The sequence below is a fragment of the Neltuma alba genome, unplaced genomic scaffold, assembly GCF_004799145.2.
Source record: "Neltuma alba isolate B1F8T4 unplaced genomic scaffold, ASM479914v2 tig00012697_pilon, whole genome shotgun sequence".
NCBI lineage: Eukaryota > Viridiplantae > Streptophyta > Magnoliopsida > Fabales > Fabaceae > Neltuma > Neltuma alba.
The window spans coordinates 1-117,550 of record NW_021637124.1 but is presented as its reverse complement, the minus strand read 5'-3'; the positions used below and the strand labels follow the sequence as shown (position 1 = coordinate 117,550).

The 117,550-nt window shown below is 33.6% G+C and overlaps 7 protein-coding genes and 4 non-coding genes across 16 annotated transcripts; 6 read left to right on the top strand and 5 right to left on the bottom strand.

Annotated features, from left to right (window-relative positions):
- Positions 1–4,031: 4,031 nt before the first annotated feature.
- Positions 4,032–9,894, top strand: LOC114729979 (uncharacterized). Of its 2 annotated transcripts, XR_003738798.1 has the most exons (11): positions 4,032–4,345; positions 5,523–5,650; positions 5,785–5,856; positions 5,984–6,129; positions 6,240–6,354; positions 6,440–6,520; positions 7,148–7,285; positions 7,853–7,940; positions 8,318–8,428; positions 8,515–8,640; positions 9,288–9,894. XR_003738798.1 is itself a non-coding variant. In XM_028916996.1 (10 exons), exons 1-10 carry the CDS (start codon positions 4,093–4,095, stop codon positions 9,326–9,328), a joined length of 1,173 nt encoding a protein of 390 aa, XP_028772829.1. In that variant the 5' UTR covers positions 4,032–4,092; the 3' UTR covers positions 9,329–9,894. The 2 variants fall into 2 exon arrangements, 1 of the variants encoding a protein (XP_028772829.1); XM_028916996.1 differs by lacking the exon at positions 8,515–8,640.
- Positions 9,895–18,505: 8,611 nt separating this feature from the next.
- On the top strand, positions 18,506–24,843 carry LOC114730005 (probable methyltransferase PMT14). The gene is made up of 7 exons (XM_028917024.1): positions 18,506–18,666; positions 19,736–20,395; positions 20,949–21,159; positions 21,523–21,805; positions 22,527–22,913; positions 23,690–23,767; positions 24,266–24,843. Exons 2-7 carry the CDS (start codon positions 19,754–19,756, stop codon positions 24,495–24,497), a joined length of 1,833 nt encoding a protein of 610 aa, XP_028772857.1. The 5' UTR covers positions 18,506–18,666; positions 19,736–19,753; the 3' UTR covers positions 24,498–24,843.
- A 20,140-nt stretch (positions 24,844–44,983) lies between these two features.
- Positions 44,984–51,435, top strand: LOC114730006 (two-component response regulator-like APRR2). The gene is made up of 12 exons (XM_028917025.1): positions 44,984–45,136; positions 45,814–46,068; positions 46,765–46,844; positions 47,252–47,315; positions 47,552–47,598; positions 47,754–47,831; positions 47,918–48,433; positions 48,878–49,018; positions 49,166–49,396; positions 49,530–49,598; positions 49,714–49,791; positions 50,364–51,435. The coding sequence occupies exons 2-12, from the start codon at positions 45,939–45,941 to the stop codon at positions 50,544–50,546; spliced, it is 1,617 nt and encodes a 538-aa protein (XP_028772858.1). The 5' UTR covers positions 44,984–45,136; positions 45,814–45,938; the 3' UTR covers positions 50,547–51,435.
- Positions 51,436–54,386: 2,951 nt separating this feature from the next.
- On the top strand, positions 54,387–59,103 carry LOC114730011 (tobamovirus multiplication protein 2A). 2 transcript variants are annotated; one of them, XM_028917032.1, is made up of 7 exons: positions 54,387–54,502; positions 55,080–55,394; positions 56,295–56,394; positions 56,582–56,662; positions 56,739–56,843; positions 57,836–58,048; positions 58,702–59,103. In XM_028917032.1, exons 2-7 carry the CDS (start codon positions 55,165–55,167, stop codon positions 58,807–58,809), a joined length of 837 nt encoding a protein of 278 aa, XP_028772865.1. In that variant the 5' UTR covers positions 54,387–54,502; positions 55,080–55,164; the 3' UTR covers positions 58,810–59,103. The 2 variants fall into 2 exon arrangements, with proteins under 2 accessions (XP_028772865.1, XP_028772866.1); XM_028917033.1 differs by lacking the exon at positions 54,387–54,502 and adding an exon at positions 54,524–54,611.
- Positions 59,104–74,375: 15,272 nt separating this feature from the next.
- On the top strand, positions 74,376–80,110 carry LOC114730002 (type I inositol polyphosphate 5-phosphatase 2-like). 2 transcript variants are annotated; one of them, XM_028917019.1, is made up of 10 exons: positions 74,377–74,534; positions 74,620–74,725; positions 74,819–74,917; positions 75,474–75,561; positions 75,644–75,748; positions 76,288–77,083; positions 77,427–77,611; positions 77,905–78,013; positions 79,102–79,244; positions 79,396–80,110. In XM_028917019.1, exons 1-10 carry the CDS (start codon positions 74,505–74,507, stop codon positions 79,601–79,603), a joined length of 1,869 nt encoding a protein of 622 aa, XP_028772852.1. In that variant the 5' UTR covers positions 74,377–74,504; the 3' UTR covers positions 79,604–80,110. The 2 variants fall into 2 exon arrangements, with proteins under 2 accessions (XP_028772853.1, XP_028772852.1); XM_028917020.1 differs by lacking the exon at positions 74,819–74,917 and having other exon boundaries at positions 74,376–74,534.
- Positions 80,111–80,534: 424 nt separating this feature from the next.
- On the bottom strand, positions 80,535–80,668 carry LOC114730016 (small nucleolar RNA snoR138). The gene has a single exon (XR_003738803.1). It is a non-coding gene; the product is annotated as a small nucleolar RNA snoR138 (small nucleolar RNA).
- Positions 80,669–80,816: 148 nt separating this feature from the next.
- Positions 80,817–80,949, bottom strand: LOC114730013 (small nucleolar RNA U19). The gene has a single exon (XR_003738801.1). It is a non-coding gene; the product is annotated as a small nucleolar RNA U19 (small nucleolar RNA).
- Positions 80,950–81,163: 214 nt separating this feature from the next.
- On the bottom strand, positions 81,164–81,256 carry LOC114730012 (small nucleolar RNA Z101). Its single transcript, XR_003738800.1, has one exon. It is a non-coding gene; the product is annotated as a small nucleolar RNA Z101 (small nucleolar RNA).
- A 173-nt stretch (positions 81,257–81,429) lies between these two features.
- On the bottom strand, positions 81,430–81,514 carry LOC114730014 (small nucleolar RNA snoR14). The gene has a single exon (XR_003738802.1). It is a non-coding gene; the product is annotated as a small nucleolar RNA snoR14 (small nucleolar RNA).
- A 5,084-nt stretch (positions 81,515–86,598) lies between these two features.
- LOC114730003 (pyruvate kinase isozyme G, chloroplastic) lies at positions 86,599–92,845 on the top strand. Of its 3 annotated transcripts, none has more exons than XM_028917021.1 (12): positions 86,599–86,985; positions 88,470–88,751; positions 89,250–89,415; positions 89,722–89,856; positions 89,971–90,081; positions 90,200–90,288; positions 90,941–91,003; positions 91,357–91,532; positions 91,878–91,980; positions 92,100–92,248; positions 92,334–92,442; positions 92,533–92,845. In XM_028917021.1, exons 1-12 carry the CDS (start codon positions 86,890–86,892, stop codon positions 92,641–92,643), a joined length of 1,590 nt encoding a protein of 529 aa, XP_028772854.1. In that variant the 5' UTR covers positions 86,599–86,889; the 3' UTR covers positions 92,644–92,845. The 3 variants fall into 3 exon arrangements, with proteins under 3 accessions (XP_028772854.1, XP_028772855.1, XP_028772856.1); XM_028917023.1 differs by lacking the exon at positions 86,599–86,985 and adding an exon at positions 88,888–88,969 and having other exon boundaries at positions 88,676–88,751; XM_028917022.1 differs by lacking the exon at positions 90,200–90,288 and having other exon boundaries at positions 89,971–90,053.
- Positions 92,846–92,938: 93 nt separating this feature from the next.
- LOC114729982 (protein NRT1/ PTR FAMILY 7.3) lies at positions 92,939–112,929 on the bottom strand. The gene is made up of 5 exons (XM_028917002.1): positions 112,829–112,929; positions 96,497–96,657; positions 94,948–95,165; positions 94,283–94,845; positions 92,939–93,927 (listed from the first exon to the last, which is right to left on the bottom strand). Exons 1-5 carry the CDS (start codon positions 112,927–112,929, stop codon positions 93,069–93,071), a joined length of 1,902 nt encoding a protein of 633 aa, XP_028772835.1. The 3' UTR covers positions 92,939–93,068.
- Positions 112,930–117,550: the final 4,621 nt, after the last annotated feature.

Genomic DNA, 117,550 nt, shown 5'->3' with positions numbered 1-117,550 from the left:
GTCATGTTCTTCTTCATCCTCATCCTCATCCTTCTCATCATCTCCTTTGCTGGTTTCATCCTCATCAAGTTCATCATCTCCGCTTCCCGCTGCAACCTCTCTTGCAATCTCCTCCACCACTCGGTCAACATCATTAGCTTCTTCAGATTGTTACCACCTGCATCACCAATTGTTTCAACCCCTTCTTTAGTAGTGGCATTCTCATTCCCCATCCCCTTAACTTTGGCATTCAATCCAATCAGCAGTTTGAGTAGCTCATCATCAAGAGCCTTCATTAACGTCCTCTAGCTTTCTTCAAGCTTCTTAACAAAACGAGCACTCAACTCCTTCAACGCCTGCATACACAGTAAATGAAGATATCAAAAAAATTGATCACTATTATCAAATGCCAGTATCTCACTAGTCATTTGTAAATAAAGTCTTGTCATCTCAAGTATCAACCTTGCTAATAGACTTACTTAAACTTAGGTCACGTATATTTTCTAAATTCCCACATACCAGATCTAAAGACTGCAGAATTGGACTGTCCTCATGTCCTGCTGAGTAAACCTCGCTGCCACTACTTCCATGCAATATTCCCATGTTGCTACCTCTCTCTTTCTCCACCCTCCCCTTTATCTTCTCCTCAGTCCAATATTCAATGGGGCTTGTTGAACCCCGGTCAACAGACAATCCCAGCGAGAAACGCTCAACAAAATACAGCTGCAAAACCAAATAAAGATAGGTCACACTTCTACAACAATAACATAAAACAAAAATATAATGAACCATAAGAAAAATATTGACTTACCAGTAGCAAATAAAGACACCCTCCAACATTGTAGGTTCCTTTCTTCTTCTTCTTTATCATCTCCACAAAGTCTCCCATTTCCTTCCACAGGTTCTTGATTATATATGTTGACCAATCATATTTCCTAAACCAATCCATCATGTGACGCATCACTTTCAACAAACGTATATGCACAGTTGTGCTTGGCCCAGGACATAAAAAAACTCCAACTGTATAAAGCATAAATAGGAACTCAAAATTGTCGCTTTCTTTCCCAGATAATATCCTCTTCAGTATCTGGGTAAATGGAACCTTCCAATAAGTGTCCTTTAACCTCTTGTATTCCGGGTCATCCTCACTAACATCAGATTTCACTTCCTCCCCACTGTCAGGTACACCTAGAAACTCATGAGCATCTTTTGCCTCAATTGCCTGCCCTTGCCCCCTAATGGTCAAAAAATGTGTTGGTGGGTCATAGCATCTCAACAATGACACAAGTAGATCACGTGGAAGTTGCTTCACATTCACATTAAGCAAGTTCCCAAATCCCATCCTCTCAACTTTCTGCCTTAACAGCCTGTTCTTCTTCACATACTCAGCCAATGATAGAAATCCAGACAATGAGCACCGGGTGTACAAGGGAACATCATACTTCTTCTTCTCACCTTTCTCTGGCTTCGTTTTGTTTGCCCTCTCATTATACATGTCTTTCTCTTCTTCACTCAAGGCCCTCCATGCCTTCCCCACTTCAATTTTTTCTTCTCTTGCGTTTTTACACTTTTCCCCTCGTTTTGCCATATACTCCCTTCTGAACAACACAAGCCCACTATAGACTCATTTGCTTTTGGACCCTTCCCCTTCTTCCAACACCATCTCGTATAGTTCTGCAAAGTCATCAATGTACGATCATTAAGTCATAATTGTTATACAAATACTAAATATCTAGTTCTTTCCAGGTATGTTATGGTCATTTCCAGTTCCTTCATTGTCATTTACAATATGGCTATTACAGACTGACAATAAGGATGCTACTATGAATATGGTCGTTTCCAATTAATTTATTTTCATTACTAATATGACCATTACAGACTGACGGTAAGGTCATTACTATGCATATGGTCGTTTCCAATTAATTCATTGTCATTTACCAGTATGTTATTGTCATTTCTAGTTTGTTCATATAATCTTTCCAGTCAATCAGACAGTAGGGTCATTACTGAGAATATGGTCATTTCATGTTCCTCCATAGTCATTTACCAGTATGTTACTGTCATTTCCACTTCGTTCAGATAATCTTTCTGGTCAATCAGATAGCAAGGTCATTACTATGCATATGGTCATTTCAGGTTCCTTCATTGTCATTTACCAGTATGTTATTGTCATTTCCAGTTCTTTCATATAATCTTTCCACTCAATCAGATAATTTTCCCACTGATTTGGAAACCCATTTTTCCCTAACCTCACAGTTCTCAACTTTGTTATAGTAAACAATTAGCATGCCACACAGACTCAGCATAAACCCTTAATCACCATTCCTGTCATTCACAAACTTCATCACGTCATATCTAAATATTGCCTAATCATTTCTTCCACCACTCACCCAGAAACGTCGACCACAGCACGAAACTTAAATGCCTAAACTTATCTCAGTGAAATGCCGTTGATGCTTGTTAACTGCAATGGTGAATAGAGCTAGGAAAACAGGCCGAGCCCGTCAGGCCGGCCCGTTTAGGCCCTAAAATTATGAGGGCCGGGTTTGATGTTTTTCCCTTCAAACGGGAAATAAGCCCTGGAGGGCCGAGGGCTTAAAAGGGCCGGCCCTGGAGGGCTGCGGGCTGGCCCGTTTAAGCCTTTTTATAATTTTTTTTGTTTTGTAAATTTTTTTATATAATTCTAATGTTATTAATTTTTTACATTGTTAATAATATTTCAAATATTTAGTTATTATTATCATTTTAAAATTAAATTTAGTTTTAGACAATAATTTATCCAATTAAATTTTTTAAAAATGGGTTAATTTGGACTTTAATAATGATTTGATTTATATTATATGTATTGATATTTTTAAACTATATATATATTTGATAATAGAGTATTTTTATACTTATATAACATGTATTCTATAATTTGAATTAGAAATTCATGAGTTTCAACAACAATATTTCTCACATTAAAGTAAAATAATATCTAGATTGAAAAATTTAAAAGTAAAATTCCTATAAAGAAGAAAAACTTGATATTTTTATTATGAAAGAAAAGCATACTTATGAAGAAGAGTAATTAATTATAGTGATGATGAAGTTTCAAAAGATTAATAATAGTGTTTATTTATTATACAATTGTACTATAGATAAAACTTTTGGATGTTGTTATCTTGTTAATAAATGTTTTAGATGTTCTTGGATGTTGATGGATATTTATATATGAGGATATTTTATATTTTTTATTTAATTTTATTCATATTTATGTCTTTTATTAATAATTTCATTGGTTTATTTTTATTTTTTATAAAAAATGATAAATATAAAAATAACATTTTTTCTTAAACGGGTCAAAAGCCTGCGGGCCGGCCTTGAGCCCTGTAGCTTAAGGGCCGGGCCTAGCAAATCGGGGTATTTTTGAAATTTCAGCCCTGGAGGGCCGGCCCTTTTAAGCCCGCCAGCCCTGAAGGGCCGGCCCTGATTCCCAGCTCTAATGGTGAATCACCGCGCGCCACCCTTTGTCCTTCCACACAATCACACCGACGCGACCACGTTCGCCCTTCAAACAGCACACCCTTCCACTTCGAACTCCTCTGCTGTCTTACGCGCACACTATTTCGGGGTCATCAATTATCCAACTTGCCAGCATTTTTAGGGCAGAAACAGAGATGGTGGAAGCGAGAAACCAGGAAACACGAGCGACAGTTCGCGCCTCTCTCTCTCTGCTTTCAAACTGTGACTGCCAAAAGGGTTTTTTAGTAATTGCTCAACATTTGCATAATCCCAAATCAGGCAACACTTTCCTATCTGGTAGTACATTTGCTTAGCTTCCTATTTTGGCATTTTATAATTTCAGGTTTCTTTATACGTCATTTTCCCTTTTGTTTATTACAAAAAAATAACAGCATATTTTTATAGTCATTCTTATTTTGAAATTTCAAAATTTAAAAAATTTATTATTATTTTTTTTAATATTTATAGATTAGTTATGCGGATACGTGTGTGTAAATACTTCTCACTTTTGAAACATATTCCAGTCGTTTTTAGGCGAAGGCAAAATAATTGCAGGCGAGGATGCCGTAAAAGGGCGGTCTGAGCATCCCGCTCGACCGGACCTCTCAAATGAAGCGCGCAAAACTCAAGTCCAATGCCAAAACTTCAAATCACCATCACAATTCTTCTTCTTCTTTGAAATCGTTCATGGAACCCCCTGCTAACTTCTTTCCCTCGAAGCACGAGTTCCTCAGGCTCATCGTCGTCGTTACATTCGCATCAGCAGTTGCTTGGACCTGCAGTCTCTTCTTCACGTCTGTTGTTGATTCCCCAACTAAGCCATTTTGCGATAGCAACGTAGAGTTTCCGGATACGTTTTCCGGTGAGAGCTTCTTCTAATGAAATTATTTTCTTAGCATGACTGTTTAATAGGTACATAGTGGATCATGAATAGGAAAGGGGTAATACTACTGACTTTCATTGCATTACTTCGATAGCTCTAGAGCTCACTTCTGTGCTTAATTCGTAGACTTATTTAGCTTCTATCTAGAAAAATTTAGAATGATGATTTTCCTCTTTCGTGATAAAATCAATGTCTTCATGGCTTAGTGGGCACCTGCATTTTGAGGTGCGTTGCCCTCATCTGATTCTTTCTAGCGTAAGATAATATTTCTTATCGTATGGTATGAATCTAAGTGTTGTTGGGCCGCAAACTTTGATACCGGAAAAATAGACACTGACACCATGGGGACTTGCTTGCATATGTAATTTGAAGTATCAGTGTCTAATACATCTGCACACGCGCATTCTGTAAGTTCCCACCCTTTCTGTAAGTTCCCATCCTTCATAATTTTGATATGAAAAATACCTAGGCTTGATTAATTGCACACAACAATAGGTATTGGGTTTGGCTTTCAATCTTGGAAAAACGGATTAATTGCACACAACAATAGGTATTGGGTTTGGCTTTCAATCTTGGAAAAACGGTGGCTAGGTTACTTTACTTAAAATAATTGCTATTTACTAGTCAACAGGCCAAATCGCCACACTTGATGCTACAGCTCTAATCTGAGTGAGTTTGAGACGTCTTAATATAACTATAACTTTATGTAGTGTACAATGAATTGCACATGATCCTTTTGTCTTTGAAACTCTTTTTTTTTTTTTTTGGTTATATTTTTTCCTATTAATCAGTGATTGAATACACTTAAATGTCATCCCTAACAAAATCTATCACTTGTCAAAATAAATAACTGACCTGTTTTCTCCTTCTTTGAATAAAAATTGCACACAATCATGTGTCTGTGTTCCATTTAATACATGTTGATTTTTGGAATTTTGACCATTATATTGTTGTTTCACTCATTTTGGTCCAACATAGATGCCTTTGCAAGCACCTCAGGGAGTTTTTTTAACTCTTCATGTTACCTCAATGGTTTTCTCTTGAGTGTATTGACTGCTTTATAATGTTAAAATTTCATAGGCTCAAGGTATAGTTGTGGGTTTAATATTTGTTTCCCGTGTAGGCATTAATTTCTTTTGACTCGAGATTGTCGCAGATGATTGTGAGCCTTGCCCAAGTAATGGAGCATGTCATGATGGCAAATTGGAGTGTCTCCAGGGTTACCGAAAGCATGGGAAGTTGTGTGTAGAAGATGGAGATATTAACAGATCAGCTAAAAAAATTGTGTGTTCCTTGAGCTTTATTTATTCTGCTTTACTAATACTGAGTAATGAGGGCAGCCTTCTTTTCCACCTTTTGTCTTTGAATTTTATGCCTATCACTCTGACTTGCTGTTCTTTTCTATGATGTTATCACAGTCAGAGAAAGTAGAATGTAGCCTATGTGAAGATTATGCTCAATATTTGTGCTATGGAATCGGATCAGTCTGGGTCTGTTGACACTTTTAACCCTCTGATTGTGCGGTGTATTTGTATCCCTATCAATTTCATTCTCTAATGCTAATGCAGTTTGACTCACATTGATGGTTCTGGTTTCTTGTTTGTAAACCCTTTGCAGGTTGAAGAGGATGAAATATGGAATCGCTTTGGTAATTTTGAGCTTATGGAAAATGTTCTTCTGGATAATGCACTTTATAATTATACAAAACAAAGGGCAATTGAGACAATGGCTAAATTAATGGAGACAAGGAAAAATTCTCTTGGGTATATCATATTTTCTTACCAACCTCCAAGGATCATGGTTTAGTGACTTTTGCTTTTTGACATATGTTTCCTAATACTTCGGATATTTGATATCCTTCTGTCTCATATAGGATGAAGGAGTTTAAATGTCCAGACTTATTGGTGGAGCATTTCAAGCCATATACTTGTCGCATTCATCAGTGGGTCTCACAGCACATTCTAGTTTTTTTGCCGATTTGTGCCATGGTACTCCAGTCTTGAAGACATTCTTTAATGTATATGTTCCATTGTTAATATGATTAGACTTATTGACTGTATTGGGATCAAACAGCTTGTTGGATGCACATTCTTCGTCTGGAAAATCCATTGGAAGATACGCATGTCAAGAAGAGTTGAAGAGCTTTACAACCAGGTATGGCTGAACATTGTTGTTTATTTAATCTGATTCCTTGGATGATATTTTATCAAACATTTTCCGTCAGTTAAATAGAGTTGTTAGATAGATCGCTTTGAGTAATATACTGGTTCTGAAAGATATTTATTATGGATAGTGAATGAATGATGAATGGCCATGACATACTTTATGAATAAATACATATTGCCAGGCTATGTTTGTATGGTGAGCATATCCCTTCGTTGAAATTGTTTCAAAGCACATTAACTGGATAACCGTGCCTGATGTTATTGGATATGCTTTATACTTCTGTATTTTATAAATGTAAAAGTGTCCTTTCCTTTTCTTTTCTTTTTTTTTCAAATGTCCGTACTTTGTGCAATTTGAAGTCTGCATTACATAAGAAACGAGAACTCCAGTGGTGCAATGGGACAATAGATTAGATGGCAAATAAATTTAACATTCAGTTTTATCAAAAAGAGGAAAAAATATTTGTGTGTTTTTTACTCCTTTAAATTGCACTTATGACAGCTCTTCGTGCCTGCTGTTGTATGTCTGATTAATTGTGACTTCATTCTGATTCTACTCTTGTATTTGCTTCAATACTCCATAAAAAACAACAGTCCTTTGTTGCTGATGAAATAGGTCTGTGATATACTTGAAGAGAATGCATTGATGTCAAAGAATGTTAATGGCGAATGTGAGCCTTGGGTTGTTGCCTCTAGATTACGAGATCACCTACTTTTGCCAAGAGAGCGGAAGGACCCTTTGTTATGGAAAAAGGTACTTAGTTATAATGGACTGAGCCGCACTTGATTATTCTGTTGTCATCCCAATAATTGATATTAGCATATTGAAGCAACCTGTGTGGGTATATATATACTTTGTATTCAAGTTTTTCTGTTGCAGAAGTTTCCCCACACGTTGTTATTTAGATATAATTTTTTCTTTGTACTGACAGCCTATTTTTTCAAATTTTTCCTGCTCCTCTCCATGTTATTATTAATATTCAATTAGACAATCATATTTCTTTCAATCATGAGGCTTCCACCAAGATAGAGACATGCTTTGTTGTGGTATATCCCTTTAAAGAATTCCAGAGTTGGGGTTTTCGGTCTTTTGTCATTGAGCTTGTTAATTGATTAAAGATACAAATGTTTAAAACAACATGTCTGGTCAAGTTTGAACTTAAATATTTGAAGAGCTGATGTTCATGGCTACATTGGAGCCATCCAATAACTGTTGACCTTTAATTAAAGTTTAATAAGATGAACATGTCAGTGAATCTTTACTACTAACTCATTGAATGATCGTTTAAGTTTTTCTTAATAACTTTGCTTTGCATCACAGGTTGAAGAGTTGGTTCAAGAAGATTCTCGAGTAGATCGCTATCCAAAGCTGGTGAAGGGCGAATCCAAAGTGGTATGGGAATGGCAAGGTACTTACCTGTTACGTTGAACTTTTGAGTAGTCAATATATTTTAAATAAAATATCATAATTGAGGGATTTTCACTAAATTGCTCTCATAATTCAAATCACAAACAATATAATTGTGGTTAGATCTGCTTAAACCTGATAGACATGATGTCCTTCCATCATAAGGATCAATTTATTCCACTGATAATCTGGTATTGTTTTTCTGACGGCCGAAGGACAATCTAGATTTGTCTGTTAAACTATCCGTGGCTTCTGAGGTCGTAATTGATGTGTCTAACGTTTTGATGCACGTGCAAGCCACATCTACAGATCATTTCAGCACATACAAATATTTTTCTTGAGTATCACTGATTGTACTTTTTCCTCTATGCTTTATAGTTGAAGGCTCCCTAAGCTCCTCAAAGATAAAGAGAAAAATAGATGCAAGCAAAATGGAGGTCAGTGAAGGTGCAGACCTAAGTTATCAACAACATTCCGTTCCAAAGACTGGTTAGTGTTGTTTTTAGCATATGATTTAATTTTACTAGGTTCTTGATGTAGTTGAAATGATTTGTTGTGGTGATAAATTGATGCAGAGCCTAAGGAACTACTATTTTGACACAAGATCTTTAAATAACGACTTTAGTTTCTACTATGTTGGCTGAAACAACTTGTGTATCAGCCGAAGGCAAGTGCTACCTTGGTTATATAGAGATAGATGGGTAAGCTATGCTCTCTGGTGATTTCATCCATGTGCAAGCCTTTAATTCTCCCCTGGTTGATTCCCTTGATTGATTTCTTTAATGTTTTATGGATGCTAGGTTCAGAATCTTCGTTTATGTTTACACTTTACAGCACCAAGGGGCATATGTGGCAATCATGTGCATTTTCCCCTGCTTTTGACGCTTATCAATATCAGCGCATTTCATTTATGTTTTCTCCTCATCCACCCGTAGCTTTAGTTCCTCTATTCAGTATTCTGAACGCATTTGGTTGTCATACAGGCATGCTTAACCCCTATGACTTTTGGTGCTTGCAGATTCTCAAAATGTTATGTTGTCTCCTTACACGTACTTCCTTATCTTTAAGAAAGAGTATAGTTACACTCTTTTGTGACCATGTAAATTCAGTTAGAATTCATATGTAACCATGCAATTTCAAAGCCTGCACGCAGCAGGTCACCCCAAACTTATGATTAGTTAACTATATGCTGGTTTTACCTTGGTCCTGGTAGCATGGAAATGATAATGGTCCAGGGCCTGGAAAGTGCCATAGTTGTTGCATATTTCTCTTGGAACTGGACATAAAATGTGCAGTAGCACCATGTATTGAAGATTATTTATCTTTTTTCGCTTCATTGTTTCTGCAGTTTTACAGCGTGCAAGTTGTAGATCCGTTGGACATGTCTAAACTCGGGGATGTGCTTACCGCGGACAAGTCCTCGAGACCAGTAGATCTTCTGTCTAATGGAGAAGCAGTAGTGTGGTGTCCATATATTAAATTACTGTTTGTTCATCTTTCTTGGCTCAAGAAAGAATGTCCCTTCTTAGAATTAGTGTATTGTGTGTTAAGCATAGATATAGATGTATATGATTACTGCCCTTTTTTGGCAAGTCAAAATAGGTCCCAGTAATTCACAAACTTGCGTCCATTTCAGCCAAGATTAAAGACGCATGGTTGTTGCATCGTTACACATTGTACATAAATGGTTGATTTGATGGGCTTAGAGATTTCGAGCCCAAATCCGGAGATTGCGTTGTTCCGAAGACTTCTCAATAACTAATACGATGGTGATCGCCATGACTCAAGCGAAGTCAGAGGAAAAAATGACGTGACTGGGGAGGCAGTATTTTATGGCATGTGTAACCAGATCAGGACAGGACTTGCTATGTCGGCAAGCATTGGGTTTTCTTTAATTTAAACGTCTTTCCTTGATTGAAACTTGCGTTTAATATTAATAAATGACTTTTACGTGATCCCTGGTTTCCAATCGTTTCTCCTGTTACTCACGATATTATCTTTTCATTCTATTTTTGGATAACATAAAGAAGCCGCCACGCAATCCCTCTCTCTATGCTTGGTATGAGGGGAAATGGAGGAGAGGGGAGAAAAGGCAAGTCTGAATGAATTTGATTTAAAACATTGGAAAAGTGAAGTTATAAAATTTTAACAAAGAATTGATGTAAGATAAAAAATAAAATAAAAAAAAAACAAGAAAACTTGTAGTTTGATGTACGATTATTCCCTTAGAATGTAAGTAAAAGTTTCATTCTCCACTCGTAAATGGTACTCCCTCAAAGTTCTCATGAGAAAGATTTCCATGGTGTTTCATAATATAACACATTTCGTTTAAAATACTAATAATCTTTACTTAATATTCCTAGTTGGTTGTAAAAATTTTGTAAATTTTTTTTAACTAATTATATTAATTTATGTAAAATTAGTATTAAATATTTATAGCAAAAGTTAGATAGAGTACCACACAAAAAAACATTACAGTGATCTCAATCCTTGATGAGATTTTAATCGTTTTATTGGGTTCATTGCCTGATTCTCATCTTAGGACAGGACGGGTGGACAACGCCCTATTTTAATATACTTATTAATAAGAGTTAGTTGACTAATTTGAGTAGATTAAAAAAATTTGTTACTAATTTTAACTAATTCTATTAATTTATTTAAATTAGTATCAAATATTTATAACAAAAGTTAGATAGAGTACCGCACAAAAAAACATTACAGTGATCTCATATTTATTTATTTATTTTTAAGGATAATCTTTTTAATTGTTACATATATGAAATGTTTCATTAAATGTTAAATCTAATACACTTGATTAGTAAGGATTTTTTAGGAAAGATAACATCTATTTATTATAAATAACTAACTTAACAAACTTTCTTAATCTACTCAAACTAACTCTTATATTAAGGGGGTATGATTTTTTTAATACAACAAAAACAAGTTTTAATGCATATGTTTAGTAACAGCAAGGATTCAAGTTCAAAATACGGCATGTTATGCTCCTCTCTTAAATATCCATAATTCTGAATTATTTTGCTTCCTATTGTTGGAGAAAATGTGCAGCACTTTAGAGAAAATAGCAAAATCAAAAGTTTATCTATAACTTGGGCAAATGAAATTGATTATAAGCTCATATATCTAAATCTATGTTCATACAACTTCCCAGTTTTTTCAATCATAATCGAATGCATCAGATCCCACAGAGAGAGAGAGAGAGAGAGAATCAAAACTCAAAAGTAGACGTTCGTCTTGGGCAAGGCAACGGGGAAATAATGACCTCGGTCTATGGGGCATGGCGCACGCTCATTTGTTATTTCAGTAATTCAGTCATAAGCTATGTAGATATGTACTAGGAAAAAAAAATTGCACCTGAAATCTCTCTATTCTAATTGTGTTCTGTTTTTCATTTTTATAATTTGCTATAAGTGGGAATGGATGGAGAAAAGGTGACATTTGGTAGGACTCAAAAGAATAAAGTTAATAGACATTCATGAGAGTTGATAAATTTTATTATTTTTTCTTCATTCTAGAAAGTTTGTATATATATTTTTTAACTCAAGCAAATTTTATAGTGTTTAGTACCCATTAATGTAAAATTTGTTATTAAAAGTTTAAAACTACACATTCAAGCTGATTTCGTAGGTCCCACTAACAGTAAAGCAACGATGTTATCAATATAGTATCAAATGCCCTATTTTGACAACTTCATGCATATTTTTACATCTAAATAAACTTTATGGTGTCTAGTGCTTCTTAGGATAAATTTTATTGTTAAAATTATACCTTAACCCTTTTAAATCTTAAATATATTTTATCAGCATTTCATGGCAAAATCACTATTGAAATTTGTTGAGTCAGTATTTTTCATTAAATTAAACTAATGATGTTAAGATTAAAGGGTCAAAAGTACGTGTTTTAAACTTAAGAGAATAAACTAAAACTTAATATAACTTAGAGGGGAAAACGTATTCTTTAGCCAAATAAAAAGACTAATTTTTCAAAGGGAGAAAATAGAAGAAATGAAAAACTACAAAAATAAACTACAAAAACCATAAATAAAACGTGATTACAGCATAAGTACTTGAAATCATATTTTCCCCTTACTAATTAACTCATTTCTTGCGACTAATGGGGTGAAATTTGCCTCACCATATGTTAATATCACACGAATAACTAAAAATATGTAGGAATATAAGTAATTTTTGTCTTTTTTCTAAATTTTTGTCAGTAAAAAATATAAATTTTCTTCAATACTATTTAGGGTATTTAATATTTAATTTATTTTATCTTTCAATAATATTATAAATAACTAATTCATCTAACGAATGTAATATTGTTAGGCAAAAAAATTATTGTAATATTGGCTTTGTTAAGTATACATTTATAAAATATATATTTTTTACATATTAAATAATATAAATTTTATTTAACTATTATTTTCTTGTTTGGGAGTGATAACTAAAGTGGACGTATATTATATTTGTCGGGATATTTGGATTTTTAGATGTAATAAGCTCTTTGGTACAGACAATTGTTTTGGATCGTTTTAATCCCCACTCTAGTTTGTCTAAGTTGTTGCAGATTAGGACTTTCCAAGAAGGAGCACCATACACAGCCATCCTCCTCCTTCAAACGAGGCAAACGTTCCTTTTATTCTTGTAGGTTCTGTCAGGGTAGAGGTTGATGGCTCTATGCTTAAGGATGGTGGAAGCGGCTGCACAGGAGTTGTTAAAGATTAGCAAAGATCAATGGATTTATGGGTATAATTGCAAGCTAACTAGAGTTCCTCCAACGATTATAGAATTGATAGGGATCAGTCCAAGCACTTCGATTTTGTTGGTATAAAGATTTTAGGTATGCCTATCTCGTTTCTAATTATATTTAATCTATTAATCTTTTGTATAGTATATAGAAGTTGTGATAGGGATTAGTAGGTTGCAATCAGCTATACAGCTAGAGATGATGATAACTCATTAAGTGACTAAAACTTTTTGGAATTGTTTCTTTTTTTCTTTTTTCTTTTTACCCACCTAATTCACCGGAGTTTTGCTCCGATTACATCTGGATCCGACCCACATCGCGCACTTGACTGTGATGGGTGGATCTCCCAACAGGGATTTCTGCATATGTTGAGGCTCGAACTCGAGACCTCGTTTAAATGGTACCAAGCCGCTTATTACTTAGACCAATACCAATAAAGGGATTATTCATGAGACTACTTGTCCTTATACACCTCAACAAAATGAGATAGTAGAACGTAAGCATAGGCATCTTTTAAATGTGGCTAGAAGTTTGGGTTTTCAATCTGCTACACCTTTAAAATTCTGGGGGGAAGCAATAAAAACTGCCACTTACCTTATCAATAGAACTCCTTCTACTGTTTTAGGATATAAAACACCTTTCGAAATGATTTATGGGCACCAACCAGATCTGTCCTCCTTGAAAGTTTTTGGATGTTTGGCCTTTGCCACTAACTTACAAGCACAAGATAAATTTCAACATAGATCCTACCCTTGTGTTTTTCTTGGTTATCCAAGGTCTCAAAAAGGTTACATTCTGTACAATATTCAGACTAGAAATATACTCATTAGTAGACATGTGATCTTTGACGAAACAAAATTTCCCTTTAAAGATAACATACGTATCAATCAAGGGGGAGACGCTAATATCATGATTGATCTTTTTAGACATAACTATCATAGGTATGAGACTGAATCCTTTCCTCCAATACAAATTGGGCAAGATGATGTAAATACAGACCAGAATTCAGTAGAACAAAATGGTAATGAAATTCATGTTGAAAACAATCAAAGTATAGCTAGACCTATTCATGAAAGGAAACCCCCAACATGGATGAAAGATTATGCTTGTACTGCTGACACTTCTTTCAAGTCTTTGCTAGGTTATGCATGCGTTGTTGATCAGCCAAATTTAGATCTCAAAGGTAAAAGACAGGTAAAATACCCTATGCAGTCTTTTCTCTCTTATTCACATCTGTCACTTAATTATAAATCTGTGCTTTCAAATATTGATGGTATTGTCGAGCCATATAATTATGAAGAGGCAGCTAAGGACCAGAGATGGGTTGATGCCATGAAGGCAGAAATAAAGGCCCTCCAAGATAATGGTACATGGGAACTAGTGGATTTGCCAAAAGGGAAAAGACCCATAGGTTGCAAATGGGTCTATAAGGTGAAATATAATGCTAATGGCAATGTGGATAGATTTAAGGCAAGATTAGTTGCAAAAGGGTATAGTCAACAAGAAGGGGTGGATTATTTTGAAACTTTTTCACCTGTCATTAAAATGGTCACAGTTAGAGTAATTATTAACATTACAGTGATGAATGATTGGGACATATATCAAATGGATGTACACAATGCCTTTCTTCAAGGTGACTTGAAAGAGGAAGTGTACATGAACATTCCACAAGGATTTGGCAATACAAAACCAAATAAGGTATGTAAATTGACCAAATCCTTGTATGGTCTTAAACAAGCATCAAGGCAATGGAATGCCAAGCTCACTGAAGCTCTTTTAGAAGGAGGTTTTAGGCAGTGCATGTATGATTATTCTCTTTTCATAAAGCAAAATGATTCTAAAATTACCTTGATATTAGTTTATGTAGATGATCTAGTAATAACTAGCAACAAGCCTGAGAGAATCAATGAGGTTAAGAGGTTTCTACACAACAAGTTTAAGATCAAAGATTTGGGACAGCTTAGATATTTTTTGGGGATTGAGGTAGCAAGGTCCAAACAGGGTCTGATTCTTAATCAGCGAAAATATACCTTGGATATCTTATCTGACATGGGTTTGACAGCAGCAAAGCCTCTTAGTGTTCCAATGGAGAGGAGCACAAGATTGAGTGGCAATCCAAAGAATGAGAAAGATGATCCACTGCTGCCTGAACCGACTTCCTATAGGCGCTTAATAGGTAAGTTGTCATATTTAACAATTACTAGACCTAATATAAGCTTTGCTATATAGGGGTTGAGTTAGTTTATGAATAGCCCGAGAAGATCACATATGAATGCAGCAATGCGAGTAGTAAGATATCTCAAAGAAACACCAGGACTTGGGATCTTGCTTACTGCGTCAAAGAAATCTCAGCTAGAATGTTATGTGGATTCAGATTGGGGAACATGTCCAGACACAAGAAGATCTGTAACTGGCTATGTTGTCAAATTTGGAGGATCTCCGGTATCCTGGAAAACAAAGAAGCAAAATACAGTTTCCAAGTCTTCAGCTGAGGCAGAGTATAGGGCACTGGGTAGTGTTGTTTCTGAAGTAGTCTGGATTACCAGATTACTGAAAGATTTGAATATAAACGAATTAGAACCTGTTCAAGTATTTTGTGATAGCAAGTCAGCTATTCATATTGCAAATAATCCAATTTTTCACGAAAGAACTAAACATATAGAAATCGATTGTCATTTTGTAAGAAAAAAGTTGCAGCAAGGTGTTATAAATCGGCAACATGTGAGAAGCAAAGAGCAGCAAGCTGATATATTTACAAAAGGGCTGGGCAAGGAAGATCATCAAAGGATTATGAGCAAGTTAGGGACCATGAACTTGTATGCCCCCAAACTTGAGGGGGAGTGTTAAGAAGATTTATTATTCTGTTTAATATTTGAGTTAGTTATTATGTTGTATAAGACTCATCCTTTCTTGTATTGGGCCTCGGCCCAGAAAGTCTGTATAAGTGGAGGTGCTGTCACTCTCTACAGATAGAATGTATTAGTCCTCTCGGCCTTTCCTTCACTAATAATTTTGTATTATTCAGTCAATACCATGAGTTCATAGTTTTCTCCTAAAGCTAGTAATGTGAACCTACTCATCATGTTACGGGTGGAGTCTGTACAGATTGATTCTAAAAAGATCACTTCTTAATACGCTAACATTTAGCCAATACGAGCCTGTTAAAAGTGAGTTGGCCCACCAACCTCTCTTTTTTTTTGTTTTAAAATTTTTTCTTTTTTAATATATATTTTTAATTTTTAAATTAAATTACAAACTTTTAAAGTCTAATTTTCATTATTTTATATTTTCATGTAATTGTATAATTAAATTAATCTCAAAACTTAAAATACAAACACAAAATTCATTTTTAATAGTTATTTTAATAATATAAAAATCATAAAACAATAAAGACAATGAAAAAATAAATTTAGAATTAAAATCTCTAAAAAAAATACAAAACTACATTTAAATTTAATGAAAATAATAATTTTTTTCTTATTAAATTCAAATAAAACATGTAAAAAAAATTTTTTAAAAAAAAAGTGGGTAGCCTATGAGGGTTGGGAGGTTGAAAAGAACTAAATCAAAATGAGTTTATATTTTCCCAACCCAACAGTCGATCATTGAAGGTTTTATTTTGGCCATAGTGGTACTTATTCATATATTTTCATGTCATTTGCCGTATGAGTACTTTTATTATGTGGTGGTGTTGTTCTTTTATGGATCTTATTTCATGATGCTTAATCTTTTAAATAAGGAGTCTATATCTTTGAATTTATGCGTTTATAAGGAAATCCCAAAGAGTCTACACTCTAAACAGTGGACAATTTTTTATTGATATATATATGTGTGTGTGTGAGAAAACCAGTGAGCACCAGATTTCTTATTGCATAAAGGGTGAATATGAATTAAATGAGGAATATTAATTGAATGGAATATTAAAATATGCCATGGTACATAATATCCGTTAACAATGTCTTCTTCGTCATCTTGAAAATGCAAGGATTCAATGCATTATCAAAACTGAAGGAAGGGACAAAGCTTTGGCTGGAAACATGTTTTTGAAATTCAACATAGAGAAACAAGATTTCAGTGCTCCTAAATTGCCATGACTTCTAAGAATTTTAAAATGAAAACTTTTTTTAAATATTTTCCAAAACAATAAAACAAATAGCCACTAAATCAACCAGCTTCTGATATCCAAAATGTAACACCCCATTTGACAACCTAGAGACTCATCAATCAATTAGCCAAATCTTACGAGGGCTTAGGGACTTTGTCCCCAAGACATTCTTTATTTTTTCTATTCGTTTTATTCTTTTGCCTCTGTCTTTTCTTATCTATTCTCCCATTCTCTCTCATAGAAAATTCTCAATGATTGGAAAAAGAAAAAAAAAAGAGGAGTACTAACAAATGTTAAAGACCAAGAAAAATTATGTAAACAATTATTGCAGTGTTGAAATGTGTTTTCAACATGATAATTTTGCTAATATTCATCTTTGCTGCAGATAGCTGTTATGCTTTGGCAGTTTTAATAGCAATAGAAGCCATGGTAAAAATCAAGAATGGGTTACTAGCTAGTCTATCAACGCAGCATTTGATTGAGTCTGATCCTCACAAAAGAAAATGTTATCATATAGGAGGATCTTTAGGAAAGGCTTTTTTGTTCGCAACTGTTAATGGAGTTGCGATTAAAAAAAAAAAAAAGAAATACCCATATACTGGGAAATTAGGAGTTCTAGAACAGATACTTCACACCATTATTCAATATAGATGATTTTCACATAACCAATCCCATGTGATGAGTATGAACTACTATCTCTGGTCCTAATTATAAAATAGTATTTGTAAACTATAAATAGGGTCTTATAATTAGAACTTAGGGTAGTAATAAATATAGTTACAAGGTAGCCAGTTGTGGCCATGACTGATGTACATACCTACAGTTTCCTCTCATATCGGCAGGAAAGGGAATTACTAAAACCTTCGGAGAACGCCATGATTAAAATTTGAGTTTGGAGACTTAGGTTTCTCACTAACTGCCTCTTGATCACCTCTCTCTTTCAAATAAAGTGTTCCTCCTTTTGTTTCCCTTCAAGCTCATTTAAGTCTTTTAGTTTCCGAATTTAATTTCAGTTTACCCTCATAGGGTATAGTGACATTTTAAAAAAATTTTAGGGTATTTTGAAATTAAATCTCTATAGGAGAGATTAAATAAAATTTTTCTTATTAATAACGCGCTTTATTGCTATTTTAACAGATAGTTTAGTTTGACTATTAGGCCGATATCACATATGCCCACTGCACATGAAAATGTAATTAAATAGCCCTAATTGGTTTGTTAGAGTTCTAATACTTGAATTCAAAGTGCTTCTTGAATGCTTAGTATAAAAATTAATTAAAAAGTTGAATTTAATTCTAAATATAAAATTTTAAGCTTTTTTGTTTTTTGTATTTATTATAATTTTTTTAACTAATTTACCTAACTCATCAATTGATGTACAATCAAATATAATACATAAATGTTTTTAAAAATTATGTTATATTTATTATAATTAATTTATTTGAGAATATCAACAACAATCATGTGAAGCCAGGTTTCACATATAAACAGTTAAATCGGTTAAATCAGCTACAAAATATCAAGAACTCAAGATTCACAAGCTAGAATTACCTTTCCTGTTGTCGGCCAAAGTGTCAAATGTGGGCCCAAGGATGCTATCCACGCGTCAATGGCCGTCCCCGAATTCTCCAATCACTTCACGCCTTCGTTGCGCTCCTCGCTCCTCCTTTTCAACATAAATTCTATTATTCTAATATATCCCCACCGTTGCATCTCTATTCTATACTCTCCCTCTCTTCAGCTTTTAGCAGAGCTCCCTGTTCCCATCTCTCCCGTGACTGATTCCAGTTAGCGAGAGATCTATAAGGGAAAGCAGAAGGAGAAAGAGCTTCGCCATACTGAAGACGGTCTCCATTAGGTTGGCGTTTCCATTCTCTGTCATTTCTCTTCTTCTACTGAACTTGCTAAGCATAGCATTCGTCTGGCTACATGATCTTTTTTCATTGTTTGAACTTCTTTTCCGTTATTGCTATGGCTTAAAGAAGTCAGTTTTTGTTGTGATCTTGCTGTTCATTTCAGCACGAGTTCACATTTACAATGTAAAATTTCTACTTAGCAGCTAAATTTTGGTATGCTTTAGTTAGTGTCATTGTAGATCTTCATTGGATCCAATAAAACAAAATACTTATTACTTTGTGATATTGTTCCCTCTTAAGTTTTGCTTCACGATGTATTTTTGTTAGCATGTTGCTTTTTTTTTTTTTTAAATGGTTGCGAATACCAGCTCTATCCTTTGTTTTAGTTTGGGGAGGAGCTTCTGTGGTATGTAATACTAATACAAATGAGTGAGATGTAGAAAAAGCTATCTGGATTCTGTTAAGATCAAACACAGATCTAGTAGTTATCTGGATTTCGTGGTCACTTGGTCAAGCAATGATCTAGTGACTACGAGAACTTCTACTTGCAGAGTTCTCTTCTCACCGCAAAATATCAATAATCATATGTTAGGTTCAAAGTCCATTTTCATATTTTAATATTTGTAAAAAAGAAAAATATCTCGATGTGTCGATGACGGGAAGGAATTAAATTTTTCTTTAATTTATTCCAAATAGTATGTGGATGAACTCACAAAACTCGTAGTGTTAAATGATTAACCATTATTGTTATATATGCCTTAGAATTGAAAATACATTGAGGTGTCAAACTGTCGGTGTCAAGATAATTAGTGATGGAAAGTGAATTAAGCTAGTAAATTTTTTCTTCTCTTTATTAGAAAGTGAAGTTGTACCATTAAGTTTCGTTATGCATGCCATCTCAGGTCTAGGACGTCAATATGGTATTAATATGTAATTAAGCATAGAAAATGTCACTTGCTAGTTAAAACTAGCAGAAACTTGGCACGTTTCTTTGTTTCTTTGTTTCTCCATTACAACATACTTATATATCAGTAACTATGTCGTCTCTAATTTCACTGCTCATTGCCATAGGTTATAACGAGCCAATTAATGGGTTCAAAAAGTAACATATCAAGCCACAGAGCACGAAGACCATTGTCAATATTTGCTGTGATTGGTCTCTGCTGTTTCTTTTATCTTTTGGGAGCATGGCAGAAGAGTGGGTCTGGAAAGGGAGACAGCTTGGCCTTGAAAGTAAATAAGCTGACAGAATGCACTATTTTGCCCAATTTGAGTTTTGAATCTCATCACAATGACGTAGCAATTGTTGAATCTTCTGAACCAAAAGCAAAAGTGTACAAGCCATGTGATAGCAAATATACTGATTATACGCCTTGCCAAGAACAAGATCGAGCAATGACATTTCCAAGAGAAAATATGATATATAGGGAAAGGCATTGTCCTCCTGAAGAGGAAAAATTACACTGCCTTATTCCAGCCCCGGAAGGATACACGACTCCTTTTCCTTGGCCCAAAAGCCGTGATTATGCCTACTATGCCAATGTTCCTTACAAAAGTCTGACAGTGGAGAAGGCAGTTCAAAACTGGGTGCAGTTCCAGGGAAATGTGTTCAAATTTCCAGGTGGAGGAACCATGTTCCCTCAAGGAGCAGATGCATATATTGATGAACTTGCAAAAGTTATTCCTATTAAAGATGGCTCAATCAGAACAGCTCTGGACACTGGTTGTGGAGTATGTCAATTCAGATAGTGATTCTGATACACACACACACACACACATATTCTTTGTTCGGAATTTGTTAAAAGTTCCTCATAATTCATTCCAACTCATTTTCTTTATTTCTTCTACAAGCTTTTCTCTTTTTTTAATTCTTTCTCAATATATGAATTTGACCTCCTCTTGTCATTATATTTGCTTATTGCCTTCTAAAACATTTGAACTCCATGTGGATGAATGTGATTCATTATTTTTATTGGCGCACTTCTGAGAGAATCCAGAGTCCCAGCATTTGGGTATCTAGAGTTGAATTTAGATTCTCAACCGAAAGGCTTTTGTTGTGTTACATATTTTCATTTCATTTCATAATCCTTGTGGCAATGGTTGTTCTCCTGCTTCTTGCTTGTAGGCCTTTGATATGTATTTTGAGTCAACAAAATGATTTTTTTCGTTTTGGGCCACACCACGTTTTGCTTTGGTGTGCTTTGTGGGACATATTACTTTCTTCTTGTACTTGTCAATTGATTCCTTATTGCCAGACTAATAGAAACATGAACAAATTTTACAGGTTGCAAGCTGGGGAGCTTACTTACTAAAGAGAAATGTGCTAACCATGTCCTTTGCGCCAAAGGACAACCATGAAGCACAAGTTCAGTTCGCACTGGAAAGAGGTGTACCTGCTGTAATTGGTGTTTTGGGCACTATCCATCTCCCCTACCCTTCAAGAGCCTTTGATATGGCCCAGTGTTCACGATGTCTGATACCGTGGACTTCTAATGGTTAGTCTAAAATGAACGGTCATCAAGCTTGATTAACATAATGTTGCTATTAGCATTTTCTTTCTGTAGATGATGGTACACCTGAACTTCCAAATTTAGCCCTGCAAATATCAATAGAATTTTGAGCCTTCTTTGGTGTTGATAGTCTATTCCCTAACAAGTTGATGGGTATCTTCCTGTTAGGGTCCTACATCATATTTTCAATTTTTATAATTTCTACAAAGGTCTTCTGCTACTTTGAAGAGCTGTTTTCCATTTAGCAGTGGAGGAGGAAAAAAATCTGACTAAAAAAAAAAAAATCAAATTGAAATGCAGCGTTTCTCTGGAAAAATTAATCAAATGACTCCCTTGTCTTGAGTACAGATGGAATGTATCTAATGGAAGTTGATAGAGTCCTAAGGCCTGGTGGATACTGGATTTTATCTGGCCCTCCAATTAATTGGAAAACATACTACCAGACTTGGCAGCGTTCAAAGGAGGACCTCAAGGCAGAGCAGAGAAAAATTGAGGAGTTAGCCGAAAGTCTTTGTTGGGAAAAGAAGTATGAAAAGGGAGATATTGCTATATGGAGGAAAAAAGCAAATGCTGAATCCTGCAAAAGAAAGTCGTCCAATTTATGTAAATCAAATAATGCTGATGATGTATGGTAAGTCATTCTCCTCTTCTCAATGCTCATTTGCACTTGGACTCCGTTTCCATTATGATTATATACAGTTGAAGGGATTTAAACAATTGCTTAAGATTTCATACTTTTCCGTCTATCCTTTTTTTTTTTTTTTTTTTTAAATGTCACTATTGTTGCTTTTAGGTAATCATGTACTAATGTATAACTTCATTGCACCCAGTGAGTTTTAGAAACTTTTCCAAGTAAGCTAGACTTGATAGAGAACAAGACGTGGATTTTGAGGTTGGAAATAATAATAGCAACAGAAAAGAGAGTTGTCTTAATACCGTTTCTCTAGTTATCTTCAGAGTGACGACCAAAAACATGACCAACACTGGAGTGGTACCTAGAATGTTCGGCCATTCGAATCTCAGCAGTAAGATCCGAATTTTTTTTTAAAAAAATAAATATTAAAGAGTAAATTACTTGGTCCTTCCTGAAGATATATTTAAATAAATACCCTGAAAGATAATATTTATTTCTTTTATTAAAAATACAGTTTATTATAGAATATACTCCCAAAACTTTTATCTCAGTGTTATTTATTTTTTGTTGGAAAACATAAGTTTAATTTCTTCTAATTTTTGAAAAAGTGACCATTTTATTTTGGTATAATTCATATTTGATGCTTGTTCTCTCTCCCCCTCTTTTGTGATTGTGGGTCCCTGATTTCTTTTCTTTTGGTTGGGGACTGTTAAAATAGGTACAAAGAGATGAAAACATGCAAAACCCCTTTCCCTGAGGTAATCAATAAAAATGAAGTTGCTGGAGGAGAATTGAAGAAATTTCCTGCTAGGCTTTTTGCAGTCCCTCCTCGGGTAGCTAAGGGCTCTGTTAACGGGATCACGGCTGAATCCTATCAAGAGGACAACAAGATATGGAAAAAGCATGTTAATGCTTACAAAAGAATTAATAAACTGATTGGTACTACACGATACCGGAATGTGATGGATATGAATGCAGGCCTTGGGGGATTTGCAGCTGCACTTGAATCACAAAAGTCTTGGGTGATGAATGTTGTGCCCACTGTTGCTAAGAACACTTTGGGTGTTATCTACGAGAGAGGTCTTATTGGCATTTATCATGACTGGTAAGTAGCGAAGAATTCTCTCTCTTCCTTAACCATCCAAGGCATGTATTCCTTACAAACTTTCCTTGCAAGCTGGCTTCTTGTACTTATAACTAATTATAAGATTAATAATACTGCAACAACAGCAAAGTATTATCCCACCAAGTGAGATTGACTACATGAGTCACAGTATGTTATTATAACTCTATCAACAACCAACTTTTCATGTATGTCCTTTTTCAAGAGATCCCGATAGATAACTTCCATTATTTTTCTTGGTTTCCCTCCATATCTCTTCACGTGGCCCAAGATCATCTGTTCAACTTTGTTTCACTATTACTTCTTTCGCTTTCTCTGCACATGTCCAGATCATTTTAAATGATTTTCTATTATTTCTCCTCAATAGATGCCACATCAACTTTTTCTCACGTACATTATTACCGATCTGGTCTTTCTCGTGTGGCAGTACATCCATTGCAACGTCCTCATCTCTACCCCTCACTCCCCACAAAAACAATATTCTTGCTCTTACTGTCTTTCTGACACCCGAAATCCGCTACCTGTTATTGTCTAGCATCACTAGTCTTAATTATAACTATTAGTTTTATGATCAGTATTCATGTATGAACCCTGCATTAAGTAATAGTTGATTTTTGAGGACTTCGCCAATGCAGTTCTTTTTCATTCGCACTGCTAAAGGTGATCTAACAAGTAATGTAATTCTTCATCTGCCCAGAGGAGAAAGAAAATCCTACACTATGAAATTCTAATGATTTGCTGTATTGTTCTTTCTGCAGGTGTGAAGGCTTTTCTACTTACCCAAGGACATACGATTTTATTCATGCTAATAATTTATTTAGCTTGTACCAGGACAAGTAAGTTTCTCTCCCTTACTCCCGAGTGCGATGAGTCATATATTAGGATTCTAGCCCTGTAATCTAACCCCAAAAATAGAAAAAAGCCATATTTGGCCGCTGGATTCTAAGAATATTTTACGTGGAATAACCAAATTTTTTAATTTTAATTACTTCTATAGTTCCAGATTGCATGTTTTGTGGGCTATCAACCGAAATAAAATTCCGTTTTTAGTTTCTCTTCCTTCTTCAAGTTTTGGTCTTGCAATATCAACCCTAGTGGGGTGATTTATTGCCACAATCGTAAATAATGATCTGATTTGGAGCTCAAAGCAAGTCAGTGTACAAGTTTCGATGTGCATCCAAGATTTTCTTTTTTGTTCCGAAATTGGAATGATCAATTTGATCCAAGATTAATCTCAACCCTTTCGAAAAGGGGAAGAACTCCGCCCCTTATATTAAAATAGTAAATAATTGTTGTTGTATCGAAATAAAATGCTTTCCGATTTGATTAAGCAGGTGCAGTCTAGAAGACATACTTCTGGAGATGGATCGGATCCTGAGACCTGAAGGGGCAGTCATCATCCGGGATGAAGTAGATGTCCTGAACAAGGTTAAAAAAATTGTTGGAGGAATGAGATGGGATGCCAAATTGGTGGATCATGAGGATGGCCCTCTAGTTCCTCAGAAGATATTGGTTGCTGTGAAGGAGTATTGGGTTGGCAGCAGCAGTAACCGCACGTCCAGTTAGGAGTAAAATAGGTAAGTTATTGTCTTGGAAAAATTATAAATCTGCCTCCGTTATAAAGCAAGGTTCATCAGCCCCAAGGAAAAATAGGAGAATGAAGGTTACAGGGGAAAGCCAAAAAAGAGAAGAAAAGTACAATGCAATACAAAGGACTGGTTATGCGAGCTTATTCTACATCTTAGCCAAACAGGCACATCAAGTGTAGATAAAATAGATCGTAACTAGTCTTGCTAAATTTATTTGAAGAATATTTAATTATTTGATTCTGAGCCTTAGATGTTGTTGTATTGATAGTGAGACGTGAATAATTATAATATGAGAATATGATTGTGCACTATTGAAACTGTTTCCTCCAAGTTTTTCCTGGTTATGATGGGAGGCATGTCAATGTCCTCAAACGGGTGACATTCACCAATTGGATGCCATACATACTTCATAATCTTTGTACCCACAAATTATAGAGTTCATACTAATTGCTGGAAGTGGACCTTCGTCCATTGGACCCATTTACTTTGTAACCCTAATTTCTCTCTTTTTAGTTTTTGTTATCTTTATATTTATTTTTATATATTCTGTAATTATCTCCAGGATTAAAGAATCATATCATTTATTTTATTTCGTCAATCATTGAGAGGATTTTATCAGATTTAGTCAACCTCTCTCCCTCTATGTGTGTCCATTGATCCGAGCTTGATGAATGGTACTGCTATGGAACAAGGGGCAATAAGAGAGAATGATGCTGAACTTTCAGCTTCAAAGCAGACCTTTGTGCAAGAGACATGGTGGTGTGCGCAAGAGACATGGTGGTGTGCCTTTTGTTTTGTTGGCCTCAACCTGAGCTGTCTTCTCTAGACTTGTGTTGAGAGCATACCCATTACTTATGCCAAATATCAGCATCATACAGAACCCTGATAGTTTTACCCGCTAAAGGTTGGATGTTTCAATGGCATGCACCCCAATCACGTTTTCGATATGTCCCATTCACAAATGGCTATGTCGCTGAGCTGCAGAATTTTATGTTGCCATAACAAGACCCGAGAAAAAGCCACTTGAGTAGGATGTTTGAATTCAAGCTGAAAGCCACTAAAATAGAAGTAGATAACCTGCTTTCACCCAGAATCATGGCGTTGATGTTTTTCAACTTGACATAAAAGAAGGCATCTAAACTAGATGATTGAAGCGGAATGGGGTATGGGAAGTGACCAAAACTCCAAATTCCTTATGAAAAATATGACGAATCTTTCAAATTTTATAATTAGTAACGTGTTAATGCTTCAGCCGAAGGGATTAACTTGTACAACTTGAGTAGTTAGCATACGAATATGTCGAGTTACAAGTTTTGATTGTTGTTTTGGTTCAAAGTACAAGTTTTGAAAAAGGATATGTGAGTAGTCCTTTTTTTCTTTTCCTTCCCTATGGAATTTGTTTCAGACATGATCGAGTGTTAGATGTAAGCACTTCTTTCAGGGAGAATTTGAATCTTAATTTATCACATTATAAGAAACTAGCTCATTTTACTGGATCTAATCACGTTGGTAATCCCTGAGTAATTTTGGCCACAGAAGTAAGTTTTCTTTTTAACTCTTCGTTGTTTCTCTCTTATTTCTTTTTGGGCGAAGGATCAGATCGAATCTTGAAATATGTTGCGTGGATTTTGAGCAACATGCACAAAACACTGGCCAAACACTGCCCTAACACCTACAAAACAGGGAACATCAAATACCAATTTAACAGGCAACAATAATTATCCTTTGATCCAACAATTTGACAATTTCTGGTTTTCCCATATATTTCTTCCATCTACTTGCTTAATCAGTTGCTCGTATATGCCCTCAAGCAAAGGTGATCTTTTTCCTACACAAAGAAAGGTGATCAACAGGACACAAAATTTTGAGTTTCAGTTTCGTGCACTACATTATAAGGAAGAAGATCATACCAATCTCATAAAATTTGATCCGTGATAATATTGAACAAAACAGGGAAACAGAAAACCTAAACGAAACCAAAGCTGTGACTATCAGTATTAGTAAATTGTAATAGTGATACGTCAGTTAGCAAAATGTGGTTTTCGAGCGAAGTCATCGAGAAGAAAGCTCGTGGTTGTCGGGGTCAATAGTCAGAAATAGGATTAATGGTGTGGCAGCAAAATCAACGAACACCTGGGAACTCCATTATTAAGGCATGAAAAGACAACGACATTAAGCCTCTTGTTTTCAAGATTTCTTCTGGGTGTGTGCGAGAATGCTCTTCCCCCGGATCACAATGATTGATCCCATTGAAAATAATTTTCAGTGACGCTAAGATAGGGGATAAAAGCCTCTGGACGCGCCCTGACTCTAGAGGTATATTTTGGTCCTGATGAGTTCTTAGACTTAACTCATCTAATTTTTTTTATATCCAAAAAAATAGGGGGTAAAATTGAACCTCCCATTATTATTATTATTATTGTAGAATTATTAGGAAGTCTGGAGGAAGAAATATTACCTCTGATCCTTAATATTAGATCTTATTTAATTTTTATTTTGATTTTAAATATAAGACTCCGATCTACTTTGTCTATCATATTTATTTATTTATTTATTTTTAAGATAATCTTTCTAATAATAATAGTTCTAGTCAATAAAATTAATTAGTAAGAATATTTTAAGACATATATTTATATAAATAACTAACATAACTTATTTCTGTAATTTACTTAAATTAGTCAACTAAAGACTGAAGATAGTATATATTCCTCCGGTCTGGAAGAGTATAAGGGTCTTATATTTAGGACCATAAGAGTAATTACTAAAAAGCTGCGCAACATAACAGACTGTAATGTCCAAGATAAAAACTAACAACAACTACATATGGCTCACTTGTTCTTGAGATTTTTTTGGCAATTACTTTAATTCTCTCTATTATTATATATTCACGTGTATTTTATTTTAAAATACTCCCTTTATTACTAAAAATAGAAATTAATTAAAAAATTTGTTTTGATATTAAATATAAGATTTTAATTTATTTTTTAAATTTATAATTTTTTTTAAAATTATTTCTATTGTTTGCTCATCAATGAAGCCGTTTCTCATACAAATCATTAAAGAGGTTATTTTAGAAAAATAAACACATATTTTTTATAAATAATATATTTAACTAATTTTTTAAAAATATTTATAAATTAGTTATTTAATTCCTATAAGTAGGATCTTTCGAGAGTCAAACTTGTGATCTTAGGTTTGGAAAACATTTTAAGGAAATATGTTATTAGGCCAGCTGAAATTCCTAGTCATTATATGGTAGCGTCTTCTGAAATAATTTTAAACATTAAAATACCATTAAAAATAGAAGTATCTACCACTTTCGGACTTCGGAGTTTCGGTCCGCAGTTGCAATTTTTCCCCAGGGCGAGGATCAAGGTGGGCTCTGTTGTAAATATTATGTTGTGTGGATGTTCATAACTCCTTAGTCCCTTAGGATTCCTTCTCATGGTTAATGGCATTATACCTTATAACTCCAAAATTGAAGGGTTTCAAGTATTGATTTCCTATAACCTCCAATTGTACAATTATGTTGCTTAATTCCTTTGTTTATGTACTTGTAACTCTTTAGGTTAGTCTTCAATATTGGGGTCCTATAAATAGGAGATGATGTACACACATTTGAGACAATGAAGTGAACGAGAACTCCCCCTTAATTTCTCCTCCAATTTCCTCTTATTTTCTCCATCTCCCTCATCTCAATCTTTGTACTTTTCTCATTTTTCATAACACGTTATCAGCACGAGTTTGCTCTAAAGATTTGAGGTATGAGCCATTTGTAAATTAATATATTCTTATAGTATATGATAATACTTTCTACTAACTTCTCCTTACCCAATTATTCTTTTTATCTTATTATCACGTCTAATTTTAATTTTCTATATATTTGCTATATATTATGTTGTTCTTTTATGTTATTTATTGATTTATTCTTTTTATACATTTTAATTCTATTATCTCCCCATTGTGATATTGTGTTATTTATTTTATTTATTTTTTCATACTTCTTGTTCTATTGTTTGTTTACATATATCTGTTTGGTTTATATTATGTCATTTTATATCTGTCGCAGTATCATATATATATATATGCTTATATAATGTTATTTATATTTGATTATGAATTTTAATTTATTTAATTTATTTCATTACAATATTATTTAATTTCATTTTATTAAATGGCTAGAAGCCATATGTGATTAGATGACCAGAAGTCATATCACTTTTGCAATTGTTCTTTTGTGAAAGAACACTATGGATGCTTTTAAATGGAATGACAAGAAAAATCTATAGCACTTTGATGATTTGATAGTGACAAATATCAAAGCCCTGAAAACTACAGGGTGACAAGTATTGAAGCCCTGAAAGCTATATTGTGACAAGTATTAAAGGCCTGAAGGCTAATAGTTCAAACTTCAAATGGCATAAAAGAGCTTTATTTGAAAGATTTTTACTATAGTCCTGAAGACTAATATTTGAATAAATTGATTATGTGCTACTGAAAGTAAGGAACATGTCTATAAGAGTGATAAAGAGCATGCCCACATCGTACCATTGGAATTAATAATTAAAGGGCAATAATATTTGGTTTTAGCTATTAAACCATAATTGAGGAGATATTGATACCTCTATAGTAAAAAACAATTATGAGTAAATATCATAATATGACCAGAAGTCATATAGACAAATATATGTAACAATCTATTGAAAGTAAATGTTAAAATTGGTTATGAAATCAAAAGATCAAGAGATGTTATGAAAAGTATGAAAATGTAATTATAATGCCCAAGGTAATGTCTTATAGAGAAATATGTTCAAATTAATCAAAGTTGAAAAATATAATCATTAGCCCAGAAGGCTATATCCAGAAGGTTATATAATATTATTTTAAATTTCTTGTGATTTATTGGTAGAAATATATTATTATAAGTATTTGATATTAAGATATTGATAAACATTAAAAGTAGTTATTGGTCACTTTGAAATGTTAATTTATGGTGCCAATTTACTTGCATATTTATGAATATGAATTGTGAATATAATTTATTTTCATATCAATAGAATAGCAAAAAAAAAAATGGTCATATTATGATATTGGTACTTTATTGTGGTATTTGTGCGCAAATTAAAGAGATGATATATTGTTCGTATTTTGTTTATTTATATGCTATTTGTATGATCTTAGTTTGAATGATTTATTGTGATTTATTGACAATAAATTTTATTGTGCACATTTGAAATTGTTTTGAGTTTAACTAAACAAGAAATTAGGTGAGAAAGAAAAGTTAAGTATTCATACAATGTGTATGTAATTTTTTAAAAGATATGTTTTGAGTATCACAAATTAAATAAATAATATATATTAATGTTAAGAAGTTTTGACGATAAGTTCAACTTTACACTTTATTCTCAGAAAGTTTATTTTAAAAGATATTCTATATTTGTGTTCTTTTTAATTATATGAGTTTGTTTATGAGAATAAATTAAACATGTGCAAATGATAATTATAGTTTAAAAAATTATGATTATTGGATTAATTCAAACATTATTTAATTCTTTAAGTTCATACATTTTGAAAAAGTATAAAAGAAAATTGTATATCTACAATTAAATTAGTTTTTGCTGTGACATTTGAGAGAAAAAATCATATATTTATGTCACATTTAAATTGAGAAAATGCAAATTTATTTAACTTTATGAGAAAATTTATTATAAATAGTTGATATTAATTTCGATTGGTTGGACAAAATCATCTTTGCAATATGTGTAAATTCTATATATATTACAAGTTAAACTTATAATACTTATAACTATTTATTATTATTTATTACAATATTATTAAGATGAATTTGTCTCCTTATTCTTCTCAAATTACTTAGTTCCTGAAGAATTATGTGCAAAAATATTAATATAGTTTCTGAAGAACTAATACATATTTTTCTTTATGGGCAGATAAAGAATTAATGGTAAAAAAAAAATATGACCCATTGATCTACATTAGAACTTCGGTTTCGAAAGAGTCTGAAAAGTAATAGTCTAATCGAATTAAAATCCATAATTATATATGAACTAGGAAGTACTTGGACTTCCAAGTGATAGAGGTTATTAGCCTATTATAAGCTAATCACTATTTTTGAAATACATGAATAAGGAAAACATGTTTTCATGACTCACACTTGAGGGGGAGATTGTTGAAATACAAGTGTGAGTTGATGTTGGATAGAGTTTTACTTGAAACTTGTTACAGTAAATCAGAAGTTTACTCGCCAAAGGGGTGGCTTGTCTGATTATCATAAATAATATATATGATGTAACAAATTATTGATGATTATGTATCAACATTCATTGAAGAACCAGAAGATTCTTCATGAATAGCCAACATATTATATGATCCAAGAATTCATATGCTGCTTATTCTCAATGAAAAATTGATTACATTGATATCACTAGTCATGATGTAAAATGGATCTCTACATTTCTGGAAATATATCAAATTTAGATATATGAGCCCATACCAATAGCATGCAAACCATACAAGTATTTAATAAATTTGATAGATGCATCTATAAGATGGTTACATGTATTATTATTAATTTGCAACCTGAAGTTTGCAAAATTATTTGAGTAATCATTACGTTGAGTGCACAAGTTCCAGACTATGAGATCCAGAAAATTTCTATTGAAAAAGATTGTGAATTTATATCCCTGAATTTTAGTGATCAACATGCATTTGTTAGAAAAATAATTGAAAAGTCTACTTAACAGAACGATCTGGCAGAATTATTAGCCTCCATGAATGGCTAGATCAATACTTTTGAGAACAAGATCTTCATCTCAGGGTTGGCTTGTTTAATTTGATATGTTGCAACATTTATACAAATCAAGCCAATAAAATTCTCTCAATGAAATTGGCTTTTGATCAGGAGCCAAATACTTTCCATCTTAAAATCTATTGATCCACCACAATATACATATAGATAGATATAAAAAATTGGAATGAATGTTGGGTAAGAACCTCCTTCTTCTTGTTTGTATCTAAAAGAAACAAAAGGGATGTTTCTAAAAGAAGCAAATGAATTGAGGAGACTCATACTGCATGATTAATTGATTGTCATTCGACAAAATTTTCCCAACATGAGGGAGAGAAATTGAGTAGTTGGAAAAGATAACATATAAAATGCATTATTATTATCAGTTATAGATCCTCAGATATATGATAGTATGAACCAGAAGTTCATCAAAGAATGCATCCATGAGATATTAGAAAATATGTGCCAGATGCTATTACTGACCTAAGTGAGTATTACTAAATCTCATATTCCAGCTGAAAATGCTCCAATTAGTATAAATAAAAGTGAGACATGCCTGAAGCATGAGAGATTAATCGGTTCCAATATAATTATATTAAACAAAAAGGAGCATGAAATTTAAAAGTTATATTAAGGAGGCATGTGCTCTAGAAGAGTACTGAGACATAACTAGTTGAAAAAAAAAGAGCCCTAGAAGAGGTTCAGGTACCTGAAAAGTAATGAAGAGATCTCAATAAGTTATGTCACAAGAGGAAAAATGAAACCAAAAAAAATAAAGTTGTCGACAACGTTTTTGATAATAATATCACGTGATTTTAAAGAGGATCTTATATGAAAGTAGAAATTTGGCCAAAAGCAAAAGGAAAGGAGAAAAGATGCAATGGAAATATAATTATTATTTTAATATGTGAAAATTATGGACATGCAGTCTAAACACATCAAATACAAAGTTATTATGTGACATATGAATATTTTTGTGAAAATAAAGAATTTCACAAAGGTCCAGTGATTATGATTAGGCATAATATTTTGTGATGATGCAATAATTTTTGCATATATTACTAGTTTGGCAGTATATGAAAAATGAAATATGTGTCTGTTAGATATCATTATAGCCTATACATGTGGCTCACTAAATAATGAAGTTTACATGAGAATTCTTGAGGGATTTAAAATGCCAGAAGCATTTATATAGAAGAAAATAATCCAATGCTTAAAATATTATGTTGAATAAGATAATGTGAGTATACATATCTGGCTTAGAAAAATGTATTAGAAAATAAATAATTTCATATCTTACTTGACTCGAAGATCAAGTTATTGAATGCATCAATGATTGCAAAATGATTGATTTTGTTATGATAATTTTGTTCACAAAATATATTCAACTAAATAGATTAGAAGTCCCATATATTTATTCTATAATAATATTTACATATATTGTCAATATTATGGTAAAGATAAGTTTCTGCAAGTATGCATGTGAATAACAAAACTGAGATTGGATATGTAGTTTTATGAAACTATTACATGATATCATTTTATTCAAATTAAATTAATTATGTCGATACAAGATATATTATAGTATTTTTCAGAATAAACTTTCTTTGTAGTTTTCTCAGTGCAAGTAAAGAATATATTGATAATTCCACATATCTAGAAGATATGTTAGAGGAATACATTTCAATATAATTTGATGACAACGTATTATGCATAGTTCAACTAAAAAGAAGATATGCTTGAAAAGGTATTGGACAACTTGAGAAATTAGTATACTCTATTATGATAAAATGATAGAGAGTGATGCTATTGACGGGGGAAGTAAAAGTGATGTTGTCATTAGGGGGAATAAAGATCATGTTGTACTCTTTTCCTTAGCTAAGATTTTGTCCCACGGGGTTTTTCTGTTAAGGTTTTTTAACAAAGCAGCTTCAATGTATATTGTGTACTCTTTTTTCTTCACTAGGATTTTGTCCCACTGGGTTTTACCTAGTAAGGTTTTAATGAGGCACAATATTTGTTTATGAACATCCAAGGGGGAGTGTTGTAAATATTATGTTGTGTGGATGTTCATAACTCCTTAGCCCCTTGGGATTCCTTCTCATGGTTAATGGCATTATACCTTATAACTCCCAAATTGAAGGGTTTCAAGTATTAATTTCCTATAACCTTCAATTGTACAATTATGTTGCTTAATTCTTTTCTTTATGTACTTGTAACTCTTTAGGTTAGTCTTCAATATTGGGGTCCTATAAATAGGAGATGATGTACACACATTTGAGACAATGAAGTGAATGAGAACTCCCCCTTAATTTCTCCTCCAATTTCCTCTTATTTTCTCCATCTCCCTCATCTCAATCTTTATACTTTTCTCATTTTTCATAACAGGCTCCTTATATTTAAACGGAAATTACACATAAAACTTTGAGTTTGCCAGAACCATAATTTTCCATGAAAAGTTTGCTTCAACGACCAAAACTTCATAAAATTTATAATAAAATATCTTATAATTCAAACTATTCTCTTAAAGAACTTAATGTATCTTTTAATGGATAAAAACATCCTAATTATTTTTTCTAAGAAATTTAATTATTAAAATTTGTTTAAAAAATTCATATAATTAAAAAAATATTTTAAAAAATTAACACATATTTCTTACAAATAATTAGCTCAGGTAATTTTTTAATCTTTTAGTTGTCTGATTTTTATATTTTAGACTGGAGGGAATTACTATAAAAAATTAATTTTTTAAAACCAATTTACTTGTCTCTAGACAGCCATAACTTAATAATTTTTTGTCAAGATATGAAAAGTTTTTAGAGTTATTATCATCAAATTTTGGCTCTCTTGCCATATTATTTCCCAACTCCGGTTAGTCCGGTATGCTCCGTTGGGGATGAGACGTTGGACCGAAATTCCATCAATTAGATTGCAAAAAGCCTGCGAGAGCATAGAATCCGCTTGGGGCTTATCACGATGTTCCTTTTTCATTTATACCCTTTTGGACTACTCAATATCTAGTGTTTTTTTATTATTATTATTCTATTACTCCTCCGATCATTAATATATAACATAATTATTGAATTGATTTTAATCATAAATATAAAACCCATTTCTCATATTTATTAATTTTCTCTAAATTATCTCCATAGATACTCTTTCAACCATAATCAAGTAGAAAAGGAAGATGGGGTATTAAGAAAGATGATTATGGTATTTTAAAAAAAACGTGTCACATTTCTTATAATTAACTAACCTAACTAACTTTTTTAATCTAATTAAATTAGTTAAATATGTCTTATATTAAAAACTAGAAGAGTATTAAATATCCGAAAAATCGACCAATTCGAATCGAATTCTGCAGAACCACTTTGAGTAGTAGGCTCTTCCAACAAATTTTAAGATGACTACATCCCAAAAATTCGAACACAGCACAACCGCATAATACGGGCTCGAACACAAGACTATTGGTTAAGCTGAACAAACTCCTTGCCAGTTGATCAAGCGTTTGTCTGTAGTGATCATGATGGTCCATTCATTGAATTTGGGAGAACCATGTTCAGTGTAGAATTATTTTTAAAATCATGTTTTTTTTCCCAACTATTTAGGTTTGCAATGGGAAAAAAATCACTTTTACAACCAGTTAAAAATACGAAATAATATAAAATTCAATCCTATAAACTTTTTATATTTGAATAAAATACAGAAACACGAAGTTCTTTGTTTTTTTGGCCATACGAAGTTCAAAAACTAAATTTGTAAACAGAATCAAACCATGTACAAACTTTATAAAGAACATGGTTGATCTAAAATATATAGTTGAATAATATAATAATTATTTGTTGATGATTGGTTTTTTTTTTCACCATCAAGTGACTGATTATGGTTAATAATTTTAGCCGGCACAATCGTTTGTCGGATTCAGAAAAAATGTATTGTACCAAAACAATGATGTTACGTAGAAGTTATCCGTGAAAATAAATGAACAATCAAAACCTTGACTTTATTTTTTAAGTGTCTCATTTTTTAGTAATATAATTTTACTCATAATATATTAAAAGGCTAATACAAGTTTTAATTCCTCAAGTTTGCTTTTATTTTGGTTTTGATCTCTCAAGTTTTAAATTATAGGTTTTGGTCCTTTAAGTTTCTTTTCATTTAAAATATTAATCCATATGATTCAATAAAAACTTGAATTATTTTACCTCTTGAGAAAGCAAAACCTATAATTTGAAACTTGAGGGATCAAATCCAAAATGAGAACAAAGTTAAAGGATCAAATATTATATCAACCCTATATTAAATTTAGTAAAGAAAAAATGACATAAAGTTAGAAATTGCAATACTCCAATTCAAGCATCAGAGACTTCAAAATACCAAAGGAAGAAGTGACACTTGATCGGGTATTTTGTAAATATAGTTAAATGACAAAAATATCCTTGTATCAAAAAATTTATTAACAAGTTTTGAACTGACAATAATAAGTGTTGAACAGTAAATAACAAGAAATGTACTAGTAATAACAAGTTATTTATTAATAAGTTGCGAATTGACAATGATAAAAAATGTACTGACACTAACAAATTTAATAGCATTTTTTTTAATGTTGATACAAGGGCATTGTAGTCATTTAACTATATTTGCAAAATACCATTTCAGACACTATTTCCTCTTATGAGATTTTGAACTCTTAGGTACCTGAATTGGAATATTGTTATTTTCAACTATTTTTTTTAATATCATTTTCTCTTTAGTAAAATTTCACCCATTTTTCAATTTTTTATTGTGATTATAATTTAATTACTGTGTATGAAAGTGTTAATAATTTAATAACAAAAACTAAAATTGTTAATTTTTCCCATTGAGATGAGTAAACAAACACAAAATAGAGCGAGGTTGCACCAAATTTAGAAAATTATAGGCAAAATTATTACGCTACTAAAGAGTAAAGAAATTAGAGTGCTACAGGAGAAATAAAATCAGGACATTTGGTGTTATTTTACCATATATTTAAAGATAAACCCCTTGGCAAGACTACTGATCTATTGTGTTGATATAGACCAAGAGGGAAAAAAAGGGAGAGTGACTAAAAGAAGGCGAAATCAATCACATATTCAAAAGAGGAGAAAAAAATTTCAAGACAAATCAAATCAATCACACAAATAGATTAGAAAAGAATAAATTTCAAAAGAAAGGGACTCAAATATCAGTTTTTTTTCAATTCATTAAACATATATGGAGTGAGATATACCAAAAGCTACTCTTAACTTCAATTCTAGCCTTGTGAATTTTTTTGGGGTACACTAACCCTGTGAACCAAATGCATAACATTTTGAAAATTTTAAGAAAGAAAAAATGTGGTTTGATGTTCTTTAATTTCTAACTTCTTTTTATGTAATTTTTCTTTTAGTAAAATTTCACCCATTTTTCAATTTTTTATTGTGATTGTAATTTAATTACTTTGCATGAAAGTGTTAATAATTTAATAAAAGAAACTAAAATTTTTAATTTTTCCCATTAAGATGAGTAAAAAAAAAGTTATTTTAAACAAATACAAAGTAGAGCGAGGTTGCACCAAATTTAAAAAATTATAAGCAAAATTATTACACTAAAGAAATTAGAGTGCTACGGGAGAAATAAAATTGGGACATTTGGTGTTATTTTACCATATATTTAAAGATAAACACCTCGGCAAGACTGCTGATCCATTGTGTTGATATAGACCGAGAGGGAAAAAAAGGGGAGAGTGACAAAAGATAAGAGGACGAAATCAGTCACATATAGAGAAAAGGAGAAAAATATTTCAAAACGAATTAAATCAATCACACAAATAGATTAGAAGAGAACAAATTTCAAAAGAAAGGGACTCAAATATCAATTTTATTTCAATTCATTAAACATGCATGGAATGAGATATGCCAAAAGCTATTCGTAACTTCAATTCTAACCCTGTGAATTTGTTTTGGCATACTAACTCTGTGAACCAAATGCATAACATTTTGAAAACTTCAAGAAGAAAAAATGTAGTTCGATGTTCCTTAATTTCCAACTTCTTTTTGCGTTATTTTCCATTTAGTGAAATTTCACCCATTTTTCAGTTTTTGTTTTGATTGTAATTTAATTACTTTGCATGAAAGTGTAATAATTTAATAAAAGAAACTAAAATTGTTAATTTTTCCCCTTAAGATGAGTAAAAAAAAAGTTATTTTAAACAAATACAAAATAGAGTGAGGTTGGACCAAATTTAAACAATCATAAGCAAAATTATTGCACTATTGAAGAGTAGAGATTAGAGTGCCATGGGAGGAATAAAATCAGGACATTTGGTGTTATTTTACCATATATTTAAAGATAAACACCTCAGCAAGACCATTGATCTATTGTGTTGATATAGACCGAGAGGGAAAAAAAGGGGAGAGTGACAAAAAGATAAGAGGACGAACTCAGTCGCATATAGAAAAGAGGAGAAAAAAATTTCAAAACGTATTAAATCAATCACACAAATAGATTAGAAGAGAACAAATTTTAAAAGAAAGGGACTCAAATATCAATTTTATTTCAATTCATTAAACATGCATGTAATGAGATATACCAAAAGCTATTCGTAACTTCAATTCGAACCCTGTGAACTTTTTTGGTACACTAACCTTGTGAACCAAATGCATAACATTTTGAAAATTTTAAGAAAGAAAAAATGTGACTTGATGTTCCTTAATTTTCAACTTCTTTTTATGTCATTTTTCCTTTAGTAAAATTTCACCCATTTTTCAATTTTTTATTGTGATTTTAATTTAATTACTTTGCATGAAAGTGTTAATAATTTAATAAAAGAAACTAAAATTGTTAATTTTTCTCATTAAGATGAGTAAAAAAATTTATTTTAAACAAATACAAAATAGAGTGAGGTTGTACCAAATTTAAAAAATTATAAGCAAAATTATGACACTACTAAAGAGCAAAGAGATTAGAGTGCTGGGGGAGAAATAAAATTGGGACATTTCGTGTTATTTTTCTATAAATTTAAAGATAAATATCTTGGCAAAATCCTTGATCCATTGTGTTGATATAGGCCAAGAGGAAAAAAAAGGGGGGGAAGAGTGACCAAAAAAATAAGAGGGCGAAATCAGTCACATATGGAGATGATGAGAAAAAAATTTCAAAACAAATCAAATCAGTCACATAAATAGATTAGGAAAAAGCAAATTTCAAAAGAAAGGGACTCGAATATCAATTTTAATTCAATTCCTTAAACATGTATGGAATGAGATATACTAAAAGCTATTTGTAACTTCAATTCTACCCCTATGAATTTTTTTTTTGGTACACTAATCCTGTGAACCAAATGTGTAACATTTTGAAAATTTTAAGAAAGAAAAAATGTGGTTCTATGTTCCTTAATTTTTAACCTCTTTTTATCTCATTTTCCTTTTTAGTAAAATTTCACCCATTTTTCAAGTTTTTATTGTGATTGTAATTTAATTACTTTGTATGAAAGTGTGAATAATTTAATAAAAGAAACTAAAATTGTTAATTTTTCTGGTTAAGATGAATAAAAAAAATTTATTTTAAACAAATACAAAATAAAGTGAGGTTGGACCAAATTTAAACAATCATAAGCAAAATTATTGCACTACTGAAGAGTAAAGAGATTAGAGTGTCGCGAGAGAAATACAATCGGGATATTTGGTACTATAAATTTAAAGATAAACACCTGGATAAGATCCTTAATCCATTATGTTGATATAGACCAAGAGGGCGAAAAAAGGGGAGAGTGACAAACAATAAGAGAACGAAATCAGTTATATATAAAAAAGAGGAGAAAAAAATTTCAAAACAGATCAAATCAATCACACAAATAGATTAGAAGAGAACAAATTTCAAAAGATAGTGACTCAAATATCAATTTCATTTCAATTCATTAAACATGTATGAAATGAGATATATCAAAAGCCATTCGTAACTTCAATTCTAACCTTGTGAATTAAATGCATAATATTTTGAAAATTTTAAGAAAGAAGAAATCTAAAACTGTATCTAGAAAAACCAAAACCCCCGCATAATCTTTACATTTAGATTAGAAGAAGAAACTCATTAAAATAAATTAGTTACATTGTTACCATCATGATAGATTATTTGTTTTCTTCTTTACTCTTAATAAACATTATAAACTTGCAAATAAAATTATGTCATGCACACCCTTGACATGAGGCAGGCCATTAATTAAAATTAAGTCCAGTAGAAATGAATAATTTTTATATAGTAGCAAATTAAAGTTTCAAACTCTGTCAAGAAAAGTATTCATATTTAATATAATCTCTGTCAAGAAAAATATTCATATTTAATACCTAATAATGTTCTAAATATAATTGTCTCTAATTAAATAGCAAGAAGTTTTTTTTCCTGCCGGAAAAAGATTTACAAGAGATTTGAATAATTATCTTGGAATATATTGCGGCGCAGCCATGCTGCTTTTACTTTTTCCCGCCCTTTTACGTTATCCATGTTCCTTCATTAAATACGAAATGACTGAATATCTAAATTCCCATCAATCTGGAAACTTCACGAGGCTCTTAATTTTCTTAATTTTTAAAATTTAATGATAAGCTATTTTTATTCTTAAATCTATGCGAATAACCTTAAGCTATTAATTACATACACCCTTAGAAAAAATGACATAAAAAGAAATTAAAAATTATAATATTTCAATTCAGGTATTTAAGAGGTCAAATCCTAGGAGAGAAAATGATACCTGATTTGATATTTTACAAATGTAGTTAAATGATAAAAATATTCTTATATCAAAAAGTTTATTAACAAGTTGTGAATTGATAATTATTAGTGTTGAATAGCAAATGATCAGAAATATAATGGTAATAACAAATTATTTATTAATAAGTTGTAAATTGACAGTAATAAGTATTGAACAAGTATTGACAAAAAATATACTACAATGACAAGTTTAATAGTTTTTTTAAAAAATCTAATTCAATACATTTTAGTCATTTGGCTATATTTACAAAAAGACGAGATTATATACCACTTACTCTTCTAGGATTTTGAACTATTAGATGGGTGAATTTAAATAATACAATTTTCAACTTTTTTTTACATCACTTTTCCAAAATTTTATGATAAAAATCCATATACTAAAATAAAAGAATTTTAATTCATTATTTTATTAAATGTTATTTTAATTTCTGAAAATAAAAAAAAATTAAAATAAAAAACATATAACTTTATGGTGGCCTTATTCCACAATATAATTTTTTTTAACCTGAATATTCAACAATATAATTTGGGTTTTATGAAAAAGGTAATTCCGCCTTTAAGCACATCAAACCATGTGCGACAGCGCACCCGGTTTTTTGTTGACAAAATGTAAAGATCAAAAGTCAAATCATTATATTTTCGTTTTACAATTATTGAGTCGTTGATTTTTCAAAAAAGGGAATAATCATCGACCCATAATATTCATCAATTCAAAAATATATTTCATTATTATTTTCTTTGACTGAATGTTTGTTAAAGTATATATTGAGTCTTAAATATTAATAAAATATTTTTAAATATTAAAATATTAAGTTTAATTTTTAAAACAATCATATTTAAATCTAACAATTTTAGAGTTAAGAGCTCAAAAATATACTTATATCAAGTTAAAAGACAAAATGTATACTTTAATCATTTATTATTATAACCAACATTAAATATTGTTAATAAGTAAAAGCTAATTAATCACTAGATTTAACAAAAACTAAAATTATAAGTATACTCAGAACAAAAGTAAATTATATAAAAAAAATATTTAACTATAAGTCGACTAGAGAAATTCTAATTTAATTTTATGGACATCTATAAAAAAAATTATTAATTTACAGCAATTAAAAATAAAACTGCTATATACTACTCTAGTTCTAAAAATAATAGTCTTTTTTATAATGTAATTTAGGATGGAGGTAGTATATAAAAATATAAATGATTCAAAAATTTCAATGAAGGTGATGAGAAATTCAAATTAAAATAGAAATATTTAAGAGGGAGAAAGATTCAGTCAAACTAAGTTTTAATATATTGATAGAAAAACCTATATATTGTTATGAAAATGAGAAATATAAGCAAGATTTGGAATGAAAGAGATGAGTAAGATAAGAGAGAAATTGAGAGAAAGAGAAGTGTATTCTTATTCATTTGGATGATCAAAATGTGCATTACATAGCATTCTATTTATAGACTCCAAAACTCAACCAAGGGTTACATAAAATAAATAACAATATTAATTTACATAAGTGTGTTACATGTAATCTTTAAGTTATGGAATAAAAACTCCTAAAAACTATTCAATGGAGAGGTTATAGAGTGTAGACTATGAAAGGTCAAGAGTTGAGAGAATTTATAGACATCTACGTATTCTAATATTTATAACATATATAACGCAAAATAATTGCCACTTACAGACATGAACAATAAATCAACCATGGATATTCATTTTTTTTTTAATATATGTCTCTTGGTGGACATCCGATAAAATATAGTTAACATATATTTTCAGAATGAATTATAGTCAAATGATAATAAATAAGAGATGTTAACTTATATTTTTATATATGCCTATTTAACGATACACACACGTACATTTCATCTAGGTTGAAATTTTTATCCTTATTTAAATGGAATCAAATTAATCTCACGTAAATTTAAACTAAACCAACAGTATTAAAATTAAAAGATTAAAAATAAGTTTTTTAAATTTAAATGACTAAAGTAAATCTCATATATATTTAGAATTTCAAACTTGCACTTTAGTTAAAATACTAACCAAGTAAATTCTTTGAGTTCCAAATCTGCGTCCAATTTCTCATATCATACAAAAACATCATCAACCCACGCTAGTGAAAATATCATACAAAAATTGGGTTAAAGGATTCAACAACCAAGGTCTTTTAGTAAAACCAACCAACCCAACCAACTAATTGAGAGCAATTCAATAGTTTGGTCGTCTTCTATTATTGTCATCAGTCTTTATTTGATCCTTTTTTATTTTTCTATCATTGCTCACGTCTTGCCTTCTAATAGTCTTTAATGTGGTTTTGTTTAAAATATTAATTTTTCTTATGTAGCATAATCTAACTAAAACTTCTTAATTGGCATAAAAAGGAACTTCTCAACAAATTAAGAGCCTATCTGGAATGACTTATAAGTAGATTTTTAAGACGAAACATGAGATAAGTATATGAGAGAAATTTTGTTTTGACTTATATGAAATTTGCTTACAAGTAGTTTTAAACGTGATGCCAAACGAAGCCTAAATAAATTTCTCTTACTAATAAATTCTATTAAGGATGATTTTGATATTTTACAAGAAATAATTAATTTTATTAATTTGTTAACTTATGTAGATTAATTAATTTGATATTATAAAAAAGATTTAAGAAAGTTTTCAATAAGTTAACTAAATTTCTCTTACTAATATTTTTTATTGAGGATGGTTTTGATATTTCACAAGAAATAATTAATTTTATTAACTCATGTAGATTAATTAATTAATTAGATATTGTAGAAAGTATTTAAGAAAGTATGTTGACTCATATATTTTGCACATTATCGTCAAGTTTCTCTATTTCTTTCTAAAGATACAAAGCATAATTAATCACATTCTTTTTGTGAATGTGAAATACCTAAGTTGACAGTTGATAAAAATGTTTGTTTATATAATAACATAATAAGTAAATCTTCAATTCTTATTATCTTATAATAATTTTACATAGATTAATAAAATTAGTTAAAGCTGATCATTTTTTGTAAAATATTAAATTTATCCTCAATAAAAGTAATTAGTTATATAAATCTAATTAATTAATGAGGAAGTTTTATAATTGAAAGTGAAATGGCTTTGATTCATCCCTATTAAAAATTGGTTACTTTCATTTGAACCAATACTCAAATTTGGCTTAATTAAAATTTAAAAAAATGTGGAGCTATATTTTCGGGCAATTCAAATTTTAGGTCACGCAAAGCAATTATTGGCACATGATTTGGTTGAACAACAGATTGATTTCACAACACTGATTTAGCTCTCCTTTCAAATAAAACATTTATTTTAATTATTTTAATATGAAAATTTATACATACCTTGATAATAGGTGAAAAGACATATAAATTGACATCTCTCCCAATGAAAGCTTGAGAAGATGTCTGTCTTACTTGCTTTTATGTTAAAAAATATACTTATGGTTATGGGTCACACTAACTTAATTATTTATCTAATTGTATTTTTGGGCGCAATTTAGTTGGGTTTCTAGAGTGTGATTTACATAACTTATAGTTTATAAATAGGTGTCTTACTATAAATTTTTATATTTTATATTAGAAAAAAATTATTTTGCAGGTACTTGTACTTTTCTACAAATTTTAATTTGGTATGTAGTTTATAATTAGGTGTTTTACCGTAAATTTTTATATCTTATATTAGAAAAAATTATTTTGCACGTACTTTTACTTTTCTATAAATTTTAGTTTGGTATGTTTGTATTTTTTTCTTAATTTAATCTTTTATTTTTTTTGTTAACACCCTTTGTTCTTGTAATTTTATTCTATTAGCATCGTTAACTGGGATGAGCAGTGCTTCATAACTAAGTTAACACTTTAATTAAAAGAGAAAATTACATAAATATTAATACTAATTGAACAATAAAAATTTATAGACTTATAAATTTAAGATAAAAAAAAAATCTTATGGTCATATCTTTTTATTTTATAATTGAATATCCTCCGAAGTAATTGTTACAAAATTTAACCTTTCTTAATTTTATTACTACAAGAATACAAGCTCATGCTAACTCCCTCTCTAGCTGGCAAAAAACAAAAACTCATTCTGTAATTATAACGGAAAATTTGTGAAGATATTGTGGCCGCCCTCCCCCCCTCCCCCAACGTGGAGTGGTTTTATACTCTTCTTGTCCAATCTAATTTAAAAATTGATATTAATTCTATATGTAAAACTTAATTTGTATGTTTATCAATTTGTTTTCAAATTAATTAGCAAATGGTATTTAGGATGATATATTGCATAACAAAAAATAAGTTGCATTTAAGGGAAGTTAAATTATATAAAGAGAAGAAGGCTTGCACAAACAATTATTTAAACATAAGGCACTAATTTAAATATAGTAAATATGACTTGCACACAAAAAAAATAAGTTGCATCTAAAAAAATTTAAGTTGTACAAAATCTTTAAAAATGATTTGCTAATTTTTTCTGTTAGACACATGTATTATTTTATTGAAGACGATTCTGTTTGAGATGCTATCAGACACTAGGATGTATGTAGATATCTCTTCTAATAATAAATAAATGTCTGCTTATTGAGGGATTTATCCCAATTTTTCTTTTGTCGTTGTTGTTGTTTTTTTTTTTTTGGGTGATAATTTCTTTTGTTGTTTTTAAAAGACGTTTCATCCCATTCTATTTTTGATTTTTTAAGCTTTCCTATGCTCAATGAAGGTAAAAAGAGTTGAAGCCGAGGGTGGATTTGGAACATTAACCTTGAAAGAAGTGGCAGAAACGCAGAGAAGTTCCTTGACCCCAGAGAGAGAGAGAGAGAGAGAGAGAGAGAGAGAGGTCACCTTCATATTCTGCGGTCCGCAACAGCCGATTGCAATTGTACAGCAGTCGCCCATATCATTCACGGACCGCACTGAACCCCCTTTCCTTCCTTCTCCTCTATCTACTTCCCATGAAACAACGCCAGAAAGAACAATGAACTGCTTCATTTTTCTTTGACCTTCCAAGTTGCATTTTCTTTTCAGCCAAGGTAGTTAAAATGGTTTCGAAACCAACATCAGTCCCTCATACCCACTTGCATGCTCATTATCTTTCGGTTTCTCTGTTGTGAGAACTTTGTTTTGAATTTTCTTTTGCTTTTGTTTTTTAGCTCAAATATGTGCATGCATGTATGTCGTTTTGAGCTGCTTGCGTCTTTATTGGTTTCACGATTATTGGGTTGCCTTGTTCTCTGCCTGACTGTTGTCAGTTTTTCTTAATTATTTTTCTCTTCAGAGTTAAAGTTTTCTTTTTCCTCTACTCGAGATCTCGCCCGGCTCTGTATCAGATTATTAAGTGAAGGTGCTCTAGTAAATTGATTCTTCTTTTCACTTCACAAGAGGATTTGATTTTCCTTCTTGGAGAAATCCGAAATGGTTTGGGATAAATAAGTAGGAATCTGTTTGATGATCAATTCACCAACTGCGTCACCCATGATTCATGGACTTTAAGCTTATCTGGCTTGATCTTCGTGGTATTGTCTGTAGTCTGCATTATATGCTCCTTGGAAACCTTTCTGTGATGTAAAAAATGCAAGTATGCGATGGAGTATCAACTCGTCTCATTCCCTTTGAGTCTTTCTTTAATAAGATTAGTATTCTAAATATCTTGTTATCATCAGATTATCTCTTATTTGATTGTTTCTGTGTTATGTGATCTTGATTACAGAATACGGTCTAGTTTACTGGATCAAACTGGTGATCTGGCGGGTTCTTGCAGAACAAATTGGATGTAGATAAGCATTAGTGATCTGTGACTTCTGTAGGCGACAGAGGAACGATGCTAAGCCAGCTATGGTTTGCACTGCTAGGGATATACAGGAGTGGAAAGATTTTCCAAAGGGACTTAGGGTTCTTCTCCTTGATGGAGACAGAAGTTCTGCTTCGGAGATAGCAACAAAGCTGGAGGCCATGGACTATATCGGTAATACTTTTCTGGGCTTGCTACTTTTCTCCATTTACTGAAAATTTTGGCCCAGCCAATCTCACTCACTTTATTTAGTGATTAGAACTGGTCCCCATCGTTATCTTTAATGGCATCTTGTAAAGCATCAATGATTTAGTGAGTGTCCCCTAAAGATTCTTTGGAAGTATGTGGTCTCAGAATTTAGTTATGATGGAATTTGATAATTTTAAAGAACAGCCCTGTTCTTCCCTTCTTCGTTGCTGGATGTTACTAACTTACTATACAGGGCATTTCTCAGATTGCTCATAAAGCTGCTAACTCTATCATTTGCGTTTAAACTACGTGCTTACAAATGCCTCTAAAGCTCTACGTGGTCCAAATTATGGAGATAATGAACATAAATTAATTGCCAATTATCTATCTGTGAGTTACTCAATTTATGCTATTCTATATTCTATCCGTAGCTTTTTCAATCTTTGTCAATATGAATTGTTGGCTACAGAAAACAAGCATCTATTAAGGAAAGCAAGTATTCCAAGAAGGTAAACTTTATTAAAATTATATTTTTTAGAAATCAACGCAATGAAAGTTTTGAATGCGTTTGAAATTCATATCAATCTTGCCTTCTACTCCCTCAGTCCTTCAATTCTTGGTTCCTGTACATGCTTGTCCATTCTGCTGGTTCCCTTAATAAGCCTGAGAATATCTTTGCAGTCTCTACATTCTGTGATGAGAATGAAGCCTTGTCAGCAGTCTCCAGCAAACCTGAAGGCTTCCATGTTGCCATAGTGGAGGTAATGAAATCTCATTAAAATATCAAATTACTAGATAGTAGTAACAAAACTTGAACAGAAAATGATAAATCAGACGTTTTGAAACATGTTGAAATGAAAAGGCTCTGGACGTTTTTGATAAAGAATGGTTTTTTGGAATCTTGATTATGATTATATGCTGCAAACAATTAGGCTGCAACCTTGACCCATGGGATCGTTTTATAATGAAATCGTAGAATGTCGTTCCTATCATATAATGTATTTCACCCCAACAAGATCATGGCAATTATTGGCATAATTAAAGATCCTCCCTTTATACACTTTCTGGATATCAATATTATACTTGGTTTCCTTTGGATTGTGGCGTAATACAGACTTGATAGGATTTGTCACCATATCCGTCCTTCTAATTGCATTAGTAACTGCAGGTCAGTACCAGCAGCCTGGGAAGTTTCAAAATTCTTGAGTATGCCAAAGACTTGCCTACCATCAGTAAGTTTGAAAATATATATATATATATATATAATTCTGCAAGTTTTGCCTCTTGCATGCATGTTGCATTTGAAATTGAAATAGTTCGTCCGTTTTTCATGATGTCCTTAAATAATGCAAGATCTTAGTTTTTCTTTGCTGGTATATCCATATTCTTTAGGGGAATGTGATGAAAGTTTACTTTAAAGGCTCTCGTCAAAAATCTTCTAACAAGTGATACTTGATATTTGATGCAGTGACTTCAGACAATCACTGCTTGAGCACCATGATGAAGTGTGTAGCGGTAAGATTTTGGCTTAGCTGCCCTAATAATTTGCGGCTTAAAATCTGATGTTAATATTCTTCAATTTATTTATTTCACCTTATCTTAATGTTAATTCACATTTCTAGTCCCTCATGATTAATTATTTGATTGGTTACGGCATTTTCTTTTTAAAGCTTGGTGCAGTTGAGTTCCTAAACAAACCACTCTCCGAGGAAAAACTCAGGAATATCTGGCAGCATGTTGTTCACAAGGTTTGTCAGTAGAGGCAGATTCTGTTGGCATTTAATATTAACATGTCATGAGCGTAAAAGTTGCTAAATGTGGTTCAATTGAGCAGGCGTTCAACACTGGGACAAGTGTCCTGCCTAAATCACTAGAAACTGTCAAAGAATCTGTGGTATTGCAGCTTCAAACAGACAGTGGGGAGCATGGAAGTTTAAATTTAGAGGAGTCTAGGTTCAGTGATGATGATCATGAGCAGTCTGCAGGAAGTGAAAAGTACCCTGCTCCTTCAACTCCACAACTAAAACAGGGGGCAAGGTTAATGGACGACGGAGATTGCCAAGAACAAACTAATTGTTCAGCAGAAAAAGAAAGTGAGGACCATGATGGGGAATCTAAATTTGTCGAAACTACATGTGGGACTTTGAATGCCAACGGTACTTGTCAACCAGTGAAACCTGAAAAGGCACTGAACATGGAGGATGAGAACCTTGCAAATGATTCTAAGAGTGAGAAAGTTGTTTCTCCATCTGTACATGATAGTGTTCTCAGCAACATTGAAGGTGACACTGTATCTCCAAATAAACCAGGTGTTAATAGTGATTCCCGTCAAATCAAAACTAAGAAGAAGGTGAATTAAGTTTGCTATATGACTATTAGTTCTTATCATGTTTCATAGATAATCCTTTTTCCTCCACTTGCAAAAACCTCATGAACGCTGATTTACCTGCAAAAATATCCTTAACAAATCAGCTTATGCATTCAATGTTAGTGATATGACGCACAAAGCCAGGACATATCCCAACATTTCAGCATATGAATTCCATCATATGTCCATGTGTGAAGTGATAAAGAAATTTTTTGATGAAATTGTCAAACCTCAACAGCTGTTTTAAAAATGTTTGGCAAGAAAATAATTCTGAATATAGCATATATTGTTTATGTTTGTTGCTTATACTTTCTCTTTTGTTTTGCATATAAGACCATCCATTTGTTGAAATTTTGCTTTAGAAAGCAAGTTATCTGCTGGTTTTGATTGTCCGAATACAGTTTAACATATTGGCTTTGGTTTCAGGTAGACTGGACGCCTCAACTGCACAAGAAGTTTGTGAAGGCAGTGGAAAAATTAGGGGTTGATCAAGCAATTCCTTCTCGAATACTGGAGCTCATGAATGTGGAGGGCTTGACAAGGCATAATGTGGCAAGTCATCTTCAGGTCATCATTTAGCTTGCTGGTTATATTCTGGGTTTCTTTTTCGCACCGTTAGTAGGATGACTATTTCATCACTTAATCCAGTTGTTTTAAGAAGCCATACGCACGTATCCTCTTAGATAAGCATGATGTTAACTGTTTGTCATACAGAAATATAGAATGCAGAGGAGGCAAATCTTGCCAAAGGAAGATCGAAGATGGGTACAAAGACCAGTTATGGCTTTCCCTCCATATTATTCTAACTGCACCCCATCACCAGCTCATGTGTATCCTATCTGGGGACAATCTGGCAGTCAACCAGCCAGTATGCATGCTTGGGGCCCACTGGGTTATCCCCCATTTCATCCTACTGAAAGTTGGCACTGGAAGCCATATCATACGGTGATTATTCTCTTTAGCATTTGATCTGAAGCAGGATATATTTGTCCCCTTTATTTTAGCGACCTTGATTCATAGTCTTCAATACAGAGTTTTGAATGCAGTTTAACGTGTAAAACATTACTTGATGTTCCAGATGCATGCTGATGCATGGGGTTGCCCAGTGTTGCCAGCTTCTCAAGCTCCTTGTATTTCGCTCTCTCAAGTGAGTGTTAATAAAGTGAAGATCTGGAGTGTTATTCTGTGTGTTAATTGTCCGTTATAAGTAAATTTATTATAACGATTCTGATTATATGTATTGTTGTGTCATCAAACTGCAGAATATACCTGGATGGGATAATGCTAATGCAGTTAATTGTAGTGCTAGCAAGTTAGGGAATTCCTGCGAATATCATGTGGTAATGCAGTACTTTCATGTTAACTTCACGCATCTGGATCTTAGAGACAGTAGGAGCTAGCAAGTCACGTTCTAAAATCATGTTAGCTTATAGCTTATACAGATCAAATGGCTATAAATTAAAATTTGTAATGTACAGAAAGCAGGTTACCTAGGCAATCGGTTCTTCTAGTAGTGTGTGATGTGAGAGTTCTAACTAAAGTTTGCATAGAATATGCCTAAACTTTGGTGTCTTGAGGGTAATTCTATGCAGAGCTTGACTTTCTCATGCACTTGAGTATTTTGCCCATTAGATTCACTTTGAAATTCTTATTTCATAATAAAAAGACTGAGAATCTCAAAGCAAATCAAGTGGACAAAGCAGTCTCAATTGACCTGTACTATATGTTTGTTAACTGACGCACATGTACTAAACGCTGCTGTCTGAAGGGGACTGTTTATGCTTAAAAGTCCAAATTGCCATGAAATTTTCCAATTTGGGTCCTCCGCAATAGTGATATAATGCTGTAGGAGATAGAGTGATACAAAGAGAACCCAAAATTTTTTTAACACTTTTGTGGTGCATTCATGCAGGCAGAAGATGTTGTTGACAAGACAGTGAAGGAGGCAATTAGCAAGCCATGGCTACCAATGCCACTAGGCCTCAAACCCCCTTCCATTGATTGCGTGTTGGCTGAGCTCTCTAGGCAAGGCATTTCCACCATCCCTCCTTGTTCCAGGCATGCTAAACCAGAACCAGAACCCAAACCCCAGTGACCTCCGATGGGAGACCCACGTCTCTTACGATCAGCCAGTGCCCTTATTAACAACTACAAAGCAACCTTCTGGTACATGCCAATCAGAACAACGCTCTGCTTCAATTTATTTTTTGAGGAAACTTTATTTTGGTTGTCCATGAAGAGGCGCACTTTTAATTTTGCCATTCATAGGTCGGATCTTCTAAATTAATTTCTCAATTATTACCCTGTTTTCAATGTCATAACTTCCAGTTTTTCTCTATCCAAAAATTATGCCAAGCCTAAACAGATTGCTTACTCTGAGTTAACAGTACCAAATTGGCTGTTACTGTTCAAGCCAACCCATCTCTTTTGGTTTGGCATTAATTTTTAGATAAAAATAAGAGACGACAACATTGGAAGCACTGGAATGATTGAGGGTTTAATTTAAACTTTGACTTATGAAGAATTAAGTTGAAATAGCATGTACCTATCAGCAATCAAGATAAGGTTTTCCTCCTGTTCTTTTCACACCCCAAAATCTGTCAGAATTCAAATAGCAGATTAGTTGGAAGTTTTGGACCATTTACACACCACCGACCACTCATTGATGCCATCCATATCACTTTTTGGTGCAAAGTGCAGGACAGCCAATAGGCGACATGGTTGGGTGAGTAATGGCCATGTAATAAATGATGATACTTTGTGCTAACTTTTCTGGTTGTAAAGAGATAGATATGTAGATAGGAAGATGCTATTGCATCAAACTCTTGATGATGCTCTGGTCGGGTTTGTGGGTTGTAAATGCCCAACTTTTTTGGGGCATAAAGTCTGTTCTGATTACTGGAATGGATCCTTTTTTGGAGTTGTTGGGTGGTGGGGTCTGTTGCAGACTTTTAATAATGGAAACCGTAATGTTGCTATGTGTAGTTTTCTTTGTGAATAAATGAAAAATGAGTCTGCTCTCAACGGTGAGTGCCAAACTTGTTCCTAATGGTTGGTTTTGCTTACTGCTACATGAAATAATGGAAACCATAATGTTGAATGTGTAGACATGCTTACATATGTAATAGGATGGCTTCTTTGTCTGATTTCTTTAAAATAAGAAATGATAAAGACTTGCTGTAATTACTTTCTTCTCTTTAAAATTTTAAATTGTATAGATTTTCCCATATTACAAAAATATGTACAATTTTTCAAAATAAAATATGATCAAATTGGAAGAATAATATTTATTTAATATAACATTAGAGCATGATGAAATTTTATTTTAATGTTTATGAATTTTAAAAAATAAATTCATTTTAAATACATAAAAACTAGTTATATTTGCATTGCTAATTTGTTATTTATATAAATAACAAATACAAGCATTAGATCCGGATGGTTTTAGATAAGATCAGTGTACTTTTTTTTCAAAATTTTAAAAATGGCATCAATTTTTTAAAATAAATAAAAAAGTAATTTAAGAAGAGCATAATTCTTTCTCTCTTTTGCCAAAAAGAGAGTATAATTCACTCAAAGATAAAGGAACTATTTAAGGAAAGCATAATTCTTTCTTTCTTTTGCCAAAAAGAGGGTATAATTCACTCCAAGACAAAGGAACTAAGTACATCAGTTCTTAAGAGAAGAGTTTTAAGATAACATTGTTTGTTCTTGGCCAAAAATAGATAATATTGTTTGTCTTATGAGTCTCAGAGATATTGATCATGGAATACGCATTTCCATTTTGTTTTTATTTCTGAATGAGACGAATAGTGTATTTCACATACTATTTTCAATTTTAAATATAAGATTCAGTTTGTAATGTAAAATTTAGAAGCGCCAAGGTGGTATTTTTCAAAGATGTGTGAGTAATTTAATAGCTTTAATGTTATGTTGAACTTGGAGAAAAGTTGTTACCTGTAGGCCAGAAACCTTCCGTTTTTTTTTTTTGATCTGAAGAAACCTTCGGTTAGATACTTTTAAGATGTGGTAACTTCATTGATGTAATTTTTTTTTTTGTTTTGGGATGAAAAATTGTTAATATACCTCTAGTCTTTAATATAAGAGCTAGTTTAACATTCAATTTTTTTACTAAATATAAGACTCCAATCCACTTTATCTATCATATTTATCTATTCTTTTTCAAGGTAGCCCTTATAGTATCACATGTTAAAGATTTCATCAAATGGATTTGTAGCTAATACACATAATTAATAAGGATATTTTAAAAAAGATAACATATATTTATTACAAATAATTAACTTAATTAATTTTTTTAATTTACTCAAATTAGTCAACTAGTTCTTATATTAAATATCACGGATCTGCATGATTGAGAGTTTTTATTTTATGTTATTTTTTAACCGAATTATTATGAAAGGTCAACATTCAGTAATCAGGAGGATCCCGCAATGAATCAACTATAGAAGAGCCCCTGGAGATAAACAAATCTTACATGATGACCAAATCTTGGGTCATTGCAGAAGTATCTGACCCTAAAAGAAAAGAAAATCCCAAACGCGAATAGTTACATAAGCCCAACTTAGGCGGCCCAAATAGAAGAATGTTCTGGGCCTAGAAGGCCCACAAATTGTGACGGAAACAAACAGGAAAGAGCACTGTAGGGAAAGTTCCCAACTACTATGCTGTCTTGGACAGGTAGCTGTTTACTGTTGACGGTTCGTTACAAGGGAGATGCCTCCAAGGCTCCGGCAGGGGAAACGCGGCCCTCATTCCCGCCAAATATTATGAAGTGGGACCCACCCATATGTACCCCTCTTCGGCCCAATCACCATGCGCCACTTCTCTCCCTATTGTCAACTTTAAAATGTACTCCTCCGGCTATTAATAATATAGGACCTAATTGTTGAGTTGATTTTGATCTTAAATATAAGATCTATTTTTTGTATTTATCAGCTTTTTTCTAAATTATCCCTAATAATACTCTTTTAACCATAATCAAGTAAAAGAAGGAAGAATGATATTAAGAAAGACGATTATGGGGTTTTAGGAAAAATATGTCATATTTCTTATAATGAACTAATTTACCTAACTTTTTTAGTCTAATCAAATTAGTTAAATAGATCTTATATTAAATATCAAAGGAATATATATATTCCTACAGCTCAGAACATTTTCTCTCTCTTTTAAATATACGGAGCATTTTCTTTAGACTTATACTGCATTGCCTGTTGTACGGAAATATGTAATTTACAGCTAAGAATGGGGGCTCCTGATCCCACCACCGTCCCTCCAGTAACAGCATTTCCTTTTCGCCTGTAATTAAAATAAAATATTGGAGTATTTTATCATATCCGTGCCTCCAGATTTGTTTCAATATTGCTGCGGAATTTAAAAAAGAAAAAAAAAAGAAGGAATGGATAGAACGGAATCCAACCTAACCTCCGTGAGTTCATTCGGAAGACAACAAATCAAAACTCAAACAGTGTCATCATCCCCTTGGCCAAATTATACTGACGCATACAAACACGCGCATAATTTTGTTTTTTCTCCAAAAGGCCATTAGCCATTAGGGGTCTTACGAGGGAAAGGGAGGAAAAATAGGAGAACAAAAATTTTAATGAGTTTATTTGAAAAAAATTGAAGAAATAAGGTTGTAAAATTTTGATAAAAAATGTAAAATAAAAAAATAATTAACATTAATAAAAAAAATTTTAACCTCAGTCTTCATTATTTTCAAACAAACTCATAAATTTTTTTTTTTTCCTTCCTTCTATTTTGCTCGTACCAAATGTACCCCTAAGAGCCGCGGCATTGAGTATTGAGTATTGACCCACCGGTATACAAATACAATACCTACCCTTATGAATTTACGTAATTGGCCCTGGGGGTCTCGAAACTGAAAAGCAAGCGCCTCTCATCATTTCGCCTTTTCATTTTTTCCCCTCTCTCTCCTCTGTCAGGGTCTCGGCTAGTGTGATTTCTCTGTAAAGGGAAGCGAGGAACCTCGCAAGTCGTACTCGATATCGTTCGAAATCATCGATCCTTCCGGTAAGTTCTTATTGCTTCTATCTGTGTCCAAGCTCTCGTTGACGCCTTCAATTTTGTTTCAACCTTTGAAAACTTTGCCGCGTTTCTTTCAAATATCTACTTTCTACTGGTCAGTTGATCTATCTATGTCACTTAATTTAATCATCTAAATTTTCTAAAGCATTTTCTGAGATGGAGTTAGTTCAAAATTCTGGTCAATTGCATTCTAGGTGATAGTTCTTTTTTCCTTTTTGGCCCGTCGGGAAATTATGGGAGAGAGAATATCCTCGGACAATTTGCTGAATTACTAATCATCGCTTTCAATATTGGATATCTTTCCCATCCTTTCGGATTCTCTTAAAATTATTGAGATTAAGGATTTCCATTTGTTTTCTTTTAGATATGTTCGAATTATATTTCCCTTTCCGAGATTCCGGAGGTTATATTGACATGTAAATTCGACGATGAAGTTACTTTTCCTATCACTCGTTTCAGGAAGGTGCAAGATGCATAATTTAGCGTATCTGTTACATTTCATTCCTAATAATGGGGCTTATTTTTACTGTGATCGATCATAAGAATTTGAGGGTTTTTGCAGAAAATATTGGAGACATTTGGAACATTGGCCTCCAGTTTGAATTTTGGTCAAGTTATCAAATTAAAGTACAAAAAGTCGGTAGAGGATGGCCTGTAGGGGCTTCTGGGCGTGCCTTTTGAAGCTTCTGAACTTACTAATGACCCTTGCTGGTCTGGCCATGGTGGCCTATGGAATATATCTACTGGTTGAATATGACAGAGCTTCAGAGGAAATTGCCGATTCGCCTTCCAGTTATGATCAAACTGTAATTCAATTTGGCCGACCCATCTTTACGGCTGTATCACTATCAGATAGTATCAGCTTGCCCAAGGCTTGGTATGAATGCTGCTCTTTTTCCCGGCTTTTTACAAGGCTTAGTAAATGAATAGTTGTTCCTTCTTGTAAACTGACAAAGTTAATGTTTTGAACATATTTTGTCGCATTAGTTTTGGTCGTGATATCCGGTAAAATCATTTTATGGAGGTGAAATTTATAAATTTACTCTGGGCCAATATTCTTCTATCCAGTAAAATCATAGTTTACTAAGCAGCACTGGTCCCAACTTCCTTTAGAACACTCTTTGGTAACTTGCGATGGAAACTCCGTGCCAGGAGTACATAATTTTTGCAATCAGTGTCTTCAATCAGCTTTTGGGACATGGTCTCTATGTTGGGTATTTTCTGCCATGTTCTAGTTGGCCTAGTTTGGGTTACAGTTGCAAAGTGAACTTTTACTGTGGGATTAATGGATTGAAGGTTCAAAAGTTAAGATTAGGGCTGATTATGGTTCATTGTTTGTTGTGATTGATGCACTGATGGTTCTTCTTTCCAGTGCTGTATAAAATTAACTGCAACTAATTTTCTTTGTGCATTTTATGATATGCTTACTTGCTAAGTATTACTAAATTTCAACTAACCATTGTTTCTTCCACATGTTGGTTTCTGACCGACTAATGTCATGTCATTAGTGTGCAATATGATGGACCTGTGTGGCCTGATCCTTTTCTTTTCTTTCCTTATAAATTTTAGTTGTGGCTTAACTTCATTGATGTCACCAACTCCATATTTTGCTTATTCTATTTGGATTTGGTTTTACTCATGCCAATAAAATTTTTGTTTCACAGTCATATGTCTAATACTTAAAAAATTCTGATTGCTTTATGAGAAGAAGTTGGTGAAGTTCAGCCAACATTGTCTTAGCGCGTATGAAACTAATTGTGTAATTCATGTTTGGCAGGTTTATTTACTTATTCATTGCCATTGGAGTTGTTCTCTTTGTCATTTCTTGCTTTGGTTGTATTGGAATTGCAACAAGGAATGGATGCTGCCTCTGCTGTGTATCCTTTTAGATGTCTTCTGCAATTATGCTATGGCCAACAGTATCTGATAATTAAATACCTTTCTGCCTATATATATGGATTGAAAAGTTCTGTTTCCATTTTGCTTTCTTTCCTTTGGTGTGTATGTGCACATGCATGTATATATTTTGTGAGTATTAGAAGTGGTTTCCTTAATCCAACAAAGTATTCAATTTTGTTGCTGTTGCTGATCCTGGTGGAGCTTGGTTTTGCTGCCTTTTTATACTTTGATAAAAGCTGGGAAAAGGTAAGCCGTGTATGATCATTTACGATCTGAAATTTAAGATGATATGGTTGTCATCTTATTGTTATGTTGCTTTCAGGAAATTCCAGCTGACAAAACTGGATATTTTGAAATGATATACAAATTCCTGCGAGAGAACTGGAATATTGTGAAATGGGTTGCTCTTGGAATTGTAATCTTTGAGGTAAGTAGTATGATTGGCAGATGGAAGAAAAGACTTTTGTTTTGTGGTCATGAATGTCTTTTTCTGCATTCACTCATGCACCCACTGAGAAGAGAAGCAAGCAGATTTAATGCCCTAAACTATAAACGTTGCAAAGGATTTTAAGAATTGATATCTTCACATTCTGGATTACTTTGATAACACTGAGAATGTTTGAACTTGTGATGAAGTACTCAATGTTGCCCTTTTTTCGCTTGACGGAAATCTAAAATATCAGGAGGATGAGCAAAATGAACTGATAACTACCAAATTCGTACCAATAAATTTTATGGTAAATAGATGTTGGTTACGTTGCACAAAGTTTGGGGAATAAATCATACTATTCATGCTTATAAATAGTGTGAATTGTTGGAATTTTTATATTTTATATCAAAGTTTCTATATTTTATATTGATGAGGTTGCTATTTCTTGTACTTAAGCATGATCTCTCTCAACCGGTGGCCAAATTTCTTTAACTTGGTTAGCAAAGGTAAACTCGTCACTTGTGGTGACATCATTTCTCAGGGACCTTACTTTTGGACTGAGAAAATGCAGTTTAGGTTGTTGACTGCCTTGATGTTACGGAGGAAACATAAAGCTGGGAGAGAGAATAGAGAGTAGAAGCTGGCTAAATAGGAATATTTTGTTGGCTACTTAGATTGGCTTGCCAACTTTAAAATTTAGAAACTTATCACCCTGTTCTTCAGATCACTCAACAGATCTGTTGATCCATTGTGGCAAATCTAATTTCAAGTTTTATCCTGGAGTTGCGTATGTTTGTGTGATAAGTGCATTTCTTTGTCTGTTTAAGATCTGTAATTGGTGAACTTTTTATTACATACTTTGCAAAAACTATTTGTATAGATGTTGTGGAGTTGTGTCTGTTTGTGGCTGTGATGAGTGCATTTCTTTGTCTGTTTACGATCTGCAATTGATGATATCTTTATGACATGCTTTGCAAAAACTATTGCAGGCCCTTCTTTTCTTGTTAGCCCTCATTGTTAGGGCCGCAAATAGGCCAGCAGATTATGACAGTGATGATGAGTTCGTTAATCCAAGGCACCAAATGCGGCAGCCACTGATAAACAGAACAGCAGGACCAGCAGCCGGTCCGCCAGTTCCCGGTGCAATTGACCAGCGTCCTCCTGGCAGGAATGATGCTTGGAGTACTAGGATGAGGGAAAAGGTGCAATAGCTTTCTCTGCATTTCACTTTAATCGTTTTCGTTTATACACTATCCTCATGAGAATGTTTAAGCTGTCTGTCTTGACTCTAAAGAGATGCTTTCATGACATGGTAATTCAAGGAGAATTAAGATATGATTTCTGCACAGGATTTTTAGATTTTCATAAATTGTGCATCCAAATATTTTTCTTTCGGTAGGTTTTTCCTTGTGCAGTCTTTTATCTGGGAATCTGTTCATCATTGTCCTGGTATTACATTTTCCACTGTATATAGCATTGTTGAAATGGCTTTTCTTTGAGGACTTTCGTGTGAAGATTTCATGGGCTATTGCAAATTTCTCCTATACATTCTGTTGAAATGATCTTTTTATGAATGGCTGGAACTCTATTAGGGAAGCCGGAATATACTTCTTAGATTGACATTTTCACATTCTACATAGAGTACTGCATTGTTGTTCTGCGATGTCACATTATGGGCTTGTTCGGACATTTTTTAAACTATATGCTTAAGCTTAGATCCGCCATATACATCTTTTAATGTTCTGGACTATGTCTGACCATCATATCAGCTATAATCAGAAAAGATGCATCTAATCATTGTTGCTCTATGCTTGTGATGTCGTTTCTACATCTGATTCTAATGCTGTTTATCCAGTATGGGCTTGATACTTCGGAATTCACATACAACCCATCTGAGTCACAAAGGCTCCAGCAAGGAAGCTCACAGCCAACTGAAGAAAGGAAACGCTGCACCATCATGTAATCATTTTGTGGATTGCTGTCTAAACCCATATCGGGTTAACTTCCAAGGATTGTTTTTATGGACATTGGCATTGAGACTGGAAGTTTGTCAGTAAGGTAGCCTTTTGTTGAGTTTGTGTACAACTCGCATTTTTCTTTCTGGATCCTTTTATATTATATCACATGGTAGCAGTATCTCCGTTTTGTTGTGTAATATCCATTAAGATATTGTGGCATTGCTTGTGTAGCTTAGGATAGTGATGTAGTCTCCAAAGTGCATGCTCTTTTATTCTTATTCTATTTCTTTTTGCTTTTCTTTTTTTGGTTTTTTTTTTGTTGGGTGGGTGTCTAGTCTTCAAGTTGCCACAATCACAGTGAGTACCACTAAAATACCCTTGTCTTTTTATACATCGGAAAGAACCACTAAAATGCACTTTAAAGTATTAATTTGGAGTCTGATTCACGCCACTGGTCATTCTTTTACATTATTCTATTAATGCGTTGATGGAAATTTATTGTTGAATCTTTGCTATCATAATGATTTAATACATATTGCGATTTTCTTGGCAAGATTTCGGAAAAATCAATTTGGAGTCTTTCAGAAAGAATTGCATCTTGAGTTGGTTAATAATAGGGAAAACTAAATTGACAATCCTTATAGTTTCATTAAATTTTAAATTAGGTCCCTATAATATTTTTTCTTTTATTCACTCCTTATTGTTTGCTCAGTTATTAGTATTAGTCCTTCTGTTAATAATATTTGCAAATGCCGTTAGTTCCAGTCAAAAAGGGGTTGATGTGGTGCTACACACTGATAAAGATGTGCCCAATTAAAGCGGAGCCCTAAACCTCCTCGTTTATACAATAAAAACTACTATAGCCAAACCTTCCAACCCAGCAAATCTGTGAAATCCTCTTGCAGAACTACTCGCTATCCGTGTTCTCTGTTTTAGTGAATCGCTTCATTTCAAGGCATCGAAATTAAGCTTTAGTAAATCAAATTATTCAAAGTCATGAAAATAACCTTAGCAATCAGTGAATCCCTGATTTGCTTTTAAAACTGAGTTACTAGAACAGAGAAGATATGCATTAATATATATTTATATATCTCATCAATCAATTCAGTTCCCTGGTACGTTATTTCCAAATTCTTACCCTTACATATGCAGGTTTATTTTCGGTCTCTGTCAGTTCATTTGCTAATTCATGAGAAATCATAACTTAACAATCAATACATCTTCTCGTTTTGTTTCTTTCGTGCAGATTCTTACACCTACATAAATATATAGATTTTGCACAATTTCACTCTCTTCCCTTACATGATTATATTATACAGATGCACAAGCATTTAGGCGCAAAATTCAATTCTGGACATCATCTTGAGATCGATTTTGCTAATAACAGTTTTTGTTCTCAAAGTATTTCATCAGTTTTGGATTAGTTATACTATATGCTAATAACAGTTTTCTTTAAATATTTTCTATGCCACCAAGCTTTTGTGGTGGCAGACTTACCCAACAATCAATATTATTTTTTTTCAAGAGTGGACAAAATAGGAGCATGATCCAATCCTCGAGAGGCTAATGAAGAGTGATGGGTAATTGCTGCTGATTTTGGTGAATCACACTTCAGGTAAGTGAAGGCAGACAATAGGGGTAAGCGAGGACTGGAGCAGGACTTCATGAAACCTGACTTGTTGGGTTTGGAATGTTCGGCTATGGCTGATTTTGGTGTGTAAACTAGGAGGTTCAAGAGTTGGCTTCAATTTGGGTGCAATCTTTATCCGTATGTAGCGTCACATCAGCCCCTCTTGACTGAAACTAACAGTGCTTGCAAGTAGTATTAATAGAAGGACTAACGCTAGTAACTGAACAAACAATAAGGAGTGTATAAAAATAAAAAATAATATAAGGATTTGATTCAAAATTTAATAAAACTATAAGGACTACCAGGTTAGTTTTCCCGTTAATAATATGCATGTTTTGTTTTTTTGGGGTGGTTCATGAAATGAGAACAAGTAGTTGTTTGCTTTCACCAAAATCAAAGTTCTAGTGATTTTAAATATAAAACTACAAGTGTGATTGGCAGTGGCATCTATTAAGCAAATAAAAAGGCCTTAAAAATTAGACTTGTAGTCTACAAATGAGGGCTTATAATTAGGATCGGAAGTAATATATGTGTTAATGTAAAATCCATGTAACAAATTTAATTATATTTAAAAAATTAGATAAGTTAATTAATGGTAATAAATGTGGCTTTTTGTTTTTTAAATATCCTAATGATTTTATCTTTTCTTAGTCTCTTACTTAATTATGGTTGAGGGAGTATTAATATGGGTAATTTAAGAAAAGCTGACAAATATGAAAAATATACTTTATATTTAGGATTAAAATTAACTCAATAATTAAATTTTACATTAAAAACTAGAGGAGTATTTGGATATGGGCATGCGGTGTCTTCACTTCCGTTTTTCTTCATTTCCTTTCACTTCCAATCTCAATTACAAGATTAGAATTTTAGTGGTTCAGATTTTATATTTCTAAAACTGTCAATAAAATGTTAAATTTTCAAAAATAAAATAAAACTACTAAATTTTAGTCAAGATAATTCAAAACAATACTAAAAAAATATTCTATAAAATTATTTTCTAAAACATGAAACATGAAGTATTAAACTTTCAATCTTAATAATTGAGATGAGTGGTGTGGTTGTTAATGAAAAAAAAAAAAAAGAAAGCGTAGAGAATTTTATCCATTTAGATATAGCCATATGTCATCCTTGTCCCACCACTGCTAAACACAACCGGTTTGTGTTCAGCGGAGATGAGGATTGGCAATACTTTTTTCGCTTCAAAATATAAACTAAATTTTATTAGATGGGTTTGGTTTTCTCATAAGATAATATTTATTTTTATCGAAGTATTTAATGAGTTTTTTTTTTAATTTTATCTCTATATATTTTCTTTCATCTTTAATTCATTTATTACATCTTTTACTTATTCTCTTTATTAATAAGAGTATATCTGGGGAAAAAATACATGTCTTGTATATTTATTATTCTAAACTGATTTTAACTAGTTTTTTTTTATAAACGTAAATGGATAAAGCTTATTTTATATTTTGAACCGGAGGAAGTAGCAAATATGCATAAGAAAGCAATGTTTAATTTTTCTTTTGCATTTGCAAAATCATCCAACAAATAAACGCACTGTTATTACGGCACCTTATAATCATCTCTTCCTTCTGTCCTTTTTATTTTTAATTTTTTGGATAAATCCTTCCGTAGGCGAGTTAGTTAATGATATACTATTTCTGGTTGACTAATTTGAGTAGATTAAGAAAATAAATTAAGTTAGTTATTTGTAATAAATATGTATTGTCTTTCCTAAAATATCCTTATTAATCAAATGTATTGGCTAGTACTAAGGGCTATTTTGAAAAAAAAAGTTACATAAACATGATAGAGAAAATGGATTGGAGTCTTATATTTAGGAACAAAATAAACGTTAAACAAAGTTTTATATTAAGGATCGGAAGTAGTAGTTATTTATTTCAAATATTTTTTAAAGTTGGTTTTCTTGAGGGAAAAAAAGATTTACCCATTAAAAAATTAATTGCTTGGGTCTTTTGAATAATTTTTCAATTATTTTACTCTTTAAAAATATTTGTAACTCTCTTCTATGGATCTTTGCTTTTTTGATAAGGTAAAACCGTAAAAGCATCAAACCAGACCAGCTACAATTTCTTCTTACTCTTATAAGACAGATTCAAAATAACATATATAAAATATATTCAAATTAGATACTATAAAATGAATCCTCTATAAACATACAGTGGAAGACTTTAAGATTAGAGTTACCTCTTGCCATATCTATTGCCTAATTAATCTGAGAGCTGCAAGATAGATTAGAGTCAGAAGAAAATTGATTTAGATCTCTTCTGACTGGCAGATAGGCATAGTGATGGCAACCGGGTTCAACCGTCACCAGTTAGGGAACCTCAGGGAGCAGATAGGGTTTTCTGTTTCTAAATGTATCGCTCTGTTAATTTTTAGCCATCAAAACCTGATAATTAAATTTTCACCATCAGAGAAATATAATCTTGACTGAAAATAAAAACCCTACTGGGTTTGGGCCTTTTTCCTGACCACGGGCCACACTCAGGATATTTTATTAATTCCTAATTAAATACCTAAATAATTTATAATAATAATAAAATGTCTCATATTCTCCCACTTGGCCAGTGTACTGTATGTCAATTGCCCTATCCCAGACAAGTTAAGGCTATACTGCAAGAATCATGGCGACAAGTCCCCTTAAGTCGGGTATTGCCTTCCATGCATTACAAGCCGCACCCTTACTTAATGGGTATACCTTCATGAATAAACTCAATGTTTATTTAGTTCTTGCCTTATGCTTATCAATCTCAAAACACAAATGTACATTTAATTACAATTAGAGATGACAAACCATAAACTGATTTCATTGCTCATACCTCAGCTAATCAAATGAAGAACGAAGTCCCATGTGAGGCATATGCAAAACAAATTCATTGGGTTTCAGTCCTTTAGTCAAAGGATCTGCTAGCATACTCTTTGTATCAATATGTTCAACCGAAATTTAGCCATCCATAACTCTTTCTCTCAAGCAAAGGAACTTCAGTTCGACGAATTTACTTAGACTCTTATTCCTTTTGTTGTTGGATATGGCCACGGCAACTGTGTTATCACAGTATATTCTAATCAGCTTAGAGACTGATTCCACAATCTTAAGCCTCGCAATGAAATACTTGATCCAGATTGCTTGTGAGCTTGCCTCAAAACATGCAATGTACTTAGCGTCACCAGTGGAAGGAGCAGTTAGTGTTTGTTTTAGACTTTTCCATGAAATAGCTCCTTCTGCTAACAGGAAGATGTAACCAGTTGTGGACTTGTATGTGTCCATGTATCCTCCTAGATCAGAGTCTGAGTAACCAATCACTTCTAGATTCTCTGTCCTCTTATATGTAAGCATATAGTGTTTAGTACCCTGTAGATATCTAAACACTTTCTTTGTAGCTATCCAATGCACCTCACCAGGATCACATTGGTACCTTCCCAGCATGCCCACAGCAAAAGCTATATCAGGTCTTGTGTAGACCTGTGCATACATTAAGCTTCCTACTGCTGAGGTATATGGGACCTTTTCCATTTCCCCTTTCTTAAACTCGGTCTTGAGACACTGATTTATACTGAACTTATCCCTTTTTCTAGAGGAGTCACGTTAGTAGAACAGTTTTTCATTCTGAATTGTTCAAGAACTTTGTTTACATAGGCTTCTTGAGACAGGCCTAGAAGGCCTTGAGTCTTATCCCTATGGATCTTAATGCTAATGACATAAGATGCCTCAACCATATCCTTCACAAAGTTCTTAAACAAGAATTGTTTCACATTGTGCAATAGTCTCAAATCATTGGTTGCAAGCAATATGTCATCAACATATAAAATCAGAAATATGATTTTGCTCCCACTAGCCTTGTGGTGTATACACTTATCCAGGATGTTCTCATCGAAACCAAATGATGTGATCACTTCATGAAACTTTAAATACCACTGTCGTGAAGCTTGCTTTAGAGCATATAACGATTTCTTTAACTTGCACACCATATGTTCTTTGTCTTTTGCAACAAATCCCTCAGGTTGCTTCATGTAGACCTCTTCCTCAAGATCATCATTGAGAAAGGCAGTCTTAACATCTATCTGGTGTAACTCCAAGTCAAAATGTGCAACCAATGCCATGATGATGGGGAAAGAATCTTTCTTTGATACAGGAGAAAAGGTTTCTCTGTAATCAGTTCCTTTCACTTGTGTGAAACCCTTAGCAACCAACCTTGCTTTGTAACGATCAACGTTACCTTGTGAGTCTCTTTTGGTTTTGTAAACCCACTTACAGCTAATGGCTTTAGACCTACTAGGTAACTTTACAAGCTCCCATACATGATTGTTTGCCATTGAGTTCATTTCTTCAACTATGGCATCATGCCACAATTTGAAGTTTCCACTTTTCATAGCCTCAGTAAATGTCAAAGGATCATTTTCAATGCTAACATCACAGTTAATTTCAACAGAGTAGATAACATAATCACTAGGTAATGCTGGTATTCTTTCTCTAGTTGACCTTCTTAATGCAACTTCTTGAGTTGGTTCATATTGCTCATTAGAAACATTCCCTGTCACATTCTGTGGTGGTTCAGATTGTGTGACAGGTTGATCAGCTTGCATATGTTCCTGATGTCTAGCATTGTCAACTTGTGTTATGGGATCTATACTATGTTCTATGACAGCTCTAACTAGATGAGAGTCATTGACCATTGAAGTTCCCTCACCATTTGTGTTAATGGTTCCTTCTATGTGATCATCTTTTGTTTGATCACTCCCACTAAACACGTCATTCTCAAGAAACTTAGCATTCCTAGATTCTACAAAACGTTTTGAAGGAGGAGGACAATAAAACTTATAACCCTTAGACTTTTCTACATAGCCTACAAAGTTAAGCTCTTATAGTCCTAGGGTCCAATTTCTTTTCTTGTGTTTTATACACTCTTACTTCTGCAGGACAACCCCATACTTTCAAATGATTTAAACTGAGTTTCCAACCTTTCCAGGTTTCAAAGGGAGTTTTAGGTACTGCCTTTGTTGGTATCCTGTTTAATATGTATACGGCTGTCTTGAGTGCTTCTTTCCATAATGAAATTGGAAGTTTGGAGCTACTCATCATGCTCCTAATCATGTCCAGTAAGGTCCTATTTCTTCTTTCAGCTGCACTATTCATATTTGGTGAGCCAGGCATGGTATATTGAGCAACTATACCATGCTCTCGAAGAAATTCTTTAAAGAGACCAGGTGCTTGTCCTTCATTTGTGTACCTACCATAGTATTCACCACCTCTATCAGACCTCACAATTTTACTTGGTTTCCCAATTTGTTTTTCTGCTTTTGCTTTGTATTCCTTAAAGGCATCTAGTGCCTCACTTTTATTATAAAGCAAGTAGACATACATATATCGTGAGTAATCGTCAATAAAGGTAATAAAATACTTTTGACCGTGCGCGGTTAAATCAGGGCAGCAAATATCGGTATGTATAATCTCAAGCAATTCATAACTTCTTTTAGCTCCCTTTCGTGACTTGTTGGTCTGCTTTCCTCTTATGCAGTCCACACAAGAATCAAATTCCGAATGGTCTAAGGGTGAAAGAATTTCCTCCTTAGTTAACCTTTTGATTCTCTCAATGGAGATATGTCCCAATCTCCTATGCCATAAGCTAATAGAATTCTCATTGATGACACTGCGTTTAATACCACATGAAATAGTAAAAGATTGAACATGATCACGAATTATTTTAAATAAATCACCAATCATTGCAATGTTTGCAATCTTAACATGATGTCTGCTAAAAAACATAGAGCCCTTTTCAAGACATAAACCATAATCCAACGGAATTAATTTTGAAATGGAAATCAAGTTCCTCATGTAAGTTGGAATATAAAAAGTCTCAAAAAGGTCCATATGAGTATATTCAAAAAAATGCGATAAGTCCCAACCAACTCCACACGGTCTGGGGTCTTGCTGCCTGATAGAACCCATTCCTCACTCAGACATGGTGGCCTGCTTGTTAAGAAGCCCTGCATGGTTGTGGAAATGTGGATCATTGAACCAGTATCAATCCACCAAGTGTCATCATCAACATTAATAGCATGAGATTCTAAAGTAACATGAGAAGTAAACATACCTTTACGTTCAAGTCATGCTTTCCTCTTAGAGCACTCATTCTTCATGTGCCTCTTCTTCTTGCAGAAGAAACATCTAGCATCCTTCTTGTTTGAGACAGTAGTAGGAGAGATTCTTCTTCTTCTTCTTCTTCTTCTTATCCTTCTTCTTCTTCTTCTTCTATCATCCTTATTTCCCTTCCTACTCCCACCCTTATTGGAACTTTCTCCCAGATGAGCTTCTTTAGATGCACTCTTTCCACTTATCAACAACCTAGTTTCTTCTTGCACACACATAGACAGTAGTTCATCTACTGACCATTTTTCCTTATGTGTGTTGTAAGACACCTTAAAGGCATCAAATTGTGGAGGAAGGGAGTTCAAGATCAATTGCACCAGAAATTGCTCAGTTGGTTCCGTCTCAAAGGTTTTTAATTGAAAGGATAGATCTCTCATTTTCATAATATGCTGCCTGATTCCACCAATACCTGTGAGCTTCATAGCACATAGCTCTGACATAATGGTGCTTTCCATCTGCTTGTCTGTCGGTTTAAACTGTTTATCGACAGCTTCCAGGTATTCTTTAGCAGTTTCGCATTTAGGGATTGCTCCCGAATGCCCCTTGCAATCCTTATTTTAATGATCAGGAGAACAAGGCAGTTGGTTTTCTCCCAATGTTCATAGTAATCCTTATTATTCGAGTCATCAACTGGTTTGGGAGGCCTGTCAGTCTCCAAGACAAAGTCCATGTTATAGCAACCAAGCTGCAAGGCAATATCTTTCCTCCAATCAGGGTAATTAGTACCATCCAATATGATCTTATTACTAGCATCAGTAATCAAGTTAGGGACAAAAAATGAAGCTGCAATATCAGAGAATCATCAAACTTACAAATTACTTGAGACAATAACAATAACTGTGCCTTGCATGCTTAAAAAACATTAATAAAACATACAATTATAAATACATATCACTAAATTCTACTTATGGGCAAAGAAATTAGCATAGCATGTATTTATCTCATATTGATGGAACTAGAACGTATTTATATTTCCTAATACAGTGGGCTACTTAGAAAATACAAGGCAATTCTATCCCGTTCCAATTAAATATACATTTATAATTATCTACCTAGGGGCAAAGATTAATTATGAATGCATATTTAATTACAATTGATATTTTATAAGTCTATTATGTGATTTATGTTGCATGCAACAGATAAAGGATGCCGTGGCTACTCCTCAAGAAAGCATGCTAATCATAAATATCAAATGAGCACGTTTAATCCAACATATGCACAATATTAATGGAGAACACAAGCAATTAATTATCATATTAATATTAAGTCCTCCTACTATTTTATGCATTCAAACAATTGTTTAAACATTAACCTTAGCATATTTCAACCTAAAATAAACATTGCAAAATTCAAGTAATTAAATAAATTGCCCAAATTTATTATCCAAATATTTAGCCAAATAAATAATACAACAAACAATTTTGCAAATTTACACAAAAAATGTGAAATAGCTAAAATCAACTTTTATCTTTATTTAAACAACTTAAACATTTGCATAAAATAAATTACATGTGAAAACCACTTTTAAATAAATAAACAACTTACAATTAATTATTTATTTAACACAAACAGATTCTAGAAAATAAATTAAATGGGCTAAACAAAATTTGGACAAGGCAGAGCCCAAAAGAATATTCGAGAAACAATAAAATAACACTGTTCAGGCCCAAAACAGAAGCCCAAAAAGCAAACAGTGACAAAAAAAACCAATTTTGAAAAAAAAAAACAAGCCCAAACCCGAGGCTCAAACATTCTGTAACGTCACTATGCAAAAATTTTTTTTTTTTGAATGAATCAGAGTGGCCCAAACAGAGGAGGCCCAATTCGAAGAAAAAAAGGGTAAACAGAAGCCCAAAAGCTTTTAGGCCCAAATAGAATTAAATAAAACAATTCCTTTTTTTTTTAAAAGCCCAGATCGCGGGCCAAAATGGTTCAGCCCATTAAACCTGAATTAGTGAAACAGTGCATTTCACTTAATGGGTAAAACAACATCGTATTGGATTAAAATAGAGACTCCCAAATCAGTCCAAACAACGCAGTTTCTGGTCTGGGTGGTTTTCCACATGGAGTCGAGTTAGGTTAACCCGACTCCTGACCCGCATTCGACCCGGTTCGCATCCCCTACATGGTCCGTTTTTGGCATTAAAGACGCCATTTTCCAGCGTTTTTGGCGGTGGTTTTGATAGAGTAATGCCTAGAAAACAATATGGCAACCATTCGAACATATTTCAGATGAAACAGGGAGCCAAAACGCAAATAAAAAATTCAAACTTTGAAGCATGAATCGAGTTATTTTTTTTTTCTGGCCAAAAGGGGGCATCTTTCCGATGTTTTTGACCACGCAATGCTCAAAAAACAATACCAAACATAGATTCAAATAGTACCAATAGGTAAAAGAAGCAAAATTGAATCAAAGTTTATGCTTTCAGGCAAGAAAAATCACAGTGTTTGGTTGGGCTTGTTCAAGTTTCAAAAGAGATGTTTTTTGAAAACAAAAAAACGAGAAGAGATAGTCATTAGAGAGCTTAAATAAAATTCTCCTCTCATCCCTCTAATCCAAAATAGGCATGTATTAAAAGCAAGAACCAATACCATATGAAGATAAATGATGGTGCAGATAAGTATCTTTGATCATCCCACATGGAACCGATAAAAAATACGGTAAATTCTTTTATTCCATATGGAGTCAGATCATCCTAGATAAAAACAAAACACATTAAATTAAATAAAGTAGGCAAAGTAGAACCTAACCAGGCTCTGATACCACGTGTAAGACAGATTCAAAATAACATATATCAAATATATTCAGTTCAAATAATACAAAATGAATCCTCTTATAAAACATACAGTGGAAGACTTTAAGATTAGAGTTACCTCTCGCCATTGTTATTGCTTAATTAATCTGAGAGCTGCAAGATAGATTAAATTCAGAAGAAAATTGATTCAGGTCTCTTCTGACTGGCAGATAGGCACAGTGATGGCAACCGGGTTCAATCGTCACCAGTCAGGGAACCTCAGGGAGCAGATAGGGTTTTCTGTTTCTGAATGTATCGCTCTGTTAATTTTTAGCCGTCAAAACCTGATAATTAAATTCTCACCATCAGAGAAATATAATCCTGACTGAAAATAAAAACCCTACTGGGCTTGGGCCTTTTTCCTGACCACAGGCCACACTCAGGATATTTTATTAATTCCTAATTAAATACCTAAATAATTTATAATAATAAAATATCTCACAACTCTCTCCCCATCCTGTCTCTCTTTCTTTGATCTGTCGCCATTGAACCGTAGCCCAACCTCTATGACTCTGTAAAAATATGAGACTTTCTTTTTGTTCTCATGTAAATCTCCATTCTTTTTCAAATCAAGCAGAAAGGTCCCTTTGTTATTGGCTTCTACTTTTCAGTGCTTTTTTTTTTTAAAATAACTTTCAAAACTACAAAATCAACACAAATCCACCAAAAGGGAATGTACGAAAAACAATTTAGGGGCTCATATTCTACAGGGTGATGGAGGATGCCATATTAGTAGAAGAATAAGAATGAGAAAAAAGTTGAAGAGCAGTGCTTTCTTCCCCTGTGCCATTGTTAACATCTTAACCGCCATCATCAACATGTGAGAAGAAAACAAAGAGCGACGAAGTCATAGGTTTTAACAAGGTTTCATTCTCTGATGCGATTTATCTATCTGTCGCAATCTTTAGCATCTGGAAACAAAATGGGCAGGGATTGAGGAAGCGCTTCCACGGTGGTTCTTAAACAAAGGTAGTCAATGTATGGAGAAAGTGAGGAAATTTGAGATGGAGCGAAGAGAGAAGGCAGAAAGTCCGACAAAGAGAGGAGAGAAGTAGCCTGAGATTAAGGTTGTGTGCGGCGCTTCAATGGCGGGGCGGTCTGGGAAAGGAAGAGAGAAGGGATGGAGAGAAAGAAGGAAGGAAGGGTAGCTAAAGAATTTGTTAAACTTAGTCATTTTTAATTTTTAAAACAACAAAATAATTAAAAAAATAGTTGGTTCTGGTCAAAAAATAAAAAATAGTTGGCAGCCACATATGTTTAAAGTTATCTAAGCTGGTGCATTCTCATTAACCAGAACATCAATGAGTTGGTACTTTGGTAGTACCTAAGTATTAATTAAAATATTGGGATCTAAATTAAATTGATGTACTGTAGAAGGCTGTAGAAGGCTGGATTATGGTGATTCTATGAACATACTCACCTCCTAAGTATAATATCCATTTTGTAAATGGCAAAAAAAAAAAATCCATTTTGTAACACAATGTGCAATACAAAATCAATCTTATATTTAGAATCAGAGGAGTATTATTTACTCTGAATGTTGCATAATTTTTTAGGTGCGTTTACATCCAGCATTAAGGTAAAAAAAGCATTTTAGGATCTTGGACGCACTTGAAAAATATTTTAGGATGCTGGGTACATCACAAAATACTTTAAAGTGTTAGATACACTCAAAAAAATATTTCAGAATGCTATAAACATTTTAATCCAATAAAAAATCATGTGAATATACTAAACCTGGAGAGGTGTGGTTTTTATATTAGGCCCCCAATCCCAAATTAGTCAAATTATAAAAATCTTAATTTTCAATTATTTAAATTGTCTGAAATTAAAATTTTAAATGCAAAATTATCCTTTTTTAGCGGCTTCATAAATATAAGTGTATATTTGGATTACACATCAGGGATGGAAGGGAAGGGAATCGGTTTGAGTGATGTCTTAAAAATAAGCACCCAAAACACATCCCACATAAATAATTATTTATTTTTCATTTGATTTGACGGTTCAGATTTAATTTTTTTATTTTTATTTTTTAAAATAATTATTTTAATGGTAATAAAATAAAAATAAAAATAATTTTTTATTCAAAAATAATTAATTAAAAATATTAAATCTAAACAGATAGTGCAGACGGAATTAGGGAGTTGAGGTAAAGGCTAATTGTCCCAATCGCCACCATTATATTTGTATGAATTTCTTGGTTTCAGCCCGACGTTGACAAGTTTTAGCCGCTATAGTGCTTCTCTGAGTATGATTTGGGTTGCGCCTTTACTAGAGATCCGTGTGATTACAGATTTCATGCATATGGTGATTTGAATATTTAGAGGTTTCTACCCTAAATGATGTTGCTTCTATTTTGGCTTTACGCATGGATGTGGATGTATAGAAACATGGTGGAGGCCAGTCGTATGAACAGCTTTAAGCAGGTTGTAATGACAGAAAGGAGTAAGGACTAGCACCAAAGAGGAAGACGGTAGTGTACGTTCGTACCAGCAATCATTTCAACAGAGAGAGAGAGATATGAAATGAACTTCTGACTCAATAATGGCTACTGAACGCCATTGGTGCCTTGCTAGTGCCCAAAAGCACTATTCGTCACGCGTTTGATTTGTCATTGTTCATTATGATATCTTCCCATCTTCAGATTTTAAAGTTTACACCCCGCAGTTACAATGTCAGTAATACGGGAATTTCTTTGTCAGTTTTTGAGTTTTTCTTCATTCCTATCCTCACTGTCAAGATCGAAGGCTTAGGTCATATGCCATTAAAATCGATCGTCTAGGTTATGGATGATGATTTGTTGATCACGCCTCCGATCGATCGATCCATCGATAGCCGCTTATTGAGGCGTCAATGGGGTGATTAATTCTGGAACATTCTACGATTATAGGCACTGATGGAATATTGTATTCTATCAATTTATGAGGTGGAGATCATGAACCTCTCAAATCACAAAAATCCTTCAGCAGGAAAGAAGGCCTTATGGATTTTAACTATCACAATGGCAAGGCTCATCATGTGCGCATCTCTCCATTCTCACGTAATTTACCTCTTCCTCGGCTTTTTAATATTGCTTCATCGTTGCCGTTACTGTAACTTGTATTCGATTCGAATTCAGATGCTTCATGTCAATCTGTTAACCTACTTTCACACCTTGCTTCTTCGTCCGACGTCAATTAAAATGAAAGGGAGGCTTTCGCAGTTGAAAATTTATCGATCTTACCTTCACAATTAGTGCGCTAGCTGCGTCTCCACTTTCCATCTGTGGTCCCTCGTTCGTAATCCTTCACAAGGTCTGTCAATTTCCGCTAATGGCATGGATAAAGGTATTGCATTCCATGAATCTGCATTTGCACTGAAAAGAGAATAAGATCGAACTGATTAGTGATTACCAATGGCTTTACAGCTGTCCTTGATATTGTCTTCTTGTAATTTTCTCTCTGATTGCTAGACGTCCGTCTAAAAGATGTCGTGGAAAGCAGTAATTCTCGATCGCCATAATTGTAATTTACACAAGTGTCATATTAGATGTCTAGATCAATACCCGCATTAATATCCATTGCGCGTTGATTAAAGTTTGTACGGTATACATATATACTATTCCGATTCTTAATATAGGACCTAATATTAATTTTAATCCTAAATATAAGACTTATTTCTCATATTTATCAATTTTTTTTCTAAATTATCCTTATGAATACTTCCTCAATTATAATCAAGTAAGTGAGGGAGGAAGGACAGTAATAAAGATAGTTATAGTATTTTAGAAAAAACATGTCATATTTTTTATAATTAATTAACTTACCTAACTTTCTTAATCTAATCAAATAAGTTTTATAAGTTTTATATTAAAGACAGGAGGAATATATATTGTTGGTATGTTGCTTTGCATTACATCTAATTGTACAGAGGTTTTCTTTTATTAGTGTAATATGATTTTTATTCTTTTTTATTGCTTATTGATTATACGTATATTAAAATTTGACTCTAAATGTTCACATTTATTATGTACCCAAAAATAAATAAATAAAGACATCTCGTACATCGTATGGGCGCCACACTACTTGTTAGAGTCAAATGCCAACTCTTGTTTTGATCAAAAGAGGCCGTTCCTTACTTGTGCGGTCGGTCTCGGATATGACTGCACGCAATATTCTACGTTTGGTTATCTAATTTTCTTGCATTTTCGTTGCTAGTCTCATCAGTTTCGGTGTCTGTCGATGCATCTGCCTCTGATTCTCAAGGCTCATTTTCCGGTATTATTGTACTGCATTTGGTATTTATGCAAGTTTCGGGTTTATTTTTAAACTAAAATATATATTTGGTTCTTTAATCCTGTACAGGATTTTAATTTGGTCTTTTAACTTTAAAAAGTTTACATTTGACTCTTTAAATCTAAAATCATTACGTTGTAATGATAATTTTTTATAACAATCATGTATCTCTTGAAAACTAAATTTAATATGTTAGTATTTGAGAATATTTTATCAATATTTAAGATCTTAATGTCATTATATTTTAAAAAAAATTTTAGAATTAAAAGATGAAAAGTATACTTCTTAAGATTAAAGCATCAAATTAAAATATTATATAAAATTAAAAGAGAAAATGTATATTTTAACCTTATTTTTATTATTATCTAGTTGCTTAATTGAGTCGGCAGTGAATGGTAATAGCATAAACATATCGAAACTCTCGGGATGACTTATCTTTCAGAAATTGCTATTTCAAGCGTTCTCGTGAAAATGACATATGGTGTCGATGGTACTCGAAATTTCAATAAAATATATAATGTGTTGTGGTTTACTATCATAAAAATTGTGAGTGAGGACCAATAGTATCCGCTTTCTTGGACCAGTTGCAGTCCTAGATGTCTTTCGAATACGGACACAAATTCTCTGTCCTACCTTGTTGGTCCTGATACGGATGATCCTTCTATTTGAGCGTTCAAATAACTCCATTTTCTTTGTGTTATAGTCAGATAAGAAAACCTCTTATTTTAACGTCATGGGTTTCTTCCATGTTGGGGCTCTTGCTTTCAGAGTCCCGCACTGCACATAGCCTTTTTCGAGTTCTGTGGGAATCTTCTGACCTTACGCCATGAAAACAAAGCGAGGAAAACGCTCGGAGGTAAGCTTCAATATACTTCGAGACTTGCCTTTGCATGGTATGAACCCTATGCCGCTTGAAACTTGCTAGTTTATTTTCATGGCAGGCATTTTGGCCTTCCATTGTGATGAAGAAATGGTTAAATATAAAGCCCAAGGTGTACGAATTTAGTGAAGATGAATTGGACAATGAAGCAGAGAGTGAAGATGATGGTGAGCTCTGAGTTCTGCTCTACATTTTTGGCCAAGGGATCTGATCGTGTTCTTATATTTTGCCCTTCTTTGTTTCTGTGGAATTTCGTCCAGCTTTCTCTCCTAAGGACTCAAGAATGAGTGTGCGAGAAGACATTCCACATAGAATGCAAGAGACTCAATTCATACTCCCTAGTCAAAATCAAACATCAGGCAACATCCGATTCCTCTGGCTCCTTTTCCCTTTAGGAGAGAAATAAGAAATACTAATTTCACTCATTTCAAGTTTCAAACTGCGTGCTGCCTGCCTACGGGCTCTTTGCTCTTATCTCCTCGCATTGCTTACTCTGGAGTCTCTAGTTATAATATTATTTGCATTATTTATAGTTATAATTATAATGGTAGCTTGTTATGTTTCAAGCATCTAAAGATGGCAGCCCATCGCAGCTTGCATAACTCAGTTTGTAGAACACTGTATCTTCTGGTAGACATTGAGAAACTGTACTTTTATCAAGAGTCAAAATTGGTCAACTTATACATAAGAATTTGATCTTTCCATTAAATATTATATAAAGGGAAAAGGAGTCCCCGGGCAATATAACGAAAGATTAGTTTTTTACAATAATCGAAAAAAGCAATGTGTACGAACTTGTATGACTCGATAGGTATAACCTGTGTGATTAATTTTGTGAACTTCAAGAGATTGAATGTTTGTTTATGACTCCTGATGAATTCAGAGTGTTATAATCTAACTAGGTTCTGATTTCAGCTATAAATTGCAAGGGCAATAAACGGAGACGCAGAAGAGGAAAATCAGAGACTTTGCGGGTTCAGTACATAAACACAAAGGAAGTAAGGTATGCAAGTCATGTGGTTATATTACCATGTCAAACCAGAGGCACTAGTTAAGTGATAAAACCAACGAACCACATCTTGCAGGTTTGCAATTGGCACTTGGAATGTTGCCGGAAGACTTCCAGAGGAGGATCTGGAGATTGATGACTGGCTTTATACCAAAGAACCAGCAGATATTTACATTCTCGGGTAACTAGTTTCGCAAGTTGCTTCACCCTTCATTATCTCTGCTATGTTAATGTTTTGTTTGCCAAAATTAAATCCCCTTGAAAATCCCATCAACTTAATTCTTCATCAGCACTGAATTTGTACGTCAATGATAACTGCGTGCTGCAAAATTTTGAAATGGTATATAGGTTACTTGTCATCTCCATCGAGAGGTTATATAGAGCTTTTCTCTCACGATCCTGCTGATAATGGAGTTGTTGGATTTTCCTTTTGGTTAACTTGACTAAGTGCAACTTCGCGTTTCTTTCTTTTCTTTATCTTATCCATTTTTGTATTACTCTGCGTTGCTAGCTAATCAATCCATGAAATGTGTCTATTCACGTCAGAACAGAGTTATATGGTCCTAAGTTCCATTTCCACACATCTAACCTTCCGCACATTGAGCCTGATAGATTAAGTTGTTTCTAGACAGCCTTAGTTGCAGTTACTACAATGTTAGGATTCTACATCTCTAATGTGGTTGTGAAATTCTTCTTCTGAGGATATTTATATTTTGACAGTTTCCAGGAAGTTGTCCCATTGAATGCAGGAAATGTTCTGGGAGCGGAAGATAACACACCCATCTTAAAATGGGAGACAGTTATTAGAAGAACTTTAAACAAATATTCAGAACCAGAAAGCAAATACAAATGCCTCAGTGCTCCTTCTTCCCCAGTACAAAAAACTTGCATTGCTGCTAATGTTCTCGCTGAGAATATGCATGATCGTGCATTAGACATGATGAATACGCATGCAGGAACTGTTGACAGTTCTGGGCTGGAACAACAAGAACTGAAAGAAGTATTTGACAAAGACCAGAATTTTCAGTTACAGAGAGTATATGGCGTTGATCATCAGGCTAAATTTGATTGGCCTGAACGTCCATTAGACGGATTCTCCCCAGTAGCTGTTAATGTGGATTCAAAACTGCAAAAAGTACTAAGCAGCTCAGGACGAACCGGATTTAACGAGGCAGAGGATGCTTTAGTGCATGGCAATGGAATGGAGTGTTCACGCCGCAGTTCTGGAAAGCTTTGTTCGATGTGGAATGAGCCTGAAGTAGTCGATTCCCTATCTAATGTCTGCGACTCGTTTTTCCACGAGGAAAATGACATTCTTAATGAATTGCCAAGGAAAAAAGAGGATAATGGAGTCGACACGATGAAATCCCCACGTCTTAAGTATGTTAGGATAGTCAGCAAGCAGATGGTGGGGATTTATATATCAGTTTGGGTGCAGAGTTGTTTAAGAAAGCACGTTAATAATTTGAAAGTTTTTCCTGTTGGAGTTGGCTTTATGGGCTACATGGGAAACAAGGTATGCATTACTCCAAGACTCAAACTCTTCACCAGAGTATGACCAATTTGAATTCCCTGATGTAGTTTCACGTGAAGTGGAGAAAGATAGACAAGAAAAGCAGGCATCACTTTCTACTGTGTTTTGCTTTTTGTGTGTGTCTCTTTACTCGCTTTCACTTGCAGCCCATTTAAGAAATTTAAACTATGGCATCTTTTGGGGAAAAAATGAATATTAAATGCATTTCAAGTCAAGTGTAAATGAAAATCTGTTGTATTTATTAAATGAATGAAATCAAGTGCCTTAGAACTTCCTTATTCTGAATTGGGTTAATGCGATAAGAAGTTAAATTATGATGGTCCAGGGCTCTGTTTCAGTTAGTTTGTCTCTCTATCAATCACGATTGTGCTTTGTTTGCTCCCACCTGACTTCTGGGCAAAAGGATGGGGCTGAACACAGGCGAAACTCCGATGTTCATGAAATCCTAAGACGTACCCGCTTCTCATCTGTCTTAGATACAGATCAACCACAAACAATCTCATCTCACGAGTAAGCATTTTGTTTTGAATCCTTTTCCTTCAAATTATGAATTCATGCAAAGTGCATCTTATTCATCCACAATTTATGTGGCCCAAGCGGGTGTTCGCTGTCGTTTAGCATGATCTTTTTTTTTTGGATGAGAACTGAGAAGCGTGAAAAGTTTACTATCATAATATGAATGCCCTTTTAGAATCTAGTGTATTAAGGCAAATCCTGTTGAGCAGGTTTATAACTGAATTTATCAGAAGAAAGTACATCTAGCTCAAAATGTCTCATTTGAATTCTTGTTCCCCCTCTCACAGTCAAATTTTCTGGTTCGGGGATTTAAATTATCGAATCAATCTGTGGGATGAGGAGGCAAGAAAGCTGGTGGCCCTAAAGAAATGGGATGAATTGCTGCTTAATGATCAGGTGAGACACATGAAACTTCGACTCTGCATAATATGAGAAATGTGCACATGATTGCACTAAGGCTTCTCTCGACCAAGATCTTAATCACTTCTCACCTTAAAAATTTGTATGCTAATAAAAATATATACATACCTATGGTATAGTTTAAAGCTGAAGAAGGCTAATTTTCTTGCGATTGAACTTATATTCTTCACATACTTGTAACATGATTTGAATTAGATTTAGAAAAAGTTCTGCGTATCAAGCTCGAATGGGAGGGATAACATGACATGTCCATTTTTGTCGACTACACCGTTGAAGCTAGATCTGCCATTCTAATGAGTGCCTGTCCTTTTTTCACATAATAGTTTCGTATTGCTCCCTCGCATTAAAAGAACAAAATTCTCACTATTATTATTATTATTTTCTTTTTTGTAATATCGAGAAATGAATGCACAGATATATGTATACATATACGGAGTAAACTTTTTAAGGAATTACAGCTACACAGACATCCTCAAGAAATTATGTGATAAAGGTTTGGTATAAATGATAAATTTAACAATACTAGCACAAAGCCCCCATCCCAATATATTAACATATATAATAAAATCTACGTAAGTTACAATATTCACAAGTCCTGACTGAGTGAGACGTTCCCAATGTTCCGATAAAGTCCTACTTTCATCTCTACTCCGCGGAGGAAAAATTTTCCTGGTCTCTTCTCCCATAGTCGGCAAACCCAAGCGACGCAATAGAGTAATTTCTCAAATCAATGTCTTCAAAAATCGAGTCCCTGGTCAAAAACCGCAGGTTCTGCAAAATAACTGGAATACCAGTGTCTTGGAGACCGATTGGAGAACTAACCACTAATACCAGGGCCGGGCATCATACCTGTCCTGCCGTTCTTACCCAGGGGCCAGGGCAAGCAGCCAAGCATGGTGGCTGGTTGGGCTAGGACAGAACAATACCAGGCCAGAACTAGTGATGTTTGTCTTGTGTAAATGCTTTTTATGTCCAAATTTGGCGATTCTACCAACTTATATCCTATTTTCTGAAGGGTTAGAAGTCATCGTACGGAATTTTCTAATTGCTTGGTCTATCTGCAGCTGAGCAAAGAACTGCGAAGGGGGCATGTATTCGATGGATGGAAAGAGGGATTGGTAAACTTCCCGCCCACTTACAAATATGAGATAAATTCTGATAAATATGTCGGTGAGAACCCAAAAGGGAAGAAGAGATCCCCAGCTTGGTATGAGCAAATACTAGTCTCTCATTGAGCTTTTTTACCCAACTTCACACATGTCATTTGCACTTATTGTTATAACTATAGAGAATCCATTTAGTTATGCAACGGGCTGGATATGGGTTGGGAAAAGTAACTGTTAGATAGCACAATGCAGGTGTGATCGTATATTGTGGCGAGGTAGAGGAATACGGCAACTTTCATACCAGCGTGCAGAAATAAAGCTCTCAGACCATCGACCAGTTAGTTCTATCTTCACTGTTGAAGTTGAAGTGTTTGACCATCGTAAACTCCAAAGGGCTTTAAATTTCACTAGTGCAGCCGTATACCCAGGAGTGTTCCTTGATGAAGTTGGGGACTTGTGATATATCCGAACCAAGCATAGACACTTCACCTTTTTTGAGCGAAATATTGCTTCACGCCCAGTATTTCTAGCGCAAACATCTTATGAAGAAGACCACTCTTCAGATACAGCAATGATCACTTAGACCAAGGTGTGATATTTCTTTGGTGAAGACAGGAGGGTGCCAGATTCAAAATAATTCCGACAATCCCTCGAGTTGCCTGCTTCAGTAATTGTCAAAGCAATAAAAGGAGGACATCAAATTATCGGTGTTAGAGTTTTTTTTTTTTTTTTTTTTCAATTGAGTTGTTTAGATCGCCTTGCTTTCAGCAAAATTTTGAACATCACAAGCCATATTCAACGTGTGCATAGTTGCTACCCTTTCCTTTTTGTTTGGAAGTTATTCCCATGTTCAGCTGCTTTGATGCGCCTTCTGGGCAGATATTTTGCATATCAATGCTCTCTTGATGTTTGTCGTTAGCTTCATGTAATTCAAACATTGAGGATTGAATCATCGCGATTTCAACAACTTTCTAGGCCATGTCAAGCAAAATCCTCGAAAGATAACGAGTTTGGCAATGAGAAAATTGACCGGAGCATTCTAGGTGTTGGTCATGAACAAATCCTTTAATCCTCCTGACTTGATTGTCGATTGGTCCAATCTAAGTTGTCGGGTACCCAAATTTTAAAGTCTTGTGGGTATAAGGCCTGAGCCCTGAAATGTTTTCTAAGCTATACACTACTCGGATTTTCTTAGGTCTTTATATTCTTAACTGATCATCTCTTCAGTGTTGCAACCATTGCCATTTCTAAAAATTTTCTATCACATTCGTTGATTGACTAACCATAGTCACTTACCTTGTAATGTCAATGAAAAAGAAAAAAATAAATAACTGAAATTCACTGATAAAAATATTTTCCCGAATAATAAATGGTCAGACTAAATAATTAGACCATTTCCGAAGCTATCTAGGTATGGAACAGTAGAAGTAGCGTTCCCTACCCTCAAACTGATTCGGGTTAATATGCGCCTTTGTCTGAACCAGAGAGGTGCCAGCGTTTCACCTTCTGGTAATTCGAAGGCGATATCATCACAGAATTACAAAATTCACCGTACACAAGATTTTATTTTCATGCATTCAGATAATAACTCATGCCATAGAATGCAATTTTACATTAGAAATAGAATGAGTTCTATTTTTTTATGCATTTATTATACAGATAGATTATGAGTAGAATGTTAAAGGCTGCTTGAGGGGCATCTGAGGAGAGAAAAACAGAGCCCCTTCAAAAGGCCTCTAAAGGGTCCAAACATCCAAAACGGATGATTCGGACCCGGTTCATGTGTGCCTCATAACTAAACCACCAATGAAATCTCAAAATCAAATTCATGTGGCTACTCTAAGAGGCAGCAAAATCCACCATGCCCATCAACACTGGATCCTAGTTTGGAAACAGGACATGTCTCAGCAGAAAGAAAGAATCAGAACACTATCCAACGGAATTCATGCATTATTAAAGAAAACAAACAAAAAAATGTATCAATATAAGCAGTGAAAAGAAGCAAGGAATGCTATTGAGTTACGAGCATCAGGTCTCCAAGGTGAAATAGCATCAATGGTTATTCAGACGCAAATTACCCATTTGTTAAGTTGAGATTCATCACGCGCCCGTAACTTCTTTCCATTTTAAATTACTAAAAACAAATCATGAGAGGGTTTAATCCTCAATAACAGAACACTGCGTCTCCCTAAGAAGAACCTAAACGTGATAATCTGATATCCCCACCACCCGGGGGGGGGGGGGACAGACGATGAAAACAAGAAAATCCAGGAGGGAACAGATGTAGCGATCAGAACCTGTCGGGATTCATTGTAACATCACACTAATATCAGTGGATTGACAGACTAATGAATTGCTATCATCACTTCGCTATTCCCACACAATCAAACCTAGATAATCAAACCAATTCCAAGGAAAACATTGAGCTCAGGGCTTATTAGTGAATCGATACGCCATCAGCGACGACACCTCGTCAGATCCGCATCTGGCATGGTTGCTTCATCAGAAACTCAATTTTTTTCTCTTCTGTTATGAAACAATCCGCCAGAAATGCGTAAATCTACAACAGAGTCACCGCTAGAGGAGCCTTTCATTCCCAGCGATTACGCACAGAGCGGCATGTTCTCGGCAATTTAATTTATAGATACAGCCTAGGGTTTTTCACCAGCAAATTTAGGGTTCGGAATTTTTTTAAAGGGAAAAATTGTATTCGGGACACATACAAAGCCTGGCCCAAGATTTTAAAACACTCTTACCCTTAGGCCCAATTGTACTCAAGAAGGGATCCATATATTAAACCACTGGGGTATCATACAAAGGTTGTTCTTGAATTTCTTTCTAATAATTTTTTTTGCCACCACTAATAAAATTACTTCTTTTCGTGGGAAAAGAAATAAGATTAATTTTTTTCAGTTTTGTTCAGCGTATGAAATATTTCAATTAATTCCTTACCTAATTGAATTCTTAATTTGGATCCTTAAATATAAATATTTAATAATTTAACGATGATGACTTCAATGGCGCCAAATTTTTAATGGACCATTAAATTATGGATGCATGAGCAAATAATGGCGTGGATGATGAGTATGTAATAATTGAGGTAGTAAAATTAAAAATGCTAGTGAAATATCCAAACAAATTCGACTCAATCAAAACTAAATTTTAATAAAAAATATATAGAAATTATGATTAACCAAACTTACTCTCAATCAAAATCAATTTTAAAAAGGTTTGTCCAACACTAATCAAATAGGCACTATTTTCTTTCCCTGTTTTTTTGGTTAGATTAGCCCAGACAATATTTAACATGCACAAATCTAGATAACAAAGTGTTTTATCAAAACTGCAGGTTTCTGTCATCTTTACTTTTTTTTTTTAAAAGTACAGTATCTTATTTGGTTTTTATTTTTATTTGTGAACAATAACAAAAACCGATCTCAAGGAACATGAATATATGTGGGTTTTACTTGTAAGTTCTTAAACATTAGTTAGAAATTATTAAATTAAAATCAAAAGTAAATGAAGGACAATATTAGTTGACTCATGAAATGGGCCAACTGTCAAGTCATGCGGAAGACCGTGACGCACTTTGAGCTTGCATATTTAACCACTTATCAGTCTAACATGATAACATCGCCCATTTACAACAAATGACATTCAGCATTCTACGGCTAATAGTAGCTTACCTCCGATTATTAATATAAAAATTTAATTTTTATTTTGATTTTAAATATAATACTTTAATTTATTTTTTTTATATTTATTTATTTATTTTAAAGATAGTTTTTGTAGTAATGGTAGTTTTAACAAATATATTTTATTAGTAAGAATATTTCAGAAAAGAAAATATCTATTTATTACAAATAAATAATTTAACTAATTTTTGTAATATATTCAAATTAGTTAACTAACTCTTATATTAAGAATTAGAGGTAGTATAAGAGTTATTTTGACTTTTAATTTGATTCTAAATATAAGACCATGATCCATCTTATTTCTCATATTTATCCATTATTTTTAAAGTAGTCTTTATAGTAGTTGTACATGCTAAAGATTTCATTAAATGATAGTTCTACTTCTAACTGATACACATAATTAGTAAGAATATTTTAGAAAAGACAACACCAATTTATTACAAATAATTAATTTAACAAATTTTATTAATCTACTCAAATTAGTTAACTAGCTCTTATATTAAAGACTAGAGGTAGTATTTGACAATTTACAAGTAGTTTTTAGAAATTTTCAACTCTAAATTTTGATGTACATGTTGTCTCTTTATATTTACAATGAATCTGTAGCAATTCACAATTTGATGTATTAAAGGCTTAGGTTGTGTTTGGTGAAGTGGAAAGATGGGTCTTGGAATAGAAATATGCGAGGTTGAGACATCTTATTTTATTTTAAATAAAAGGCTACAATGTTTGATTTGTTAAAAAGTGCCTTTTTTTTTCAGCAAGAGTTCATATAGTTGGCAAGAAGTCTTATAATTCATAAAGTTGTGAGTTTGAATTTCACTACTAATGTAAGGACTTTGTTAGTAAACAATCTGTAGGTACTTATATAAGTGTTTTTTAAGCTTAGACACATATCCTGATCTTAATAAATCTTCAAGACCCAACTAGCTGAAATTTTTTGTTAACCAAAAAAGTTGCTTTATTGAGAGAGAGAGAGATATATATATATATATATAACTAGAAAGAAAATTTAATAAATACCTTTCTCATTTTTAAAAAAAATATTTTTATGTATCAAATATTACAAAAATCTCTTTAATAAATATGTAATAAAATATCTGTGGTATTTTCCTGAAAAGAAATTAGTACATGTAACTCCAGTTTATAGGCAATACTTAAGTCAAGTTGTTTATATTCACTATGTTAAATTTTTCAATGAGACATGGTCATCTATCTTATTTTTAAAATATAAAAAACAGCACAATGACCATGTATGATTGGAGATTTCAACTTGTAGATATAAAAAATTCAATGTAAGTATTTTCCTTAATTTCTCTCTAAATTCAGTTAAATATTAAAGAGGATGAGTTACCTATATCATTATTTAGTTTTTTAAAAAATTGTCATTTTTAGTTTATGATGTGGTGTGATCAGGACTCTCTGTTTAACCACACTAAACAGCTCCTTTAAATTTTTATTAAACTAAGGTCACTGAATAAACTCTTTGGTGAACTTTGACCCAAAAAAAAAAAGCTTTGGTGAACGATGGAAAAATGTTTTTAAAAAATGATGAAAAAATTTCTGATACATGGTCAGTGGTCAATTGCTTGGGCCAAAAGGAAAAAAAAAGTCAATGGTCAATTGCGCGGATGCTTTGCTCCCGAAAGGCCGGAGCGCAGGACGGCACGTGCAATATTCGTGCGGAGGCGGCAAAGAATTTGCGCGTCGCAGCTTCAGGAAAGAAACAAATCACCTCTCGTTTTTATTTGAATGTATTTTGAATAAGAATTTATTTAATACATTCTATACAAATATCTTTCAAATTTCAAATTTTAATTATTTTCTAATTTTAACATTTTCATTAGAGTAAAAAAATTGTGTTCTTATTAATAACAATAAAGATAATCTCTTTCTTAATTATACTGATTAATGGTCAGATGTTAATGAAGAATTATAAAATTTCTATAAATAAAATGAAAGTTTTAAGGAGCCTGCTATATATGCCTAATAAATGCTTTCCTGAATTTGTTCACAGAAAAGTGTGATAATTTAATTATTTACCAGTGTTGTTGTCAATGTTTTGTAATTTGATAATCACTGAATAGGTAGTAAAAGTAGTACTCCTTTTAATTTTATTTACAAGTGACTTTGAGTATATTTTATTAGCAAAAATCTTAAACTTTATTAAATCTATCTTAAAATTTATTTTTTTTAATTTTATCCTAATTTCATATATATATGCTTTTAAAAATAATATATATAATAAATGAATAACAAAATAGTAAATTCTAATTAAAAGTTTAATGATGTGACTTGCAAATAAGAGAAAGAACTCAAACTCTTTTTCTCCATACCTTATATGTAGGGTGAGAGGAGTATTTTATAAGAATAAAAAATAACATTACTTCCTTGTTATTTATTTATAATTTTTAGAGCTTTATTTATATTAATTTTTTGCCAATATATTAATTTTCTTATTGTTGATTATTTTAATTCTTGGGTATTTTTTTGTATAATTTTTCCAATCAACCAAAATATCATATGTAACATTGTCTCCTTTCCTAATATTTTAAGTGTGACATTGTATCTCTTGATATTTTAGGATCTAGTATTCCTGAGAAAATATTTTAAGATGAAGATACTCTTTCACACTTTAATTTGATTCATTATGAATTTTAAGAGATGCATGGATTCAGAATTTTTTATTTTTAATATAACTGTCACGTATGTTACTTTTGCCAATTTAATCAATAATCAATAATCAATAAGTTTGGTCAATATCAAAATGAATTATTCACTGTTTATATAAATATGAATATTTCTTTTTTAGTTCAAATAAATATAATCAATGTACCACATCCAAATCGTTTCATCCTCTATACGTGATTGAGATTTTGATTATTAATTTGTGTATGAATGAAAGAAATCTAAATTCATCCTCTCCAACTTGAGGTAGATTACATTCTTTTTTCTTCTTCCAAAAAGACCTATGATGTATTAAAAAGTATAAAAATATCCAATTTTACAATAACACTATGTTTCTATTTATAAGTCATTTATATCCCAAGCCTGCAAACAAAAAAATACATTAAATTAATTTTTTTTTTACATTTGACCTTATTAAAGATAGAGTATTAAAAATGTTTTATATTTTTTTTTCACTTATTTATTTTATTTTTCTCTTCATTTATTAAGTCAACAAGGATAAAATTAGAAAAAGTTAGGTAATTAAACGTACAAGTAACTTATATTTAAGAACAAATTTTTTCCCTACAAATAACTTATAAATAGAAACAAAATGGTGTAATGTAAATATTTCTAATTAACACATAAGATTATTAATTATTTTTATTTTTAATTATTTCTATATCTTTCTTATTAAATACACATTTCTCTTTCTCAAATAAAAAGAGATAACCAATAAAGCTTCAGTGAATAGAATTGTTAGCCTAAGCAAAGGGTTTCAGTTTTATTTTTATTTTTTAAATAAAATAAGAAGGCTATTTTTCGTTCTAGCTGGACATTAGTCAAATGGACGTCCCACCCCAATTATGATATTGACATAATAGAGCATTGACGATTCATTATTAAAGACAAATATGAGAAGAAACAAAGTATCTGATTCCAAATAATGACCAAAACCATTTGGGAAAATGAAGAGCGGACTCACGATAAAATGGAATCGGTCGGACAATGGACAGTGACAGGAAATTACTCAAACATTTAAGACATGATGACGGGGAGCTAAATTGTTTAAATGGCGGCGAGTCGCGAGTGGAACAGTGCAGTCATCGCTCTCGTATTGTGCAAAAAGTCGCTAACGAAACTTCTCTGGCCCCAGGTTTTCTGTCTCTTTCCTTGAACTCTCCGTCCTTTGTTCTCGCAGACATTCCCTTCCTGCCTCATTTGCCTCGGCGTCGTGTCTGATCACTTCGAGGCTTGTGGCAATGGCGACGATCAGTCTGTCCAAGGCGATGTCTTTGTTGAAATCGGATGCCACCAGACCTTCCGATCTCTCGCATACAAAATACGTGAGTGGCCTTGTGTTTCGTGCTGAACCCACAAAGGAATGTCTTCGCCGAAAGTTTTTTCCGGGCCGTCGATGAGGACGGTTGAGCATGTCCAGAGAAGCGAAATATCGTCCCCCAATGGTCCTGTGATCATCGTAAGTTTGTTTTTGGTTTATTATTTGTGTTCATGAGTTTTGATATGATGCTTTGCTTGCTTTGGGCGCTGTCTGCGTTGTCATGTTGATGTGAAAAGTATAAAAGTTGGAACTTCTTCGCCTGTACATAAAAATGGGAACTTTGAACAGTGATTTGTCGCTTTTGCAACTAATCGGCTGAGGCAAGGGCGTTGCTTGATTGAAGAAGATATAAATGTTCTTTTTCCTGAACAAGGCTTATGATTAGCATAGTATTGAATTTGTTTACTTGTTGATGCTAGTGATTGGTCCAGGAATGACCCAGTTTTTATCATAACATCGTTTGACCATATGGCTGTAAGCCTTTAACTTGCTTTTCGCCGATCGTGGGAAATTTGGAGAAAAAACAAGATAATTATAAGCTTCAACCACTCGATGTCTTTCAATCAATTAATTGTTGGGATCTCAATTGCAGCAGCGCATTCAGAAAAGGAAAAGAAATTTTTTTGGAAGGGGGGGTTGTTTTACAGAAGTAGAACAAATTAGCTGTTTGCAGAGTTTGAAGTGATGTCTTGTAAATAGTGTGGATTGTTACAGATTTTAGATTGAATATTGATTGACATTGATATTGATTGATACTTAGCGTGGTTTAAGCTCTCAAATAGACTTGTATCCATGATCTAATATGAATAATATTAACGAAATTTTATAGCTCTTACAATTTTTATCTGAAAATGCTAATAAAAAAAAATCTGAAAATTTATGAACTTCTCACACTTACAATTACCAGTCTTTGTGTGGAAAATTTTCACCCCTTCTCTTAAAGTCAACTTGGAGAAGTAGCACTGTATTAACAATATATATTCTAGTTATAGACTTATGGTACGTGATAGTTCCTAGCCAATTGGTGACGTTGATGCTAAATTTATCTGAACATTTACAGCTAGTTAATGCTTCTTTTCTTTTTGGGTAAGAATAATGGTTTATCATATTTCATAACTGGGATAATGAAGACAAATTTGATATGTTAAGGGGCTAGTGATGTTAACAAACACTCACATTTAAATATAACTATTGATACCTAAGCTTTGGTATTGTATGATATGTTTGAGACGTTTTTAAACGTATTTGAGAAGACTCAAAGAAGTGTGAATACTAAAGATTTGATTGTTTCAATGAGTACTTTTTAATGCACTGAGTCTTATTATTTGACGCATATCCAACATGGTTTGAGCTCCGATCAGAAAATCTTGGTATTTTGTAGGCCCCAACAGTACATCTGGCTTCACACACACACATATTAGATTATTGTCTCACATTCAGCTGAAAAAAAAAATATTGTCTCACATTGTTAGATGGGATCATTAAAGCATGGAGAGTAGAACATTTGGGCGCCTTTTTTTTAATACAGCTTTCAGCAACCATATTCAGCATTCAATATGTATTTTTGCAGTACCCAACACAGATTCTAAGCGTCCTCTGTCTCATTCTCTTGAATAAACTAGGTCGATCCAAACTCTTTGTTGGAGCTGCAGTCTAAAAATCATGCTGTAGGGCAGACAGGGACAAATTCAGATGCGCATAGGAAAACTAAAATTGTATGTACCATAGGTCCTTCTACCTGCTCACGTGAAATGATTTGGAAACTAGCTGAGGCTGGAATGAATGTGGCACGTTTAAATATGTCACATGGGGACCATGCGTCACACCAGAAAACCATTGATTTTGTAAAAGAATACAATGCCCAATTCAAAGACAAGGCTATAGCTATAATGCTTGACACCAAGGTAATCTTTTCTCCTATTTATATTTCCACTCTTTCCATGTAATTTCATTTTGTTTTGCATTTGAACCATTGAAATAGCCCAAAATATTTGAAAGTTTTGAACTACATTTTTTTCTCTCTCATTATCCTATCACTAGGTGAAGAGAATTATTTCTGATACTTTGAATCAAGAAGCAGTAGCTGCGCACTAGGTTAAATAAGCGTGCGTGCACATGGATGGTAAATGTTCACTTATGTAATATGGTAAATTAATGCTAAATAAATGCTCATGCTGATTACCATGAAGTTAAATAAATGCTTACGCTTAAACACTTGAGATCTGCCTGCATTGCCTTTGCTTCCCTTTCTCCGGTCATACTGCTTATATCCTTTTAAACACCAAAATAATAAATAAATAAATAAAGCATAAATTCCTTTGTTTTCATATCTAGTCATGCTTTTCAATACCTTGTGTTTTAGTTTTGATTTTAACAGATGCATGCGCTGATTTTCTTTACAGGGTCCTGAAGTTAGAAGTGGGGATGTACCTCAACCAATTTTACTTAAAGAGGGACAGCAATTCAATTTCACCATTAGAAGAGGGGTCAGCTCAGAAGACACAGTCAGTGTAAATTATGATGATTTTGTGAATGATGTGGAGGTTGGAGACATGATACTGGTTGATGGTAAATATCGATTTTTTTTTGCATGTGTTGAAGACTTGAAGTGGACCATGTACTGTGCATGGCAGAAACACTGCTACAACTGTCATGTTCTATAAATTACTGAATATTGGATTGTTGCTGCTGATTCTATGCTTTTTATCTGACTAGGTGGAATTTTGTCATCTGCCGTATCGGATGATTCCTGTTATTTGTAATATGTTTTGATGATTTGAATCTTTGAGTAGCCAGAATGTATTAAATTATTGCATAACGGGGTTTGATTATCTATAAATACAAGTTGAGCTACATCTGTTATGTTTTTAATAGGTGGAATGATGTCTCTTTCTGTCAAGTCAAAGGCGAAGGACTTGGTTAAATGTGCAGTTATTGATGGCGGAGAACTGAAATCTCGCCGTCATTTGAATGTCCGTGGAAAAAGTGCAACACTTCCTTCTATTACTGGTATTTTTTCAGTTTTATTTCTTAATGACACGTCATGCCCTGGTTTATTTTTATTGTTTAAATGTGCATTTGTCATTTATGTTCTCTTCTTTCTTTTATGCATCAATTCCACAGACAAGGACTGGGAAGATATCAAATTTGGGGTGGACAATGAAGTAGATTTCTACGCTGTCTCATTTGTGAAGGATGCTAGAGTGGTTCGTGAATTAAAAGACTACCTGAAAAGTATTTTTCTAGAAATCTAGTCATGTTTCTGAGCTTACTCTCTGGGTATATGCTCCTGTGTGGGTTAAATCTATTCCTTTTTTCTTCATAATAAGATTATCATAAAACTCTTCTATAGGTCACAATGCCGATATACATGTGATTGTAAAAATTGAAAGCGCAGATTCCATACCAAATCTTCAATCAATACTTTCAGCTTCGGATGGGGTTAGTTTTCAACTCTTCAGATTCTCTTAATATATGTAATTTTTTGACATATGCAAAATAAAAAAATGGTATTGTTCGCGCCAACTGAGCTCTAGTGAAAACTAATTTATGTTAGTCTTCAATTTATGCCTAGTTTCTCCATAATGGTCTGAAGTCTGAACTCTATTCCGGAACAAATAACAAAATATCATGATTTTTGTCTACCATGTAGATGATAGAGCACCACAACCTATATACATTAGAGGGAATAAGAAAGAGTGGAAGAAAGTTAACACCAGGTCAGCTAGAAGCGGTTAGCTGTAGTAAATTATATTAGACCAGTAGTCAGTAAACATTTTAGCATCATAAACATTAGAGCAGCAGTTATTCAACATTTTAGCAACCTCAGGTGTTCTCCATGTTTACAGCATACGCTTTCTAGGCTAGTATCCAGTTGTCATTTTATTTTCTTTATTATTTTTCAATACAAACATGTGTGGGAAGCTAGGTAGAGTCGTAGAGAGTGTCTTGAATTTCTGTGAACTTGTATTTGGAGATACTTCCTGGCTTTATTGGTAAAGTGAGTTGAGATTCTTGCTTATTTTCCTAGTAAAGATTTTCTCCTTTTCTTCCTATTTCCCTATTCCACCTTAAATGTTCTTTTACTCTGTAGGCCATGGTTGCTCGTGGGGACCTTGGAGCTGAGCTTCCAATTGAGGAAGTTCCTTTACTGCAGGTAATGTGTTCCTAACAGAAAACATCTTATAGATGCCACCATAAAAGATTGGTGAAGGAGTTTCTTGAATGGATTAGATTGCTTAGGGATTTCAAGTAAGCAATGTGAAATGTAGAACTTATGTAGCATTTAGGGTAAACTGCATACCTGGAATCTGAGGTGTGAGACATGTGCTGCATTCTAATCTTAAGCTTGTTTCTGTTCGTTGTTCTGACATGGTTCTCGTATTAAATGTGCGTAATGTAACTGCTGTTTCTACCATTTGTGGCCTTAAATGTTTTTGGAAATAATATATTTCTCTTATAAGTGATGGGACTGTGTTTAATCTTATACATGCTTTTTTAACCAAACAGGAGGACATCATAAAAAGATGTCACAGTATGCAAAAGCCAGTGATTGTCGCAACTAACATGCTTGAAAGCATGATCGATCATCCTACACCAACAAGGGCAGAAGTCTCAGACATTGCAATTGCTGTCAGACAAGGTGCCGATGCAATCATGCTTTCGGGGGAAACTGCGCATGGAAAGTAAGTTTGATATATTTTCAATTTCCCCCCTTAAGATGTACTTTTTCTTAAGGGGAAAAATGTGCTTGCTTATAGATCACTACCTCTTATTTCAATTTAGTGAAATACAAAAGGCAAACATAAAGTGGTTATTATTGACATTCTACATATGTTGTAGTTATAAATAAATACCCATAAATCCACTTCCATTGAAAATGTATGCATGCTTTGAAATTTCATATCTGGCTTTGGGCAACATGCTTGGTTGATTGTGCTGTGCCTAATTATAATGGACTTCACGTTTAACTTATTTCCTTTTACGATTTATAATATACTGTATCTTTGGATGGCTACAAATTGCCTCAGATTCCCATTGAAAGCCGTTAATGTAATGCATGCTGTGGCATCGAGGATCGAGTCAAGTGTTCAGAGTAGTGTTGGTCCTCCTAATCATCTGAGTTCCCATCAGGTATGCGCTTAATTCAGGAGGAAGTCATCTTTCCCTCTACCTTAAGCACGGTTCATTTTACAGATGTCCAGATTTGATCTATTTGAAAATATAACTAGTTTGTGTTTATATTTTGACAGAGCGAAATGGGAAAAATTTTTGCTTTTCATGCGACAACTATGTCTACCACCCTCAATACTCCTCTAATGGTTTTCACCCAAACAGGATCAATGGCTGTTCTCTTGAGCCATTATAGGCCTTGCTGCACCATCTTTGCATTCACCAATGAGTGAGTAGCCCCTTTAAGGGGCTTTCTTTATTTTGAGTGATTTTGGCTTCTCAGCTTTCAATTAATATGATTTCATCTCTTGCAGGGAAAAGATTAAGCAGAGGCTGGCACTTTACCGCGGTGTTATGCCGATATACATGGAGTTTTCAGACGATGCAGAAGAGACCTTCTCTCAAGCCCTCAAGCTGCTATTGGTGAGTATTAGCAAGGATCTCCATGTTTGGCATAAATCTTCTTTCCCTTAATGGTGTCTTATAGAGTGGATGTTAATTTTTATGATTCAGAATGAGGGGCATTTAGAGAAGGGACACCATGTTACCCTTGTCCAAAGTGGCACACAAGCAATCTGGCGTGACGAATCCACTCACCTGATACAAGTTCGTAAAATTTCATGAATGAAAATCATCTGTGAAGATATTGTCATTTTTGGTAATTAAGATTTTTTTTTTTTAATATTCAATTGTGTGTTAGATTTTCCCCCCCAATTGCCTGTAAGGTTTTTGTAGGTTACTGGTTATTAAGGGTTGTTGAGCACAAAAACTGGATGCTTCAGGAACCGTCTGAATCCAAATGATCCAATTCATTGATTTTGGGATTGCTGTGCTCTGCTTCAGGTTCTCTGACTGTTTATTAACATATCTGAATCAGAATATGCAATAACTCTCGACATTTTCAAGTTATTGCTGAATTGACAAATTGAAATTGCAGTCACACATTTAACTCTTTGCCTAAAAGAAAAAGGGACCCTTTCAAAGTCTGCTTATACACAATCTACTTCCAAGATTGTTATTACTGTTAACTTTAAATGTCCATTTGAAAATTACACTTGGAGGGTGCCAGTTTCATCATTCTCTTCAGATTTGCCTTGCAAATGTACACAACTGTACCACTTTGCACAAGCAATATAAACGACCAAATCTAAGGTTGCCAATATAGCTAAAAGGAAATAAAATCTATCTAGATGACCTTTGTTTAGATTTCCAGGGATCCATCCTGGCTTGTCGTTATCAGAAGTTATGCTCATAACTATGCTGACAATTAAATTACTCACATAGTTCCCAAGTGACATTGATGTCATGCACAGTGCACTCCCAAAGCTCTTTAATCCATCTGGGGTTTGAGCATTGAAGAATTCCAATTGCCCCACGTACATGAAAACCTCAGAAGCTCCTATCATTGCATACTGAGGAACTTGCCAGAAGATGCTTAATGAGCTTGTGAAGCCTTGTTCTGCATACTTGAGCCTATAACATTCTACTATACCAGCTGAAACCATTGCCATTACTGCTATGACAAGGCCAATCCCCATTCTATCGAGCTCGGTGAGTCCCTTGGAACGGAATTGTTTGAGTCTCCGGAGAAATGGATTGATGACTCGTCGGTAGAGGAAGATGACGAAGGCAACACTGAGGATATCAAAGCTTGACATGCTTGCTGGTGGTATTCTGAAATTGAAGATGGTGGTTTTCATGGCGGCGCCTTGCTCCACGAAGAGAGAAGCCATTTGTGTGAAAACAACTGAGTACATAATAGTGCAAAGCCATACTGGAATTAGTCTTATTACGCATTTCACTTCTTCTACTTGAATAATGGGGCAAACACGCCAGCGGCTGTAAACTGCTCCATTGATCTTGTCTTCCAGGTCTCTTGATGATACAACTGCTGCCTTATCCAAGCATCTACAAACAGATTATGGCAAAATGCGTCAAAATCAAACCCTAACCTTAAAGCCGATGCCTTTATATTCATTTAATTGGAGGAAACGTTTCATTTACCTACCCTTTTTTCTTACCTTGCAATAACCTCTTAATTTACATGTAAAGAATGTCACCATTTATCGCTTAATGTTTGGAAACTCACTAAAAACGAGCTTTTGCAACTTTCGAGAGAAGGCTACTCTCACATTGCTTTGGTGTAATTTTGACAAATACCTACTAGTTTCCAAACACACTTATTCAATAGTTCCATTGCATTAAATTCATATCATATTTAAGTGGAAGTAGACTTTTTCCTTAATTTTAAACCAGTACTTACCTGAAGCCTTCGGTATGGAGAATCTTTCTATGGCCAGTTTGATTAGAATCCTTGTCCTCCATGCCACACAAACCCTCCCCATTTGGTGGTACTTTAACTCTGCACTTCAGTGATGCAGCAACAAGAACTTGGCAGAATCTGGAGAAAGGATTTCCTCTGAGCTGGAAGTTCCTGTACCTTGGAGTCCCCACCAGAAACAACACTAACGCTGCAAAAGCAGCGCCGGTAGAAACCCAGAACCCGACATCCCACAAACCTCCATCCTCAAAGTATCCGAGAATTGTGTTGGAGATCAGAGAACCTAGGTTCAATGCCAGATAGAAGTAACTGAAGAAAGCTACCTTTGAGTTTCGCTCTTTAGAGTGCCCTCCATCGAACTGATCAGCCCCAAATGTTGCTATATTTGGTTGATACCCTCCATATCCTAGAGCAATGAGATAGATTGAGATATAGAACATGGCAATCTCCAACCTTGAATGTTCCCAACATTGAATTGACTCTTTCCCACAACCTTTTGGTCTGATTAAGAACAGGTATGTTGACAGCGACAAGGATCCCAAACCCTGTCACAAGGTACATATGTACAGAAGACTTTGATTACGCGCTAGCTAAATCTTGTCTTTGTGAGAATTTCAGGATAAATGAAATGATTAGTGATTACTTACCATTGCAAAGATGACTTGAAAAACAGTACAGGCTTTATATCTTCCCCAATAAGAATCACTGAGAAATGCACCCACGAGAGAGAAGAGGTAAACAGTTCCAGTCCACCTGCTTACGTTGTTTGCAGCATCAGCATTAGTTTGGTCTAAAACTCTTGTCAGGAGCAGTACGAGGTTCACTCCAACCCCAAAGAATGCTAGCGTAGCCAGACCTTGGTTCACTATTTTACGTCACCACCAAAATGCAGAAACAAGCAGTGTCAGCGTCTTTTTTCTCTCCCCTTATATAGCAAGACGAAAACGGAAAAATAATTTCTTCCCAAGGCGACAGATTCGGTTAAGAACTTATGATCGTCGTGAAAACACAAGAAACCATGAGGCTAATAAATAAAATCAATCAAATGCTTGGCTAAATCATTCAGGTTCTCTAAGATATGTTTGGGGCAAAAAAATTGGTATCTATTCTATATTTCGTCACTTCCGCACATGTGCTGTTTCTGGCAGGCATCTTACCTTGTAGTTCGTGAGATTGTGACAATCTTGTTTTCCTTAAACTGTTTATATCTATTCTTTATGTGTGTGTTCGTATGTATGTATAGCAGAAAGCATTTATCGCTTATCAACCTGAGCGATCAGCTGCTTTAATTTTCCAAGCGGTCGAGAGAAAATACAGGTATTCTAGTATCTGCTTATCATGCATCTAAGCTTCTGACACGTGGCAACTACCCACTTACGTCAAGTCCCTGTACTGACTACGTGTCATGCTCGTATTTCTTTCAGGTGCATGGCAGTTGCTTCCTTGTTATCACTCCCTTCCCAGTTCCCGTAGTTTCTGGCAGCCTGTCGTTTCATTTGGAAGTGATTCTAGGGACTCAGTCACAGCCAAAATGATATTCCAGGTTTATTTAGAGAGAGAATCCAAGTGGCTTAACCTTCTTGATTTCTCTAGAAAGACCTATATATGGGCTAACACCCAAGCATGCAACAAGTTAAAAGCTGAAACAATTGGTCGGTATTTTCGGAACCAGAACGTAACATACATGACACTGCATTAAAGTTGTCGTTTTCTTCTTATCTGGGACCGATCGATCACATGACCAAAGCGCTTGTTCATTTGAAGGTCAGAACGAAAAGCTAGCTGGTTTTCCTCTTATTACTCCTAAATCTGATAGGTTATATTTAGGTAGAATTAATACGTTTCTGCTGAACAAGACTCAAACTTTGTTTACACGCGTACGACAGCAGTAATTAAGATATCTATATATGATGCGTGCGGATCTGAAAAGTGAAATGGATTCCGAAGTTTAACATGGATACACAATAATTAAATGATCCTCCTTTATCATTTACCGTTTTTTTTTTTGTGTGTGTGCATGAACAAGCGAAAATGATCTTCCGGAGGACAGAAAAACTTGTCCTTGTGAAAGGGAATCCGAGTCTTCCATTATCTAGATAATCACATGAATTCGTCAAGCTATTGTGATATCAGATCATATATAGACAAAAGATGAGTAATTAATATGAATTTTGTTTGGAGATCGATGGAGCTTACAGAGTATGATAATTCCAGCAATCCAGGTTCCAGAGTTAGCTCTCACAGCTGGTCGACCTCGCCAATCAACACTTCCATCAACAATGAACACTTCTGCTGCTTCTTCTTCTTCTTCGAACTTGTTCTGCATATTCAACTCGTACAATATATCATCACCTTTACTAAATTATTTCTGATGGGTGTGCATGGTGAGATCGAACAGCTGAGAAATACTGATGAAGAAAATAATGAGAAAAAAGCCAATCTTAATGAAATAAGGAAGAGAACTAACCTTTGAGATGGCCATTGTTGAAGTGTTGATACGAAAGAGAGAAGTTTAAAGGTCTTAAATTATTGCTTGGGGGTGTAATGAAGAGGAAGGAGTGTTGCAAGTAGCAAAGAGGGATGTGGGAATGAATAAATAGAGCACGCACCGAAGGGTCGCATGCACATGAACGGTGCAGATTTTTGTGTAAGACGCAATCACATAAAAGCCTCTGTGATTTTTATTATTATAATTAATTAATTATTGTTCTTGTCTATATTATATATACATATATATATTTATATATAGATATAAATGTTACTATTGTCTCTTTGGGCATAAATATTTATGCAGCTGGACGATCTATGTTTTTTCCCCCTACACCCACATAAATGGTATCTTCTTTTTTTTTTTTTTGGATACAAAAATAGTATCTTCTTACTTCGGGAATTGATAATAAATTTATCCCGTTTAATTTTAATGTGAGCATTTAGAAAAGAATTAAATGTATGATTAAGAACAATCTTGAAACCTAATCATATAACGGTTATTAAGGGTCTAATTATTTCCTTAAGTTTTTCTCAAGAGATTGTACCTATTGTTATCAAACCCGCAAGTTGATTTTCTGAGTTTGATGTTTTTAGTTTACAAAATCGTGTTGACTTACTCTTAAATTTATGCTAACAATAAATTTTACTGAACTTACGAGTTTACTGACTAAGTTTACTATTTTTATGCTTACAAAATTGTGTTAACTTGCTTATAAACTCACATTAAATTTTTGAATTTGATTTTATTGAGTGACTTTTATATATGAGAATCTAATTATATCCTTGAGTTTTTTAAAGAGGTTGTACCAATCACTAATGTCACCAGTTTTATTAGTTGAAATGTTACGTCTATCAAATTACAAGGGAGATTTTAGCTAAATATTTTCCAATATTAAACTCATTAACCGCATATAGTCTCTAGAAAATTTATTCAGTCAGAAATTTAAAAAAAAAATCACAAATTAATGTTGAAGATGACATCCGTGTCATGGGCTAAAATTAAATACTTTATTCAAATAAATAATATTCGTTGAACTGAAGGAATTATCGCACGTATCCTCCCTTCATTGCTTGCACAGGGAAAGGAACCATCTACTTATAAGAACAGCCATATTTCATGTTATTAATATATGCTTAATTATATATTATTGAATAAATTATGTGTTTAACTCCTCATTTGAGCCACCTTAATTGTTAACCCTATAGGATGAATTAATAATAATTAAGAATATGCATAGTTTAATTTTTTAGATTCCAACCTCTCACATTATCATAATTATTTCCAAGTAAATTAAGATGAAGCATCCTGATCCTTCTCGTATTGGGAGCAATGCGTGAATTACATATTTTGAATCCCTTGAAATCATATTTTATTTTCTTGAGAAGATTTGATCATGTGAGATGGAAACAGGAGAATGACAATATTAGGTTCCAAAAATTTGATTTCATTACATTTTAAATCTAAAAAAAATTATTGAAAGATGAGTTATAAATGTTGATTTCCAGCCATGCATAAATGAGTCTCACTTGTAAATTTATACTGTCTATATTAGATATCTACTGTTCTTTTTCCAACAAAATTTTTGAATTTTTTGATATCTAATATAATCATCATCCGATTATTTTTCAGGATCCAAATATTAATGTTCTGAGGAATATTTCATTCCGAGGGCCCGTCGATTAAGATTGTTGCCTATCCTGGTTCACAGCTTTTCACGTGTGCCCCTGCCAATCCCTTTTGATTGACTCGTACATTTACTTCATTATTGTTCAACAATGTACTGTTCATTACTATTCTATTGGTTTCTGTTTATAAACAACTATGACTTTATATACATTAAAAAAATAATTAAAATTAACTATTTCTTATAAAATATTGAAATTGTCATTGACAAGTTATTATTAGTGAGAGAGGTTTGATTAATTTGTTAAGAAGTTATTTAGTTAGTTAAGAGAATATGATGTAAAAAAATTAATTTTTCAAATAAAACATGTTACATTAAAAATGTTAGAAATCCTTATAACAACTACCTAGCAGTATATATGCAGAAATGTGGGAGAGTTTGAGGGTGTAAAAGTGAGCACGTAGTGTGAAATATGAACCATAAAATTGAACAGGAATTATTAGGCAATAATGAAGAGAATAGGTTGTCTTTTGGAAGACACAAATTAATGAAGTGGTGATTGATGTCTATTATACGCGGACTAACAGTAAGATCCAACATTCTGATATATTTTTTAAGTACATATAGTATTTTAATATTATTTATAATACATTCAATCTCTTGATATTATTTTCCTAGTGCATCCATTGTGATTTTAATTTTTCAGTTACATTTGACGCTATAATCTTTTATCTTCTTTATGGCTTAGAGTCATGATGTACTATAAATAATACTCCTCCGGTCCTTAATATAGGACTCAATTCTTGAGTTAATTTTGGTCCTAAATATAAGACCCATTTATCATATTTATCATTTTTTTCTAAATTACCCCTATGGATACTCTCTCAACCATAATCAAGTAGAAGATAGAAAGGGGTATTAATATAGATAATTATGGTGTTTTAGGAAAAATGTGTTATTTTTCTTATAATTAACTAATTTACCTAAATTCCTTAATATAATCAAATTAGTTAAATGGGTCTTACATTAAGGACCGGAGGAGTACTATTTTCGGTCCTAATTATAAGACCTCGTTTGTAATCTACAAACGAGATCTTATAATTAGGATCAGAGATAACGTATAAAAATAAACTAATGTCATCTTGGTTTTATTTTTCATGTATATTTAGCATCTAATTTTTTTTTTGTGCTTTCAACACTTTAATACTACCTCCAGTCCTAATTATAACATCTTATTATCGTCTACAAATGATATTTTATAATTAGGATCAGAAGTGATATATTTTATGACAAGTGTGTCATCATGATTCAATTCGACCTCTCCGGGACAAACGAGCCATAAAGAAAAGCCCTACCAAGTCTCCAAAGTATTCAATATACTTGTCAACATTTGCTGCTTTTTTTACACCTCACATGTCAATTTCAATTTCCATTCTATATATGTCACTTGACAATGAAAATTCACTCAAGTGATTCCAATCAAATTAAACTCTTCGTCGTCGTCGTCCTTCCCCCCCCCCCTTCCTCTTTCACTTTCCCTCCCCATTAATATTTAAGTTTATTTGTTGAATTTTAACATCTCAATAATATTTGCATAAAATACTATTAAACATATATAATCTATTTAAATCTGATTTAAATATTACGAAATCTGCACATGCAAGAAAAAAGGAGAGTGAGCACGGACAAGAACAAACTTAAGAGAAACTATATATATGATGATATATCAATGAGTTATTCATTTGTTTGTTTTTATAAAATTAATTTTTTTAAAAAGAATTATCTCTCCTAGATAAAATTTTCCCTCTCATTATCTGAATCTATTTTAAATTTTTAATTGAATCCCTCACAAAAGGAAAAATTGGGCCGATTTTTTTTAAAAAAAGAAAAAGAATGTGCACATACGCATAATTTATTTTCATTCACTTCCTCATCTTTTGTGGATGCAACTGCAATGTGATTTCGCCAAAAAAGTTAATGAAAAGGGAAGGGAAAATGCCAAAACTTTACATTTCAACTCCACACGCTCGAGTTTTTATTTGCCAAAGTTAAATATAGATAATGCATTTCGTATTTTTTTTTTAAACTAGCTAGTTTTTACACGTGATACATGAAAGAGATACTATGTTTAAAATGTAGTAATGTAAGATTAATTAAGAAGTTTCTCAAAAATCTTATTTATTTATTTTTAATACGTAAAATACTTGAAAAGTATCGGAAAATGATTGAAAGAATATATATTTATATATAAATAAAAGGAAACAACCTAAGAAATAAATTTGTTAGAGTTCTGGCAAAAAAAAAAAATTGTTAAAAGGATCGGAGTTGCATGGCCCATATTTTGATGGATGATTTAGATGGAACTTTTATTAATACAACAACATAATCAAACAAAAGGCGAAAACATTTCAATTTGCTTAGAGACTTACTACGCTTGTTTAATTTTGATATATTGTGGGTGATTTATAGTGTTCTTGTTTTTACTTTCTTTTTTTTTTTTTCAATTTTAAAAGGACTGTTGTCAACAGCTTTAATTTGTTGCTGTTGAAATAAAAAGACACTGGATCGAAAACATACCGGGTCGGATCTCGGGTCGGGTCAGGTCGGATCTTCTTAGCTCACGTTTAAGCTAGACTATAAAAGTCTAAGCTTTTAAGTGCATAGTAGAGCACCTCTTTGCAAGAAAGAAATAAGAGAGAGGGAGAGAGATATAGTAGGAAAGTTCTACTACTGGAGTGATTTGAACTGATGGGGGAAAGCCTCTATTTATAGCTTTTGTCAGGGATATTTTGGGTAGCATAAAAATATCCACTGAGCCCATCAGATAAAATTTGAGATAAGATATAATATATCCTTATCTCATAATATCATGATATTTGAATTTAAATCCAGAATCAATCACAATTAATTATAAATATATATACTTAATATATATTTAATCTACACAATATAAATTAATTAATTTAATATAAATTAATTAGATTTATATCGTAACCGATTGGATATGATTCAGGGTGTTTGACCAAGTCAAACATATCACAATATCGCTTGGATATTTGACTGATATATTCTCTTTATACCCGGTCAAATAATCCGGCCCATCAAGGGCGGATCCAAGGCCAAAATCTAACATCTCCCACTCGCACTTGATGGGCTGCCCATCGTGCGATAGCTAAATCTTTCATTGCTTCATACTAGGTGTCTGCCGTGACCGCGTGGGCATGACGTCATCAATTCGGGCGCTTGTGCACTAGGAATCCTTTATGCAGGACCAGCACACAAGAACACCCTTGGTGTACCTGCAAATTGTATGCTTGTTGCCTCGAATGCCCGAGTTTTATTCATACACTTTACTTGTGGCATATCTAATCCCTCTCGAGTTATTTTGTTTACTCAGATTGCCTTCCTATATGTATGGTATCCACACTTGCTTAGTTATTCTGTTCAACCTGCAAGGGACATGTCACAGACACCAACGTAGATGTGTATTTCAGGATAAATCTTCCTTCTGACTATTCATCATTTAGATTTGGCATAGTCGCTTTCTCAGTCTTGACCCGTTAGATCGCATCATTCTTGACCATGGGGTTTAGGCTAGAGTAGCTGCCACTAAACCAAAACCTTGTGATGTTGTCTAAGTCTTAAGGGCATTATGAAAGGTTTATTTCCTTTCTGGGACTCACACCGTAATGGATCAGGGATCTTCCATCTACGTCCCATGTTGCGGATTTGAGTGAGCTCATGCAGTATGAATTGCATGCTACGGTGCTCAATCCACCAAGTGGAGTATGTCGCTTTTGGTTTTAATAGCACCGTACAGACTTAAGTTCCAAATGCACTCCAACATTTGAATCAGGAGCTCTTTCATCACAACCATATATGACGTCTTACTAGTGAAGAGTTCCTTGTCTGGCTACAGGTCTCATGGACGACACATTATCCATGATTCAGCCCAAACTTTTATGGGCCTCATCTCAGTCTAGCTGAGGTGACATTTGTGTAGTGATTCTTCTCTACCATCTCATGGTGATCATCTGTTGTCAAACCTTCTATATCCCATGAGAACATAGCGAGGCGGTTGCTCGTGTGAGTGAGCCAACCTTGTGACCTGTACGACATATTTGTATTGCATACCTCGTGCCTATGCATGTATAAATACACAAATGTATATACAAGAAAAATTTCTTTGAACTGGATAAAATGCATTGAATTACTAAGTAAGAGGAAACAAAAAGTTCAGTACAACATGCCTTGTGCCTGCGTATTTGAACAAAAAAAAAGGATCAAAAAGAAAAAGGAGTTCAATATATCATGCTCTACGCATGCCCAAGGCCTTTACATGCTTAACGAAAGGATCTCTAGCTATAGGCTTGGTTAGGGGATCTGCCAACATCTTATGAGTGGACAAGTATTGAACTGTCACTTGTTTCTTAGCGATCATATCCCTTACAAAGTGATATTTTATGTCTATATGCTTAGTACGATTGTGGTACTTAGGGTCCTTTGCATAGGCTATTGCTGCTTGACTATCGCAGTGAATCAGAGTTGGTCCCTCACTCCCATCATGGATTCCCAATCGTATTAAGAATCTTTTGAGCCACACAGCTTCTTGGACAGTTGCAGGACAAGCTACATATTCTGCTTCCATGGATGAAAGAGACACACACGTTTGTTTCTTGCTGCTCCAGGAGATTGCTTCATTATTCAGTAGGAAAGCATAGCCTGACGTCAAGTGTCGCTCGTCCAGGTCTCCTGCCTAATCAGCATCGGAATAACCCTCTGCACGAAGGCCATTTCCTTGATAGCATAGCTCATAGTCCATGGTTCCTTTTAGATATCTCATAATCCTCTTTACAGCTTCCCAATGTTTGACTCCTGGATTGGATTGGAATCGGCTCACAAGTCCGACAGCGAAGCATATGTCTGGCCTGGTACACAACATGGCGTACATTAGGCTACCAATAGCACTTGAGTATGGGACTCTCTTCATGCGTTCTATATCGCATTGTTTTGTAGGGCGCATTTCCTCGCTTAGGTTATGTCCCTTAACCACAGGGGTATCCATAGGATTGCAGTCTCTCATATTAAAACGCTCAAGAATCTTTGCTATGTATGCCTTTTGTGACAATGACAGCAATTTTCTAGAACGATCTCTTTTTATCTTAACGCCTAAGATATATTCTGCTTCGCCCATGTCTTTCATCTCGAAGTTCAAGGATAACCACTCTTTGATCATCTTTATTAGTTTCAGATTGGTACCAGCTAGTAGTATGTCGTCGACATAGAGGGATAGAATGACAAAGTTGTCTCCAAACCACTTGATATAAACGCAGTGATCTTCCTTGATCATTTCAAAGTCATAGGAGCTTATAGCTTTGTGGAACCTTAAGTACCACTGCCTAGATGATTGCTTGAGTCCATAAATGGATCTCAAGAGTTTACAAATCTTTTGTTCGTTCCCTTTCTGTATGAAGCCCTCAGGCTATTCCATATAGATTTCTTCATCTAGTTCTCCATTCAAGAAAGCGGTTTTTACATCCATCTGATGTAACTCTAAGTCTAAACTTGCTACTAAAGCCAGTATCAGTCGTATTGAGTTGAAATGTACAACAGGTGAGAAGGTGTCTGCGTAATCCACTCCTTCCCGTTGTGTATACCCTTTGGCAACTAACCTTGCTTTGGGTTTATCAATTGATCCATCAGCCTTATGTTTGTACTTGAGAACCCACTTGCTCCCAATTGCCTTTCGGCTAGGTGGTAGATCAACTAATTCCCATACTTGGTTGGATTCCATGGAATCCATTTCCTCTTGTAAGGCTTTCTGCCATTTTTCCTTAGCAGGTCCTGTTAGTGCTTTTTTAACACTTATAGGGTCTTCTTCATCGTTTTCTGGACTAACGATGAAGGTTGCTCCTTCAATTGAGAATCGTCTCTTAGGAGTTTTGTCTCTGTTACTTCTCCTAAGTGGGGTTGTTGTAGGACTTTCTTCCTGTGACTAGGTTAAACCTTGTTGTGAAAATGGTTCAACCCTCCCACTCGGATCAGTAGTCTGAGGAACACTTTGTTGTACCTCATTGCCATCATCCTCATAAAGACGGCTTGTTCGATCAATACTCCCTCTGCTAGGATATTCGATTTCTATGAATGTTGCGTCCCTTGACTCTATCTCAGTCACTGAGCCGTCATCATTTTCACCAATGAAGACATACCCTTTAGAGTTCTCAGAGTATCTTATGAAGATAGCTTGTCATACTTATGGGAAGAATCACGAATGTAGGCCGCTGATCCCCATGGTCTTAGGATGCTTAGATCCGGTTTGCGGTTTGTCCATGATTCATAAGGGGTTGTGGTGACTGATTTAGAATGCACTCGGTTAAGTATGAATGTGGCAGTTAAAAGAGCATCTCCCCAATATGAGGTTGGAAGCTTAGCTTGTGCCATCATTGATCTAACCATATCGAGGAGAGTTCTATTTCTCCTTTCAGCAACTCCGTTTTGTTGAGGAGTGCCAGGGATTGTTAGTTGCCTAACAATACCCCTTTCTTCACAGAGCTCCTTGAACTGATCAGAGAGGTATTCTCGACCTCGGTCAGTTCTTAAGGCTTTGATTCTTGAACCTAGCTGATTTTCCACTAGATTGAGATATTTTCTAAAGCACTCTAATGCCTCAGATTTGTGGGAAATCAGGTAAGTATAGCCATATCGGGAAGAATCATCGATGAAGGTAATAAAATACCATGCTCGTGATGTGCCTAACACTCATTGGTCCGCAAATATCAGAGTGTACCAGTTCAAGAGGATGGTTAGCCCTGGTTGCCTTTTTGAAAGGTTTCCTTGTGCTCTTGCCAGCAAGGCAATGTTCACACAAAGACATTTCCTTTTTGGACACGTTCCCTAGCAAACCCTCTTTTTCCAGTTTGGTCATGCGTTCTTGACTAATATGTCCTAATCTAGCGTGCCATATATCGTAATTGACATCGGAAGAAAGTGCATAGCAAGGACTAGAAAAATTATCATTGAAATTTTCTAAAACAAAGAAACCATCCGAAACATAACCAGAAACTGAAAAGTTGGTCCCATACGAAATGTCTACTATGAAATCATGAAAAAAGACATTGAAATGAAATTTAACTAAGGAAATAACAGACACAAGATTTTGTCAGATTTCCGGACCGTAGAGGACGTTTTGTAGGACTAGGGTTCTTCCTCTATGCAAGGTCAGCTCACAAGTACCGATCCCTTTGACTTCTACTCTCGCGTTGTTCCCAACATAAAGCCATCTGCTTCTTGTTGGTAACCGACGAAATTCTGTGAAGTTACCACAATCCTTGCTCACGTGGTCTGTGGCCCCTGAGTCTTTTTCTGCTCAGGGTAGTCCTTGGCATAATGCCCCTTTTGTTGGCAAGCATAGCATTTGATGGTTGCTATGTTCCACTTCTTTGCAGGTTTCTTGCCTTTCTTGAAGGAACTCTTTCCCTTCTTTACTTTAGGGGCCGCCTTTCTTATTTTGAGAGCCCTTGCTTCTCTTGGACTGGTTTTGGGAGGCTGCTCCTCCCTTTCCTTTAGTTAAATATGCCTTACTGATAGGTTTCACATTTTCCATTCGATCATCCTCCAGTTGGAGGTAGCGAGCTACATCAGCAAAGGTTTTTATACTCTCGTTGTGAGTAATGGTGTGCTTCATGGTGTCCCAACTTGTGGGAGAGATCTCATGACAGCTTGAATCTGTTGCTCATCAGATAAGGCGCCTTCGGCTTCCTTAAGCTCCCTGATTAAGTTCTGCATTGCCCTTAGGTGATGCCTTATGGGAGTGTTAGGACCTAGCTTGAAATTGTCAAGTTTGATGCTGAGTCTCCTAAGCCTTGCAGCAGAGGTACCATCAAATTCGGATTTCAGTGCTGCCCACATGGCAGAGGCTGAAGGGTGTGTTTCCAATTGCACCAACACATCGTCAGTCATGGCACTTAGCATAGTAATTCTGGCAATAGTGTCCCTTCTTTTCTAGGCCGCGTAGCCGTCCTGGTCCCTTCGCGATGCATTCGCCTCAGGCTCTGGAAGAAAAGTACTCAACACATCAGTGACTTCTTGTTCTTTGAGGACATATGATATCTTACGACGCCACATGCTGTAATTGTCTCCCTTCAGCTTGTCACCTCCTACGAGGTCAGCTATAATGGACTTGATTCCTCTTTGAGACATCGTGCTATCATATAGACAACAATGCATTTTAGTACGGTATGCAACATACACGTTATTCAAGTAGGTCATAGGTCATCCGAGTAAGAGTCTCACCATTTTCATGATCAAGAGACAACTAGGTTGGCTCCCATCCCATTACTCCTGGTTAGTCTCTTACCTTTCTTATCTTTGACTTTCCTTGAACATATCCCCAATTTGAGTTTTCCTCATGAAAACTCCCACTCAAATAAAGCATTTAAAATAAAAAAACTTTATTTATCGAAGCATAAATGTTTACAAAAATTTGGATAATCCAAAAATAAAGTCTCAAGAGTAAACATAAAATGAAAAAGGAAAAATAAATGTGAACAAAAAACTCATTCGTTCATGATATATTTTATCATGGGTTCTCTCAAACTCTCTTTAACATCTTTCCAGCATCTACAAAGACTTTTTTAAAAAAAATCTTTCACTAAAAATATGTCCCCTCCTTGCCAGTTCCTCTCTGTATTGGATTGCAATGATTGAGAAAAAGAGTGTGTCTTGCTCATTGACAATTTGTTTAGCATAATAACTCAATTTTGAAAATAGGCACTTTTGATGCTTGTATTCATCAGCATGCTTTTCTGCTATTTGTTCTGTTAAATTTATGTCATTGGGTCTGCAGACTTCTTCCTCTTGTTGGTCAGGAACACATTTCCTTTTACCACTACTCCCCTCAGGTACATTAGAGTTTACTTGTGATTGAGACGCTTTTCTTTTATTTTTACTTTCTTCAGCATAATAATTTGAAGATTTCGGAACATCAGAAAGAGGAGAATAAGTTGGATATTTTTCAAAAGAGTGGTTAGAATTTGAGTTTGAGTTGGCCATTTCCTAAACCCAAAAAGAAGGAGTTAAGAAAAATATAAAAATAAATATTCAAAGCATTTATTTGCTATTTTTCGTACCCAAAAAGTCATAAAAAATAGGCACATAATATATCAATTTATAGTTCATGATTTTAGAAATATTTCAGGTCAAACAGGGCTCAAAAATAGGCCCTCACGTGCCTCAATAAGCATTCCCTTTTTTTAAAAAAAAAAAAATTAAGGAGGACTTTGGCCCACTCTCGGGACCGACGCGTGTAGCCTTTCCGGCCTCTCGCCATTACCTGACCTATTCTAGCTAATTCCTCACGTCTTAAGGAGTTTATATATGTGCTTTTTATGACAAAAGGATCTCTAGGTGGACCCCACGCGCCCACAAGGTGCGTCCAAAAAAAAATTTCAGAAAAAATTAATTAATTTTTTTTTAAAATTTAAGAAGGAAAAAATTTAAAAAAAATTTTTTTTCTTGGGGTCGGGTCGGTCTATTGACCCGACTTCCAGGGAGGGTCTGGGTCCACAAACCCGAAACGCAGCGTTTTACTTTAAGTGAAACGCTACGTCCTGGCTAGCCCAAAACGACGCCGTTTTGGGCTGGTCAGGTCGTCCCTGACCTCCAGCCGGGTCGCCCCAGATCCGGCTGGAGCTCTGGCGGGTTTGTCGCGACCCACCATTTTCGAACCTCGATTTCTTCCTCCTCTGAGCTTCGTTTTATGCATTTTAGATGTCTATAAACTCGTATTTTCGTGCTCTACAACTCTATGGGTTCATGTTCTTTAAAATAACATCATTTTTAAAGACCCAAAAAACATGATTGTACGGCCGATGTTGGGGCTTTTGGGAAAATGGATTTAGATCACGTTTTTGAACCCCACGGCATTACAGGTAATGTTTTCGAGCTTCAAATATATATACAGAGTGTGTATTTGAGTTTAAAACACAAGCATATCAAATTCGAATGATATACCGGCATATTTATGATGCAGCGGAAAAAATGAGCGTGAATAATATATGCATACATATATTGAAAGCCTCAAGAACATCTCGGCTTTGATGCCAATGTTGAAATAAAAAGACACTGGATCGAAAACATACCGGGTCGGATCTCGGGTTGGGTCGGTCGGATCTTCTTAGCTCACGCTTAAGCTAGACTATAAAAGTCTAAGCTTTTAAGTGCACAGTAGAGCACCTCTTTGCAAGAAAGAAATAAGAGAGAGGGAGAGAGATATAGTAGGAAAGTTCTACTACTGGAGTGATTTGAACTGATGGGGGCGAAGCCTCTATTTATAGCTTTTGTCAGGGATATTTTGGGTAGCATAAAAATATCCACTGAGCCCATCAGATAAAATCTGAGATAAGATATAATATATCCTTATCTCATAATATCATGATATTTGAATTTAAATCCAGAATCAATCACAATTAATTATAAATATATATACTTAATATATATTTAATCTACACAATATAAATTAATTAATTTAATATAAATTAATTGGATTTATATCGTAACCGATTGGATATGATTCAGGGTGTTTGACCAAGTCAAACATATCACAATATCACTTGGATATTTGACTGATATATTCTCTTTATACTCGGTCAAATAATCCGGCCCATCAAGGGCGGATCCAAGCCCAAAATCTAATAGTTGCTTTTTCACAAATGTTCCCACAAAATTTCTCCAAAAAGCACATTTGATATTTGAAGAGTGTTATTCAAACAGACTCTTAGAAACAACAAAAATGTTGTTGGCGTAAAAAAAAAAAGGGGATACAATAAAAAATATGAAAATGGACAAAAGAATCATTTTATGGTTGGGCTTTTTGAAAGACGCACAATATGAAAATCGTTGTAATTTTGCCCCTTTATGATTATTCTAGATTATATATATATATATAAAATAAATTAAACGTGCACATATAATATGTTAATGTTGGGTTTGAATTCGAAACCTCACTTAAGTGTTACGAGTAACGTTGTTGCTAGGACAATGGCAGGGCTACTCATACTCACATGAGGTGGGTGGGTGGGATGCGGCTGATGTATTATTTATATAATTTATAAATGAATGCTTTATTATTTGAAAAATAATAAATAAAGACATCCTAATGTATGAAATTACTATTTAAAACCCTCAATTTGAAAAATAGCAAATAAAAACCCGGTCTCATATTGTAAATATGAAATCTCAGGAAAGTGTCTGAAATGCCCTCAGCCAAATGACAAGTTAACTATGGAAAATGACAAATTCGTTTTAGTGAATGACAATTTCAGTAGACCAAATCAAAACTTGACTGAGGGTATGCTAAATGACAAGTTGATTTTGAAAAATGACAAGTTCATTTTAGCGGATGACAACTTTAGTAGACCAAATCACAACTTAGTTGAGGAGTATTTCAAACATTTCACCAAGATTTCATAGTTGCAATATGGGACTGGGCCTTTATTTTGTCATTTTCCAAATTGAGAGTCTCAAATTGTAATTTCACATATTTAGGGGTCTTTATTTGCTATGTTTCCTAAATTTTATTCGGCAAAAAAATTGTGATGGATTTTTAATTTTTAAGAATATAAATTATTTTATGCTACATTAATCCTGCCTTTAATTTTATACATAAGATTCTAAGTCATTTCATTTTTAATATTTATATTTTTTCAAAAAAATATTTTTATTGATTATATATAGTAAGACCTATTAAAAGGTAATTCCAATTAAAAAAAAACCAACATACATTTATTATAAATAATTTATTTAACTAATTAGCTATTTAGCTTTATATTAAGAATAACAGGTAGTAATTATTACTTAGTAATTCTTAACTTAAAAGGACATGTGAAGGATTTATTTGACCTTCGCCACCTTAGTTTATAATTCTTTGCTCTTTAATTTAGGGTAATAGAAAAATTAATGTTGGTTATAAATATAAAACCTATTTCATATAATTATTATTATTTTTCAAATTAACTCTATTGCTGTTTCATCAATAATAATCATGTCGGATAGAAAGAAAGGGAATTAAAATAATACTTAGGATGTTTTAGAAAAAAAAATATCATATTAACTAGCCTTGCATAAGGTTTCCTTATACCTATTACAATCAAGTCTCAAGAAAGAAAAATAATTACCAAAAGGTTCCAACAACAACTAAAGCAGCTTGTAATGACAAGTTTTAGAATAGAGAATGACAACATATAGGACTTATTTTGTATTTTTTTTTCTAATTCAAGACCTCCTTATAATTCTCCCTATATAATACTACTCTCTTGGGTTAGGTGGCAATAACCCTCTCTTAAGTTGGGGGGGGGGTGGAGGAGCCAGTCACAAGTGTGCCTATGTGTGTGGAGGATTGTATGTATTGAATATTTATATGCCGATCAAAAAACAAGTATTGAACATTGTGTTACAATTTGATTCCCATAAAGAACTTTATGATTTAATTGATACTAATATGTTACTATATTTAATACTATATCCGATTCTTAATATAAAAATTAGATGATTACTCTTGGGCCAAGTGGTAAAAATCCTCTCTTAAGGTTGGGGGAGGGAGAGCGAGTCACAAGTGTGCCTATGTGTATAGAGAATTGTATGTATTAAATATTTATGTGCTCGTAAAAAAAAAAAAGAGTAATGAATATTGTGTTACAATTTGATTCCCATTAAAAACTTTATGATTTAATTGATATTAATATGTTACTATATTTTAATACTATATCTGGTCCTTAATATAAGAATTAGATAATTACTTTAGAAAGATAAAAAAAATTAATTAAGTTGATTAACTGTAATATAAGAATCAATTAACTAATTTCAAAAGACTATAATATAAAAGTTAAATAAATTATTATAAACTATTTATATTTCTCTCTTTCATTAGTGGCTCCTCTCCCTCTCCTCTTTACAATATAAGTATTATCTTGTATTAAATAGGGTATCTTTTTTAATAAGAATTCAGATTTTTATTTGCTAAATTGTGAGAAACTAGTTTGTTATGCTAGAGTCAACTCCATTGGTAAAGAAGACATCATTTTATCAATATTAATACTTGTATCCAAATAATAAGAAATGATGTTATTGACACTTATCTCAGATTTTATACAATGCATGAAACCCAGTCAAAAATAAAGTAAATAACAATAAAGATTTTAATCCATACGAAATATTTAAGTAAAAAAGAATCCCATATAAAATATAAAATTAAAAAAGAAAAAAAAGCAAATAAAGACCTCCCAATATGTGAAATTGCGATTTGGGATTCTCAATTTGAAAAATGGCAAATAAAGAACTAGTCCCATATTATAAATATGAAATCTTGATGAAATGTCTGAAATGTCCTTCAGTCAAGTTGTGATTTGATTTACTGAAATTGTCATTTGCTAAAGTGAACTTGTTATTTCCCATAGTCAACTTGTCATTTGGCATACCCCAACTAAGTTGTGATTTGGTCTATTGAAATTATCATTTGTTAAAATAAACTTGTCATTTGGTTGAGGGGCATTTCAGACACTTCATCGAGATTTCATATTTGTAATATGGGATCGGGTCTTTATTTGTCATTTTTCAAGGGTCCCAAATCTCAATTTCACATATTGGGGGTCTTTATTTGCCATTTTCCATAATTATATTAATTATTTTGTCCAATTATATAATTATTAATTTAAAAAAATTAATTTTAAAGAATAAACTTAATAAATAATTTTTTTAAAACTACAAAAGATATAATTAAAAAATAAGTGAAACTATAAGGACCTGATAAAAAGAAAACAAATGAAGGGGTTTAATTAAAAACATGTGAAAGTAAAATGATATGATAAAAAGAAAAAAATTTATAGGGATCCAATTAAAAATAAGATGAAATCCGAAGATTAATTATCCCTTATAATTATGAAAATTAGAGTTAAAAAAATAAATAATACTATATTCCTTCCTAATTATAAAATCCATTTAACTAATTAGGGTAGATTAAGTAAGTTAGGTAAATTAGCTTAATTATAATTATTATGATTGTATCCTAATTTTAGAAAATTTTATTAGCCCTCTAATTCTTAATAGGGCCTAATTGTTGAATTGATCTTAGTCCCAAATATAAGACCTATTTATCACATTGACCAGTTTTTTCTAAATTATCCTTAGTGATACTCTCTCAATCATAACCAAGTCGGACATGGAGAAAGGATATTATGGTATTTAAAAAAATGACTTTTTTTAATAATTAACTAACTTATATAAATTTTTTTAATCTAATAAAAAATAATTAAATAGGTCTTAAATTAAAGACCGAGGAGTATTATAATTGTAATTTGAATTTTATAATTTGTAATTTGAATTTTATATTTGAATTTTATAATTTGAATGAATCACTAACCTAATTCCTGCTCCTTGTTCGGTCGTCCCTCCTCTGCCACTCAAGTCGCACTTGCACTCGCAGTCTAGTTGTAGGTCAGCTTTGGCTCCTCCTTCCCCCATCGCCTCACCTCATCGTTGGTCCTCCACTCCCAGAGTCGTACTCTTAAAGTTCATAGATTCTTTTTTCTTCTTTTTTTTCCCCTTCATTAAATCCCTAACCTAATTTCTCTCATAGCAATTTCGCCATCCTTCTCATTCAGTCATCACTCCTCCTCCGCCACTCAGTTGCACTTGCAGGTCGGCTTTGACTCCTCCTCCTCCCATCATCAACACATTGCTCCTCCACTCCTACAGTCCTACTCATAAAGTTCTCAAGTTCCTTTTTCTTCTTCTTTTTCCCCTTTCGCTGAATCCTTAACCTAATTTCTCTCATTGCAATTTCGCAATCCTACTCGTTTGGTCGTCACTTCTCCTCCGCACTCAGCCGCACTTGCAGATCGACTTTGGCTCCTCCTCCTCCCCTCGTCAACACATTGCTCCTCTGATCCTACAGTCACAATCGTAAAGTCACATGTTCCTTTTTCTTCTTTTTCCTCTTTCGCTCTAATCTAATTTGGTTTACTCCTCGTCTTTTTTTGCTAAGTTGCTATCTTTGTTTGCTCCTCATCTCCAGTTTCTCATTCTCTGTAATTGTCCTCCTAGATTATAAAAGATTGATATTGCCTAAATTCCAGAATATATGAGAGAACTCTAATCTACTTCAGTTTGCTCCTTGTGTTTACTTGCTAAGTTGCTGTCTTTGTTTGCTCCTCGTCTATGGTTTCTCATTCTCTGTAATTGTCCTCCTACATTATAAAAGCATATTGATATTGCTCAAATTCCACAATATGCGAGAGAAGTCATCTTATTGATGCATGCTAAGTTTTATGGTTGATGTAGTTTGGTTTATATGTTGAGTTACTTTTTCTGGCCTGTGTGTATACTTTTGATTATTATTGTACAGAGAAGTCATCGTCTCAAAGATTGTATCTATTTCTAACCATATTTTTTTAGCTTCTGTTATTGGTTTTTGTTTGGTGTTTTTGTTGTTGTCTTGGTTCAGTTTTGTCTTGGCTGTGTGTTTTTGTGTTTATCAGGTTTTGGTGTGGTTTTATGGATTCTTCTCTGGCTTCGCATGGTGCAGCAAATGAGGAATGACCGCTTTTTTCCTGTAAGTTTCTTGTGTATTTCATTGTTGGATATAGGCTTCACAAAGCTAACTTTTACATATGATGGTAAGTTTCAGGAATGCTGATCATCTAAATACAGATTGGACTAGCTACTTAGGGAGTTTGAGACTTTTATTTCAATTTAGACATGGATTTATTGATTATAGCCTTTTTTGTATTTTGATATTTTGGTTGTTTTGCATATTTGAGATTTTAGGATAGACTATAATCAATAAAAACTTTCAATTATTATTGTACAGAGAAGTCATCATATCAGAGATTGTATCTATTTCTAAGCATATTCTCTTTTATATATAAAATCCAATTTTTATGTCCATTGATCATGTGTGTGCCTGCTTTTTCTTTCTTTGTGAATGTGTGATTGTAGAGCCATATAGTTTTGTAGAATTGAAAATTTTCTTTCTAACTGAACACATGCTTGGCTTGTTTTTAATTTACTGGTAAAGATCATTGTTCCTAAATAATGCTCATTGTTTTCAATGTTCCTAAATAAGAGCATTTTCTCTATACAGTTTTGTAGAATTGAAAATTTTCTTTCTAATTGAACATATGCTTGGCTTATTTTTAATTTACTGGTAAAGCTCATTGTTCCTAAATAATGCTTATTGTTTTCCTAAATAAGAGCATTTTCTTCATACAGTTTTGTAGAATTGAAAATTTCCTTTCTAATTGAACATATGCTTGGCTTGTTTTTAATTTACTGGTAATGGTAAAGCTCATTGTTCCTAAATAATGCTCATTGTTTTCATTATTCCTAAATAAGAGCATTTTCTTTCTAAATAATGCTCGTTGTTCCTAATAGATGTCTTTAGAGCAACAAGAACATGCTCTAGTGGGTCCTTCAAGAGTGTCTAGTAAGTTTAAAATGTTGAAATTGTTGTTGTTATTGTTGAATTATTATTATAGATTATTGATATATCCTGTAATGACTTATTCAATTTCTAGGTAATGGTAGTTGGATAACCCCGAGGGAGCTTGTTTCTCAATATTGTGCAGTCAACCTCAAGCAAAAAATCAAAGACAAATTAGTCGAGTGTCTAGATTTGAGTACATGTTTGAACACGACATCAAGATAGCTCATATGAAACCCCTTCTTGCTACACCAGTAGAGGTGCATGATATTCAGATCGGGGCCTTCCATATTGGCCAAAATACTCTATATTTTGGCCTCCAAGATGTGTTGATGATCATTGGTTTACCAATTGATGGTAAACCAGTTGTCTTTGACCTGAATGCCCCAAATCTACAAGAGAAGGATGTTGAGGAACTTGTTGAGGTTCACTTAAGTGGTAAATTTGTTAACGTTGCTGATTTGACTAATTTTGTCAATGGTATGCTTGAGGATGTGATCCTCATTGTCGCTTTGGGGTCAAATTAAATTTGATTTAGAATGCAATATAGTGATGCATACCAAAGTCTTTCTCTTATTGGAGCAAAAAAAAATTAACTAGGTTCTAAATTAACTAAAAATCAAAATTGCTATTAAAAGGGTTTTTTTTTTGTTTTTCAAATTTAAAAACTCCTTTGCAAATAAATTAAAAACAATTCTAAATATGTTTTTGGATTTTCTTTTATGAAAAAAATGAAAAATAATTTGAAATTGAAATTGAAAGAATTAATTAAAAAGGTAGCAAATGATAAAATTTGGATTTTAAGGAGATATGAGATAATGCTTCTTGAAAAAAGGAAATTGGGTTATCCTTGCTCAAAATGGTTTGGGAATAATTTTGTTCACTAATTTAAAATGTTTTCGAAGCATGGACAATGACTCTTGAGAGCTTCTCCTCCTTCTGGCATAACATAGCTCCTACAGCAAAATTAAAAGCGTCACATGAAATCTCAAAGGGCAAAGTCCAGTTAGGGGCAATAAGAATAGGAGGAGAAATGAATTTAGACTTTAAATTATTAAAAGCAACTCTACAAGAATAATCAAAATCAAATTTCACATCTTTTTGTAAAAGCTTTGAGAGAGGTAAAGCAATCTTGCTGAAATCTTTTATAAACCACCTATAAAATCTTGTGTGACCCAAAAATGATCTAATATCTTTAACACAAGCACGATAAGGCAAAGGAGATATAACCTCAATCTTAGCTTTATCAACTTCAATTCCCTTTCTAGAAATCAAATGACTTAGCACTATCCCTTTATTGACTATGAAATGACACTTTTCAAAGTTTAAAATCAAATTCTTTTCAATGCATCTTTTCAAAACTTTTCAAGAGTAGCAAGACAATCATCAAAAGAAACACCCAAAACAGTGAAATCATCCATAAAGACTTCCACACATTCTTCTAAGAAATAACATAATATAGCCATCATACAATGCTGGAAAGTCCCTGGAGCATCACATAATCCAAAAGGCATCCTATGATAGGCGAAGGTACTAAAAGGACATGTGAAAGTGGTTTTATCTTGATCCTTTGGTGCAATAGGTACTTGAAAGTACTTAGAAAAACCATCTAAAAAACAGTAGTAAGATTTTCCTGCAAGTCTCTCAAGCATCTTGTCTATGAAAGGAAAAGGGAAATGATCTTTTCGTGTGGCATCGTTAAGTTTTCTGTAATCTATGCACACACGCTAGGAATTCTAAACTCTCGTAGGAATAAGCTCATTCATATCATTTCTAACCATAGTAACTCCACTCTTTTTAGGCACTACATGCACCAGACTAACCTACTCGCTATCATATATGGGATAGATGATTCCAGCACTCAAAAGTTTGGTGATTTCCTTCTTAACCACATCAAGGATAAGAGGGTTTAGTCTTTTCTGGGGTTGTCTCACTGGTTTGGAACCTTCATTAAGCAAGATCCTATGTGTACAAATGGCTGGACTAATCCCAGGAATGTCCGCTAAAGTCCACCCAATAGCCCTCTTACGCTCTCTCAATACAGCAAGGAGTCTCTCTTCCTTAATCTTAGATAGGGAGTTAGCAATAATGACAGGTAATCACTCACCAGACTCTAGGAAAGCACACTTCACAGTAGGGGGAAGGGGTTTTAGTTCAATGACAGATGGTTGCACAATAGAAGGAATTAGTTGTTAAAGTTCAAGAGAGACCAGATTATTCCTTTTGCTTTCAACCAGTGACAGCTCAGGTCCCTTGTGGCTAGCTTTATAATATCCAACTTTTCCAAGCGTTGAACCAATATCAAGTTGATCTATTGCAGTAACTGCCTTGGATGAATTCTTTTACATACCTAAATCATCACTCGATAACAAGTCATTCAAATATCTCATGGTATAAAAAGAATTAAAAGTAGATAAGTTAGGAGATGTAAGGGATTGAGAATAATCCTTTAACTCAAGATGTCTCTGCATCATATGAGCAGGTGGAATCACTGAAAGTGAACTATTTCCATTGTCTTCAGTCAAGCATGTTCATTGAGGTGGACCAACTTCATTAATTGCCACTGTAGTGTCAACCTCCAATATGCTAGAATCATCTAAAACATCAAAAGAAAACCTTTCTCCAAGAGAATCATCATTGATAATAGAAGGAATGGAACTC

Excerpts from the sequence above, each read along its gene's own strand:
- LOC114729979 (XM_028916996.1), top strand. The coding sequence starts at position 4,093 with ATGAAGCGCGCAAAACTCAAGTCCAATGCCAAAACTTCAAATCACCAT. Across the intron at positions 5,857-5,983 it reads ATGGAATCGGATCAGTCTGG|GTTGAAGAGGATGAAATATG; the intron begins GTCTGTTGACAC and ends AACCCTTTGCAG. Across the intron at positions 7,941-8,317 it reads AGTGGTATGGGAATGGCAAG|TTGAAGGCTCCCTAAGCTCC; the intron begins GTACTTACCTGT and ends TATGCTTTATAG.
- LOC114730005 (XM_028917024.1), top strand. The coding sequence starts at position 19,754 with ATGGGTTCAAAAAGTAACATATCAAGCCACAGAGCACGAAGACCATTG. Across the intron at positions 21,160-21,522 it reads GATACCGTGGACTTCTAATG|ATGGAATGTATCTAATGGAA; the intron begins GTTAGTCTAAAA and ends TCTTGAGTACAG. Across the intron at positions 21,806-22,526 it reads AATAATGCTGATGATGTATG|GTACAAAGAGATGAAAACAT; the intron begins GTAAGTCATTCT and ends CTGTTAAAATAG.
- LOC114730006 (XM_028917025.1), top strand. The coding sequence starts at position 45,939 with ATGGTTTGCACTGCTAGGGATATACAGGAGTGGAAAGATTTTCCAAAG. Across the intron at positions 46,069-46,764 it reads GGAGGCCATGGACTATATCG|TCTCTACATTCTGTGATGAG; the intron begins GTAATACTTTTC and ends ATATCTTTGCAG. Across the intron at positions 49,019-49,165 it reads ATGTGGCAAGTCATCTTCAG|AAATATAGAATGCAGAGGAG; the intron begins GTCATCATTTAG and ends TTTGTCATACAG.
- LOC114730011 (XM_028917032.1), top strand. The coding sequence starts at position 55,165 with ATGGCCTGTAGGGGCTTCTGGGCGTGCCTTTTGAAGCTTCTGAACTTA. Across the intron at positions 55,395-56,294 it reads ATCAGCTTGCCCAAGGCTTG|GTTTATTTACTTATTCATTG; the intron begins GTATGAATGCTG and ends CATGTTTGGCAG. Across the intron at positions 58,049-58,701 it reads GTACTAGGATGAGGGAAAAG|TATGGGCTTGATACTTCGGA; the intron begins GTGCAATAGCTT and ends CTGTTTATCCAG.
- LOC114730002 (XM_028917019.1), top strand. The coding sequence starts at position 74,505 with ATGAAAACAAAGCGAGGAAAACGCTCGGAG. Across the intron at positions 74,535-74,619 it reads AGCGAGGAAAACGCTCGGAG|GCATTTTGGCCTTCCATTGT; the intron begins GTAAGCTTCAAT and ends TTTTCATGGCAG. Across the intron at positions 74,918-75,473 it reads TAGTCAAAATCAAACATCAG|CTATAAATTGCAAGGGCAAT; the intron begins GCAACATCCGAT and ends TTCTGATTTCAG.
- LOC114730003 (XM_028917021.1), top strand. The coding sequence starts at position 86,890 with ATGTCTTCGCCGAAAGTTTTTTCCGGGCCGTCGATGAGGACGGTTGAG. Across the intron at positions 89,857-89,970 it reads AACACTTCCTTCTATTACTG|ACAAGGACTGGGAAGATATC; the intron begins GTATTTTTTCAG and ends TCAATTCCACAG. Across the intron at positions 92,249-92,333 it reads ATCTTTGCATTCACCAATGA|GGAAAAGATTAAGCAGAGGC; the intron begins GTGAGTAGCCCC and ends CATCTCTTGCAG.
- LOC114729982 (XM_028917002.1), bottom strand. The coding sequence starts at position 112,929 with ATGGGGGAAGGAGGAGCCAAAGCTGACCTACAACTAGACTGCGAGTGC. Across the intron at positions 94,846-94,947 it reads TTCAAGTCATCTTTGCAATG|GGTTTGGGATCCTTGTCGCT; the intron begins GTAAGTAATCAC and ends ACCTTGTGACAG. Across the intron at positions 93,928-94,282 it reads CTCCATACCGAAGGCTTCAG|ATGCTTGGATAAGGCAGCAG; the intron begins GTAAGTACTGGT and ends ATCTGTTTGTAG.